General features: G+C 46.2%; 2 protein-coding genes and 1 long non-coding RNA gene across 3 annotated transcripts; 2 read left to right on the forward strand and 1 right to left on the reverse strand.

Moving 5' to 3' along the window:
* Positions 1-6413: 6413 nt before the first annotated feature.
* LOC141055810 (uncharacterized) lies at positions 6414-68443 on the forward strand. The gene is made up of 7 exons (XM_073552523.1): positions 6414-6538; positions 22162-22307; positions 22437-22616; positions 22692-22815; positions 22899-22996; positions 23347-23437; positions 67038-68443. Exons 2-7 carry the CDS (start codon positions 22230-22232, stop codon positions 68135-68137), a joined length of 1671 nt encoding a protein of 556 aa, XP_073408624.1. The 5' UTR covers positions 6414-6538; positions 22162-22229; the 3' UTR covers positions 68138-68443.
* Positions 68444-98489: 30046 nt separating this feature from the next.
* On the forward strand, positions 98490-136585 carry LOC141055953 (uncharacterized). Its single transcript, XM_073552650.1, has 5 exons — positions 98490-98514; positions 120770-120919; positions 121049-121228; positions 121302-121425; positions 135870-136585. Exons 2-5 carry the CDS (start codon positions 120842-120844, stop codon positions 136583-136585), a joined length of 1098 nt encoding a protein of 365 aa, XP_073408751.1. The 5' UTR covers positions 98490-98514; positions 120770-120841.
* LOC141055891 (uncharacterized) lies at positions 123876-128426 on the reverse strand. Its single transcript, XR_012221549.1, has 5 exons — positions 127136-128426; positions 126813-127062; positions 126607-126690; positions 126091-126533; positions 123876-125980 (listed from the first exon to the last, which is right to left on the reverse strand). It is a non-coding gene; the product is annotated as an uncharacterized lncRNA (long non-coding RNA).
* Positions 136586-144179: the final 7594 nt, after the last annotated feature.

Below are 144179 nucleotides of genomic sequence, written 5' to 3' on the forward strand. Positions count from 1 at the left end.
GTGATACACTGAAACACACAAGCACACAGAGGCACAATAATATCAGAACAATAACCAGGGTCAGCAACTCACGCCGGGTAAGCAGAAGTATCACTGACATAGAACCAGGCCAGAAGCAGACCTAAATAGCCCTCCCTGAACCAAAGAGAGGCTAAACAATGTTAACCCCCACCTGACAACGACGGGAGAAAAAAACCTGTCTTGTGTCATGATAGTACCCCCCTCTCAACGGTCAGTCACCGGACCCCCAGGTTTCCCAATATACCTGGCATGAAACGACTGGACTAAACAATCAGCATGGACGGAATGAGCCGGGACCCATGAGCGATCCTCCGGACCATACCCCTTCCAATGTACGAAATACTGCAAGGTACGGCGAACCCAACGGGAATCCACAATGCGCCCCACCTCGTACTCCGCCTGACCATGCACCAAGACTGGTTCAGCAGAAGTCGAAGGCTCCTCCACTGCCCCCAACGGCTTCAAAAGAGCCTTCTGGGCTTTCCCGATATTCCTCTGGATCACCTGCCACAATTCTTTCAAATGCCATACCACCCCATCGACCCCAGGACACCCGAAGTCCAAACGTGAGAACTCCCCAAAATGCGGACTAAAACCATAATTTGACAGGAAAGGGGACATACCAGTGGACTGACTCGCACGGTTGTTAAACGCAAACTCAGCCAATGACAATGCATCACTACTAATCATCCTGTCTAGAAGTAGACAAACAATGCAGAACTTGCTCCAAGGATTGATGCTCAGTCTGACCATTAGTCTCTGGATAGTATGCAGAAGAGAAGGACAAAGTAATACCCAACCTTTTGCACAACGCCCTCCAAAACTTGGAAACAAACTGCACACCACAGTCAGACACCACATTAAATGACACTCCATGCAAACGGACCACAAGCTGCACAAATAATCTGGACAAAGTTTCCGCAGAGGGCAAGGCAGTCAAAGGTACAAAATGACCTTGCTTAGAAAATCTGTCCACCACCACCCACATCACAGTATTGCCCCTGAATGGAGGGAGATTGGTGATAAAGTCCATGGACAGGTGGGTCCACGGTATATCCAGAATTGGCAAAGGCACCAATTCTCCGGCCAGCCTGTTATGAGAGCTCTTAGCAGGTGCACAAACCCCACAAGCAGATACAAATTTACCAACATCAACAGCAAGCGAGGACCACTAAAAAACCCTCATAATGGCCCCCCGAGTAGTCAAGATCCCAGGATGTCCACTCAAAGCTGACTCATGGAACTCACGGCAAAGCCTGAGATGGAATTGCGCCAGAACAAACAACTTACCATCACACTTAGAGCTGGGTGCTTGAGATTGAACCTCTATAATCTCCCATTCCAACTCAGATGAAATGTCAGCTACCACCACCCCTGGTTGAAGAATGAAGGATGGAGGTTCAGAAGGGGACTCCGGATCCAAACTCCGAGACAGAGCATCAGCCTTAATATTCTTAGATCCCGGACGAAACATAATTGAGAACTGGAAGCGAGAAAAAAAAAAACAACCACCTGGCCTGCCTGGGAGTCAACCTTTTGGCCTATTCAATGTAAGCCAGGTTCTTATGGTCAGTCACCACAGTAATAGGATGAGTAGCACTCTTCAAAAAATGCCTCCATTCCTTAAAAGCCAACTTTACAGCAAGAAGCTCCCGATTGCCCACATCATAGTTTTTCTCGGTTGGAGAGGACTTCTTGGAAAAGAAGGCACAGGGTCTTAAATTGGTCAAAGTGGTGGGCCCCTGTGACAACACTGCCCCCACCCCTACCTCTGAAGCATCTACCTCCACAATAAAAGGTTTGGACGTATCTGGTTGGACTAGAACCGGAGCAGACATGAAACTCTTTTTCAATGATAGAAATGCTATGGCTGCATTAGACCAATTTTTAACATCTACCCCTTTACATGTCAGATCAGTGAGGGGTTTGACCACCTGTGAGAACCCTTTGATGAACCTTCGATAATAATTAGCGAATCCAAAGAAGCGCTGCAAACCCTTCAAATCGCGGGGTTGAACCCAATCAATGAAGGCCTGAACCTTCTTGGGATCCATGCGAAACCCCTCCTCTGAAACCATGAACCTCAACAGTTCTTGAACAAAAACTGAGCAGTTTTCCAACTTAGCAAAGAGTTGATTCTCCTTGAGCCTTTGGAGAACCAACGCAGATGATAAAGATGAGTTTGCTTATCAGATGAATAACTGAGGATATCATCCAGATATATTACTACAAAATGTCCAATAAAGTCAGAGAGCACAAAATTGATAAAATTCTGAAAGACTGCTGGGGCGTTGGTTAAACCAAATGGCATAATGAGATTTTCGAACAATTCCTGAGATGTGAGGAACGCTGTCTTCCACTCATCCCCCCTCTCGTACCCGTATCAAATTATAGGCCCCCCCCCCCGTAAATCCAGTTTAGAAAACCATTTGGCCCCAGACAGTTTGTTACACAAATAAGGAATCAGAGGAAGCGGGTATATGTTTTGAACATTTATCTTATTGAGTTCCCGAACGTCGAGGCAAGGGCAAAGACCACCACCTTTTTTTTTACCAAAAAGAACCCGGCTGCCACAGTAGAAACAGAAGGGCGAATGTGCCCTTTACGGAGACTCACAGAAATATACTCCTTCAAGGCAACCCGCTCAGGACCCGAGAGATTGAACTAATGGGCCTTGGGCAATTTGGCACCCAGAATCAGATCAATAGTGCAATCAAAGGAGCGGTGGGGTGGCAGAGCCTCAGCCTCGTTTTCGGAGAACACCTCTTCAAAATCCATCAGGTACTCCGGAATACCCTCCAGACCAACAGACGACACAGATACAGGTTTCATACATTTGTTAACACCGTTCGGACCCCATTGAGCAATCTCCCGAGTTACCCAATTTATGACAGGATTGTGATATTGCAACCAGAGAAACCCCAGAACCAACCCCGCAGGTAAATTGTCCAGAACAAAACAGGCTATGTGCTCTAGGTGTGCAGAACCCACCTTGAGGAGGAATACCTCAGAAACAGAAGTGATTCCATCCTTGGTGAGCATAGTAGAGTTGATGGCTACCACTTTCATGGGAGCATTTAACCTAAGTGTCCCTATCTTGCAATGAGTCCCCAATTTCGAGTCAAAGTTCACAGATGACCCACAGTCCACAAAAGCCGTAGCAGGAAATAGTTATTCACACCCAGTTCCACCTGAAGCAACAATTTACAAACTGAGGAAAAATGTACTGTACCTGAGGGTCTGGGTAACCTCCTTGACATTTACCCAGACCTAGGTGTTTCCTGACACCTTAGAAGACGGGGGGCAGGATGGGCAATGCTTCCTCCAGTGTCCCGGGTTGCCACAGTAGAAGCAGAGCTTTTTCTCCTTACGACGTCTCTTCTCCTTAACTGAAACTGCTCCAACTTTCATGGGTTCAACAGACGAAGAAACTTCAGTTTTAACAAGAAACAGAGAGACTTTCCGTTGCACCACTCCCCACTCTCGAAGTCTGCGGTCCATATGGACGGTCTGTGTCATGGCCTCCTCCAGAGAGTCAGGTAGCGGGTGCAGGGCCAGAACGTCATTCAGATGTTCGGACAATCCTCTGCGGAACAACCCCGAGAGCAGAGTCATCCCAGGATACCTCTGCAGCCCAACAACTAAACTCAGAACAATACTTTTCGGCCAAGCGCTTTCCCTAGGACAGACTCATAATCGTGTCCTCAGCCAATCTCACGCGATTCCACCCGCAGCTATTGCGGACACATATCAGCTGCTCAAAACAGCTGACATGTCCCGGGAAAGATGTGGGCTCACCGCTGGAGCTCACATCAAAGGGAGGGCTACCAACATCGGCGTACTATTACACCCGATGTTGGTAAGGAGATAATATCAATTCTAAATGAACCCCAAAATGTATTGGCCAATTCACCTGTTGTGAATTTTGCTATTAAGAACCTTGTTAGAGAACAGCAAGTTGTGCAAAAAGTACCAAAACATTGAACAGTTGGACGCAGGCAACTGTTTAGAGAAGGTCACATTACGTTCACCTCAGGGGCGGACACTGACAGCTTGGGGCCCCTGTGCAAGAAATTTGTCTGGGCCCCCCTCCTTTCATGGTGTCAAAGCAATATGTATATATATATATATATATATGTGTAGATATATAGCCACACACATACATGAATATATATTACATAGTCTCCTTTATTATGTATATTGATGTCCCTTACACAGTGCCCTCTCTTGTTATGTACAGTACCGTCCCTTACATATTGGATTATATAGAGCCCTGTTTTTTATTACATACCGTCCTGTCTTGTTAGCTGTATAATGCAATAATGACTGATGGAGCATGCAAAAGCGTCCGTTCTAATGGAGGAACTGATGGACTGGTAGTTTGGTCACCGGCTCCTCGATCAGCAGTCATTTTATATCTAAAAAGAGAGGGGACTATGTAATAAAAGAGGGCGCTGTGAATAACAAAGAATACACTATGTAAGAGACAGCACTATACATAACCGCAGAGGAAGCTATATAATAAGGGACGGCATCATATATAACTAGAGGATGGTATGTAATAAGGGACGGTGTTATACATAATAAAAGAGGAAACTATGTAACTAAGGATGGTGTTATACAGAATTAGTGAGTACACTATATACTAAGGGACTGTGTTATACATAATATGCGATAATAATGTCTTCCTCCACCTCCCTCTGTTCCTAAGGCTATTATAAGTCCCCCTTCCTCCCATCCCCCACACCTCTCATTGTCCTCCTCCCCTCGCATCCCATTATTGTCCTCTCCCCATACCATCATTGCCCTCTTCACCACCTCCATTTTCTTCTCCCCCACCATCCCCATCATTGCCCATTCCACCACCTCCATTATTGCCCTTTCCACCACCACCATCATTGCATTCTCCCCCACCACATATCGTACATACACCTCGTACAGACATGGCTCCGCTCTGCTCTGTACACCTCATACACACACGGCTCCGCTCTGTACACCTCGTACACACACACTGCTCCGCACTGTACACCTCGTACACACTCTGCTCCGCTCCGTACACCTCGTACACAGGCGGCTCCGCTCTGTACACCTCGTACACACGCGGCTCTGCTCCGTACACCTCGTACACATGCGGCTCTGCTCCGTACACCTTGTACACACACGCTCCGCTCCGTACACCTTGTACACACACGGCTCCGCTCCGTACACCTCGTACACACGGCTCCGCTCCGTACACCTCGTACACACACGGCTCTGCTCCGTACACCTCGTACATACACGGCTCTGCTCCGTACACCTCGTACACACACGGCTCCGCTCCGTACACACACGGCTCTGCTCCGTACACCTTGTACACACGGCTCCGCTCCGTACACCTCGTACACACACGGCTCTGCTCCGTACACCTCGTACATACACGGCTCTGCTCCGTACACCTTGTACACACACGGCTCTGCTCCGTACACCTTGTACATACACGGCTCCGCTCCGTACACCTCGTACACACACGGCTCCGCTCCTTACACCTTGTACACACGCGGCTCCGCTCCGTACACCTCGTACACACGTGGCTCCGCTCCGTACACCTCGTACACACGTGGCTCCGCTCCGTACACCTCGTACACACACGGCTCCGCTCCTTACACACACTGCTCTGCTCCATACACCTCGTACACACACGGCTCCGCTCCGTACCCCTCGTACACACATGGCTCCGCTCCGTACACCTCGTACACACGCGGCTCCGCTCCGCACACCTCGTACACACGCGGCTCCGCTCCGCACACCTCGTACACACGCGGCTCTGCGCCGTACACCTCGTACACACGCGGCTCTGCTCCGTACACCTCGTACACACACGGCTCCTCTCCGTACACCTCGTACACACACGGCTCCGCTCCGTACACCTCGTACACACACGGCTCCGCTCCGTACACCTCGTACACACACGGCTCCGCTCCGTACACCTCGTACACACACGGCTCCGCTCCGTACACCTCGTACACACGCGGCTCCGCTCCGTACACCTCGTACACACACGGCTCCGCTCCGTACACCTCGTACACACACGGCTCCTCTCCGCACACCTCGTACACACGCGGCTCTGCTCCGTACACCTCGTACACACGCGGCTCTGCTCCGTACACCTCGTACACACACGGCTCCGCTCCGTACACCTCGTACACACACGGCTCCGCTCCGTACACCTCGTACACACACGGCACCGCTCCGTACACCTCGTACACACGCGGCTCTGCTCCGTACACCTCGTACACACACGGCTCCGCTCCGTACACCTCGTACACACGCGGCTCTGCTACATCCCCCCTGTAACCCCCTCCTGACCCCACACAGAAACTTCCCCTCATCCAGCACCATGACAACCAGCACAGCAGAGTCCTGCATACACTGAGGCCCCTGATCATGTGACCCCTGACTCCTCCCCTCCTGTGACCTCATCCCAGGTCCTGTGCGCACAGAGCAGCCATATATGTGGAGTGCGGCTCTGCGGGTGGAGGTAGGTGCTGGAGATTCCTCATTACTGGGCGGGTAGGGCTTCAGCAGTGAGACTATTTTGGAGCCCTTCTCCTCGGCTATAGATCATAGATTGTAAGGCTGTGTGCACACGCTGCGGATTGCTCTGTGGTTTTGCCCTGCGGTTCTTCATCTCCATAATGGAGGAGAAGGTAAACTGCTGCGGAATCCGCAGAAAGAATTGACATGTCATTGCTTTCTGCGGTTTAGAAACTGCAGCAAATCCGCGTGGAAAATTCCGCAGCATCTGCACTGCGGTTATTGATTTCCATAGGTTAGAAAGGTACTGTACACCGCAGCAAAAACTGCTGCAGATCCGCAGCGTGTGCACACACCCTTAGAGTTGGAAGGGACCTCCTGGGACGTGTCCAACCCCCTGCTCAGTGCAGGATTCACTAAACCATCTGAGACCGGTGTCTGTCCAGCCTCACACCTGGTGGGGTAGCAGTGTGTAGAAGGGTCGGCATTAGATACCAGGGTGACTATAGTGGAGCACAGGGATTGGTTGTTACTGCGCCCCCTGCTGTACAGAGAGAACAAGTGCAGGGCTCAGTACCTGATACCGGCGGCCGGGAACATTTCCTCACACACAACGTCCCATTCACACTGTGGGGAATGTTAACTCCAGGAATAACTGCGGAGGAAACGGTCTGACACCGGCCGCACTGGACAGTAGTCTGAGGTCAGCGGTCTGCGAGGGCAGCGTGTGTAGCATAGAATGGAGGCGGCTCTGTCTCTCGTGGAACCTCAGATACAATAATGGAGGCTCTATACCTCAGATAAGGGGAAAGATTCTTTCTTTCTCACTTTGCTTCACATGAAATGGAGGATCTCGCCTTTCTTTTTACCTCAGATAAATGGACGATACTCTCTTCCATTCGGCTTAAGAAGATGGAGGCCTCTGAAGTCAGACAACTATAGTAGATTCTCATTCTCTCCCTGTGCCTTCCTGACAGGACTGACATGTAATCAGCTTATCGTCTTTCAGGGTGGCTCAGTGGTTAGCGCCGCAGCCTTGCAGCGCTGGGGTCCTGGGCTCAAATCCCACCAAGGACAACATCTGCAAGGAGTTTGTATGTTCTCCCCGTGTTTGCGTGGGTTTCCTCCGGGTTCTCCGGTTTCCTCCCACATTCCAAAGACATACTGATAGGGAATTTAGATTGTGAGCCCCATCGGGGACAGTGATGATAATGTGTGCAAACTGTAAAGCGCTGCGGAATATGTTAGCGCTATATGAAAATAATGATTCTTATTACTTTCCTCACTTCCTGTCTGACTCCGAGAAGTTGATGTGATGAGAGACGTCGTTCTTTCCTCATACAGTCCTATAGAACCACTTAAGCCGGGGTCACACTGCGTTTAGGCAGTCCGTTAACGCTGCCATTCAGCCCCATTTTCGGGCGCGTCGCATGCCGCAAAGCGGCACACGTTCTCGATGTGCCGGACGCGGGCTGCAGCGTCTGAGGCTCCGTCACCGCTAGCGGGTATAGCATAGCGTGATCGCGTTATGCTATACCATTAACGCAGCCCGTCAACGCTAGCCTTAGGGACACAGCCGCTTTTCATTTTTTGCATTTTTAATTTTTCCTCTTCTCGTAACAGTCATTTTTTTCATTTTTCTGGCTGACAAAGCCATGTGAAGAAGACTTGTCTTTTTGCTGGAAGAGTTGTAGCTTTGAGTGGCACAATTTATTATATCATAGAATATACTGGAAAATGGGGAAAAAAAAAGACTCGTTTTTTTCGGTTTTGTTTTTACAGAGTCGATTTGAGCTGTAAAAATGATCTAATTATTTATTATCACAATTATTTTTTAATTAGTTTAGCGTCCTCCTAAAAATTATGAAAAATAGAAACTGCACTTTGATTTCTGAAACTTTTATATTTCCTCTTTACCCTGTCAATGGAGCTATGTGAGCGCTTGTTTTTACCATTTCAGGATACATTTGACTTTTTTTTTTCTTTGTCTTGCATTATTTCCGGATGGTATAGCGAATGAAGAATGGCAATTCTGGATTTTCTCCTTTGCAGTGTTTACTTTAATATTTTGATGAATTTATACTTCTAAATGACGAACCATCCAGTGTGTAGTATAAAACCTACAAAAAAAAAAAAAAAAAAAAGGGGAAACAATAAATATAAAAGTTGTGTTGCGTGTTTTCACCGGGCGTGAAGAAAATGGAAACATGACATGAATTTATAGTAAAAAAAAAATGGATCGTTCAATTCACCATATCCAGGAAAGCTAAATAAATGCATAAAGCCAATAATAATGGGGGCATGGCCTGGCTATGGAGGAGTGAAGTCGCACAGTTAGCTGCTCCCGTCCCTGGACCGGCTTTAGGGCATGCCTAACATTTCTAGTCTGGCCAAAACACATCAATGCCAGCCAAAAGAAGGAAGGACATTGCGCAGACCAGTGTGAATATGCCAAAAAAAAAACCCCGGATGGGTATTACCCGGTATTTAAGAAGCACAGTGTCTGCTCCTGCTGCAAGGATGGGTGTTGTGAGTTCATTTTCCCCTTCATTACTGAGGCCCGAGGAACTCCCTCTTCTGGTAAAGAAAGGTAGTGAGCCTGATTGTCAAACACCTGAGGCTGATGATTGTGACTGGCTGAGTGGAGTTACGGACTGGATATAATGCTGCCGACGCCCTTCTGCCCTGCGGGTGATTTCTCTGTGGGATCCTTGGAGACCAGTCTGAATTCCTGCTCCTCCAAAGCTAAGTTTGCTGCTCGGCCTTTTGCTTTTGTTCTTTGACTTTGTTTTTGCTTTGTTTTTCTGGATTTCTGCCATTCCCTGCTGGGGTGTGCTGAATTCATTTAGCTCTGTCTTCTGAAAATACCTGAGTGCTGATTCAGTTTTTGAAGCCTAGCTGCTTCAGGGCCTTTTTCATATCAGCTGGTTGGCTTATGTCTTTGATAGGGTTTTTGCAGATTGCAGACAGCAGCCTTCCTTTCCTATCTAGGTAGTTTTGGGGCCCCGTCTTTGCTCAGTCTATCTTTCTGTCTGTGTTAGTATTTTCATCTTGCTTCACCGTCATTATATGTTGGGGGCTGCCTATTGCTTTGGGGTCTGCTCTGGGGCAGTTTAGATTTCCCCTTTCTTTCTTTAGGCCTATGTATTTCTCCGGCTGTGATCGAGGGGTCTAGGGCATCGTAGGAACCCCCCACGGCTACTTCTAGTTGTGTTGATAGGTTCAGGGGTCTGCATTCTGATAGTTGCCAACTTCTCTGGTTTTCTGGACTTAGCTTGTATAAGTGCTTTTTGCCTCCTACGGTGACTCATTCATAACAGATGGGATTCAGGATGGCGGCGGCTGTTTCTGCTGGGAATTCCTCGGCTCCTGCTCAGGAGGCCAGGGACTCCCGAGTTACCAACTCCTGGGCTGCGGACGGAGGAGCGGGCCTTGCCAAGTGATGGGGATCAGATTCATCGGTCCCAGGGAGCGGCGGGGAGCCCGGATGAGACGGCTGGGGATGTCGGGTGGCCCAAAATGGCGGACCCCGGACTTGCGCCTCTGGAGCCCAAGTGTGTGGTGGGGTACCCACGGATGCATTGGACCGGCCGGTGCTCGGCGCTGCGGGGGGCCCTGATTTGGAGGGGCTACAGTCAAGGCAGAATACCCAGAGCAACCCTGAAAGATTTGTCCAAAAAGAGGAATGATCTTAGAGCCTTATTAGACCAGAAGTATTTAAGGCACAGGGAACACGTTAAAAGTTTTTTTTATGAATCGTCCGACAAATGTGGACGGACACTCTCGAGGCTACTTCACCCTCACTCTGCGGCGGCCTATGTCCCTTATATCAAAAATCAAATGGGGAAGACGTTCATAATCCTAAAGGAATAGTTGCAATATTAAAGGACAATATGCAGATCTCTCCCCGTCCGATCTGTCTAATCGAATTGGGGAGTACATGCAAGATACTGCCTTGCCATCTTTGGACAGTCAGGTGTTCTGGTGCACTGGAAGAGGATATCACAGAGGAGGTCAGTCTCGCAATTGTCTACACCATCAGGTAAAAGTCCTCGCCCAGATGGCTTTACCCCAACATTCTATAAGTCTCTTAAAGCACAGTTGTCCCCATTAAGAATAAAACCTTTAACTCATTGACCAACACAACAGGCTTTGTCCCTCAGTCATTGGAAGCTCATATTAGTGTCCTCCCTAAACCAGGGAAGGACCTCACCATCACATCTAACTACCGGCCCATATCATTAATAAATGTTGATATTAAGATATTCTCAAAAATACTTGCAGAAAGACTATCCCCTCTATTGCCATTTATCATAAATACAGATCAAGTTGGATTTGTACAGGGCAGAGAGGCAAGACTTTACTATTGATCGCTAAAGCTAAGAGTAATTCCTTGCCTATGGGTCTTTTATCTGCCGATGCGGAGAAGGCCTTCGACAGGGTCCATTGGGAGTTCATGAGGGAGCCCTTACATCAAGTGGGCATAGGCCCACGATTTTTGCAATTAATATTCTTAGTACTTGTGCCCTACTGCTAGAGTTAGAGCCAATGGGGCCTTGTTGTCGTCTTTCGCGATACGGAATGGGACTAGGCAGGGATGTCCGTTGTCTCCCCTTCTTTATGTAATAGTAATGGAGCACTTAGCTAATGCAATAAGGAAAAACAGCAGTATCCATGGGGTCACAATAGGGTCCAGAACATATAAAACAGCACTGTATGCGGATGACCTTCTCCTCTTTGTCTCCCAACCTCAAGTATCTTTTCCTTCCATAATGAAAGAATTCGACAGATTTGGATTTCCTGAGTAATTTATTCAAAATCAGAGGCACTAAATATTTCACTGCTGCAGGGAGAGGTTGGACTTGCAATGAATAGTTTCCCCTTTAAGTGGAAATCAGAGGCTATAAAATATCTGGGGGTAGTCATCACCCCTGATTTGTTGAAATTGTTTGCCCTTAATTATCAATCGCTCTTGGATCGTACGTATAAGGATTTATTGAATTACAGTAAATTGAGAATGTCATGGTTCGGGAAAATGAACGCGGTGAAAATGGATATACTGCCCCGCTTTCTGTGTATTTTCCTGTGTATTTGAATCTCGTCCCCCGAGATCTCGGGACGAGATCTGAACCTGCGCATGCGCCGTCCCCGGACCGGCGGCCATCTTCCCGGCGTCCATGTTCCCGGAGGCCACCGCAACATGGCGGCGGCCAGCAAGGGATGTGCGGGGGCCTCTGGACTGCGAGGAAATGCCGGCGGAGCAGCCGCCCCTGCACCGGAGCCCCGCCCGCCGCCACCCCCGCCCCGCAGAGCCCCGCCCGCTGCCACCACCGCACCGCAGAGCCCCGGAGGTTAGTATATTGCGACCATAAGATGCACCCCCCCACTCTCCCCCAAATTTTTTTGGGAAAAAAGTGCGTCTTATGGTCGGAAAAATACGGTATACTCTCCACAGATTGGGAAAAGGGTTTCTTATTCACATACAAAGTGGCGACTGCATATTATGCACAGGAGAAAAATGTTAAAATATTGACAAGATGGTATCAATATCCAGTGAAATTGCATAGCATGTTCCCAGCAGTCTATGACATTTGTTGGCGCTGTGGTGAGGAACGGGGTACAATGCTTCACATATGTGGGAATGTAACAAGATTAACCCCTTTCTGCCATCCGACGTACTATCCCGTCCATGGGACCTGGGCCCCTATGCCCATGGACGGGATGGTACGTCGGCGCGATCAGCGGCGCCCACGTGGTGAGCGCCGCTGATCGCGACCGGGTGTCAGCTGATTATCACAGCTGACACCCGGCACAATGTGTCAGGGGCGGGCACGGACCGCCCCCAACACGTTAACCCCTTGCACACCGCGATCAAACATGATCGCGGTGTACCGGGGGTTAAAGGGAAGCATCGGCAGGGAGGGGGCTCCCTCCGTACTTCCCTGAGCCCCCCACGGCAGCGCAATGTGCAGCGCTGCTGCGGGGGACTCCTTTCCTCCAGGCCCCTGAATCCAAGATGGCGACGGGGGCCTTCGGGGGCCTGAGGAAGCTGGCTTCCTCAGTGCCTGCAAAGCGCAGGCATGAGGAAGCCTTCTGCAGTGCCTGTGTCAGATCGCTGATCTGTCACAGTGATCTGTGATGTGACAGATCAGCGATCTGTCACAGGACAGTGATGTCCCACCTGGGACTATTTAATAAAGTAAAACAAAAAATAAAAAAAAGTCTTAAAATAATAAAAAAAAAAATCGCCAAATAAATTTAGAAAAAAAAAAAAAAATATTCCCCCAATAAATCCATTTTTTGGAAATAATAAAAAAAAACAAAACAATAAAAGTACACATATTAGGTATCGCCGCGTCCGTAACGACCCGCCCTATAAAACTGTCCCATTAGTTAACCCCTTTAGCGAACCCCTTAAAAAATAAAAATAAAAAACCAAGCAAAAAATAATGATTTATTATCATACCGCCAAACAAAAAGTGTAATAACGCGCGATCAAAAAGACGCATATAAATATCCATGGTACCGCTGAAAACGTCATCTTGTCCCGCAAAAAACGAGCCGCCACACAGCATCATCAGCGAAAAAATAAAAAAGTTATAGCTCGCAGAATAAAGCGATGCAAAAATAGTTATTTTTTATATAAAATAGTTTTCATTGCATAAAACTGACAAAAACATAAAAAAACGACCTAAATGAGGTATCGCTGTAACCGTACTGACCCGAAGAATAAAACCGCTTTATCAATTTTACCGCACGCGGAACGGTGTAAACGCACCCCCCCAAAAGAAATTCATGAAACGCTGGTTTTTGTTCATTCTGCGTCCCAAAAATAGGAATAAAAAGCGATCAAAAAATGTCACGTGCCCGAAAATGGTACCAATAAAAACATCAACTCGTCCCGCACAAAGTAAGACCTCACATGACTCGGTGGGTCAAAATACGGAAAAATTATAGCTCTCAATATGTGGTGATGCAAAAACTATTTTTACAATAAAAAGCCTCTTTTAGCGTGCGACAGCTGCCAAATATAAAAACCGCCATAAATAGTAAATCAAACCCCCCGTTATCACCCCCTTAGTTAGGGAAAAATAATAAATTTAAAAAAAAAAGTATTTATCTCCATTTTCCCATTTAGGGTTAGGGCTAGGGTTAGGGCTAGGGTTAGGGTTAGGGCTCAGATTAGGGTTAGGGGTGTGTTGGGGTTAGGGTTGGAGTTATAATTGGGGGGTTTCCACTGTTTGGGCACATCAGGGGCTCTCCAAATGCAACATGGCGTCTGATCTCAATTCCAGCCAATTCTGAGTTGAAAAAGTCAAATGGTGCTCCTTCCCTTCCAAGCTCTGCCATGCGCCCAAACAGTGTTTTACCCCCACATGTAGGGTATCAGCCTACTCAGGACAAATTGCAAAACAATTTTTGGGGTCCAATTTCTCCTGTTACCCTTAGGAAAATAAAAAATTGGGGGCAAAAATATCATTTTTGTGGAAAAAAATGATTTTTTTATTTTCACGTCCGAGTGTTATAAACTTCTGTGAAGCACTTGGGGGTTCAAAGTGCTCACCACACATCTAGATAAGTTCCGTGGGGGGGTCTAGTGTCCAAAATGGGGTCACTTGTGGGGAGTTTCAATAGTTTAGGTACATCAGGGGCTCTCCAAACGCACATGACACCCGCAGACCATTCCATCAAACGTCACTGCTTCCCTTCCGAGCCCCGACGTGTGTCCATACAGTAGTTTTCTCCCACATATGGGGTGTCAGCGTACTCAGGCCAAATTGGACAACAACTTTTGGGGGTCCAGTTTCTCCTGTTACCCTTGGGAAAATGAAAAAATTGGGGACTAATTGATCATGTTTCTGGAAAAAATACGATTTTTTTATTTTCATGCCCTGGCATTATAAACTTCTGTGAAGCCCTTGGGGGTTCAAAGTGCTCACCTCACATCTAGATAAGTTCCTTAGTGGGTCTAGTTTTCAAAATGGGGTCATTTGTGGGGGGTTTCCACTGTTTAGGTACATTAGGGGCTCTCCAAAGGCAACATGACACCCGCAGACAATTCCATCAAAGTCTGCATTCCAAAACGTCACTACTTCCCTTCCGAGCCCCGACGTGTGCCCATACAGTAGTTTTCTCCCACATATGGGGTATCAGCATACTCAGGACAAATTGGACAACAACTTTTGGGGTCCAATTTCTCCTGGTACCCTTGGGAAAATAAAAAAATGGTGACTAAAAGATCATGTTTGTGGAAAAAATACGAATTTTTTATTTTCACGCCCGGGCGTTATAAACTTCTGTGAAGCACTGGGGGGTTCAAAGTGCTCACCACACATCTAGATAAGTTCCTTGGGGGGTCTAGTTTCCAAAATGGTGTCATTTGTGGGGGGTTTCCACTGTTTTGGTACATCAGGGGTTTTCCAAACGCGACATGGTGTCCGATCTCAATTCCAGCCAAAAACGTCAAATGGCGCTGCTTCCCTTCCGAGCTCTGCCATGCGCCCAAATAGTGGTTTACCCCCACATGTGGGGTATCAGCGTACTCAGGACAAATTGCACAATAACTTTTAGGGTCCTGTCACCCTAGGGAAAATAAAAATTGGGGTGAAAAGATCATTTTTGTGGAAAAAATATGATTTTTTAATTGTACCGCTGTACGTTATAAACTTCTGTAAAGCCCTTGTGGGTTCAAAGTTCTCACCACATATCTAGATAAGTTCCTTGGGGGGTCTAGTTTCCAAAATGGGGTCACTTGTAGGGGGTTTCCACTGTTTAGGTACATCAGGGACTCTCCAAACGTGACATGGCGTCCAATCTGAATTCCAGCAAATTTTGCATTGAAAAAGTCAAACGGCGCTCCTTCCATTCTGAGCTCTGCCATGCACCGAAACAGTGGTCCCCCCCCACATATCAGGTATCTGCGTACTCAGGACAAATTGCACAATAACTTTTGCAGTCCAATTTCTCCTGTTACCCTTGGTAAAATAAAAAAAATTGAACCTGAAGTATTTTTTTTATGAAAAAAAGTTAGATGTTCATTTTTTTTTTTAAATATTCAAAAAAATTCCTGTGACGCACCTAAAGGGTTAATAAACTTCTTGAATGTGGTTTTGAGCACTTTAAGGGGTGAAGTTTTTAGAATGGTGTCACTTTTGGGTATTTTCTATCATATAGACCCCTCAAAGTGGCTTCAAATGTGATGTGGTCCTAAAAATAAAATGGTGTTGTAAAAATGAGAAATCGCTGGTCAACTTTTAACCCTTATAACTTCCTAACAAAAAAAAATTTTGGTTCCAAAATTGTGCTGATGTAAAGTAAACATGTGGGAAATGTTAGTTATCAAGTTTTTTGTGTGCCGTATCTCTGTGATTTAAGGGCATAAAAATTCAAAGTTGGAAAATTGCAAAATTTTCAAAATTTTCGCCAAATGTCTATTTTTCTCACAAATAAGCGCAAGTTATTTGAATGAAATTTTACCACTAACATGAAGTACAATATGTCACGAGAAAACAATGTCAGAATCACCGTGATCCATGGAAGCGTTCCAGAGTTATGACCTCATAAAGGTACAGTGGTCAGAATTGTAAAAATTGGCCCGGTCATGAACGTGCAAACCACCCTTGGGGGTGAAGGGGTTAAACCTCTATGGGAGAAATTGCTTTCAAACTTTATCCTGATAACTGGACCCAGGGTGGAAAATTGTCCAGAAATAGCCTTGCTCTCCATTCTGCCTTTTTCAATTAAATTTTAGAAAAAAGACATCCTGCGTTTGCACCTGAGTGCGGCTCGCACGATAATCCCACGCTACCGGAAATCAACCCAAATTCCCCAAATCTCAGAATGGTGTCATAAAATGATGAATATATGTAGAATGGAGGCGCTCTCTGCTGATTATAATAATCGTTCTGACAAGTTCAGAGGAATATGGAGTGTGTGGATCCTGTTTCATGACTCGCCAGAGTTTCATAGGCTCTTTGAGTAGTGGGCCACAGCCTGATGGGGTGGATCCGGATTGTTGCTGGGGAATGCTTGGAGAGCCGTTTTGAACATATGTTCCCTTCCCCCATACCTTCCTTTTCCCTGTCCTTCTTTCTCCCCCCTTTCCACTCTTCTTTATCTTTCTTATGTATATGTTTGTTTTCTCTTTTCTTTTCAATTTCTTGTTCACATTTTCCTTCTCTTGTTTTGTGTAACATGGATTCTTTAGGGGTCTGTAATTAGTGCTTATAATGTGCGTTCCAACATCAGGTAAATAGTTGTTGGAGCCTTAATCAATCCGTTTGAAATTTTTGGAAATTGTCGACTGGTCTGTCCAACATGTTCAAACACCATTCACTGATTCTTCTTCATTTATGTTTGTGTGTTGATATGTTATTGTCTTTTTGAAAACCATTAAAACGAGATTAACCCCTTAGTGACAGAGCCATTTTACAGCTAAATGACCGGGCCAATTTTTACAATTCTGACCACTGTCGCTTTATGAGGTTATAACTCTGGAAAGCTTTAACAGATCCCGCTGATTCTGAGATTGTTTTTTCATGACCTATTGAACTTCATGTTAGTGGTGAAGTTTCTTCGATTATGTCTTGTGTTTATCTATGAAAAAAATGGAAATATGGCAAATTTTGAAAATTTTGCAATTTTAAAACTTTAAATTTTTATGCCCTTAAATCAGAGAGATGTGTCACATAAATTTCTTAATAAATAACATTTCCTACATGTCTACTTTACATCAGCACAATTTTGGAAACAAAATTTTTTTTTGTTAGGAAGCTATAAGGGTTAAAAGTTGACAAACGATTTCTCATTTTTACAGCAAAATTTACAGAACCATTTTTTTAGGGACCACATTATATTTAAAGTCATTTTGAGGGGGTGTGCGTGACAGAAAATACCCAAAAGTGACACCATTCTAAAAACTAGACCCCTCAAGGTGCTCAAAACCACATTCAAGAAGTTTATTAACCCTTTACGTGCTTCACAGTAACTAAAGCAATGTGGAAGGAAAAAATTAACATATAACTTTTTTGTGCAAAAAAATTACTTCAGAACCAATTTTTTTTATTTTTACAAGTGGTAAAAGAGAAAATAAACCACAACATTTGTTGTGCAATTTCTCCTGAATACGCCAATACCCCATATGTGGGGGTAAACCACTTTTTCAGCGCATGGCAGAGCTCACAACAACGGAAGGAGCGCCGTTTGACTTTTTCAACACAGAATTGGCTGCAATCGAGATCGGATGCCATGTTGCGTTCGGAGAGCCCTTAATGTTCCTAAACAGTGGAAACGCCCAACAAGTGACTCAATTTTGGAAACTAGACCCCTTAAGGAACTTATCTAGATGTGTGGTGAGCACTTTGAACCTTCAAGTGCTTCACAGAAGTTTATAACGTAGAGCCGTGAAAATAAAAAATCATTTTTTTTTCCACAAAAATGATCTTTTCACCCCAAATTTTTATTTTTACAAGGGTAACAGGAGAAATCAAACCCCCACAGTTGTTGTGCGATTTGTTCTGAGTACGCCGATACCCCATATGTGGGGGAACCACTGTTTGGGTGCACGGCAGAGCTCAGAAGGGAAGGAGTACAGTTTTACTTTTTCAATGCAGAATTGGCTGGAATTGAGATTGGACGCCATGTCGCTTTTGGAGAGCACCTGATGTGCCTAAACAGTGAAAAAACCCACAAGTGACACCATTTTGGAAACTAGACCCCCCCCCAAGGAACTTATCTAGATGTGTGGTGAGCACTTTGAACCCCCAAGTGCTTCACAGAAGTTTATAACGCAGAGCAGTGAAAATAAAAAAATCACTTTTTTTTCCTCAAAAATGATTTTTTAGCCCACTATTTTTTATTTTCCTAAGGGTAACAGGAGAAATTTGACCACAAGTGTTGTTGTGCAATTTGTCTTGAGTACGCTGATACCCCATATGTGGGGGGGAATCACTGTTTGGGCGCATGGGAGAGGAAGGGAAGGAGCACCATTTTGGAATGCAGACTTTGATGGAATTTTCTGTGGGCATCATGTTGCGTTTGGAGAGCCCCTGATGTACCTAAACAGTATAAACCCCCCACAAGTGACATTTTGGAAACTAGACCCCCCAAAGGAGCTGATCTAGATATGTGGTGAGCACTTGGAACCCCCAAGTGTTCACAGAAGTTTATAACGCAGAGACGTGAAAATAAAAAGTCTTTTTTTCCCACAAAAGTGATTTTTTTTTTTAGCCCCCAATTTTTTTTATTTTCCCAAGGGTAACAGGAGAAATTAGACCCCTAAAGTTGGTAAATAGTGGAAACCCCTCAATTCTTGCTCCAACCCTAACCCCAACACACCCCTAATCCTAATTCGCCCTAAGGCCGGGGTCACACTGTCGAGGAATACGGCCGAGTGAGAGGCGCTAAAAGCACGCATTAGACAAGGACCAATGATTTTCTATGGGGTCCCTCGCACCAGCCGTATATTTCTTATCCGTATTCTACGGTCCGTGCCAATCGCAGCATGCTGCGATTGTCAGCATACTACGGCGGTAGTACGCCAATGCAAGTCTATGGGTGCGCAAAAAATACGGATTACACACGGACCATACATGTGACTTGCGAGAAATACGCACCAGGTGTCTTTTAGCAAAGCCGCCAATTCAGTGCGCTATACAGTAAACTCACACTGACAGTTTTAATAAAGAAACGAAAGAATAAATATAGACACATAGAATATATATATATATATATATATATATATATATGTGCATTCTATGCGTCTATATCTATTCTTTGGTTTCTGTTAGAAACCCTGTCATAGGACTCCATTATATGTTCATTTTGCAAGCCTGCGAGAAAATATCGCCATACGGATGCTGACATGCGCAAAATACGCGACCACACCTTGATTACGGATGACATACGGAGCACTGTTTAGGGGCCATTCATCCGTATTGCGCATGTAAAATACTGACCATATTTTGCGTCGGTTAGTGTGACCCGGCCTAACCCTAATCCTAGCCCTAACCCTAATTCCAACTCTAGCCCTAATTCTAGCCCTAACCCTAATTCCAACCCTAACCCTAATTCTAGCCCTAACCCTAGCCCTAATGGAAAAATGAAAAAAAAATATTTTCTTTATTTCATTATGTTTGCCTATCTAAGGGGGTTTACTATTTTTTATTTTGACCACTATGATAGTTTATCATAGTGATCAAAATGAATGAATGGAATCTGCCAGCCGGAGCCTGCAGATTCCCAGCGAGCGCACTGCGCATGCGCCTGCCATTTTCTCCAGATCCAAGATGGCGGCGCCCACCGGAGGAAGCCGCAGGGACCCAGGACCATCGGGAGGGGACAGAGGACCACCGGGAGGTACAGGGGGGGATCGGGACCTTATTTCTCTCTCCTCTGATGTGCGATCACATCAGAGGAAAGAGAAATTAAATGCAAAATCATTGCTTTTTTTTTTGCGGTTGCCGTTATAGGGTTAATAACGGCGATTGCAAAAGCGGGGTCGGTAAAAACTTACCCGATTCATGTTCTCTGGGGTCTCGGCTACCCCCTGGAGCCGAGACCCCGGAGAAAATCCGACACTGGGGGGCGCTATTTACTTACTCCACAGCGCCGTGAATTAGCGGCGCTGTGGTTTAAGTACCCTTAATTACCGCCGTTAAAAGGCGTATTGGCGGTCGTTAAGGGGTTAAACTAAAGCCAATAATAATGAAGTTCTAATTGGATATGTTGTAGCATTGACCGAAGAACACAATAAAATTACTGTCAGGTTACTGAGGCAATGTATTAAGGGGTTAAAAGGAAACCCAATCAATAGGGAGTCCTGGTTATGCAGAGAAGAAAAGAATAGGGAGCAACCAGTAAATGCATTGGTCTGCATTGATAAAACCGGTTAGGTCACCTGAACGGAACAGCTGAGCAGGCTGAAAAAATCCGGAGATAATAAAAGAGATGAAGGAGGCAGCAAGACAATGAGTCTGTGTAGCGTGGCAACGGCAGAGAAGACCCTGGTGGACCTTACTACGCTCGCACAAGATCGATCTTCCTACAGTTTGTTCATTCATCAAGTTGCCACAGTTTGAGATTGAGCCGAAGGCCGCTAAAATAAATAAGTGTGGATAGCTGGGTCAATATTGTCAGAGGCACTGAACTCAGTGATTGGCTGCAGCAGCAGCGATGTGCTCCATAGTTGTAATGTCACAGCTGCAGCCAATACACTACTCACCAGGGTTAATTCCAACTCTCCACCTCTGCTCTGGTCTCTTTGTAGAGGTGGAGAATCGGCACTCGCCCTGGTGAGTACCATCTAAGTTTGTTATTTTATGTGTATAAAAGCGTTTGGGGACCACTTTTGTTAAGGTGGGATATCAGGAACTTGCAAAGATGAAAAGAGCTAAATAAAAGCACCAGGAATGTTTAAGTGAGGTTCTGTTTTTCACGAGTCAGAAATTCTAGACTTGAACTGCTGCCCAAATGAGGACATGGCTGTGAATATTTTTGCAATTCCACTGACTGCAGAGAGAGATATTTCTGACTAATGAAGATGCTGGGCTTAATGGACTGAGCCTTATCTGTTTACATTGGGATGATATACTGCATATACAGGGTGGGCCATCTATATGGATACACCTAAATAAAATGGGAAAGGTTGATGATTAGTATATGGGAGGAGGGAAACTTTTCAAGATGGGTGGTGACCATGGCGGCCATTTTAAAGTTGGCCATTTTGGATCCAAATGTATTTTTTTTCAATGGGAGGAGGGTCATGTGACACATCAAACTTATTGAGAATTTCACAAGAAAAACAATGGTGTGCTTGGTTTTAACGTACCTTTATTCTTTCATGAGTTATTTACAAGTTTATGACCACTTATAAAATGTGTTCAAAGTGCTGCCCATTGTGTTGAATTGTCAATGCAACCCTCTTCTCCCACTCCTGACACACTGATAGCAACACCACAAAAGAAATGCTAGTCTAAGGGGGTCAGTTTCCTTGTAGGAATGCTTGACCTGACACCCATATGTGGTGGTGCACCATGTTGCTGGAAAAACTCAGGGAACGTGCCATCTTCAGTGCATAAAGAGGGCAACACATCACCATGTAGCAAGTTGGATCTAAAATGGCCGACTTCAAAATGGCTGCCATCGTCACCACCCATCTTCAAAAGTTTCCCCTCTCCCATATACTAATGTGCTAAAAACTGGAAGTTGATATCACCAACCATTCTCATTTTATAGGTGTACCCATATAAATGGCCCACCCTGTACGACATCTGTAGACTGATCCTGCAGTGATTGTGTTGAGCAGACAGCATATTGTGTTGTGTTCTGGTCTGTATTGTATGATCTCACTGATCAGTTCTCTCTTGCATCTTTCATGTTGTGACGATGTAGTAATTGGCTGCTGTATTTCCCAAGTAAAAACATTTCATTCTTCCTAAACATTGCTAATGATTCTGCTGAAAGCTATAATCTGCAACATGTAATGCTACATGACGGTCTACCGTAGTCAAGTTCCCGACATGTTAGCATCATTTCTGTGGTCAGTGATTAGATCTAAAGTCTCCATTAATTGTATTTGTTTATTTGGGATTATTTATTTTTACATTGGCTCATCTTACTCACATTCAGGTCCTTGCGATATTGGATCCGCTCTGTGGAGATCTTGTATCTAAGAGAATTTCCCTGATTGGTCAAGGATGGATAAGAACAAGGACAAGATGGTGGACAGGATATTACACCTCACCCTAGAGATCCTCTTCCGGCTTACTGGAGAGGTGAGAGATTCTGATGACGTCACATTACATCATTCTTATCTATGGGAATAACAGATGGACAGAACTGGAGAGGTGAGGACTCTGGAAATGTCTGTAGTGAGATTTATTAATGTGTCTCTCCATAACCAGGATTACACAGTAGTGAAGAAGACCTCTAGTGAGCGCTGTCAGGCCCCTGTGTCTGAGGGATGGGGAAGACCCTTGAGCCCAATCACGGGGCCTCTACTTCAACACCTGATATATGAAGATATCAATGATCAGGAGATCCTAGAACTCACCTACAAGATGATTGAGCTGCTGACTGGAGAGGTGACACTGCTGGGACATTATACAATATCGCTATGAAGGGATCGGGGGAATTGACGGTATCATTGTATGTGTCAGGTTCCTATAAGGTGTCAGGATGTCGCCGTCTATTTCTCCATGGAGGAGTGGGAGTATTTAGAAGGACACAAAGATCTGTACAAGGACGTCATGATGGAGGTTCCCCAGCCCCTCACATCACCAGGTAATAGACAGGACTAAATACACACGGCCTATAATTATCTGTATGTAAAGGATGAATTCAGTCCCTGTATGTGTTTCCTCCAGATCTATCCAGTAAGAGGACAACACCAGAGAGATGTCCCCATCCTCTTCTTCCACAGGACTGTAAACAAGAAGATCCCAATGTTCCTCAGGATCATCAGGTAGATGGAGAGAAGGTGTCATGAGATCTCCCCTATGATGTGTAGACGGCTGTGAAGGTCTTGTGCTCAGTCTTGTTTTATCAACCAGTATTCTACATTTTAAGCAAATAGTGGAGATGACAGTAATAAAGATGACCATAGAAATTAGGGCCCCAATTCATCAAGGTGTTATTGACAGTTTTGTGATGTAAAACACTTTGAAATTTTCACATTTGTAATAAGGAATTAACAGGATCGATTTATAGAGGAGACCTGCAGCTACAGTATCTGTCTCCAATAACTACTGCTGTCGTATTGTTTTTGGTCAAACTAATACCATTTTTCTTCCACTTTTACAATATTTGTTTCAGGGTGAAGATCTGACCCATATTAATACTATAGAGACATATGTGAGGGGTGATGAGCGGTGTAAAGAGGAGATTCCTACATATGACTACCCAGGTGAGAATTGGCTTCTTAACTCCACTCATTCACTAGCTGGTACAGGTATGTATTTTATTTTATTTGACTCTGATTTAACTTGCCCAAAAATCAGATTTGTGAACCATGTAAAAAAAACACAAGCTTTTTTAATTTTTTTTTTCTTGACACATTTTTTAATGTCAAAATTGACACGTTTTTATCAACACAAGGAAATAAAATACATGTACTTTTCATGTATTGTGTTAAGGCCGTATAACGTGATCATGGGAGACAATCACTGACCACAGAAAAATCATACTGACCACCTCTGCTGTCAGTAATTGACTATAGTGGTCCCTTGTTCATCTGGCAAGAAGAATAAGTACAGGAATAATGCAGTATTAGGGCATTATTTGAAAAAGTGTGGTGAAGGATCAGTAAGGAAAGTATGATTTTATTATTTTATAAATTATGCTGGATGGTTTTTGAAAACCAATTGGGGTATCAACCTCTTTAATGATTTCCACAGGTTTCCAAAGATATTTCCTCTGAACCAGAGTGTTTTCAATCCACAGGAACAAATTGGTTTTCTGGGGAATCTCTTAAAGGGAGGCTGTGGAGACTGAGTGCTCTCGCCTGCTGGCCTGGCTGTCTTTAGAAAGACTGAATGGACCAGGGTTCATACCGCTGAACGCCCGCTCTCTTTTCCCATGGGCAGAACACTACTCCGACAACACAGGATGAGGGTAAAACAGTGTGGCAATAATTTACTGAACCACCAATAAACAATAGCATATAGAACAGTCCCAACAAAATACTCAAGATGGTATAAATTATAAAGTCTCACCCTTCCGCTGACTCGCCGGGATTAGAGCTGCTTCCAGGGCCTACTACCCCCACCAGTGGCACTTCGCCTTTGGCTGGTGTTATGAATGAGTCACCGAGGAGGAAAAAACAAAAAGCAAGCTAAGCCCAGAAAACCGGAGAGGTTGGTAACTAGCGGATTGCAGACCCCTGATCCTATCCACAACAACTAGCAGTAGCCGTGGAGTGTGCCTACGGTGGTCCTAGACGCCTTGTCACGGCCGGAGAACTAAATAAGCCTAAAGAAAGAAAGGGAAAATCTAAACTGCCCCAGAGCAAACCCCAAAGCAATCGACAGCCCCCAACATGTATTGTCAGTGAAACAAGATGAAAACACAGACACAGGTAGAAAGATAGGCTGAGCAAACGATGGGGCCCTCGCTAACTAGAAAGGACAGGAAAGAAAAGCTGCTGTCTGCAATCACGCAAAAAACCCTGCCAAAAAGAATGCCAACACGTCTGATAGAAAAAGGCCCTGAAGTCGCTAGACTTCAAATCACTATATCAGCACTCAGGTATATTCTGAAGACAGAGCAAAGAGATCAACTGATCAGAGACAAAATGGGGATTCAGCCCAGTCCCAGCCAGGGCTGGCTGAACAAAAAAAACTAAGTAGACCAGACAAAAACTCATAAGAACAATAGCAGAGAAAACTTAGCTTTAGGAAGGCAGGAACCAAACTGGAAACCAGGAGCCACAGTCAGGAAAAATCACCAGCAAGAAACTAGGGAGTCGGCTGCCTTAAATCCAATCAGAAACTCCTGATGTCCAATCGCAGTCCTCTTCCTCAGGTGGCCGGTCTCTGCCATTTAGATCAGCTTCATTACCTCCCTTCACCAACAGAGGGAGTCCAGATAGAGAACTCACTACTCCTCTGTCAGCACAGCCAGCTCCATAACCCTCACCAGAAGCCAGAGGCAAACCCGAAAATGAGCTCACAACAGTACACCCCCTTGAGGAGGGGTCACCGAACCCTCATCCACGCCACCAGGCCGATCAGGATGGGCCCGATGAAAAGCACGAACCAATCTATCGGCATGAATATCAGAGGCAGAGATCCAAGAATTGTCCTCCTGGCCATAACCCTTCCACTTGACCAAATACTGGAGTCTCCGTCTAGCCAGACGAGAATCCAGTATTTTCTCTACCTCATATTCCACATTACCTTCAACCAATACAGGGTCAGGAGGTGCAGCCATAGGAACTACTGGCTCAACATATCTCTTCAACAGCGACTTATGAAACACGTTATGGATCTTAAACGTAACAGGAAGAGCCAATCGAAAAGAAACCGGATTAAGAATCTCCAAAATCTTGTAAGGTCCAATAAATCTTGGCTTGAACTTTGGAAAAGCCACCTTCATAGAGATATTCTTTGATGACAACCAAACCATATCACCCACTTTAAACCGGGGACCAATGGTCCTATGCCGGTTAGAAAACCGCTGGGCCTTTTCCTGGGAGAGAGACAACTTATCCACTACTTGGTCCCAAATCTGCTGCATTCTCTCTACCACAGTGTCAACACATGGGCAGGCTGAAGATTCCACTTGCCCTGAAGAAAATCGAGGATGAAACCCAAAGTTACAGAAAAAGGGCGACATCAAGGTGGCAGAACTAGCTATATTATTTAAAGCGAATTCGGCCAAGGGCAAAAATGAAACCCAATCATCCTGATCAGCAGATATAAAACATCTCAAATAGGACTCCAAAGTCTGGTTTGTTCTCTCCGTCTGCCCATTGGTCTGAGGGTGAAACGCAGAGGAGAAGGACAACTGAATTCCCAGCTTGGAACAAAAGGCTTTCCAGAATGTGGAAACAAACTGAACTCCTCTGTCCGATACAATGTTCTCAGGAATCCCATGCAACCGAACCACCTGTTGTAAAAACAAGGGTACCAACTCTGAGGAAGATGGCAACTTTGGGAGTGGTACAAGATGGACCATCTTAGAGAATCTATCACAGATAACAGTCATTCTCTGAGAGACAGGAAGATCCGAAATAAAATCCATTGAAATATGGGTCCATGGCCTCTTAGGCACCGGCAAGGGCATCAACAACCCACTAGAGTGAGAACAGGGTTTAGACCGGGAACAAGTCCCACAGGACTACACAAAATTCCTGACATCACGAGATAAGGAGGGCCACCAAAAAGACCGACTCACCAAATCTCTGGTACCAAAAATACCTGGATGACCAGCCAATGCGGAGCAATGAACTTCAGACATCACTCTCTTCCTCCATAGGTCAGGAACATACAATTTTCCCATAGGACAACGCTCAGGTTTGTCCTCCTGGAATTCTTCCAGAGCACGTCTCAAATCGGGCGAGATGGCAGAAAGAACTACCCCCTCACCTAGGATGGTAGTAGGCTTGGTCACAATAGGAGAATCAGCAAAGAAACTCCTAGAAAGGGCGTCTGCCTTAACATTCTTAGTGCCTGGAAGAAAGGAGACCACAAAATCAAAACGTGTAAAAAATAAGGCCCACCTAGCCTGTCTAGGATTCAAGCGTTTGGCCGACTCAAGGTAAATCAAATTCTTGTCGTCAGTGAGGACCACAACTTGCTGTCTAGCTCCCTCCAACCAATGTCTCCACTCCTCAAATGCCCATTTCATGGCTAACAATTCCCGATTCTCCACATCATAGTTGCGTTCAGATGGGGAGAACTTTCAGGAAAAGAAGGCACATGGATTCATTTTAGACGTCACCGGATCTTTTTGGGACAAAACAGCTCCTGCACCAATCTCTGAAGTGTCTACCTCCACCTGAAAAGGAAGTGAGACATCAGGTTGCCGCAAAACCGGAGCAGAAGTGAACCTCCGCTTCAGCTCCTGAAAGGCCGAAACAGCCTCTGAAGACCAATTCAGCACATCAGCACCCTTCTTAGTTAAATCAGTCAGTGGTTTAGCAACACCAGAAAAATTAGCTATAAATTTACGATAAAAATGAGCAAAACCCAAAAACTTCTGGAGAGCCTTCAAAGAAGTGGGTTGAACCCAATCATAAATGGCCTGTACCTTGGCCGGGTCCATTTCAATAGTTGACGGAGACAAAATAAATCCCAAAAATGAAATCCTCTGTACACCAAAAATGCACTTCGATCCCTTAACATACAAGGAATTCTCCCTCAAAATCCGGAACACAGTCCGAACATGTTCCACATGAGAATCCCAATCCCTGGAAAAGATCAAAATATCATCCAGATAGATGATCAAAAACTTATCCACAAAGTCCCGGAAAATATCATTCATGAAGGATTGGAAGACAAAAGGGGCATTAGTGAGCCCAAAAGGCATCACCAGGTACTCAAAATGTCCCTCCGGAGTATTAAACGTTGTCTTCCATTCATCCCCATGCTTGATGCGAATAAGATTATACGCCCCCCTGAGGTCAAGCTTAGTAAACCAGCAAGCACCTTTAACTCTGGAGAATAAATCAGAAATCAGGGGTAACGGATACTGAAATTTAACCGTAATTTTGTTGAGGGAACGATAGTCAATACAAGGCCTTAATGAACCATCCTTCTTGGCCACGAAAAAAAACCCAGCACCTAAGGGTGAAGAGGATGGTCTAATATGACCCTTCTCCAACGACTCCTTAATTTAAGATCGCATAGCCTCGTGTTCGGGTACAGATAAATTGAAAAGTCGACCCTTGGGAAATTTACACCCAGGTCTCAACTCAATTGCACAGTCATAACTCCTATGAGGAGGCAAAGACGCAGACTTACTCTCACTAAATACATCATAAAAATCAGCCAAATAGTCAGGAACATCATGCGACTGGGGAGAGGTGGAGAAAACAGGAGTGTCACCAAGAGCATACCGACAACCCCAACTCACCACAGACACAGATTTCCAATCCAAAACCGGATTATGGATTTGCAACCAGGGAAAACCCAGAACAATGGTATCATGCAAATTATGCAACACCAAAAATCTGCAATTTTCTTGGTGGTCTGGGGCGACCCGCATTATCACCTGGGTCCAAAACTGAGGTTTATTCTTTGCCAAAGGAGTAGCATGACTACCCCTCAAAGGAATAGGCGTCCGCAGAGGTGTCATAGGAAAACCACAATGTTTAGCAAAATCCAAGTCCATTAGATTCAAGGCCGCTCCTGAATCCACAAAAGCCTTTGCGGAAAATGTGGATAAGTAGCAGATCAGAGTAATTGCCAAAAGAAACTTAGGTTGTACACCACCCACAGCAAATGTGTGTGCAAAACGTTTCTCTCGTTTAGGGCAGACAGAAATAACATGGGAGGCATCTCCTCAGAAAAAACACAGCTTATTACGCCTTCTAAACTCCTGACGTTGCGCCCTAGACAAAGCTCCATCACATTGCATAGGTTCAGACATTTGTTCAAAATGTGGCAGCGCCTCCCGTGTAGTCTTGCGTTCACGTAAACGCCAATCGACTTGAATGGCTAATGAAATAGAATCGTCAAGACCAGAGGGAACAGGAAATCCCACCATAGTATCTTTTAAAGTCTCAGACAAACCCTTCCGAAAGAGTGCTGCCAATGCACTATCATTCCATGTAGTAAGGACCGCCCACTTTCAGAATTTCTGACAGTATAACTCTGCAGGATCCTGACCCTGCTTCAATGCTAATAGGGCTCTCTCAGCTTGATCAATAGCATTAGGTTCATCATATGACAACCCCAAGGCTTGAAAAAATGCATCCACATTAGTCAAAACAGGATCTTCAGGTGTCAAAGAAAACGCCCAATCCTGGGAATCGCCGCGCAGCAAGGAGATGACAATTTTAACCTGCTGCGCAGAGCTCCCCGATGAGTTAGGCTTCAAGGCAAGAAATAATTTACAATTATTCTTAAAATTCAAAAATTTAGACCGATCCCCAGAAAACACATCAGGAGCAGGGATCCTTGGTTCAACAGCATGTGAATGAGTGAGATAGGCGGAAATTCCCCGCACTTCAGCAGCGAGCTGCTCCACACGATCAGACAATTGCTTAATCTCCATCAAGGAGAAAAAGAAAAAAAAAAAAGAATCCTCCTACGGCCCCAGAGAAAAAGAGGAGAAAATATACATATAAAAAAAAAAATTCTGACACTTTTTTTTTTTACAATTCTCTCCTGCTTTTGAGTACCCTAGAATCTGCGGTATGGCTGGTGATTCTGTTATGAATGAGTCACCGAGGAGGAAAAAACAAAAAGCAAGCTAAACCCAGAAAACCGGAGAGGTTGGTAACTAGCGGATTGCAGACCCCTGATCCTATCCACAACAACTAGCAGCCATGGAGCGAAAATCTAAACTGCCCCAGAGCAAACCCTAATGCAATAGACAGCCCCCAACATGTATTGTCGGTGAAACAAGATGAAAACACAGACACAGGTAGAAAGATAGGCTGAGCAAACGATGGGGCCCTTGCTAACTAGAAAGGAAAGAAAAGCTGCTGTCTGCAATCACGCAAAAAACCCTGCCAAAAAGAATGTCCAACACGTCTGATAGAAAAAGGCCCTGAAGTCGCTAGACTTCAAATCACTATACCAGCACTCAGGTATATTCTGAAGACAGAGCAAAGAGATCAACTGATCAGAGACAAAATGGGGATTCAGCCCAGTCCCAGCCAGGGCTGGATGAACAAAAAAAACTAAGTAAACCAGGCAAAAACTCATAAGAACAATAGCAGAGAAAACTTAGCTTTAGGAAGGCAGGAACCAAACTGGAAACCAGGAGCCACAGTCAGGAAAAATCACCAGCAAGAAACTAGGGAGTCGGCTGCCTTTAATCCAATCAGAAACTCCTGATGTCCAATCGCAGTCCTCTTCCTCAGGTGGCCGGTCTCTGCCATTTAGATCAGCTTCATTACCTCCCTTCACCAACAGAGGGAGTCCAGATAGAGTACTCACTACTCCTCTGTCAGCACAGCCAGCTCCATAACCCTCACCAGAAGCCAGAGGCAAACCTGAAAATGAGCTCACAACAGGCTGGCCCCCACAGACACGAGGTAATGACAAGCTTAGGAAGCTAACCAAGAGCAGTGAGGTATGTGGTCAGGTGACCTGGATGTCCCAACCTGAATTCTTCAAGACGTCTCTGAGGGTTCAGTGATGGTCAATGAAGCAGATCTGTGTTCTTCAAGCTGGGGCTGTGGCCCCCTAAGCTGACATCCTGTAGACTCTCTTGGAACAGAGGCAAGTCTCATTTATATAGTTCATAACTGTCCTTCAAACTATCATGCACAGGTCAAGGGGCAGGTGTGATGAGATTAACTCACATTGTTTGAGTATTTAAAGTTTATCTTTCAGTGTTTGCAAGTCAACAATCTGAATGGCCCAGTACGATGTATAATAAACATATTAGCAAACATTCTTCGGTAACCCTGCATCCTTGTTTTGCAAAGATAACAGTACAATAAACTGTAGGAGCTGATATAAGAGGTAATTGTCATCCATTCATCTTTTTACAAATAACAGTTCAACCTACATGAAGAGTCATTACTTCAGAAAAAAAGTCTATGATTCTGGGCCTACGATATTTACGTCTAGCATAATTAAGAAGAAAGGCTGTGTTGTCACAGAGGCTATCATTAAAAAAATTACCTATCGTTTAAATCAGATTTTTCTGTTAAATGTTTGTTTAAAACAAAAATCTTGACTTTTTTACATTTCATAATCTGTATTTAAAAAAAAAAATAGAAATCTTGCAGCTCTCCCTATTGGCCATTGGAGCTTTATGAGAATCTAACATTCATATGACTTAGGATAAAAGCCAAACCAGAATCTCAATTAGCAGACATGGTGTTTCGGAGTATACCGCCAAATCAGGTCTCATACTTTTGCACTGACAAGGGGCAATGCCCTGAAACTCCCCAATACAACTTTACGATAAATATAATTAACATTTTTATTTATGGTAGAGTGTGGCAGGGCTAAGGGTCGTGTAATTGATGGGAGATATGTGTCTCATAAATGGCTTATCTCCATAATGTAAGGCAGAAGTAAAGCATACCAGATATTGTTATTGTTTTTGTTTGAAGGAGCTGTGGTGAGGTCACAGTCATGTGACCAGTCAGCTGCTGGGAACGTGGGTGTGGCTACAGCTTTATAATGTGACCTGCTCCTGAACCAGGGAGCTGTATGTGGGGAGGACTACACCTCCCAGCATGTGCTGAGACTCGCGGTCTGAGTCTGCAACCACGGACATTTATGTTTTGTTTGCCTAAGCTAGAGGCTATTTTTGGTGACACGCTGTTTTTATGGTTTATGACAGAAATAAACCACGTGAACTTTGGAAAAGCCTGTCTCCTGATTGTCTCCCGCTGCACCTGAGTGAGTCACATCCCTACAAGAGTTAAATTCTTCAATTACTTTTGAGCCCCTAAATAATGAGGTTTTGTAAAAAATGGTTGCAATTCCTAATTCAACCTCTTTAGTTAAACCTGAAAGTCTACAATTCAATTGCATCTCAGTTCTTTCATCTATATATATAAAATTGAGTGTGTGTATCACCAACCAATCACTAAGCATCTTTCATTTCACCAGAGCTGTTTAAAAGAAGCTGAGCTGTGATTGGTTGCTATGAGGAACAGTTTTCTCACTCAATGACAACACCTCTGCAGACAATGACCGGGTGGGAGAAATCTAGGATCCCCGAAAACATAAGCTCCCAGCCATTGTCTGCCCCCCAGAAGGCAGCAGAGAGCACATAACAGAAATGAATTCCCTGCCCATATACCCATCACACATCCTCCATCCCATAGGCACATCTTCCCTCTTAAAGGGATCTCCGGTATGGAAGTTAGGGCAAATCCCTCAGCACTCTGATTCTGACCCCAGGCTTCTATTAAAGGGATCATTGGTATGGTAGTTAGGGCAATTCCACTAAGCGCTCTGGTTCTGACCCCAGGCCTCTCTTAAAGGGATCCCCGGTATGGAAGTTAGGGCAATTCCACTCAGCGTTCTGGTTCTGACCCCAGTCTCTCTTAAAGGGATCATTGGTATGGAAGTTAGGGCAATTCTACTAAGCACTCTGTTTCAGACCCCAGGCCCCTCTTAAAGGAATCCCCAGTATGGAAGTGAGGGCAAATCCACTCTGCGCTTTGGTACTGACCCCACGCCTCTCTTAAAGGGATCTCCGGTAAGAAAGTTAGGGTAAATCCCTTAGCGCTCTGATTCTCACCCCAGGCTTCTATTAAAGGGATCATTGGTATGGAAGTCAGGGCAAATCCACTCAACGCTCTGGTTCTGACGCCAGGCCTCTCTTAAAGGGATCCCCATTATGAAAGTTAGGACCGTTCCACTCAGCGCTCTGGTTCTGACCCCAGGCTGATGGGATGATGTGGGATATTAGTGGTAGTAGTCCGGTGGCTCTGGCTGACGGTATGATGTGGGATATTAGTGGTAGTAGTCCGGTGGCTCTGACGGGATGATGTGGGATATTAGGGGTAGTAGTCCGGTGGCTCTGGCTGACGGTATGATGTGGGATATTAGGGGTAGTAGTCCGGTGGCTCTGGCTGACAGGATGATGTGGGATATTAGGGGGAGTAGTCCGGTGGCTCTGACGGGATGATGTGGGATATTAGGGGTAGTAGTCCGGTGGCTCTGGCTGACGGTATGATGTGGGATATTAGGGGTAGTAGTCCGGTGGCTCTGGCTGACAGGATGATGTGGGATATTAGGGGGAGTAGTCCGGTGGCTCTGGCTGACAGGATGATGTTGGCTATTAGGGGGAGTAGTCCGGTGGCTCTGGCTGACAGGATGATGTGGGATATTAGCGGTAGTTGTCCGGTGACTATGGCTGACGGGATGATGTGGGATATTAGGGATAGTAGTCCGGTGGCTCTGACGGGATGATGTGGGATATTAGTGGCAGTTGTCCGGTGGCTATGGCTGACTGGATGTTGTGAGATATTAGGGGTAGTAGCCCAGTGGCTTTGACGGGATGATGTGGGATATTAGTAGTCCGGTGGCTCTGGCTGATGGGACGATGTGGGATGTCAGGGGTAGTAGTCCAGTGGCTTTGACGGGATGATGTAGGATATTAGGGGTAGTAGTCCAGTGGCTATGGCTAACGGGATGATGTGGGATATTAGGGGTAGTAGTCCAGTGGCTATGGCTAACGGGATGATGTGGGATATTAGGGGTAGTAGTCCAGTGGCTCTAGCTGACAGGATGATGTGGGATATTAGGGGGAGTAGTCCAGACGCTCTGGCTGACTGGATGATGTGGGATATTATAGTGAATGTGGCTATGCGGAGTGAGCTGGGCTATACACTCAGCTATATATATATATATATATATATATATATATATATATATATATATATATATATATATATAATTTCTCGACCTAACTGTACCCTCAGTACCACTCTCCTGGCTTAGAGTGATTGACTTGTTCACATTTGCTTTTAGAATGAGGCTGATAGGCTGGAAAGAAATCTAACTTCATGTTGTAGATTGTGAGCCCTCGCGGGCAGGGTCCTCTCTCATCCTGTACCAGTCGTGACTTGTATTGTTTAAGATTACTGTACTTGTATGTATTATGTATACCCCTCCTCACATGTAAAGTGCCATGGAATAAATGGCGCTATAATGATAATAAGAATTTACAATAATTCACATAGCGCTAATAAATAATAATAAGAAGAATTTACAATAATTCACATAGCGCTCGCCAAAACACTGATGCTAACTATACACCTCTGTAACATCCAGTTGTAATCCATGCAATTAAAGGGGTTTTCCCACAAACAAAAGTTCACTTTAATCAGTAGATCTTGGAATAATAATAAATTCCACAATTGGATGTGATTAAATAAAATGTTCCTGTGCTGAGATAATCTTATAAATGTGTCCCTGCTGTGTAATGAATGTGTCTGACCATGCGGGAACATGGTCTGATCATACCACGTCTCCTGGGCAGAGGGGGGAAGCAAAAGAGCGTACAGATATTACAGCAGGGGATCGCAAATGATTGTATTTGTGAGATAAAACATTTCACTGCCTGTTTTTATACAATGTTTTACTTCAAAGAAATCAGTCATTTGTGATTCTGTGCTGTAATGTCTGTAGACTCTTCCCTTTTTCCCCTGCCCAGGAGCTGTGGTATGATCAGACCATGTCCCTGCACGGTCAGACACAGCCATTACACAGCAGGAGCACATTTATAAGATTATCTCAGCACAGGAACATTTTATTTAAACACATCCAATTGTGCAACTTATTATTCGAAGATCTAGTGAATAAAATATACTCTTGTTCATGGAACAACCCCTTTAAGACTTTGGCTATATGGTGACATGGCTCGCTTGACAGCAATTCTCAACAGCTCAAGCACAAAACAAAAATAAATTAGAAATTGTAAACCAGCTGTTGTGTGACATTTTGCAATTTTAAAAATTTTAATTTTCATGCCCTTAAATCACAGAGATGTATCACTCAAAATACTTAATAAATAACATTTCCCACATGTCTACATTTCCCACATGTCATCAGCACAATTTTGGAACCAAATTTTTTTTTCTTTGTTAGGAAGTTATAAGGGTTAATAATTAACCAGTGATTTCTCATTTTTACAACACCATTTTTGGGGGGGACCACATCACATTTGAAGTCACTTTGAGGGTCTATATGACAGAAAATACCCAAAAGTGACACCATTCTAAAAACTACACCCCTCAAGGTGCTCAAAACCACATTCAAGAAGTTTATTAATCCTTCAGGTGCTTCACAGGAATTTTTGGAATGTTTTAAAAAAAAATGAACATTTAACTTTTTTCACCAAAAAATGTACTTCAGATCCATTTTTTTTATTTTACCAAGGGTAACATGAGAAATTGGACCCAAAAAGTTGTTGCACAATTTGTCCTGAGTACGCCGATACCCCATATATGCAGGTAAACCTCTGCTTTGGCGCATGGCAGAGCTTGGAAGGGAAGGAGCGCCGTTTGACTTTTACATGCAAAATTGGCTGGAATTGAGATTGGACGCCATGTTGCGTTTGGAGAGCACCTGATGCGCCTAAACAGTGGAAACCTCCAACAATTGATGATACCATTTTGGAAACTAGACCCCCTAAGGAACTTATTTAGATGTGTGGTGAGCACTTTGAACCCCCAAGTGCTTCACAGAAGTTTATAACGTACAGCCGTAAAAATAAAAAATCATATTTTTTCTTTTTACAAAAATGATATTTTTGCCCCCAATATTTTACTTTCACAAGGGTAACAGGAGAAATTGGACCCCAAACGTTATTCTACAATTTGTCCTGAGTACGCAGATACCCTGTATGTGGGGTAAATCACTGGGAACACAGCAGAGTTCGGAAGGGAAGGAGCACCATTTGACTTTTTCAACGCAGAATTGGCTGAAATTGAGATCTGACGCCATGTCACGATTGGAGAGCACCTGATGTGCCCAAACAGTGGAAACCCCCCAATTCTAACTCCAACCGTAACCCCAACACACCCCTAACCCTATTCCCAACCCTATCCATAACCCTAACTTTAGCCCCAACGCTAACCCTAATGGGAAAATGGAAATGAATACTTTTTTTATTTTATTATTTTTCCCTAACTAAGGGGGTGATAACGGGGGGTTTGATTTACTATTTATGGCGGGTTTTTATGTTTAGCAGCTGTCACACACTAAAAGACGCTTTCTATTGCAAAAAATAGTTTTTGTATCACTGCATTTTGAGAGCTCTAAGTGTTCCTTATTTTGGCCCACATGTGAGGTTTTGTTTTTTGCGGGACGAGTTGACGTTTTTATTGGTACCATTTTCGGGCACATGACATTTTTTGATTGCTTTTTATTACGATTTTTGCGAGGCAGAATGAACAAAAACCAGCAATTCATGAATATCTTTTTTTGGGGAGCGTTTACACCGTTCCGCATGTGGTAAAATTGATAAGGCGGTTTTATTCTTCGGGTCAGTACGATTACAGCGATACCTCATTTATATCATTTTTTTTATGTTTTAGCGCTTTTATACAATAAAACTATTTTATATAAAAAATTATTTTTGCATCGCATTATTCTGAGGACTGTAACATTTATTTTTTCGCTGTATGGCGGCTCGTTTTTTGCTGGAAAAGATGACGTTTTCAGTGGTACCATGTCTATTTATATCCGTCTTTTTGATCGCGTGTTATTCCACTTTTTGTTCGGCGGTATGATGATAAAACTTTGTGGGTTTTTTTTTTCTGGGGTTCACTAAAGGGGTTAAAGGGAACCTGTCATCCCCTCCAGGCAATTTTATGTAAAAGAGCCACCTTGTGCAGCACTAATGCTGCATTCTGTCAAGGTGGCTCTTTTATTTAAGGTACCTTCCATCGCAGAAATAATCTTTTTTTAAATTGGTCAGACATACCTGATATTTGATGGAGGGCAAGTCTTTCCCCATCTGACCGAGACGCCTCACATCCGTCACTCATGTCTTCCTGCGTTGTTTGCTCTGCCTCTTCATTTTTCTTTTCAAATCCTGGCGCCTGCGCTGTAGTATGTATTCTGGGGCATGCGCAGTGACTGCTGCCCTTCCTCTCTCATGACTTCCTGGCCTTCCTATTGCGCCTGCGTGGACGCGTGGCCAGAGATCCTGCCCCGCAGTCGCTTATGATTTATTCACACTGCGGGATTGGGACTCTTGGGCATGAGAGCGGCAGATAACTACTGCGGATGCCCAAGATTCCCAGCCCCGTAGTGTGAATAAATCATAAGCGACTGTGGGGCGGGATCTCTGGCCGCGCGATAAGAAGGCCAGGAAGTCATGAGAGAGAGGACGGGCAGCGGTCACTGCGCATGCCCCAGAATACATGCTACAGCGCAGGCGCCAGGATTTGAAAAGGCAGGGCAAACAACGCAGGAAGACATGAGTGACGGATGTGAGGCGTCTCGGTCAGATGGGGAAAAACCTGCCCCCCTGTCTAATATCAGGTATGTCTGACCAATTTTAAAAAAGATTATTTCTGCAGTGGAAGGTACCCTAAATAAAAGAGCCACCTTGACAGAATGCAGCATTAGTGCTGCACAAGGTGGCTCTTTTACTTAAAGTCGCCTGGAGGGGTGACAGGTTCCCTTTAACTAGTGGGATAGTTTTATAGGTCGAGTCATTACTGACGCGGCGATACCAAATATGTGTACTTTTATTGTTTGTTTTTTTATTTACATAAAGAAATGTATTTATTGGGGAAATTTTTTTTTTCTTTAAGAATTTTTAAAAAATATTTTTTCACTTTTTTTTTTTATTTTATTACATTGTCCCAGGATGGGACATCATTATTTTATGTCAGATGGCTGATCTGATACTTTGCACAGCGCTGTGTCAGATCAACGATCTCACAGGCAGTGAAGGAGGCTTGCCGGTGCCAGCTCTCAGCAGGTACTGACAAGCCACCTCACTGCAGGACCCGGAAGCGCCCCACGGCCATCATGGAGCCGTAGGTCTCCATGGAGACATTCAGAACAATGCGATCACATCACGTTCTGAGGGAAGCACGCAAGGAGCCCTCTCCCTGTGCGATGCTTCCCTATGCCACCACAACACTGCAATCTTGTTTGATTGCAGTGTGCCAGGGGTTAATGTGCCGGGAGCAGTGTCAGCTGTGAGAATCAGCTGACACCCGGCCGCGATCAGCCGCGCTGCCCCGTGAGCGTGTCAGATCGCTTCTGATGTACTATTCTGTCCATGCGAGTTAAGTCCAAGGGCACATGGATGGAATAGTACGTCCACGGTCAGAAAGGGGTTGGGGTCAGTCAGGAAGTTGTGAAAAGGCCAGGTAGATGAAGAAACTGCACTATTGGCAAGGAATCTTAAGGGCCTGTCACACTAAGAGATATCGCTAGCAATATCGCTATAACTTGTGACATTATAGCGATATTGCTAGCAATATCGCTGTGTCTGATACTTACCTACAACCCGCTCCCCCGCTGGTTATCGCTGATCGCGCGAGAACGTTCAGGACTGTTTCTCGTCGTCAGCTTCCTGCGGCGCTTCCTGCTGTGAGGACGAGCGACGCGTGGAGCCGGGCGGGAGGATGCAGGATCGCCTGGTGTGACAGGTAAGTAGCGTCCCCCGTCCCCAGCGATGTCGCTGGTGAGATCTGCCTGTGTGGCAGCTCACTAGCGACCACTTAGCGATGTACCAGCGATCCTGACTGCGTCATATCGCTGGTCGGGATCGCTGGTACATCGCTAAGTGTGACAGTACCTTTACACGCAAAATACTTGCATTCAAGAGATAAGTAGTTACAAAGGCCTAGCTTCCTGTGTCTTGCCTGATAGCCATGGATGGAGTAAATAAGCTCAATATGCATGAGTTCATTAGATGGTGTTACTGGGGGTTTGCCCTGTTTAACAAAAGATGTTCTCTTAAGGCAAGGTCCAGAAATCTGCTGCAGGTTGACAGACATGACTTAGATGATTCCAGAGAGTCAGGCGTTGGATAATGCACCATAATGCCAGAAAAATTCTGCTGGGATTCTGTAGCTGTCACACTGGGTGAAGGATAAGTTCCGTATATACTCGAGTATAAGCCGACCCGAGTATAAGCCAAGGCACCTAATTTTGCCATGAAAAACTGTGTCAACTTATTGACTCAAGTATAAGCCTGGTATGCACTGACCCCTCATCCCTATCCTGGTATGTGCGGCTGTCCCGTCCCTCTCCTTGTATGCATAGCTCCCTCTTGTCGCTGTCCTGGTATGCATGGCTCCCCTATCCCGTCCTGGTATGCATGGCTCCCCTATCCCGTCCTGGTATGCATGGCTCCCCCTCTCCCGTCCTGGTATGCATTACTCCCCCAGTCGCTGTCCTGGTATGCATGGCCCCCTCCTCCTGTCTTGGTATGCATTGCTCCCCCTGTCGCTGTCCTGATATGCATGCCCTCCCCCTCCTGTCATTTTACGCATGCTTCCTATTACAAAAAAATAACATCCTACGCCCCCTCACAGCATCTCGTTCCGGCTTCCAACAGCTCTTCCTGCCAAGCGCTCACGTGGCCCCGCTCATTAAGGTAATCAATATTCCCTCCACGCCTATGGGAGTGGAGACGCATGCATATTCATTACCTTAATGAGCAGGGCCACGTGATCGCTCGGCAGGAAGAGCTGCTGGAAGCCGGCACCAACGAGATGCTGTAAGGGTACCAGGTCCAACGAGATGCAGCGAGGGTGCGGAGGAGGGTGAGTAGGATGTCTTCTGGAAGTCAGCGGCTGCGGCATGTAACTGTGCGCGCTATAATAGAAATGAATATTCATTTATCTTTGGCAGCAGCACAGGCTTTAGCCACAGTCGCCGTCTCCTGCCTACTGTGACCTGCTGCTCCACCGCTTCCCCTCCCCCGCCAGCTTTCTAGAACAATTGACTTGTGTATAAGCCGATGGGGACGTTTTCAGTACAAAAAAGTGCTGAAAAACTCTGCGTATATACGGTAAGTGCACAACAATGGAAACAGGGAGAGGGAGCCCAAACTCTAGGGAAGAGGGGAGTGGAGACCCCTAAGCAGATCTATAATCACCCTGTCTGCCCTAAGGCTATGTTCCCACGTATGCAGAAAATTTCTGCTTTAATATCGGACTCCTTCCCAGAAAACACGCGTTTTATTTCCGCACGTTTTTGCGCGTTTTTTTGCGCTTTTTTTGCGGAAAAAAATGCGCGTTTTTGATGCGATTTTTTTTTTTTTTTTTTTCCGTGCGTCTTTTGACTCATAGAAAATAGCTAAAAACGCGGACTTTTCCACAAAATTAATGAGTATGCTGCGTTTTTTACCGCTAAGCGTTTTTTTGCCCGGAAAAAATGCATCGATGTGCACAAAAAGTGCAGAATTCATTTAAAATGAATGGGATGCTTCTATGCGTTTTTGAATCGTTTTGACCGGGACCAGCGCTTCAAAAATGCTTACGTGGGCACACAGCCTAAATGTCCCTATATAGGTTCTACACCTATTGCCGGGCAGGAACCTAATCCCTACTTGACCCTAGCAATTGACTCTAGATAGGGAGGGTGTCAGAGACACCGCACTACACTTGCTCATAGAGCCAGTGCGCATGTCCTGAGTACAGAAGCAGTGCTAAGAGTTACCTGGGGAGCAGGGCAGCAAAGGTGACAATGCGTGCTCCAACTATTAGTGTCAGGGTCCAGTCAGTGCTGGAAAGTAAAGAGGCACGGGACCTGCGGACACTGAAAATGAGCACGCTTGCACGGGACCTATGGTCATGTGACTGCAAGGGGGAGTGGCTTAGCGTCCTGCTTTCAGATATGACAGGACACCATACAACAACTCAGAGTCAGGCAAAACGGAAGTCACAACAGTACGGGCAAACGAGGCACAGGAGGGATAAACAGACGGGTAGTCAGACAAAGCCAAAGGTCATACACAAGATCACAGTACAGCACCAGGGATGAGACAGAGCGGATAATCAGGGCCAAGCAGAGATCAAAACCAAACAGACATATAAGGTACCAGGCAGAATCCAAAGCGATATCCAGAGAACAGACCGAGTCATACACAGAGAATCAAGTAACCAGAACACAGCACAAACACACTCAGGGGTCACCACACAATGCCAAGGGCAAGAGTATAACTGACAGGGATGGGAGCGTTCTGAGGCTATAAGAAGCCTCCCCCAGAACCAGGGAGAGGCCACAATCATAGCCCCAGGTGTGCAGGTAAGCCTGCATCGGGATCACAACCTTTAACCCCAGAAATGCCAGTCATCAGCACTGGTTCCAGACATTAACCCCACGTGTGCGAGTCAAACCCGCACTGAGATCATGACAGTACCCCCCTCTCAACGGGGGGCCTCTGGACCCCCAGGCTTGCCCGGGTACTTAGCATGGAAAGCCCGTACCAGGCGATCAGCATGCATCAACCGGGCCGGTACCCAGGACCTGTCCTCCGGTCCATACCCCTTCCAATGAACCAGGTACTGTACCGACCGCCGTACCAACCTGGAATCTACGATATGACCAACCTCGTACTCCACCTGCCCCTCGACCAAAACAGGAGAAGCAGCAGACTCGGAGTCTCCCCGGACTGCTTCAAAAGGTTTCAGTAGAGATCTATGGAAGACGTTGGGGATCTTGAAAGAGGGTGGAAGGCACAGCCTATACGCTACTGGATTGATTTTTTCCACAATCTTGTACGGGCCAATGAAATTGGGTCCTAACTTGGCTGACGGAATCTTTAACTTAATGTTTCGCGTGGAGAGCCAAACTTTCTCTCCAACCTGAAACGTGGGACCAGGTGTTCGTTTCCTGTCCGAGAAAAACTTATACCCGACCTGGATATACGCCGCTGGACTTCTGCCCATGTATCTTTTAACCGCTGAACAGAGTCCTCAGCCCCGGGGCACCCCGAATCCAGACGAGAAAACTCACCAAAATGAGGATTGAACCCATAGTTAATCAAGAAAGGGGACCTACCAGTGGATTGACTCACCCGACTATTGAAGGCAAATTCAGCCAACGGCAGTGCATCGCACCAGTCATTCTGTCTAGCAGAGGTTAGACACCTGAGGATCTGTTCCAGGGACTGGTTAGTGCACCTCCGTCTGCCCATTGCTCTCAGGATGGTATGCAGACGAAAAGGACAGAGACATACCTAATTTTTTGCAGAAAGCACGCCAAAACTTAGCCACAAACTGCACACCACGATCAGACACCACATTCAGGGGTACCCCATGCAACCGGATCACATGCTGCACAAACAACCTGGACAACGTCTCAGCTGACGGTAGTGCGGACAGGGGTACGAAACGAGCCTGCTTAAAAAAACCTGTCCACCACTACCCATACCACTGTATTACCCTTAGATTGAGGGAGATTGGTAACAAAATCCATGGATAAGTGAGTCCATGGCCTTTCGGGCACTGCCAAGGGTATCAGCTCCCCTGCCGGCCGGCTATGAGAGCTTTTAGAACGAGCGCAGACCCCACAACCAGCAATGAATTTTTTTATGTCCGAACCAAGGGTAGGCCACCAAAAGATCCTAGCCACCGCCAGACGTGTGGCTGAAATACCAGGGTGAGCACTCAGCTTGGATTCATGGAACTCCTGCAAGAGTTTCAGGCGAAGTTGCTCTGGGACAAACAACTTCCCCTCCGGCTTGGCCGCCGAGGCCTGCGACTGGGCCCCCTGAATCTCCCGTTCCAATTCAGATGAGACCTCTGCTATCACAACCCCAGGGTGAAGAATGGAGGACGGTGGCTCAGGGGGCGACACGGGCTGAAAACTGCGTGATAAGGCGTCAGCCTTGACATTCTTAGACCCTGGACGCAATGTAATCGTAAACTGAAAACAGGAAAAAAAAAGTGACCAACGGGCTTGTCTGGGCGTTAGTCTTTTAGCAGACTCAATGTACGACAAATTTTTGTGATCCGTGATCACCGTAACCGGGTGACTGGCCCCCTCCAAAAAGTGCCTCCATTCTTCAAACGCCAATTTGACCGCAAGAAGCTCTCTATTACCTACATCGTAATTTCTTTCCGCAGCAGAGAACTTCTTGGAAAAGAAAGCACATGGCCTGAGGTTGGATAGAGTGGCAGGCCCTTGGGACAACACCGCCCCCACCCCCACCTCAGAGGCGTCCACTTCCACGACGAATGGTTTGGACGGATCTGGCTGCACTAACACAGGAGCAGACATAAAACATTTTTTCAGCGTCGCAAAGGCCTCTTTTGCGAGCGAGGACCAATTTCTCACATCCGCACCTTTGCATGTTAGATCCATCAGAGGTTTGACCACTTGCGAAAACCCCCGGATAAATTTGCGGTAATAATTGGCGAACCCCAAGAAGCGCTGAAGACCCTTAAGATCACGGGGTTGCACCCAATCCGCAATGGCCTGCACCTTCTTGGGGTCCATGCGAAAACCCTCACCGGATACAATTAACCCCAAAAAGGACAACTCTTGTACACATAATACACATTTCTCCAATTTGGCATACAAATGATTTTCTCTCAGCCTTTGGAGCACAGTTCGTACATGTTCCAAATGAGAATACTTGTCGGGGGAATATATCAAAATATCATCTAAGTAGATAACGACAAAACGACCAATGAGATCCGAGAATATCACGTTGATGAAATTCTGAAATATGGCAGGGGCGTTGGTAAGACCAAACGGCATGACTAAATTTTCAAATAGTCCCCCGGTCGTGAGGAACGCGGTTTTCATTCATCCCCCCTCTCGGACCCTTATCAAATTATATGCCCCCCGAAGGTCCAGTTTAGAAAACCACTTTGCCCCTGATAGTTGGTTACATAAATCGGGAATCAACGGAAGGGGGTACGTATTCCGTACAGTAATTTGATTAAGCTCCCGGAAGTCGAGACAGGGACGTAACCCGTCATCTTTTTTCTTTACAAAAAAGAAACCTGCCGCCACAGGTGAGACTGAAGGACGTATGTGTCCTTTGCGCAGACTTTCAGTAATGTACTCCTTCATAGCCAAGCGCTCAGGACCGGACAAATTAAACAGACGGGCTTTGGGTAATTTAGCCCCCGGGACCAGCTCAATAGCGCAGTCAAAAGGGTCTATGTGGCGGTAACGTCTCGGCCTCGCTTTCAGAGAATACATCTTCGAAGTCCTTCAGGCATTCCGGAATACCTTCCAGCTCGACAGATGATACAGACACAGATTTAACAGGTTCAACCAGCAGTGCGGATTTATCACATAGCTCAAAATCATTAAACCCCCATTGTACAATCTCCCCCGTTTTCCAGTTAATAACTGGGTTATGGTGTTGTAACCAGGGCATGCCCAACACCAACCCTGCAGGTAGATTGTCCAGCACAAAACAACTTATGTTTTCCACATGAGTAGCGCCCACTCTGAGCGAAAACACATCAGACATAAAGTGAATTCCCTCCTTAGTGAGGGGAGATGAGTCAATGGCCATCACCTTGATCGGAACCTTGAGCCTAACTGTCCCTATCTTGCAGTGTGTGACCAATTGAGAGTCAATAAGATTAATAGATGATCCGCAGTCCACGAATGCTGTAGAGGAAAAAGAACTACCATCCACAAACAGTTCCACAGGCAGTACTACTTTAGAAAACGAGGAAAATGGTACCTGAGGGTCTGAGCAGCCTCCTCGTTGACTACCCAGACCTAGTCGTTTCCCGCCGACCGGGTTTGAAGACGGGCAATTCGGGCACTCCCTTTTCCAATGTCCCGTTTTACCGCAGTAAAAGCATAACTGCTTGTCCTTCCGGCGTTTCCTCTCTGTATCCTTCAGGGAGAGGGCGCCTACATCCATGGGCTCAGGGGCAGTCTCTTTTCCACTGGGGAATAATGGAGTATCCACCTGCATCACCCCTCTGGCCCGCAGCCTGCGGTCCATCCGGACGGCCTGGGTCATGGCGTCCTCGAGAGAGTTAGGTGGGGGATGTAACGCCAAGGCATCCTGCAGTCGCTCGGACAAGCCTCTGCGAAAGAGTCCTCGGAGTGCGGCGTCGCTCCAAGAGACCTCTGCCGCCCAGCGGCGGAACTCAGAACAAAACCACTCAGCTGAGTGTTTCCCCTGACAGACACTCATCAACATGTCCTCTGCAAATCGCACTCGGTCAGGTTCATCATAAATGTGCCCGAGGGCCTCAAAAAATGCATTCACTGACATACGTTCAGGAGCAGAGGAAGACAGAGCGAAAGCCCATGCTTGCGGAGCCCCCCCGAAGTAGGGAAATAATGACCCCCACCCTCTGGAACTCATCCCCAGAGGAGCGGAGCCTTAGAGAAAAAAAAAAGCTTGCATCCTTCTCTGAAAGACCTGAACTCCTTTTTATCCCCTGAGAAAAGGTCTGGTAATTTGACCGGAGATTCGGGGGACGCTAATGACACGTCCCTACCCCCAGAACCAGAAGCCCCTGCATCGACAGCCCCCTGCACAGTAACCACCAACTGTTGCTGGGTCTGGGCCATCGTGCGTAGTTCCACATTGAGCTTATGGAACATTTGGGTCAGGTGCTTGACCTGATCAGACAAGGCTTGTATGGGATCCATGAGGATAACACACACTTTTTTTTTTTTTTTTTTCCTTCAGAGAAAAAAAACAAAACTGAAACGGTCAGTTATAATGTCAGAGACACCGCACTACACTTGCTCATAGAGCCAGTGCGCGTGTCCTGAGTACAGAAGCAGTGCTAAGAGTTACCTGGGGAGCAGGGCAGCAGAGGTGACAATGCGTGCTCCAACTATTAGTGTCAGGGTCCAGTCAGTGCTGGAAAGTAAAGCGGCACGGGACCTGCGGACACTGAAAATGAGCACGCTTGCACGGGACCTATGGTCATGTGACTGCAAGGGGGCGTGGCTTAGCATCCTGCTTTCAGATATGACAGGACACCATACAACAACTCAGAGTCAGGCAAAACGGAGGTCACAACAGTACGGGCAAACGAGGCACAGGAGGGATAAACAGACGGGTAGTCAGACAAAGCCAAAGGTTATACACAAGATCACAGTACAGCACCAGGGATGAGACAGAGCGGATAATCAGGGCCAAGCAGAGATCAAAACCAAACAGACATATAAGGTACCAGGCAGAATCCAAAGCGATATCCAGAGAACAGACCGAGTCATACACAGAGAATCAAGTAACCAGAACACAGCACAAACACACTCAGGGGTCACCACACAATGCCAAGGGCAAGAGTATAACTGACAGGGATGGGAGCGTTCTGAGGCTATAAGAAGCCTCCCCCAGAACCAGGGAGAGGCCACAATCATAGCCCCAGGTGTGCAGGTAAGCCTGCATCGGGATCACAACCTTTAACCCCAGAAATACCAGTCATCAGCACTGGTTCCAGACATTAACCCCACGTGTGCGAGTCAAACCCGCACTGAGATCATGACAGAGGGGACAGGGTAGGCCCGAGTCGGTCCTCACTGAAACTAAAAACAGGTATGACAAAAAAGACGTCATTCCGAGAATTCAGATGTGGGGTGCGCAGAAAAGGATACTAGTCCCAATTCAATACAGAATAAGAAATCCGGCACTCCCAAATGCAGAAAAAAATAATAATCCACACGGTGTACATTCTATTTGTTACGTTTCGGTCACTATCATGGACCTTCTTCAGACAATGGCAAAACCTGTTAATATTCCAAAAAAATGACACTGTGGGTTCAGAATAGCGTATAGCATCGTAGGCAAGCTGCTCATGTGGAGCTGTGAGGAGAGCAGGAGGAGGAACAAAGTGCTAACTGAGATGTGCTGTATCATTATGGTGCAGTGAGCTCTGCACCATAGCGATACAGCATATCTCTGTCAGCGCTTTGTTCCTCCTCCTGCTCTCCTAAAAACAGATGGTAGACGAATGAAGGCAAACACTTAGCTTGAGAAGACCACCGAGATGTCATGCCAGCAAACCAAAAAGGGTGCTCAGGGAAGACACTAACTGACTGTTAGAACTTCCAATAAAACAGAGACAAGTAAGAGCTAATACCAACATCATGCTGCAACAATTGAATGTATTTAAATCTACAGCACAGGTGTGTAATTAGCAGCAGAAGGTGGATGTAACTGTTGGGTCCTAGCGGGAGAAGGATATCGCTCAATAACAGAGATTCAAAAATCAAGAAGGCCCTTGAGATAATCGCAAAGACCTTCTACAGCTGGATCCAAGATGAATGTCTGTCACAGCTGACACACCCGTAACAGTAGGCTACCATCTGAATTCAGAGCAAGTATCCTGCTGAGCTTCCACCACATGTAACAATAGAATTGTTGTTGTCCACACTCCTCTTGGTATTGGTCAGTTAAACGATTATGCTTAACTGCAAGTTGACATAGTCCAGTCATCTTAGTTCCAACTAATTGATGCAATTTGTTAAAGGAATCCTATTGAGATTCACCCTTTAACATCAATTTAGGGACTAAATTTTGCTGCAGAAAGTCCCGAAGTCACAAGTTGTAGTCAAAGAGTGAAGCCAGTCCGGTAGACATCTAAGCAGGAAGATGCAAGACCAGGTCAATGTCTAGCAGCCGTACAAGTACCAGAAAGGCAGGCAAAAGAGAAACAAATCAGTTTTGTTGATCAGTACGAAGTATATAGATAGAGATCATAAATGAAGCTAAAAGCCAGGTCAGGAAACAAGCCAAGAACGGTGTATCAACACTTTTGATCAAAATCAGAGCCAAGTAGTCTAAATTCAAAACTGGAAAAGGCAGATTGGTTAATCGACCATACTCAGACAGATTGGTCTGATCGTTCCTACCAATCCCGTCCATGGACTCTATTGTTATGGCAGGTGTGAAGTGACAGCGAAGGAGTGTGACAATATAAGTACATTACAGAGTAGTCATGATTTGACTTAAAGGCATTTAAAGTTATTGTATGATCAACGGTAGAAAGTTTTTCTACAAATGATCAGCTCTATTGTATCTTTGTTATACATCATTTATAATTAAAATCTTGATTCATATGATATATTATATAAGCTATTTTTGGCAATAAAATAAACTTATCTGGATTCAGAAATTGTTAAACTTTTCTGTATTGAATTTCTTTTTTAATAAATAATTTTTATTAAGATTTTCAATACAAAAAGGAAAAAAGAAAACAAAAACCTACAATAGAGGTACATAAACCTCTAACCCCGATCTCCCTCCCCCCCAGTTTACAATCCCCAAACAAACAATGTTTATATGATACAGCTGATTACATATAGTGCTGCTCCCACAATTGCTACAATAGTACAATGGAAGATTACAAAAGCAGGTTGATGTAAAGGGCAATTCACACTAAGATATATTGCTAGCAATATCGCTATAACTTGTGACGTTATAGCGATATTGCTAGCGATATCGCTGTGTCTGATACTTACCTACGACCCGCTCCCCCGCTGGTTATCGCTGATCGCGCGAGAACGTCCAGGACTGTTTCTCGTCGTCAGCTTCCTGTGGCGCTTCCTGCTGTGACAACGAGCGACGCGTGGAGCCGGGCGGGAGGACGTCAAGATCGCCTGGTGTGATAGGTAGGTAGCGACCCCCGTCCCCAGCGATGTCGCTAGTGAGATCTGCCTGTGTGGCAGCTCACTAGCGACCACTTAGCGATGCACCAGCGATCCTGACCTCGTCATATCGCTGGTGCATCGCTAAGTGTGACAGTACCTTAAGTCTCAGTTAAAGAACTAAATATCTGAAGTCCCCCCCCCCCCCCGTTGTATGCCAGATCAAATCGCAATATAATAATCTCTGTCGGAGTCATAACTCGTACCACCCCCATGCCATTGTATTGAGATAAGCCCAAACGAAACCTGCAAGACCAGAATGATCAATCCAACATTCCCATATTTTTTCAAATTTGAGAATAGAATTTCTCTTGCGATATATACCTCTTTCCAAATTGACTAGTCAGTTAATTTTGGTTATGTATTCTGCAAAAGTGGGGGTTTGTTGGGAGATCCAATACTGGGCTATCAATTTTCTAGCCATAAAAAGCATTCTAGATACAGCTAACTTCCCAACCTCTTATGTTGGCAAGTCTTCTATATATCCTAATGTTAGGCGTCGGGTTCCTGCAGCTGCACAGCGGGAATCCAGAGCCTTGCATCCGGTGGTCTCCCATTCTCCACCGGCTGCTCAGGAGCCTGCACAGCAATATCGGCGTCCCAGACGCTCTGCTCAGACCAGTTCTGTAGGACTGGTTGTTGCTGTCACCTCTGGGTCAACAATAGCAGCGCAGGCTGTCCTGCAGCAAGCCACTCCAGAGGCTAAGTCCTCTCGTCCCGCTACTGGGCATGCTCACGAGACAATCTCTCATTGAAGATCGGGAGTCACGTGCACAGGTCCTTCTCCTGATCTGATTGGTCCATCTCAGAGATCTGGAAGGTCCCGGCAGCGCATGGCTATAAAAGGCCTGCATGGCCGCTCGGCCATGCACTAGTATAGACTCTTCTTGCTAGATGTGTGAATGGTGATGGATGTATGATTCTGGTGACTGACTTATTAAGATTCCCCTCCCTCTGATATATTACGCATGTGGATAGGGAACTATAGAAAGAGTCAGCGCCAGTCAGTGGCAAACCTTAGGCCACTGTGCACACCGTACCTCTACACTAGCGACTTGTGGTGTCACGTCTCTCACGGCACTATCGCATAGCGGCTGTGTCTGCCGCCGCGCTGCATTCAGCAGCACTTGCCGGGGTCCGCAGTAGAGACGCCGCACGCACGGTAGGTCTAGACGGACACCGTCCCCTGTCTTGGGCCCGTTTCCTGTGACCAGATGTGGGGAGGAGGACTCCCAGACAGTGAAAGAACAGATACCCAGGAGATCGCCATCAGGGTTCCTGAGGGAACGATACTGGGAAGACAGTAAAAGGAAAGACTTGACTGAAGTTGTCAGGGAAACAGGGGGCGGGGCAAGCTTGAAAGGAGCAGGGGGCGCGCTGAAGTGGCAGTTGACAGAGAGCAGGACAACAGACAGGAAGCCGTGTGAGACAGAGAGGACCGAGGGAGCAGACGGTGTGTTGTGGAGAGACCGACAGGGGCCTGTGAAAGGAAAGCTGCGGACTCACCGACTAGTGACACGTGAGAGACTTGAATCGGCGGCCGCTCCCCACATATGGTCCTATACAGCGACTCCCGCTGCTTCCCACCCTGTTGTGACAAGGCGGCTACCTCAGGCGACCGCAGCGACAGACCATTCCTTTACAGCGGTCAGGACACTGCCCCCCTGCCTTCTCCAACAGCTGCGGCCCTGTCATCACCAGCCCCAGAGGGCGCCACCTCGCTACAGGCGGTAGTAGAGGCCCCCGTCCGGTTTGCTCAGGGACCCTGAGCAGAGGTCGGTGAACGGTTATATTTTGAGACTGCGTCATAACCCCTCGGTGAGACGAGAGCCGCAAGGAGACGCCTGTTGCGCCCATCGGCACAGTTTCTTCCGGGCCTGTTGCGCCCCACCGTCATCATTTCTACAGGGCCTGTTGCGCCCAGCTCCATCCCAGAATATCGAGGCATCAAGGCAGCTGCATCAGCGACCTCTACGCGGCCACGCCTGTGATCCTGACAGACCACTGGAAGGAGAAGTTTATTATAAGAGATAAGGACCCCCCAGTTTGGTCATACGTGACCTATAGCACCCGGGCCAACCGGGTTAGTCGCATTACCCATAAGAAAGTGTTGTTAGGTTTGTTGAGTCCCTGCGTGGACTGGTTGCTGTTAATACTTTTTTTTTTGGTTGCTCAATATAGCAACAGCGGCTACAGTTTATAAAAGTTATTTCCACAAACCACACTCAGTCTCGTGTCTCGTCACTGCATCCTGCGAACTTGCTAGAACCCTACACTTGGCGTAGTCGGCAAGATGCAGTCTCCGAGCACAGACAGTGGTGCCCCAGATCAGGGTAGAGCTGTAAACTCTACAATTGATGAGGGTCCTCGTACCAGCATATCATTGGGGGCCATGCTGAACAACCTGCCTAGATTTTCCGGCTCCAATACTATGTTATGGAGCTGGACAGAGCGGATGCGGGGGCTCTTTCGGATGCACCCAATGACCCCTGATCTGGAGGCTGAGGTGGTACTCATGGCACTGGACGGGGAGGTGCGGAGGTCAGTGATGTTGAAACCTCCGGGTCACCGCAGCACTTTTGAAAAAGTGTTACAGATAGTAGAACAGACCCATGGGGGCCCTACTGATGTGGGAGAGTTAAGAACCCGTTTGTTTAGTCGGATGCAAGTAGAGGGGGAGATGATCACAGAGTATATGAATGTCCTCCAAGAATTGCATACGGCTATAGAAAGAAAGGACGGGGTAGGGGCAGGACCTGTTGACATTACCCGACGTGACGTACTGGTGTTTTCTCTGGTTAATGGTCATGTGTTAATATGCACTTACATTGTGCATACACATTAACTTACTTTTCTCAGTTCAGATTTGTTTTTTATTCATTTCATTGTGCACTCAGTGCATATATGGGTGTGACCGCCCTCTTTCTGAGCTGGGAAAGCCATCCAGTCTGGCCTAAGCTTTTACTAGTGGTTCAGCCGCTCGATCCTTATTCACATTCACGTCACTTGGCAAGTGAAAAGGTTTTAAATACTAGAGTAGGGACTGTCCCACAAGGGTTGACGTGACGTGGCGGGATGGCTTGTACATTATTTTGATCAAAATTATGTTTACTAAATACCATTATTATTATTATTATTATTATTATTATTATTACCTTTATGCATTATTTGCAGTATATTTTTTTACTTTTTAGTTCAGGATATTTGTTTTTTTGCTTTTTGTTTTCTCTGGTTAATGGTCATGTGTTAATATGCACTTACATTGTGCATACACATTAACTTACTTTTCTCAGTTCAGATTTGTTTTTTATTCATTTCATTGTGACCTACTGGTGACTGGTTTGCGAGATCCATTAGTCAAACAGGCACTGCGGGAAGAGATCAGGATGATTCCCGAATAGATTTTTCAGAGTTGGGAAGTCAGGCACGTGCTCGAGAGCAGGAGCAGGGTTGTCCCCGTGGGGAAAGTCCGAGGTGTGGAGGCCTCCGCGAATGTAGTCAAGGAGCCTCAGTGGGTGGAAGAGATGAAGCAAGTGCTGAAAAGTATTAAGGGCGAGTTGTCCGAAGTAAAGAGATGAACCGAGACTGGGACTGGACGACCTGGCTTTAACCCTGGCTTCTGGGGATCACGCTCCCAGCGGGGTGGTCAACCTACACAGGCCCGGTGTTTTGAATGTGGAGAGCCAGGCCACTTTGCCAGAGAGTGTCCGCGGTGTGGGAGATACCCACCCCGACCGCCATTAAACTAAAGGGCTCCGGGCTGGGGGGATGCCGCTCGGAGCCGAAAACCACAACTAGGGGTGGTGGAAGTCCCGAAGATTTGGTAGCAAAATGCTCGGTGGTTTGGGCTGAAGTGGAGGGTCGGGCCGTCCGGTGCCTGGTGGACACGGGGTCACAAGTAACCACTATAGCCGCAACGTATATTCAACAGAACTTCCTGGAAGCAGCAAGGCCTCTGGGGGCCCGTGATCAGACTAGTAGCTGCCAACCAACTGCTGGTCCCAGTTGCCGGGGTGGTGTGGGTGCAAGTGATGCTGTGCGGTAAATCACTTGGTCGCAGAGGGGTGGTACTGACTCAAGGAGAAGCTGATAAGCAACACCCCGTCACCCTAGGCATGAATGTTCTACGAGAGTTCGGCAACCTACTGCTCAGTGACCCTACACAGAGGATTCTGAAGCAGTGGGGTTCTCGCACAGCCCAGGGACAGGTATTCCAGCAGCTGGTATTCCAGCGAGGCTCTGGGTAAGGTCATCACGCCAGCGACTCCTCTGCTTGTGTTACCTCCTGGACAGACTGCGGTGGCCCTGCCCATTCGAGCCCCGATACCCTTGGAGGGCGTGGAGGTGCAGGTGGAGCCGTGTCACTCGGAGCGCTTACCTCCTGGCATACTGGTGGCCCGTTCCCTGGCTACCGTGCAAAAAGGAGCCGTCCTGGTGCGCTGCATTAACCTTGAAGACCAAGACACCGTTCTGAAAGCACAGACTGTGCTGGCCAAACTAGTAAGGCCTTTAGAAGAAGTGCTGCCAGCTCCTGCGGTTCAATTACAAGTACACCCCGAGGATCCTTGGGAAGTAACAATACGAACCTTACAGGCCCACGAAGTCTCGGCACAAGAGAAGGGCCGAAAGATTTTGGAGCTGATGCGGGCCGTGCTTTCTGGATTAACTGCAGCCCAACTCTCACAGATAAAAACATTGCTGGGACAGTACCATGAAGTATTTGCTAGTCATGAGGACGATTTTGGGTGTACCACCATCATCACTCATGAAATCCCCACAGCAGGAGCGGCCCCTATCCGGGAACGATATCGACAGATTCCGCCACAACTCTATCAAGAGGTGAAAACTTTGCTGGCCCAAATGCTGTGAACAGGGGTGATACAGGAAAGTCAAAGCCCCTGGGCGGCCCCAATCGTGTTGGTCCGGAAGAAAGATGGTACACTACTATTTTGTGTGGATTATCGTAAACTGAATGCTTGCACTATTAAAGACTCATATCCACTGCCCCGCATAGAAGAATCCCTGTCCGCCTTGGGAAAAACTACATACTTTTCAACCCTGGACTTGGCCAGTAGGTACTAGCAGGTGCCCATGTCAGAAGAAGATAGAGCCAAGATGACGTTCATATTGCCCATGGGACTGTTTGAGTTTAATCGGATGCCGTTTGGGCTGGCCAACGCCCCCGGGACCTTTCAGCGATTGATGGAGCGGTGTCTGGGAGATCTCAATTTTAAGGCTACGTTGATCTATCTGGACGACATCATCGTCTATGCTGCCACCTTTGAGGACCACCTGAAGCGGTTGGGACAGGTACTCAGCCAGTTGCAAAAGTACGGGTTGACGGTAAAGCCTCAGAAATGCCACCTATTTCGCTCTCAGATTGAGTATCTGGGTCATGTCGTTTCGGCAGAGGGTGTGAGGCCATCCCGGGAGAAGGTTGCTGCTATCCAGGAATGGCCTACCCCCGAGACGGTGAAAGATGTGCGGGCTTTTCTGGGTTAACCAGATATTACCGTCGCTTCGTAAAGAATTTTGCATGTCGAGCTCGAGCCCTGCACGACCTGCTGAAGGGGGCTCCCGCTGGGGCCAATGGGCGAAAAATCCAGTGGCAACACCCTCAGGAAGAGGCCTTCCGAGACCTCAAGGCTGCGCTCTCGGATGCCCCAGTGTTGGCTTATGCGGATTTCTCCCAACCGTTCATCCTGCACACTGACGGGAGTCTTCACAGGCTGGGGGCTGTGTTGTCACAGGTTCAGGATGACCGGGAGAGAGTGATCGCATATGGAAGTCGCTCACTCCATGACTCCGAGCGTAACCCTGACAATTACAGTTCTTTTAAGCTCGAGCTCCTCGCAGTGGTGTGGGCTATGATGGAGAGATTTGCAGAGTACCTAGCGGGCTCCGAGGTGGTAGTGCGAACTGACAACAACCCGCTGGCTCATTTGGAAAACACCAAATTGGGGGCTCTGGAACAGCGATGGGTGGCCCGGATGGCGAAGTACAATTATAAGATTATCTACAAAAGAGGGGCCGAGAATGTCCATGCAGACGCCCTGTCCAGGATTCGACATACAACTCCAGGACGGAATCGAGACGAAGAATTAGAAGGAGAGGAAATACCGTTCGCTCTCACTTCTGCCGTAATTACAACTGACAATAAAAAAAATCTTCCTCTGAGACCCCAAGGGGCATATTAGAGCAATCCCGGGATAAGTCGATACAACAGCAACAAGAAGACGAAGAGGTTCGCCTTCTCTGGACATGGGTCGCCGCTGGGCAATTACCCCCTGACTCTCAATGGCAAAATTTAAATCAAGACCTGTTGCTTATGCTGCGACAATGGGAGAGGTTGGTTATCCGAAAGGGATTAATGTATCGTAAAATAATATCACAAACAACCTCAATGACGGTTTGGCAGGTGGTTACGCCAGGAGCCCAACTTCACGTACTGGCTCGGGAGGGTCACGAAAAAGGGGCCCATTTCGGAACAAAAAAACTTTGCAATGGCTGCAACAGAAAGCTTACCACCTGTGCTTGCCAGCTGTTGTGGACGAAATTTGCAGAACCTGCCATTTGTGTGAACTAGCCAAACCACCCGCTCAGCGAGCCGCAACACAACTATTGTGACCTCAGCGCCCCTTGAGCTCCTGACGGTAGATTATCTGACCATTGGGCCCGCATTTCAGGGATATGAACACTGTCTCGTTATGGTAGATCATTTCACCAAGTTCGCTGTGGTCACCCCCACTCGGGATCAGACCGCAGAGTCAGCTGCCTCCGCCATTTGTAGAAACTTTATACAAGTATACGGCTGTCCTCAACGAATACATTCTGATCAGGGAGCATGTTTTTTGGGGAAAGTCATGGAAGAACTACATCACCTCTATGGAATTGACAAATCCCGGACCACACCGTATCACCCGCAAGGGAATGGGGCTTGTGAACGATTTAATCGGACATTGATTCAGATGTTGCGCACTCTGGAGAGTGACAAGAAGGCCCGTTGGCCCGAATATGTTTCCGAATTCATTTGGGTCTATAACAATAGGGTACATCGAGTAACTGGCTATACCCCCTATTCCCTGTTGTTTGGGCGAGAAGGTAAAGGGATCACGGAGGTGGAGTTAGACCCCGAAGAACCTCAGCCCTGGACTGGAGTGTCGTCTTGGGTCCGAAATCATCGCCATCGGCTGCAAACTCTTCACCGAATTGTACACACCAAGCTCTGAGACTGGGAGCACCCAGGGAAGAATGCAACCCCACCTCCTCACCTCCAAAGCGGGGACCGGGTGCTTGTACTAGATCAATGCCCCCAGAACAAACTGGAGCCGCGTTGGGAAGTCCTTATCGGGTCTTACGCTGTATCCATCCGGACCGACCGATCTACGAAATACGACCCGAGGAGGATGAAACACTGCCCACTCGTGTTGTGCATCGTAATATGTTACGCCCATGTACTTCCTCCGACCCAAAGCAAACGGAGCCTATCCCGTCGACATCTGAATCGTCTTCCGTATGTTGGGACCTGGACGACAACGAAGATTGTCTCCCAGGACCCGGAGGCCCTCCACTCAGTAATGAATCATCTGACACAATTAGCCCGCCCGCACCAACCAGCCCACCGATGTCCACCACCCCAGACGACTCTACCTCAGTCGAACTTAGACGCTTCGAGCGGTCAACAGACGGCAAACCCCCTGAACAATATGAACAAGATCAATTCATATGGCAACGAACATTGAAACCTCTACAGACCGATCTCAATAGACCAAGGCCCTCGCCCGAGGACTGGCAAGCTTACAGGGTGGGGGAGTGTGGGGAGGAGGACTCCCAGACAGTGAAAGCACAGGTACCCAGGGGATCGCCATCAGGGTTCCTGAGGGAACGATACTGGGAAGACAGTAAAAGGAAAGACTTGACTGAAGTTGTCAGGGAAACAGGGGGCGGGGCAAGATTAAAAGGAGCAGGGGGTGCGCTGAAGTGGCAGATGACAGAGAGCAGGACAACAGACAGGAAGCCGTGTGAGACAGAGAGGACCGAGGGAGCAGACAGTGTGTTGTGGAGAGACTGACAGGGGCCTGTGAAAGGAAAGCTGCGGACTCACCGACTAGTGACACGTGAGAGACTTGCACCGGTGACCGCTCCTCACATACGGTCCCATACAGCGACTCCCGCTGCTTCCCACCCTGTTGTGACAAGGCGGCTACCTCAGGCGACCGCAGCGACGACAGACCATTCCTTTACAGCGGTCAGGACACTGCCCCCCTGCCTTCTCCCACAGCTGCGGCCCTGTCATCACCGGCCCCAGGGGACGCCACCTCGCTACAGGCGGTAGTAGAGGCCCCCGTCCGGTTTGCTCATGGACCCTGAGCAGAGGTCGGTGAACGGTTATATTTTGAGACTGCGTCATAACCCCGCGGTGAGACGAGAGCCGCAAGGAGACGCCTGTTTCGCCCATCTGCACAGTTTCTTCAGGGCCTGTTGCGCCCCACCGTCATCGTTTCTTCAGGGCCTGTTGCGCCCCACCGTCATCGTTTCTTCAGGGCCTGTTGCGCCCCACCGTCATCGTTTCTTCAGGGCCTGTTGCGCCCCACCATCATCGTTTCTTCCGGGCCTGTTGTGACCCACCGTCATCGTTTCTACAGGGCCTGTTGCACCCAGCTCCATCCCGGAATATCGAGGCGTCAAGGCAGCCGCATCAGTGACCTCTACGCAGCCACGCCTGTGATCCTGACAGACCACTGGAAGGAGAAGTTTATTATAAGAGATAAGGACCCCCCAGTTTGGTCATACGTGGCCTATAGCACCCGGGCCAACCGGGTTAGTCGCATTACCCATAAGAAAGTGTTGTTAGGTTTGTTGAGTCCCTGCGTGGACTGGTTGCTGTTAATACTTTTTTTTGGTTGCTCAATATAGCAACAGCGGCTACAGTTTATAAAAGTTATTTCCACAAACCACACTCAGTCTCGTGTCTCATCACTGCATCCTGTTGCATCCTCGTTGAACCCGTGCGCATTATACCGCCATATAGCGCGTCTGCCATTGTCTAGCAGCGGTTTTAGCAACTACTGTACGGTGGGCCCCGGACGGCAAACGCACTTTCTATTATTTAATATTTAGTGCGTTCCGCCCTAACATCCTAGGATACATACAAAGGGGATTCTGCTCAGTTCGACCGAATATACTCTATTAATTATCCCTATTACTCCTCTCCAGAACACTTCAAGATTTGGACAAGACCATAACATGTGCAGTAGGATGGCTGTGTTTATTCGACACCTTGGACAAAGAGGATCGAGCCTAACTCCAATATCGAATAAAAACTTGGGAGTGCGATAGACTTGATGAATTACATATAAATGTGACAGACGATTGGTTTCTCCCAGTGAGAGACCGGGAACGCTTTCTAATATTTCTGACCATAAATTGTCCTCAATAGGACCAATATCTCGCTCCCACCTCTCCTTCGCATGTACAGGATGATTCAGAAGCACCAAATGCAGTATGTCCCAATATAAATGAGAAATCATCCCAGCTGTTCCTGTGGATTTTTCAATACGCTGTATAATCTTATTCTGTTGCATGGGTTTTCCTGCAATGAGGCTTTCTGCTTGGTACACGTGTCTAAGTTGTAAATACTTGTAAAATTCTGAATCCCAAATTCCATACGCACATAAGTACAATCTCTAATTCTGTCTCCCCCAATATATGTTCAAATCTACGTATCCCTCTTCGGGCCCAGCTTTCAAAACCTCCAAGTGGCTAAGATTAGATAGGGAAGGGGTATTCCATATAGAAGTATATTGAGACACCCCATGGATATCCTGCATTTTTTTTAACTTTCTCCCATAATTTACCGTATTTTTCGGACTATAAGACGCACCGGACCATAAGACGCACCCCAATTTTCAGAAGGAAAATAGGGGAAAAAATGTGTCAAATGGGGGTCCGTCTTACAGTCCGAATTCAGCTTACCTGGGAAGGGATCCGGCACAGGTGGAGAAGTAATCACAGGGGTAATTCAGTGGTCCAGGCTCGTGCGGTGGCAGCTCTGTGCTGGGGCAGGTTGGTTGTGCTGGGGCAGCTGCGCTGGGGCTGGGGCAGGTGGGCTGTGCTGGGGCAGCTGTGCTCGGGTAGGTGCAGCTGTGCTGGGGCAGGGGCAGCTGTGCTGGGGCAGGTGGGCTCTGCGGTGGTGGCAGCAGGCGGCGCTCTGCGGTGCGGTGGTGGCAGCGGGCTGTGCTCCGGTGCATGGACGCCGGGAAGATGGCCGCCCGTCCGGGGATGGCTCATGCGCAGCTTCAGATCTCGTCCCGAGATCTCGGGGGGACGAGATTCAAATCTCTGCAACGAGATCTCGTCCCCCGAGATCTTGGGACGAGATCTGAAGCTGCGCATGCGCCGTCCACGGACCGGCGGCCTCTTCCCGGCGTCCATGCTCCCGGAGGCCACCGCAACATGGCGGCGGCCAGCAAGGGATGTGCGGGGGCCCCCGGGCTGCGAAGAAATGCCGGCGGAGCCGCCGCCCCTGCAGCGGAGCATAGCCCGCTGCCACCACCGCACCGCTGAGCCCCGCCCGCTGCCACCAGCGCACCAGCCAGAAGGTTAGTACCGTGTATTGCGACCATAAGACGCACCCCCCACTTTCCCCAAAAATTTTTGGGGAAAAAAGTGCGTCGTATGGTCGGAAAAATACGGTATGTATTAACAGCAGAGTAGGGAATCCATGTGTTTTTGTACCAAAACCCCCAATTCTAATACTTCGTACAGACTGTCTGAATCGAAGTATTGCTGCAAGAGTTGTCGCTGGGCTCCCCTTCCCCCTAGATCATCCCAACCGCGTATATGTTGTAACTGTGCTGCCATGTAGTATACCCATGGGTTAGGGACAGCCAAACCCCCATTGCACTTTTTTCTTTGCAAAATTTCCAATCTGATCCGTGGACGTCCTTTACCCCATATTAACTCTCTAAATAATGAGTTTATCTTATGGAAAAATCTCTGCGGAATCCATTGTGGTGAATTGTGTAGCACATATAGTAATTGAGGCATCCAAATCATTTTGATTAGATTAGTTCGTCCCACCACCGATAAAAGTAAACGTAGCCAGATATCTTTCTTAAGCTTAAGCCTTGAAAGAATGGGGAGGAGATTGAGGCTCTTATAATCACTGACCCGTGGGGTAATCTGTACCCCCAAATATTTAAATTGTGAGACCACCCGCAGGCCTGAAGAATCATAATTGGATGTATTAGCCGCATTATCCACCGGTAGGACTGCTGATTTGCCCCAATTGATCCTGAACCCTGAATATTACTCAAATTCCTGAATTACCCTCATGGTAGCGCAGTAGATGCATTAGCCAGAAAAAGCAATGTGTCGTCGGCATATAAGGAAATCTTTTCCTCTATCTAGTCCCCCTCGTTGAAACCCCGTTATTTTTGGATTGGATCTAATCATTGCTGCCATGGGTTCAATGGCCATGGCGAATAACAGTGGTGACAAGGGGCATCCCTGTCGAGTACCTCTGCCTAAGTGAAACGGTGCAGTGAGACGGCCATTAACTTTAATTCTTGCTTTAGGAGAGCAATATAGGAGCTTTACCCAAGAAATAAATGCTTCCCCCAGCCCAAATTTATGTAGCACAGCCCAAAGAAACTCCCACTCAATAGATTCAAAGGCCTTCGTGGAAACAAGAGAGCAAACTATTCTATCTCCTGAGTTGTCGGTCGGTAATTGTATATTAAGATATAACCGTCGAATATTTACTGCTGTTGATCTAGAGGGCATAAATCCAGATTGATCTGTATGGATTAGGGAAAGTATTACTCTGTTCAGTCTGGTGGCTAATACCTTGGCAATAATTTTAATATCTGTAGGCAATAGAGAGATAGTTCTATAAGAATCTGGCAATAAAGGATCTTTGTCTGGTTTAAGGATAACTACAACTAGAGCCTCCTGCATTGATGGGGGTAGAGAGCCAGTCCCAACCGCCCCCTGAAAGGTCTTAAGGAGTTGGGGAAGTAAAACATCTCCAAACTTTTTATACATTTCCGCAGGTATGCCATCTGAACCCGGTGATTTATTGTTGGGCATAGAGGCAACCTCGTCTTGTAATTCTTCCAACTGTAATGGACTATTTAAATAAATCCTGTCAATGTCTGAAAGTGTGGGCAGTGAAATATCATCTATGTATGACATTATTTGTTCTTTATTATACTGTAACTTAGAGCTGTAAAGCTCCTTATAAAATTCTGAGAAAATTGTTAAAATTTTGTCTGGACAATTAACTAGTTCCCCATTTTGATCCCTGAGTGCTCCAATAAATGTATTCCCCCTCTGTGCCCTAGAAATTACTGCCAACAGGTGACTTGCCTTCTCCCCTTCTTCAAAAAATCTGTGCTGTGAGAATAATCTCTTATTATTAGCCCTTTCTTTAATGTGAGAGTCATATGCTCTGTCGCCTGGACACGTTCCCTAAGAAATACTCCAAACTGATTAGATTTAGTCTTGGATCTGCTGACCCCCAGAATTAAAGTTCCTCTCAAACAGGCTTTCATGGCATAAAAAATCATATTAAGCGATACTTCACCAGCTCCTGTCAAACCAATCTAATCCGTTTTTATGAAGAGGTAAGCTATAGACTGGACCAAGGTGAGTCATTGGATGTGGTGTATCTTGATTTTTCCAAAGTGTTTGATACCGTGCCACAAAAGAGGTTGGTACACAAAATGAGAATGCTGGGTCTGGGGGAAAATGTGTGTAAATGGGTAAGTAACTGGCTTAGTGATAGAAAGCAGAGGGTGGTTATAAATGGTATATTCTCTAACTGGGTCGCTGTGACCAGTGGGGTACCGCAGAGGTGGGTGTTGGGACCTATTCTCAACATATTAACGATCTGGTAGAAGGTTTGCACTGTAAAATATCGATATTTGCAGATGATACAAAACTATGTAAAGCAGTCAATACAGGAGAAGATAGTATTGTGCTACAGATGGATCTGGATAAGTTGGGAACTTGGGCCGAAAGGTGGCAGATGCAGTTTAACAATGATAAATGTAAAGTTATACACATGGGAAGAAGGAATCAATATCACCATTATACAGTGAGCGAGAAACCATTGGGTAAATCTGACATGGAGAAGGACTTGGGGATCCTAGTTAATGATAAACTTACCTGGAGCAGCCAGTGCCAGGCAGCGGCTGCCAAGGCAAACAGGATCATGGGGTGCATTAAAAGAGGTCTGGATACACATGATGAGAGCATTATACTGCCTCTGTACAAATCTCTGGTTAGACCGCACATGGAGTACTGTGTACAGTTTTGGACACCGTGCTCAGGAACAGCTTTGGACACAGTGCTCAGGAAGGATATAATGGAACTAGAGCAGGTACAAAGGAGGGCAACAAAATTAATAAAGGGCATGGGGGAACTACAATACCCAGAGAGATTAGCAAAATTAGGATTATTTAGTCTAGAAAAAAGACGACTGAGGGGCGACCTAATAACCATGTATAAGTATATAAGGGGACAATACAAATATCTCTCCGAGGATCTGTTTATACCAAGGAAGGTGACCGTCACAAGGGGGCATTCTCAGCGTCTGGAGGAGCAAAGGTTTTTCCACCAACATAGAAGAGGATTCTTTACAGTTAGGGCAGTGAGAATCTGGAGGAGGTGGTGATGACGAACTCAGTCGAAGGGTTCAAGAGAGGCCTGGATGTCTTCCTGGAGCGTAACAATATTGTATCTTATTGTTATGTTGTTTAGAAGGGCTTAGATCTGGGGATTTATTCTGACAGAATTTTATAGGCTGAACTGGATGGACTAATGTCTTTTTTTGGCCTTACTATGTTACTATTCTCTTGAAAATAGTGTTTGAGGGCAAGCGAGATCGGCTCTATGTCTACAATCTGTAACCAGAATGGGTTGAACGACCGTAAATTACGAGCGGGACCTAAACCCGATAGGAGGTTAAGACTAGTTAGTATGGTAGAGTGATCAGATAGTACTATGAGTAAGTATACAATTTTGTCCATCGTGTGCAATATTTCTTCCGAACCCAGGTCCAGGTCTCTTCTAGATAAAGTATTATGCGTTTTGGAATAGCACGAGAACTGCTTAGATTTAGGATATTTAACTCTCCACAGGTCTAACAATGAGAGTTCCGCCACCATCCCCCCAAATTTAGAAATAGGGTGATGTTCTAAGCTTGCATCCGCATTGTGCTTATCCAGGTATGGGTGAATGATATTATTGAAATCCCCCATGCACATCACTGGGACCCCAGGAGTTTTACCAATAATACCGGCTATTATATTCATGAAAGTATTGTTGAAAGGGGGAGGAATATATACTATTATCAATAACAATTCCTTATTGAAAACTTTACAATGAATACATACATATCTACCCTCTTGGTCTACTGTAGATTCAATCAATTCAAAAGGAATAGACCTGTGGACCAAAATACTGACTCCTCTATAATACCCCGTATATGTTTAATGATACCCATAGCTCATCCATGCACGGTTCATGAATGATATTTTATCTTTTTCTAGATGAGTCTCCTGTAGGCATACAGTTGCCGGAAAATGGGGTCTAATATAATCCATAATTGTCCCCCTTTTAGTAGCATCCCCCAGACCACGAACGTTCCATGAAAGAAAGAAGTTGATTTTGCCCGTCATTACAGCGAGACAGATAAATGGTGTAAGCAATAATAACTGTCAGGTGGGTCCAACCTGTTCTTATCATCTGAGAGCAGCACTATCAGCAGCACATGAAAGTAATAAACGAAAAACCTAGTTAGAACAACCACCATATCCCTTCCCACCCCTACCCACCCTACAAACTGCAACCACAACATGACAGAAAAGTCAAAGTGAGCGCACCAATCCATCCTGAAGCCACAGAATGCAGCCGAGCCTATAGCTCTGAAAACAGGAAATGAAGCAATATGAATTTAAAGAGATCCACCGGGACCGAATAATGGATAACAAAGTGGACAGTCCACTGGGCCATAGTGGTTATGTTATAATGCCAATGGCCAAACTGATGATCCTAGATGATCCTTAAATTGGGCTCTCCTTTTTGATATTTCAACTGAGTAATCCGGAAAATGATATTCTGTGGTCATCCACCATTATAGTTTCTTTATTTCTGGCCGCCCTCAGGATGGCATCTCCGTCTTTGTAGTGGAGTAATTTCATTAAAACTTGCCGTGGGGGAGCCCTTGGCGGGAGGGGTCTGGTAGGAACCCTATGGGCTTGTTCCACAGTACAAAGTGGGGATAGGACCTCAGGACCAAAAATTTGGTATATCCATTTCTCAAAGAATTCAGTCGGATTAGTTCCTTCTGTTTTCTCTGGCATCCCGATGACTCTTACATTATTTCTTCTTAGCCTGTTTTCCAGGTCATCTGTCTTGTTAAACAGAGCTGACAGTTGCTGCTCATGTCTGCGGGAAACTTGCGATATCTGTGGCAATTTATCTTCAAGGTCACTAATCCTCCCTTCTGAGGCTGACATGTGATGATTAACTTTCTGGAGGCCCTGCCTCATGCCAGAGATTTCCTCTTTAATTTGACCCATTTGAGTACTAAGGGATGACATGACTGTGCCATAATGATTTACAGCAGTTAGGATGTCCTTCAGTGTAGGCTCTGTACTCTGTTGGGTTGTGGCTGGGATTACAGTACTATCCTGTGTACAAGAATGCGGTGGATGGGAGCTAGCTCTACTCCCCCTTCTTCCTTATGGCATCTTGGGAGTTAATCTGTGTGGAGTCGGATATCTCCTGCAGCTGTTTATATGAGGCTTGGAAGCTCCTCTCTGATCCCCTGGCATACTCTGCCAGCTTCTCCGCTGCATGAATGGCCGCCGCCCTTCCTGTCTGGGTACCTGGAGTGGACGCCGCAATGCCATCTTGGAGCTCTCCTTGTTTTCCCGCCGCTGGCACTTTTGGCTTTTGGTTTGCTCCCCCCGCCATGAGAACGCTTTCTGTGAGTACTGATGCGAGAAGGATAAACTCCGGAGGAAATGTGACTGTAAATTAACTCCGTTACGGCCCAGCGGAGCTCAGGATAATAGCTCAGGATAATTTACAGGTCCCGGAGCGCGCTCTCCCTGCATCTGCTCACATCCTCGGCCAGGCCACGCCCCCCGTATGGAATTTTGATACATAAATGAAGCTAGGTGATTGACCCAAGAACTAGAGACTGAACCAGAGATTCTTGGTAAATCTCTCAGTGCTCCCACCTTTGTTATAAAAAAGCCAATGTGTTAGATTTATTAATGCAATAACTTCAGTTTTCTGGTGTACAGAAATCACAAGTTTTGGCACAACTTTTTAAACTTTCTCCAACGCTCTCAACATTTTTATAAAACCTGAGCTTAGAGGAAGTGGACTTGGCCACACGTGGCACAACAAATGTACGATAATTTAAGCTATATAGTAAAAATCTACACCAATCTAAAACACAATCCATATCGCATGTGCCACTCAAAGCTTCAAAACCATGGCTTTTTGTTACATGACCATACTGCTTCTCCCTTGTACATTTTTTTGCCAGAATGCATGAAACTTTGAAAGAAGAATATGAATGTAACTTATTCAACTAACATCATAAGCTTTTAGTCTGCAGATTGATGTCTCCTGGTGCCTACACTGCCTTGGTCATTTGATTAACCCCTTCCTGACAGCCGACGTACTATCCCGTCCACGGTACCCGGGCCCGTATGACCGTGGACGGGATAGTACGTCGGGCCCTTTAATGCGATACCGCGACTAAAGTCGCGGTGATCGCATTAAAATTCCGACGCCATCTCACCTTACAAAAGATGGCGTCGGCATCCCGGGCTGCGATCCCGCCCCCCCGGCATCCAGAGCGCTGTGATTGGCTGTTCAATTCTGAACAGCCAATCACAGCGTTTCTCATTGTTTGGCTGAAACAATGATGTCCTAGGCTGGGATCGAGTACTGATGTACTCGATCTTAGAGCTGGTGCCTGGCAACGCCAGGCACCGGCAAAAAGCACCCGGATTGGTGCGATCGCCGATCTGATCGATCGCGCCAATCGCAGTGCACAGCGGCGCTATATCGCTGCTGTGCCCTGCCAGTACCGGTCAGGATCGGTGCTATATTAGCACCGATCCTAGGCTGGAGCCTGATGCAGGCCCAGCAGGGCCTGCAGGAGTTGGCTGGAGCGATCGATTAGTAGTTTTCTCCCACATGTGGGGTATCAGGGTACTCAGGACAAATTGGACAACAACTTTTGGGGTCCAATTTCTCCTGTTACTCTTGGGAAAATTAAAAATTGGGGACTAAATGATCATTTATGTGGGAATAAAACAGGATTTTATATTTTCACGTCTGGGCATTATAATCTTTAGTGAAGCCCTTGGGGGTTCAAAGTGGTCACCACACATCTAGATAAGTTCCTTAGGGGGTCTAGTTTCCAAAATGGGGTCACTTGTGGGGGGTTTCCACTGTTTAGGCACATCAGACACTCGTCAAATGCAACATGGCGTCCGATCTCAATTCCAGCCAATTTTAGGTTGAAAAAGTCAAACGGGGCTCCTTCCCTTCTGAGCCCTGCCATGTGCCCAAACAGTGGTTCCCCCCCACATATTGGGTATCAGCGTACTCAGGACAAATTTGACAACAACCTTTGGAGTCCAATTTCTCCTGTTACCCTTGGGAAAACAAAATATTGGGGACTAAATGATCATGTTTGTGGAAAAAATATGATTTTTTATATTCACGCCCGGGCGTTATAAACTTCTGTGAAGCCCTTGGGGGTTCAAAGTGGTCACCACACATCTAGATAAGTTCCTTAGGGGGTCTAGTTTCCAAAATGGGGTCACTTGTGGGGGGTTTCCACTGTTTAGGCACATCAGACGCTCGTCAAACGCGACATGGCGTCCGATCTCAATTCCAGCCAATTTTAGGTTGAAAAAACGGGGCTCCTTCCCTTCTGAGCCCTGCCATGTGCCCAAACAGTGGTTCCCCCCCACATATTGGGTATCAGCGTACTCAGGACAAATTTGACAACTTTTGGGGTCCAATTTCTCCTGTTACCCTTGGGAAAATAAAAAAATTGTTGCTAAAATATTATTTTTGTGACTAAAAAGTTAAATGTTCATTTTTACCTTCCACGTTGCTTCTGCTCCTGTGAAGCACCTGAAGGGTTAATAATCTTCTTGAATGTGGTTTTGAGTAGCTTCAGGGGTGCAGTTTTTAGAATGGTGTCACTTTTGGGTATTTTCTGCCATATAGACCCCTCAAAGTGACTTCAAATGTGAGGTGGTCCCTAAAAAAAAATGGTTTTGTAAGTTTTGCTGTAAAAATTAGAAATCGCTGGTCAAATTTTAACCCTTATAACTTCCTAACAAAAAAAAGTTGTTTCCCAAATTGTGCTGATGTAAAGTAGACATGTGGGAAATGTTATTTAGTAACTACTTTGTGTCACATATTTCTCTGTTTTAAGGGCATACAAATTCAAAGTTTGAAAATTGCAAAATTTTCAAAATTTTCGCCATATTTCTGTTTTTTTCATAAATAAACGCAAGTTATAGCGAAAAATTTTTACCACTAAAGTGAAGTACAATATGTCACGAGAAAACAATCTCAGAATCGCCTAGATCCGTTGAAGCGTTCCAGAGTTATAACCTCATAAAGGGACAGTGGTCAGAATTGAAAAAATTGGCTCGGTCATGAACGTGCATACCACCCTTGGGGGTGAAGGGGTTAATGAATTTTACTACAATAATTTTGTTTTTGTTTTCTCGACAGATGATGACAGGAGTTCAGAGGGACTTCGGATATTTTCAGATTTTAAGGCAGATAATCCTGATATCACAGCAGATTCATATGAAGATCATGTCATTTTCCCATATATACCTACAGACCCTCACAGCCAATATCCATCATCTGATACGTTTGAGCATGTCTTATCCTCTCACACATTACAAACTGTTAATCAAAATGAAAACATCAGGAGGAACAAAGAACATCAAGTTTCTCATACTGGGGAGAAGCCATTTTCATGTTTAGAATGTAGGAAAGGTTTTAAGCACAAATCAACTCTTGTTGCACATCAGAGAATTCACACAGGTGTGAAGGCATTTTCGTGTTCTGAATGTGGAAAGTGTTTCACCTACAGAAAAGATCTTGTTAGACATGAGAAATCTCATACAGGGGAGAAGCCATTTTCATGTTCAGAATGTGGGAAATGTTTTACTTTCAAAGCAACTCTTGTTAAACATAAGATAATTCACACAGAGGAGAGGCCATTTTCATGTTCAGAATGTGGGAAATGTTTTAGAAACAAGCAAAATCTTGATGCACATCAGAGAATTCACACAGGGGAGAGGCCATTTCCATGCCCAGTTTGTGGGAAATGTTTTACTTACAAAGGAGATCTTTTTAAACATAAGAAAACTCACACAGGGGAAAAGCCATTTTCATGTTCAGAATGTGGGAAATGTTTTACCTACAAAGGAGAACTTATTATACATGAGAGAATTCACACAGGGGAGAAGCCATTTTCATGTAAAGAATGTGGAAAATGTTATGGCGTTAAATCAAGACTTATTAAACATCAGAATATCCACATAAAGGAGAAGCAATTTTCATGTCCAGAATGTGAGAAATGTTGTAGCAATAAATCAAAACTTGTTATACATCTTAGAACTCACACAGGGGAAAAGCCATTTTCATGTTCAGAATGTGGGAAATGTTACAGCATTAAATCAAGACTTGTTAGACATGAGAGAAGTCACACAGGTGAAAAGCCATTTTCATGTCCAGAATGTGGAAAATGTTATGCCTATAAATCAACTCTAGTTGTGCATCTGAGAACTCACACAGGAGAGAAGTCATTTTCATGTTAAGAATGTGGAAAATGTTTTGCAGAGAATTGTGAAGGAAATGTGGTGGCAAAGCGCACTCTACGCTTTTCTAGTCCCCTGGACATACGCCCTCCTCTTGGAGATCATACTTTGGATTCCATACCTTTCTTCATAATCGCACCAGGCAACATCTCTACTTTCTCTATACTACCGAATCTAGAGCTGTTTGAAAAAGACCCAGGCTGGGTCAAAGCGTAAACTTTATATATATCTCTAAAGATTATCTACTATTTTGAACTCTGTAGTGTACGACTACCTTTTGTACAATAAAAGACAAAAATCTCTTGAGTGCAGCTGACTACCCTCAATTTGTTTACTTGGATTTGTCCATCTCTGCCAGCACACCCACTAGTAGCTGAGTGCGTATCCTTTTTATTTTCTTTTTTCAACTATCTGCATTTTCTTCCTGGATCAGACCTGCAGTTATCAGTTTGTCTTTTGTAAGGATAACAATGACAGAAACTTCTCTGCTGTTCACACTACAGTACTGCTGCATAGTGTGTAAACTTTCTGCAAGTGTTCAGTTTGCCTGATCATCAATTCTGCCTGTGATTAACTTTTTGTTTGCTGATTGCCTATGTCTGTTGATACATAAAACTCTACAGTTAACCATTTGTTTGCTGCAAGTTCTATATTGACTATACATCTACAATTCCTTTGTATATCCACACTTCTGACTCTCTGTCTTCTGGTGTTTCCTGCTCTGCTTCTCTGCCTGCCGTCCTGCATACCCTGCTGTTCAGGTTTTTCTGATCCACGTCTTGTCCGACAGGTGTTGCTCACTCTGCTCCCATATTGGTCAATGTTGCAGTTTATGCCGGGATCACATATGCGAGAAACTCGGATGAGTCTCGCATGTTAATACCTGGCACTGTCGCCAGCACTCAGGAGTGGAGCGTGCGGCTGCATGCATTGCTATGTGGCCGCACGCTCCGATCCAAGTGCCGGCGGCAGTGCCGGGTATTAACATGAGAGACTCGTCCGAGTTTCTCCCATGTGTGATCCCAGCCTATTGCAGTTAATTTTACAATTACACTGACATATGTTCTTTCTGGGTCAATCCATGGGTTTCCACTGAAGAGAGAAATATGTTAGAAGAGAATCTTCTCTAGTGTAGCATTTTGAGGCCACTGTATACAAGATTTGCGTACAACCGTAGTAGTGAAGAAGATGAGCACAGATTTGTGAACATATCATTACTCTCATTTCAGGTCAACCCAAAATAGTACCTTGTCTGACCAGCCAGTGATGTTTTTGCCACCTTTTAGTTTTAAAATTTGCACCTTATTGATACTGCACCAGGAAGAGCCAAATTTCGTTAGAAGTGGACTATCAAATATGATTGTCCTCTTGCAGCACCTCATGTTGGTGAAACTTTGGCTTTTCCCGATACGCCTAAAGTGCTAATGCTATCTACCAGGATATAAGTATCAGCCTATAGTTCTGTGCAACTAGTCAAACTGCTCCAGGCAACAGCAGGCATGTCGAAGCAGAGACGCTGTCTGAAAATCTGAGGTCTGCTCCTGCGTAAATGTTTCGGGGGGTCACCCTCTTCCTCAAACAAAGTCTGTGTCCTTTACTCATTATGATGTGTTGATTCCCTAAATTAGAATACTGACTGAATATGTTCTGAGGATAATGTAAAAGGTTTAAATATAATCATAAAGGAAGTTATTACAACAGACTGGTTGTGGTTTATGCTATTGTGGTAAATCGGTTCACTCGGTAGACACAGGAACACTGTCTCTTTAAATCTTCCACTGGTTTGTTAAAGGTACTGCATGAACCAGTTCAGCATTAGCAAAACAAACATGGCATTTCTGGCCTAACAGGAAAACAAAAATAATGTATGGCACAGTCAGTGTTGCTGCAGGGGTCCATCTGCCCAGGAACAAACAAAAGGTTCAGCTTTTCTTATCATGAAAACACAGCTCTGGAGCTTGTACTTCCAGGCACACCCAACACTGAATGAGCCAGAAGACTGTGTATTTATCCTCTGGACTCCACCGTGGGGTCGAGATATGGTGAACAGCTTCCCACCAACTCTACAGCTGTTCACTCAACCTAGCTCTAAACGTGGCTAATTAACCCCGCTCAGCAATTAGTGTGCTGGAGCGTTTTCCTAGATTCATAACACTGAAGTTAACAACCTCCAAGATACATCTCGCCTCCAGGACTTTGTCACACCATTTATTATATAGTTTGGATATTTAGCAGTGGAGTGGAATGACTGCATTTTAGCATTAGTCTGTATATGATAAAGTAGAATTTGGTCAGTTTGCTGCACTGTTTATAGGTGAGGAAGAACATAATGGGTTTACACTAAGCTCTGAATTTTCAGAAATAGTAATGAAAATGGGTGAGGTTTGAATAGGACACTTGTAAACCATCAGGAGAACAGAAGAGCCTTGTGATGTGTAAATGTCTAGAATACAAGACAGCCCATTGTATCTAACATAGTAACATAGTTATTGAGGTTGAAGGGAGACTTTAAGTCCATCCAGTTCAACCCATATCCTATCCTAACTTGCCCTAACATGTTGATCCAGAGGAAAGCAAAAAAAAAACCCATGTGGCAAACAGTAAGCTTCACATTGGGGAAAAAAATTCCTTCCCGACTCCACATACGGCAATCAGACTAGCTCCCTGGATCAACGTAATATTAAGGAAACTAGTGTATATACCCTGTAATATTATACCTTTCAAGAAAGGCATCCAGTCCCTTCTTAAATTTTAGTAGGGAATCACTCATTACAACATCATATGGCAGAGAGTTCCATAGTCTCACTGCTCTTACAGTAAAGAATCCGCGTCTGTGAGTATGCTTAAACCTTCTTTCCTCCAGACGTTGTGGATGCCCCCTTGTCCCCGTCACAGGTCTAAGAGTAAAAAGATCATTAGAAAGGTCTGGCCACATTTAGACATTATGTGTCAATATAGATACTCTGACACTAAGTCACTAATCTGGGACAAGCCACGAGGCTGGGAAGTCAAGAGGTCCAGCGTCAGAAACCTGAAGAGTTCATCATTATCAGATGGATGAGACAAAGGTACAGTCAGGTCACAATCTGGGCTCAAACTTCCAAGAAGGCAGTGGATCTAGACAAAGGGGCTAGGCAAATGGATGGTCAAAGGCAAGGCCCAAGGTTGGGCTAGAGATCATAATACAGGAACTTATAGCACAGAGCAAACACACACCACTTAAACTAAGATACAAGTGGCAGAAATCTGAGGCCGAGAGCCAGCTAAATAGCCAAACATCTAAAATAGGTGACACCTGAATGACCGACAGCCCAGCATGCCCCTGCCTCAGATTGGGCTGTTACATTACTGACAGCTTCGCATGGCCCTATCCTATAAAGTGGCTGAGCTGTCACAGCGAGGTGGAAACGTGACATACACCCTCTTTCAATTTTATGGTTTTACATATTGGAACATAATTAACAAAAACATAAAAATCTAGTCTTTAGATGATACATAATTTAAAAAAATAATTTTATCTTTAGAAGATCTTAATGGGAATCTCGCAGTAGGATCCACTCCCTAAGCTGTTTATATGGGCATGCAGGTCATAGGAAACACAATAAAATGATAGCTTGATATCTGCGACCCAATGTCTTACCCAGAGAAAGCCACGTGTTTCTTAATATGTAAATGAGCTGCTAAGATTTATGGGCCGGACATAGATCTCATCAAAAATCTGCCTCCAGAGCTTATTTTTAAATGAACGAGAATTCCTATAAAATAATGAACGAGTTTGGATTTTTTTGAGATATAAGTTGCATTCCAGATGGGGACTTTGAAACAACCAAGTAGTTGTCCAGGTAAGGTAGCAGTAGAATGTCTTTTGTTTGGATGACATCTCTGTAACAAGATTGGTAAAAAAAAAACTCTTGGAATCTCTGAAATCACAACGGACAGAATTAAACCATTAATGAAAATGGCAACTCGTTTGAAGGGAACAAAGTATTGAAACTTGCTAATATGCGTCCTTTAGAGTGACTGAGGCCAGAAACACAATATTTAGACAGAAGATTAATTGTGGATGACAGAGTCTCAAACCTGTAGGTTGAAGGCTAGAAAATGCTTCAATCTTTTTAACTTGATTATGAGGGTTTTTTTTATGAATAGGAGGAGATTAAAATCCTTAATTTGTCTCAAGGAATGTGGACTAAAATACCTTTTTCTCAGAAGAGAAAATATTTTAAGCCCATGGCCCTTTGATGGAATTCATTAACATCTGGTGAGAAGTAATCTGTACTCAGGGAAGAAACCTAATTCTGGAAAGTATTCTAGAATGGACCTTTGGTGCCACTGCTGAAATTCTTAAATGTTTATGTCATTCTAGTGGTCAAGGGTTTTCTTGAATTGTCTTATACAATACTTTTACCATATTAGACAGAAGATTTTATAGTTACAGTTGACACCTGATAAATCTCCCTGTCTCCTCATTACTCCTCCCCTATACAAATCCCTTCATTGGCTCCCAAATCATCAATAACTACGGTTTACACTAACACTGATCTTCAAAGCTGTCCATAATCAGAACCCTCCATACAGTATATCGCCAAACTAATCTCCAGATATCTTCCCACTGGTAATCTTTGGTACTCCCAAGACCTCCTTGCTTCCTCCTCGCTCATACGTTCCTCACCTAATCGCCTCCAAGACTTCTCCCGAGTATCCTTCATCCACTGGAAACCCATCTCTTCAGGAAAGATTACAACCTCCACCTGACCCCGCTGCCACCTCAACTCCAATGAAACTATGGAAGCCCCCAACCTATTGTCTCCTTTCCTAATCCTGTAGACTGTAACCCCGTGAGAGCAGGATCCTCCCCTCTCTGTATCAATCTGCCATTGTTAGTTTGTTCATTTTAATTTATTTTTTGTATGTATTTCACTCCATTCAATGTTAGCAAGCAGTGTGAATGGTAATCATGTCATTAAACTTCTTTGCTATAATTCATCTGTTACATTGTTCTCAGTACTTACTGTTGTATATCCATGGGGGGAATCACTGGAGATGTTATCATGGGAGAGGTGCTATAGCTTAGAGATGGAATCAGGACTGCATCTTTGATCATCTTTTCCACACCAGAATGTGTGGTGCAGTTGCTGCTAATTTATAACTAATGCAGCTCCCACAATTCCTCTCTTCTAGCCTTGTAGTGGGGTGTATAAATTTAGAATCATTCTAATGGGAACACGCATGTGAGGGGTCGCACACATCTAGCAAAGCATTACATTAGCTAAGCATCCAGCATAAGACAGTTACTCCATGACAGTTAGTCAGGGCAGTAGTCAGGTAAATCACACTTTGCTCTCCCTTTTAAGCATGTAATTTATTTCTATCCTCCTGTGTTCCCTTGCCATCCACATTCACCGCCCCATCCCCCATCCATCATCACTCACACATATCAGCCCCTCCATACTTCCCTTCCCTCTTCCATGTACAGCTCCCATGCACTTCTCACCTTCCTGAAACACCTCAGCCCATCTTGCCCAAACACAATGCACACAAAAATTCTTACATTTCAAAGAACTACTTTATGTTCCTATGCCTACTGATTTCAGGGGACATCTCCCCCAACCCTGGTCCACCATCCCCCAACCTCAACCCCTACCCCATATCAAAACCATGATAATCTTATTAGCATTACTTGCACTCCCTCATCTCCCTCTTTCAATTGTGCCCTCTGGAATCCACGTTCTGTATGTAACAAGCATCCTTTCCTGCACAATTACTTTCTGAAAAACTCTCTGAATCTGTTGGCCCTCACTGAAACCTGGATTCAGGATTCTCACACCGTCTCCGCTGCTGCCATTTCCCATGGTGGCTAGCAATTCACCCATTCCACGAGACCTACAAACAGACCTGGTGCTGGAGTTGGCATACTCCTGTCCCCACAATGCACTCTCCAGGTCATTCCCCCAGTTCCATCACTCTCATTCCCTTCTTTTGAGGTCCACACCATCAGGCTCTCCCGTCCCCTCCCCCTCAGAGTAGTGGCCATATACCGGCCCCCTGGCTCACCCACCCACTTCCTTGACCAGTTCTCAGCCTGGCTGCCGCACTTCATGTTCTCAGAACTACCAACCCTTATCCTGGCAGACTTCAACATCCCCATTATCAGCCCCACTTCCACATCTGCATCCCAGCTACTATCACTAGCCACTTCTCTTGGCCTCCTCACAGCTCTCAACCTCTGAGACACACATAGACGGTAACACCATTGACCTGGTCTTTGTCCAGCTCTGCTCAATCTCATACCTAAATAACTCACCGCTTCCCCTCTCTGACCACAACATTCTCTCCTTCATGCTCACAAATACTCCCCCACCCCAGCACACTCCTACATATCACACATTCAGAAATCTACAAGCCATTAACACTCAGACACTTTCAGACACCCTACAATCCTCCCTGTCCCAAATCTCCTCTTTTTCCTGTCCTGACCTGGCTGTTCATCACTACAACGACACTCTTAGAAGCACCCTGGAGGAAGTAGCGCCCCTCACCCTCCGAACATCCAAACAAAGCGTAAAACAGCCCTGGCTCACATCGCAAGCTCGACTTCTCCAGCGATGCTCTAGGAGTGCTGAACGCCGATGGAGAAAAACCCGCACACCAGAAGATTTCATCCACTGCAAATTTATGTTAAGAACCTAAAACTCTGCCCTTTAACTCGCCAAACAGACCTACTTCACCACCCTGGTCTCGCTAGCCAACAACCCCAAGAAACTTTTTGACACCTTTCACTCCCTCTTCAGGCTAAAAGCACAAGCCCCTATCACAGACATTTGTGCGGATGACCTGGCCTCCCACTTTATAGATAAAATAGTTAATATCCGTCAGGAAATCGGCTCCCAACCACCAAGTGCTGTCACTCCCATCCCTCCTTGCATTTCCCCTGGCTCACTTTCCACATTTGATCCCATCACAGATGAAGAAGCCTCCAGACTCCTCTCTTCTTCTCGTCCGACTACATGCACTACTGACCCCATTCCCTCACAGTCTCTCCAGTCGTCACAACTCACCTAGCTATAATCTTTAATCTCTCCCTCTCCTTGGGCATTTTCCCCATCCTCCGTCAAACATGCCATCGTTACTCCATTACTAAAGAAATCCGTTCTCGACCCATCCTGCACAAACAACTACATACCAGTCTCCAATCTCCCCTTCATTTCTAAACTTTTGGAGCGCTTAGTCTACTCCCGCCTTACCTGTTACCTCTCCACTCACTCCCTCCTACACCCTTCACAGTCCGGCCTCCGCCCCCTACATTCGACTGAAACTGCACTCATCAAAGTGACCAACGACCTTCTGACAGCAAAATGTAACGGTGACCACTCTCTGCTCATTCTTCTCAACCTTTCTGCAGCTTTCGACACTGTTGACCACTGTCTCCTACTCTCTAGGCTGCAGTCACTAGGCATTAAGGACACTGCTCTCTCCTGGTTCTCTTCCTATCTTTCTGACCGCTCCTTCAGTGTTTTGTTCGCTGGCTCCACGTCATCTCCTCTTCCTCTCGCAGTCGGGGTACCTCAGGGCTCAGTCCTTGGCCCCATTTTCTTCTCTCTCTACACAGCCCCAATTGGACAGCAGATTTGGCTTTCAGTACCATTTTTATGCTGATGACACACAACTACGTACGTCATTCCCCGACCTTACCCCCGCTGTACTACAGAACGCCAGTGACTGACTGTCCGCTGTCTCCAACATCACGTCCGCTTTCTATCTGAAACTTAACCTCTCCAAAACTGAACTTCTTCTGCTCCCGCCGTCTACTAACCTCCCTAAATCTGACATTTCCCTCTCTGTGGGTGGCACCATAATAACACCCCGGCAGCAGGTGCGCTGTCTGGGTGTTATGTTTGACACCAATTTCTCCTTCACATCCCCATATACAATCTCTTGTCTGCTCTTGCCGCTTACACCTAAAGAACATTTCCAGAATTTGCCCTTTTCTCACCATGGAAACAACAAAAACCTTCACTGTCGCCTTGATCCACTCTTGCCTGGACTACTGCAACACTCTATTAATTGGCCTCCCCGTTACTCGACTTTCCCCTCTCCTCCATTCCATACTTAATGCAGCTCCCAGGGTCATCCATCTGGCTAATCGGTACACGGACGCGTCCACTCTTCGCCAATCGTTACACTGACTGCCCATTCATTATAGGATCCAATTCAAAGTACTTGTTCTCACCCACAAAGCTCTCCACAGTGCAGCACCCCCCTACATCTCCTCCCTCATTTCTGTCTATCGGCCTAGCCGACCGCTGCGCTCTGCAAACGACTTTCGACTAACCTCTGCACTAATCCACACCTCCCACTCCCGACTCCAAGATTTCTTCTGCACTGCGCCAATCCTCTGGCATGCTCTACACCCAGAAATTAGGACTACCCACAATTTGCACAGTTTTAGGCGCTCCCTCAAAACGCATTTGTTCAGAGCAGCCTATCACATTCACTAATCAAAGTCCTTTTATGTGGAAGTGTGCGTGTGTAGCCCATTCACTATCTCCATCCATCCCTCACGTCCTCAAGATGGCTGGACCATCATTGTAAATACATCACTGTAAATACACACCTGCACTTTGTATCTCCCCCACCTCATTGTAGATTGTAAGCTTTCACGAGCAGGGTCGTCTTATTTTGCTTTAATTATTGTATTGTTAACATTGTTACTTATGACTTGTGTTTTGAAACTGTTAAACTGTAAAGCGCTGCGGAATATGTTGGCGCTATATAAATAAAGATTATTATTATTAATATTATTATTATTACATGCACCATGGAATCAATGGTACTCTAAAAATAAATAAGAATGGGTGTAAAAATGTTGCCCTTTTGTATAAGATGGCTGTTGAGGCATCTCTATTAAAAGGAAGTTCTCACCAGATTTTTTGCCACCTAATCTGAGAACAGCATAATGTAGAGACAGAAACCTGGATTCCAGCGATGTGTCACTTAGTGGGCTGGTTGCTGTATTCGTGAAAAATCTACTGCTAAGAAAACAGTGAATTTATCCCTAGAGGACTAGTAAACCTGCAGCGGTGTAGTCCTCCATATTCATCAGCTATTCCCAGTCTACCATTACCCGTGCCCTCAGCTATACAGTCATGGCCAAAAGTTTTGAGAATGACACAAATATTATATTTTCACATGATCTGCTGGCCTCTGGTTTTTATGTGTGTTTGTCAGATGTTTTTATCGCATACAGAAATATAATTGCAATCATATTATGAGTAGCAAAAGGTTATATTGACAGTTAGAATGAGTTAATGCAGCAAGTCAATATTTGCAGTGTTGACCCTTCTTCTTCAGGACCTCAGCAATTCTCCCTGGCATGCTCTCAATCAACTTCTGGATCAAATCCTGACTGACAGCAGTCCATTCTTGCAAAATCAATGCTTTTATTTTGTCTGAATTTGAAGGTTTTTGTTTGTCCACGCATCTCTTGATGATTGACCACAAGTTCTCAATGGGATTAAGATCTGGGGAGTTTCCAGGCCATGGTCCCAAAATCTCTATGTTTTGTTCCCTGAGCCATTTAGTTATCACCTTTGCTTTATGGCAAGGTGCTCCATCATGTTGAAAAAGGCATTGTTGATCGCCAAACTGCTCTTGGACGGTTGGGAGAAGTTGCTCTTGGAGGACATTCTGGTACCATTCTTCATTCATGGCTGTGTTTTTAGGCAAGACTGAGAGAGAGCCCATTCCCTTGGCTGAGAAGCAACCCCACACATGAATGGTTTCAGGATGCTTGACAGTTGGCATGAGGCAAGACTGGTGGTAGCGCTCACCTGGTCTTCTCCGAATAAGCCGTTTTCCAGATGTCCCAAACAATCGAAAAGGGGATTCATCAGAGAAAATGACTTTACCCCAGTCCTCAGCAGTCCACTCCCTGTACCTCTTGCAGAATATCAGTCTGTCCATGATGTTTTTCCTGGAGAGAAGTGGCTTCTTTGCTGCCCTCCTTGAGACCAGGCCTTGCTCCAAGAGTCTCCGCCTCACAGTGCGTGCAGATGCACTCACACCTGCCTGCTGCCATTCCTGAGCAAGCTCTGCACTGCTGGTAGCCCGATCCCGCAGCTGAAACACTTTTAAGAGACGGTCCTGGCGCTTGCTGGTCTTTCTTGGGTGCCCTGGAGCCTTTTTGGCAACAAGGGAACCTCTCTCCTTGAAGTTCTTGATGATGCGATAGATTGTTGACTGAGGTGCAATCTTTCTAGCTGCGATACTCTTCCCTGTTAGGCCATTTTTGTGCAGTGCAATGATGACTGCACGTGTTTCTTTAGAGATAACGATGGTTAACAGAAGAGAAACAATGATGCCAAGCACCAGCCTCCTTTTAAAGTGTCCAGTGGTGTCATTCTTACTTAATCATGACAGATTGATCTCCAGCCCTGTCCTCATCAACACTCACACCTGTGTTAATGGAGCAATCACTGAAACGATGTTAGCTGGTCCTTTTAAGGCAGGGCTGCAATGATGTTGAAATGTGTTTTGGGGGATAAAGTTCATTTTCTAGGCAAATATTGACTTTGCAAGTAATTGCTGTTAAGCCGATCAATCTTTATAACATTCTGGAGTATTTGCAAATTGCCATTAGAAAAAATGAAGCAGTAGACTTTGTAAAAATTAATATTTGTGTCATTCTCAAAACTTTTGGCCATGACTGTACAATAATTGTTATAATAAGAGCTGTGTGTCTTTGTGACAGGCAACCATTTCTCCTCTTGACTCTCAGGCACACATTTTGGAAGTTCGGGAAGCTAACTGACCATTTTCCACCATCACCTTTCATTTTCAGGTATAAAACTAAAACCTAAAACTCTTCTCCTGTTGCTGTAGATGTATAAGGGAATGTTCACATGAGACAGATTCATCAAGAAGAGTGAAAATCTATTTGATCCTTTTGTATAGAGTGTTAAGGGGAGAATATATGGCATATGAATATATTAAAGAATCAAAAATTATACCACTATTATACTATATGGACACTTTGCTGAATATTGGAATCATGTAGCTTTAAGATATTCTTGATTTTCTAAGACTTATTTCTGTATTGTATAACTCACCTTACCTTCATTGAAACTGGGTGGATTAGGGTGGACTAGGCTAGAAACAATAATTATATGCATAATGATTATATAGTATATATAGGACACATGAGATCATATGAGATCAATACTAACTTGCTATTTGGGGTAAACAGTAATTTGGAAAAGAACTCATGATGTAACACAATGAGACAGCTCGATTTCTGTTATAAAAACTGTACATCTCTGATTAAAGGTAGGGAAGAATCATTTGACATGATATACCTTGTTTTGTGTATTCTTTTCTCCGTGCATGTATAATCTCTGCCAGAGATCCAATTCGGCCACAGACAATTAAGATGGCGACACACGCATTCTGTGTGTCATATCATTTGGCGCCCAACGTGGGGCTAGGACGAAAGTTCGAACCTGACCAGCCGCAAAGAAGACCTCCAATCTTGGACCGGACCACTCGAGGGTGCAGAAGTACACCTCCTACTAGGTAAGAAAATCATTCATCTTACCTATAACCCTCCAGTGTTTCCGTGCTGAGATAAAGGTCAGTCGGCTGTCAGACTTGGACATAGTAACCAATCTGACAAGTCCTAGCACCAAAAACCCACCCTGGGACGATTTCCTTAATTGTCGGCCTTATCTGCTTTGGCTCTCTGCTTTGCTGTTTTGGTTATTTGCATACGTGATTGTTACCTCAGCCAGCCTGAAAAGAAAAAAGATAGGGAGACGACTATTGAGCAAATTCACTGTCACTCTGGTTCCGGTCCTGCTTTCGGCTTGACCGATGATCGCAGAAGTCTGAACTGTGACTCTCCCAGTGGGCAAGTGGGAGTAGGGGCTTGATTACTCTGAGTGATTTTCCAACCTCTAAGTGGTTGGTGACTTCTTGCGGGTTTCCCACCGGACATAATCTGGCTAAGATAATGGTGTTTTAGCTGCAGCATAGGTTTGTAGGTTTTATTCTAAACGGGTGGAGGGGTAATTTCAATTACCGTGTTGATGTGACTGAGTGATTGCTCTCTCCCTGAAAAGTATGGTTTGCCCAGGTGTGGATTTTTCATCTCTATAAGTCAGGCTGGCATATGGATAGGTAAATTGTGAAGTGTTTTGGTGTCAAGGATTCGCAGTATTTGATGTCAGTGCCAGTTTTAAATTCATTCTGTCTTTTGTAGTGTGTATGATTTGCCGGCAGGAGTCGTACTAGCATGTGGTTAAAATTTTTGAATGCATTCTATGTGTATATATATGTATATATATGTGTATATTGTAAGGATTCGGACTCGCTTAGGTGCGGCGGGAGTCAAACATGAGGCACGTTCCTTTAAAATTTCACAGGGTTTATTACTCCATAAACCAGAGACAGCACATAAACAGTCCTTAGCTGGGCTGTGTTCCCTCAGGTCCTGTGCACACAGGTCAGGGCAATGTCCAGAGCAGCGCTCTATCTGCTGCCGCAGACACAGGAAGGCTTCTCCTTCCTTGGAACACAGACCACTCTCTGTAGTGTCGCACCTGGACACATGGAAGTCTGTCCACACTCTGCCAGACTTCCTCACAGTCTCTCTCACATGTGCCAAACACCTTAATTACATAGCCCTGTAACCACACCCATAGGTGAGGTATGGATCACATGAGCTGGTCACATGGTCAGGACTTCACCACAGGTCCTGAACATACACATATCTTCAGGCAAAACGGAGTACATTCCGCACCCAGTGCACTAAATGACATCTTTAGTGCTCATGTACACTATAGGCAAAATACTCCGGGTTGCATCGCAGGGAGCATCCCTCCATGTGACATATCTCCCATTAACCACGCGATCACCTGTCACACCACAATATATATATATATATATATATATATATATAGTGAAATTAGAGAATTGACTAAACTGGTTTTCTTTTGTATTTTATACTCTATAATTATAAGGTTAGTTGTTAAAACTTGTACAGGTAGAGAAAGAATTCCTTGAATGGTAATTGCTTTGATTTTTACAGATATCTCTGTGAGATCCGAGGTCCATTGTTACTTTTTAGTTAATGTTGAACTAATTTCACTACATTTCTCTGTAAAATGGTTTTTTGAAATGTTTTAAAGCAAAAGCGTTGAGGAAACAGAAATTTTAACAATTTATTAGGTATTTTTAGACTACGCAGTTTCTGGATACACAAGATTTGTGAAATACTCTGGTGTTAGTTGTTGGTTAATTCCCTATATTACTGTGTTCAAGATAGCTAGACATCACTATGTTCACTGAAGATCCCTTTACTCTGACATAAGGAGTACATACAGCCTTTACAGTCACATATCCAACTGTTTATAATCCCGTGAGAATTTGTCTCAAGACGCACACACATGTCCCTCAGACGCATTCAGAATTCAGATGATAGAATGGGTGGGAGTAGTCAGTCGATATATATAAGACAGATATGACCCATAGTGGAGTGAGGAAAGAAAATGTATGTTAAGATACCCTCCGATCCCAAGGGGAAGAGGATTGGATAAGAAGGAATGGAAGAAAGTGCTAATGAGTAGAAAGCAGCGCCCGAGCCTCAGGTATTATGAGGTGTTACAGGACCCTGAAGCATTTTATAAGATGGCAGAGGAAGTTAGGAAAAAAAGGCATGAGGAGAGGAATATAACAAGATTACTGAATTTTATGCCAAACAAATATTTACACAGGAAGATGTGTCAGTTGCAACATCATTTATACTTCTATATACATTCACGATGACTGGACGAGTGCCAGCTGTCAAACACAGAATATCAGGAGACTTGTTCTGACTGTCAGATGACCAATCCAAGTAGTCTTACCCTCTGTCCAACTATTTATATAGACGGCACGCCTTATGCTACATCCTGTCCAGCATCCATTATAGTTTTATTAATTAATGTAGTTTATGAAAAGAATAATGAAGAAAAAGATGAATATGACATGGAGGTATATAATTAAACAGAACAGGAGAAGACAGGAAAAAAATAGCTCAGACTGATAATGTACAGTATTTATCGTTATATGGTGGGGGGACATAATTATCATCTTCATCTTTTAAGCCTCAAAGCTCATACTTTTGTAACACAATCTACTCCACGCAAGGACTCCTGGAAAAACCAGGAGACAGATACCCTAGTAAGCAGCTTGCCAGACCCCCATTCTCCAGGATGTCATGCAGGGGAAAGGAGAACCTGTGGATAATTTCTTCCACCAATGTAACGAAAAGTTTCTGGATCTCAGATTTGAAATGCAAATTAGTCCCCAGTTGGAAGAAGCTTGACACCCACCAACATCGAGCTCCAGATTTTAATAGGGTATTGGCATACTGAATCCACAACCCATGAAAGTACGTATACTCTCTTACAGCCCCCCCACAAAAATACAATAGAGAAACAACATCTCTCACCCAGACAGAGGTTGAGGATACTCCGCTCAAATTCCTGGTGGGTCCCGATGCAATCAGAAGTGTAATCAGGGATATTGATCTATTTGCTGCAGAAGTATGCAGTCTTTCCTTTTTTTTCAGGGCACACTTATAGATCATGTGGGCATTGAACTAATGGCACTGATCCCAGACTCAATATTGGCAGGCTGAAAATCCAGTTTGTGAAGGTGGGGCCGAAGCTAGGAGTTCTGCTATTAAGGAAATTGCAATATTCACCCTCCATTTCACAATCTGCAATTATTTCTATCAAGTTATGGATGATACATGACTTGTGTGCTGTCAATGAAGTTATAGTACTGGACACATCTATGGTGCCAAACTCACACACTCTGTTTTTATCAATTCTATTTATTTTTCTATGGTTCACGGTGATTGACCTGGCCAATGCTTTCTTCAGTTTATTTCTACATGCTGCAAGCTAGTACCTGTTTGTTTTCACACATGAGGGCCAGGATTATACTTGGACTATGATGCCTCAAGGGGCACAGTATAGCCTCTCTATGTTCACCTGAGCCATGACCACGGTCCCGGAGCCCTGGAAGAGGACACATCCCACTACCATTCGTTTACAATATATATGGATGACCTCTTCCCCTGACTGAAGACAGCCAAGCCAATACTGCTTTCCTATATGTGCAATTTTTTTATAACTATTTTAAGGTTAACCAAAGAAGGCATCAATGGGTTTTATATGCTAAAATTGCAATCACATTTTCACAGCTCTAGGACTGCCAGGCTATACTGAACTGTTTTGTCTGTTTGTCATGAAGAAGCCTAACCATGCAACTGGAATCCTGACACAGCTTCACGGAGGAAGACATCGCCCTACTGGCTACTACTCTCCAAGACTTGACCCAGTGGCTCGTGGAGTCCCAACCTGCATGAGAGCCGTGTTTGCAACCCACCTGTGCTGGACAAAGCTCTGGACATTTTTATGGGTCGCCAATTGAAGATCCTGGCCCAAAGCACCTATCTGCAATGCCCTACTCTGCTCCCGGACAACGTCACCATCTCCAGATGTGCTGTCCATAATCCAGCTACTCTTCTACCTCTGCCAAAGGGGGGGAGGAAGATGGAGGATGAAAACCACATCTCTGACACATTAGTGGAAGAGGTAGTCGACTCTGAAATGGCTCAACGCGATTGTCTCGCTGTCATGAGGCAAGAGAACACCTGGAAGATCCTGACCTGACGCTTTTTTTGGAAAGACCAAGGTATGCAGACCAAGAAGGCCGTTCGCACACTGGTATAGCAGTAGCCACAGAAGATACATGCTGCCAGCAAAACCACTGCCTACACCCAAAGGCAGGACTGCAGGCCTTGACAGAAGCATACGAGAGGTCCACTCAACATGAAGCTGTCAAGATCAATCTGGAGGGAAAGAGACTTCATCACAGCTAACGGAACGCCAGTCAGAAACCACAAAGCCATACAAGAACTAATGGAGTCCTTGTTGATGCCAGGAAGAGTTGCGGTGGTAAAAGTAAAAGCACACACACTGGAGACACTTCAAGGGAAGCAGTGGGCAACAGACTAGCTGAAGTAACACCAAAAGAAGCAGCAGTAATACCACTTGATACAGAAACAGAGGAAAAGGGATAACCCTGGAAAAAGATGTTCTGACACTCCAAAAACAAGTATCCAAAGAAGAAAAGAAGAAATGGACCTAACATGAAGTCACACAGGATGAAATACGCCTAATGATGAACAAGGAAAATTTAAGGCCTCGAACAAAACTCTACATACTTGATGCTATACAGGAAACAGGGGAGTCATAGCATAAGAGTTTAGTCTTTCCCTTGGGTCAAACACACGCATTCTGTGTGCCATATCATTTGGCGCCCAAGAAGAGTGAAAATCTATTTGATCCTTTTGTATGGCGATGTTTCAGCATTGATTTCTGGAAACTCCATTTAGATAAATGGATGAAGTAAAAATACATCTATACAAGCAATCTTCAGTGTGTATATGCTCCCTTCTAGTCCAGAGCTGTATTCACAATTCTGCTCCAGTAACAAAACCGGATGGAGCTCTGAGAATAATTAACACTGGAAGAGTTCGAATTTCAGATCATGTTGGTTCCACACTCAGAAGATAAAGCTTAGAAATCAATGAAGTGAAGATCTCCAGAACCACAGAGGTAGAATCTAGGAGGACAAACCTGAATATAAGCAGGTCAAAAAAATAAAAAGGGACATAAAAGGTTCTGATACCCGATGGCTATTTTATGAAATTGTCTAAAAAAAAGTCCTTGTCATTCATAGAAACCAATCACAGTGCAGCTTTTATTTTTTAAGTACAGAATACAAAGTGAAAGCTGCGCTATGATTGGACAACAGAGACATTTTTTTTCTTTTAAACTGGTCCAAAATTCTCTCCCATCATATCTTCTGGAGATCAGATGTGCCATATTTTTCACAGTATCAGACACACCCCAGGTTTAGAGTAGACAATAGAAAATAGGAACAAAACTAGTTTCTACTAACTAAAATGGCCCTGTTTGTGTATTGCAGTCAAGGAAATATAACTATAAAGGGTTGCTCATTACTTGGGTCATCATGAATTATTTAGGTAGTGGTTGTCCAGTGATGGAGAACCCCATTAGTTCCCTCCAGACATGTGACTGATCACATGACTGTGACATGATGAGTAGACCCTCAGCCCATCTTTACCCACCATCTCCTGTCCAGCTGCTCCAGGACCTGCAGCTTCTGCACTTCTCTCCATTGTAGTAAGCTGAAGAGCGATGAGCAGATCAGAGATGTGAGGGGCCGCACAGAGATTGAGGGGTGAGGTGTGATTGTATTTCTTGTGAGAAGTTTCATGGTGAACACACCGGAGGGACAGCAATTATAGCAATGGTAATGGGAGTCAAAGATACACACAGCTCTTCTACATACACTCCATATACATGGCTCCGATACATATGCTGCGTACATACGCGGCTCAGCTACATTCACTCCGCACACACACGGCTCAGCTACTGTCATGATCCAGGACGGGGTTTCGCTTTGGCCCGTCCTAGTCTGACTGGGGGTTAATTGTTCCGCCTCTCACTGGCAGAGGGCGGCTATTTAATGCTCACTGGACCTAGGTCCGGTGTCAGTTATACTCCTGCCCTCGGCTGAGTTAGTTGACCTTGTGCGTACGTGTGCCTTGTGCCTTATATCTTGCTTGCTTGTTTGGTTTTGATCCGGTTCTGTCCCTGTTACGAGTTCTGCCTGCCCCTCTTGTACTGCGCTACCTCTCGTGTATGACTCTCTGCTTGTGACCCGACTTCTCTCTGCTCGTCCCTTTGGTACCACGTCGCCCTCTTGTGTATGACCTTTGGCTTTGTCTGACCTCCCGTCTGTTTATCCCTCCTGTACCTCGCTGTCCACACCGTGTATGAATTCCGTTTTGCCTGACTCTGAGTTTTCTGTCTTCTCTCAAAGCAGGGACTGTAGGTCCCGTGCCGGCTTGCTAAACTTCATCACTCAGGTCCTGTGCACCTATACTTTCTGGCTGTCCTGATCCCCAGGGGTCCCTACAGTGCGGGTGAGTCCCTGCTCAGCGGAGGCTGTACGCCGGCGCTGTCAGAATCCTGATAGCTACATTTGCTCTGCACACACAGCTCAGCTACATAAGCGGACATTGTACACACACAACTTTGTTCCATACACGCAAGTCTTTGCTCCGTATACGTCATTCACACATGGCTACACTCGATACACATCCTACACACACGGTTTTGTTCCTTAGAAGTTGTACATGTAAGCAGGTGAACTATATGCAACAGCGGAGACACAGGTGGTCTACTTTTATTTGCTTAACAGAATTATAGGAATAGAGGATTGTTATTAGAGGCAAATTATCAATGGCAAAACAAATATATAAACAGGAATATATTGGATAATGTACAATGAAGAATATCAGGATAAACTTGGGGTCTACAGTCCAACCTAATCCTTGTTGGGAAGAGGGCAAACACTGTACTAAATGGGAACAGAACTTCCGAGGCTTTCTGGACCCTGGCGAGGGCAGCTGCTTCGTCTCACTAGCTGCACGTTTTCCTGACAAAGTCTATCAGCTCTATGACCCCCCCTTTGTCCACGCCCGGTACCGTAAGTCTCTGCTGAAAGTGACGGCCCATCTCACATATTTCTTCCGATCACCTGCCCAGGCTCGGATCTCTGGCTGGATATCAGGGTCACTTCGGTATTTGACCGCCGACAAGTGTCTCCTTGGTCTGTATCGCTGGGAGCTGGTCATCGGCTGTTGACCGGCGGCATTGGGGACCTTGACCAGTGTCATTCGGGTCTTCGTTGCTTGAAGCTGCAGCAGGACAAACTGTCACTTCTCTGTTTTTGGTGCACTGGTATTTAGTATCCAAGGCTGGCTTCGTCTCCGTTACCTGACTCTGAGCACTGGATAATTCCGTGCCTCCTGCAACTTCTCTCCTTCGGATCAGTTCCGCAGAATTTTGTTCAGTCCTGAAAGCTGCACAACATTGCAGCGTTTTATCCCCTGTGCTCAGTTCTCCTACACTTCATAATCATTTTGTTTCGCCAGTCCTCGGGCTAGGAGAGTCTCTAGATGACCGATGCTTCTACAAAAGTAATCCAACTTCTGTTAAAAGCTGTATACATTTCCTGGACTTTTGTTGAATTTGTGCCCAGACGACCTCATCTTACATATGCTGTTTACGAGGAATGCCTGCAATGGCTCGTTCTGTCATTTGCAGTTCGTCTGATAAAGGTTCTTTCTGGAGATCCAGGGTTTCAGCTACCCCATTGAGTATGTTATCCCATGACCCACTCTCTAACTTGGTTAGGGGTGAGGATGTTGACCCTTGTGGTTCCATCAGTACATCAATCCACCCTTCTTCATGATCAGCCGCTGTCCCGGTATTGATTTCAAATGAAATTTCTAGTGGAGCCACCTTCTCACCCTTCTCCATCTCAGAAAAGTATGGCCGGAGCATATATACAGCACCCGTGTCAGCGCTCGTTCTTCATCTTCAGGCTGGACCTCATAAATTGGGCCATCTGTATGAACCCTCTTCACAGTTTGGCGGGATACCGCCTCCAATCGATGGTCCCGCTTACTTCTGGGCCGCTTGGCCCATTTCAACACTTGATCCCCTGTCTGAAGGGGCTCTTCTTGTGTCTGGGTGCTCCACCTCCCTGAGTTTTTACTCTACCAATCGCCTCATCAACTGGAGACTGTGTCGATGTCCTCGGACCCAGGTGTTTGGGCTGCTTTTCGGGTATGTGTCTGTGGCGCCCCTGAGGCTCAGTCGCCACAGAGGTACTGCACCTTCTCATAAGGTGTAGTGCCCCACCGCCTAGGTAAGTTGGGAACTCCTTTCCACACTCCAACACCTGCATCCCACACACAGGATAGTTCAGTAGGTCCACCTAGCAGCTTCAGGCTGGGGGTAGCAGAGCACCCTTCGTGGAACCCTGCTTCGTAACACGAGATGTGCTGGGAGGTGGGTGGAGTTAGTATAAAAGAGAGGGAAAGTTGAGAATTGTAGGTCAGTCTGGGGTGAGTCCCGGAGAAAGAGGAGTTCAGTTCTGAAGTTAGTTTTGAGTTCAGTTTGAGTTCAGTTTAGAAAGAGTGCTGCAGCTGCCTCAGTTATCTGAGCCAGCTGGCACGGGAAAGAGAAGAGAAGGAACAGCGCGGAACGAAGGAGTAGGAGAACAGAGAGGAGTTGTGGGTTGGAAGAGGAACCCTGCCTATAGGTTCTCAGCGCAAGACCGGGGCCCGGTCCCCGAGGTTGTATGGACACTTATGGTTCTGCAGCAGACACCGGTGGAGTAGTTGGCTGTAAATGCACTACTCCCATCAAAGACTTGGGACATAACAGCAACTGGATAGAGAGCCAGGACTTCTGAGAAGGGAGTCCCCAATAGAGGCTACAGCTGTCTGTCATACAAGTGAGGTTCTAGGAACATCTGACAGGAGGGACTTCAGAGTAACCACGGTACTGGAGTTCTTCACACTAAGGCTAAGTGCACACGTACCGGAACCTCGCGGAAATTACCGTGAGAATTCCGGAATTCCAGTCCGCGGGAAAATCGCATTTTAAATTCCCGCGATTTTCCCGTGGAAAAACTAGCATTTTGCAAGCGTATTTAGCTTGCAAAATGCTAGCGTTTTCCAAGCGATCTGTAGCATCGCTTGGAGAACTGATTGACAGGTTGGTCACACTCGTCAAACATAGTGTTTGACAAGTGTGACCAACTTTTTACTACTGAGGCCGCCTATGCGGCATCAGTAGTAAAAGATAGAATGTAAAAAGAAAATAAAAAATACTGTTATTCTTACCTTCCGACGTCCCGCGCATCCGTTCCCAGTAATCCTTTGCGAAAATGCCCGCGATGACGTCTGTTCTCGCGGGATCGCGACGTCTCGCGGTCATTCGCGATGACGTCGCGCGAATGACCGCGAGACTTCGCGATCCCGCGAGATCGGACGCCATCGCGGGCATTTTCGCAAAGGATTACTGGGAACGGAGCGTGGAGAGAAGCGAGAAGGCTGCGCGGGACATCGGAGGGTGAGAATAACAATATTTTTTATTTTTAATTCTATTTTTTACAGGGATATGGTACCCAAAACCCGGAGGACAATCTCCTCTCCTCCGGACCGTGGGTACCATCCGCAAATGTTCTGCTTACTTTCCGCATGTTGTGCACAGCCACATGCGGGAAGTAAGCGGAACAATGCATTCCTATGGGTGCGGGATCGCCGCGATTCCGCAAAATAATGAGCATGCTGCGTTTTTTACCGCGAAGCGATTCCGCCGCGGTAAAAACCGCAGCATTAGCACAGCATTGCGGAATCCCATAGGAATGCATGGGATGCTTATTTTTCGCGTTTTCGCGGCAAAATCACGCGGTTAAAACCGCTGCGGAAATGCGAAAAAAACGCCACGTGTGAACTCAGCCTTAAGGCGCAATAGAGGAGTCGTTCAAGGAAGGTACATGTTGGCGGAGTGTTGGAGAGGAGAACCCTGACTTGCCTGGGAGGCTGATTGAGTCTCTACCCTGGAGGACACGGCACGGAGGCAGGCACCAGTGGGTACAACGAACTGTGAGTAAAGCTTTGAAACTGCAAGCCCTGGTGTCCTCCATTCATTCGCCGCTAACACCTTCAGCACCGCTACATCTGGGAACCATCATCTATACCATTCTGCACCTCTCCTCATCATTTGCACCTACACTGCCCTGGGACTACAGCTCCACCTGTGGGGAGCTACACCATCTTTGCTGCAGTACACCATCAGTCCCAGTGGATCTGCATGCAGCGTTGGCTCAACATCTTGCTTGCCAAACACCACGGGTGGCGTCACGAACTATTCCATAAACTATTACACTATTAACATCACCGCCATTGATATTGGGCGCCCAGGGCCACGGACCGGGTCACTGCTGCTGTGACACATCCCCCCTGACTGACACTGGCCCGGTACCGGGTACCCCGCTGCCCTGGGTGTGAGGTCGACCCAATTTTGGCGTCACGAACAGGATGACGAGACCCGATGCCATCGGGTTCTGTGCGCCTGAAATTTGTGAGCCTTTGTGCTTTTGAAAATGTGCAGAAGACCTGATTTAATAGACTGTGAAATGGACATTAGAAATGGCCGCTGGTGCGGAGAAGAAGGGCGTGAAGAGATGGGAGGTCCTAGGAAAAGACCGTGAAGAGTATTGGGCCTTCCCTGCCTGAACTACTATGTGACAGCGACATGGCCCACCCCCCCGAGGGGTTCGTATACTGGCTTGGTATGGAGGCGCTGGAAGAAGACGCCGCCCCTGGAAGGAGGGGCAGAAGAAGCCAATGGCGGGAAAGAGGCCGAGGCAGGAAGAAGAACGCCAGAACGCCATTTTAGAGATAGAGGGAAGGAGGCCTGCGGAGCGCGGGGAAACGGATCTCCCTGGCGCCATGGCTGACGGCTCCAACCCGAACTCCGGAATGAACCGCCAGCAACTAGAATTTGAAATAGCTGAATTGACAGCCAGTCTGCAGCTGAGGAAGGATGCCCTAGAGAAGCTGAGACGGCAGCGCTCCCCGGCGGGGCCTACACCAGTGGTACCCTCTCCATCGGTACCTGCCGCTACCACACCGGACTGTCCCCAGGCAGCGCTGATCTATACTTCTACCCTGACTGTACGGCTAGGTGCCGCCTGCCCGAAGGAGTTACCGGAGGACCCGGGAGTGGAAGCAGAGCTCCCGCCCCCGGACCTGACGCGGCTGCGCAGGTCCCCGCAGAGACCCCTGTGGATCCGGATCCACCGTCTGCTCCATCACTGCCTGCACCGGAGCAGAGGCTGAACCGCCCGGAGGCCCCAGGTATGTCAATGTTCCTCCACCTGGGGAGGCCCTGGGGTGTACCACAGTTGCAGCGGCTGGCCAGGTCGTCCTGGATCTGGTCTGGGACCGGGATGCTAGTGCTGTGGGTGAGAGCAGGTCCCGGGAAGAGCGGGAGGAAGAAGAGAGTTGGGCAGGATGTCGGGACACCATTCGACAGCTGGCAGCAGAATACCAGGAGAGAGAGCAGAGGAAGAAGGCTGTGTTGGGCCCAGATCTGGCCCGGAAGGAGAGGGCCTGTGCTGGGCATCATGGTCCCCGGGATGCAGCTGGTTGGGGGCAGGTGCTGAATGTAAACCGAGAGAAGGGGTTCGGATTTATTGCAGACCCTAAAAAGAATCAGCGACCTGTTCTTTAACCGGCGGGATGTGGAGCCCCATCTGAGGAGGGGGCATCCTGATAGAGACCTGCAGCCTGTGGAGTATGTGACTTTCACCCGGCATGAGGGACACCGAGGGTGGTACACCCTGAATATCCGCCGTATTCCGGAGGAGTTTATTGAAAGGTACTGCCCCTCCACCCACCGTTGCCACTCAGACTGCTCAAGTACCTGCTTCCAAGAACCAGGCTGCTCTTGCATCACCTCCAGTTCGGCAGCCCAAACCAAAGATCCCTGGCTTGACACTGTGGGAAGAGGAGTACTTAAGAATTGCCAACGACTACTTTGAATCTTCCAGAACCCCAGGAGGGGACCACCACAATTAGTTAACACTTCAAAAATCTCGTTACCCAGGAGGGTTTGTTTGCACCAGTTGTGCCTTGTTTTGCTATCATGTTTTTCCGGTAGCACTTTTGTTGCCGTGTTTTTGATTGGCAGCATTTCTACATTTGGAACTGAGGAGATCATGAACGCTGTATGATCCAAAACTTTTATTGTAAATAGTTTGCACCTCTTTAGGTGCCCTTCCTTGGTTTTACATATAGAGACACTTTGCGAAGATAATGTTTTTGCATGGACACTTTTCGAAGATGATGTCTACCTCAAAGGACACTGCAAGAGATCCCGGCTGGGAGCGGCGTCCAGCACCTTGCAAGAATAACTGTTGAATGTTTTACTGTGAAGTATTTGATAATATGTTTTATGAGTATTAGTAACTGAGAAATGGCTTTTTATAGAAGAATTAGGAATGTCTGATCTAGAGATGAGTGATGTGAATAAAGAATTGAAAGTAGACAGGTGATGGACCAGGTACTTGTGGTCAGCGTCTTGCGTCTAGAAGAGACAGTGAAAGTAGAAAAATAAATGTGTACTAGAGAAGAAACTGAGAAAAAATTTGTTACAGAGAATAGCACTTTGAATTGAGAATTGCACTTAGAATTAAAAATTTTAGATAGGATTTAAGATAGAATTGTTTGTATCGTTCTAGATGAGTACCTCCTATACTAGGAAGATTAGTTTAAGAAATGTTTATGCATTACAAAATTTTTGTATGTTTCTTTGCTGTCTGCTTTGTTATCTTGCAGCCCGCGGACGTGCTGTGTTTAACGGGGGTATGTGGCACCCCTGAGGTTCAGTTGCCACAGAGGTACTGCACCTTCTCCTAAGGTGTAGCGCCCCACTGCCTAGGTAAGTTGGGAACTCCTTTCCACACTCCAACACCTGCATCCCACACACAGGATAGTTCAGTAGGTCCACCTAGCAGCCTCAGGCTGGGGGTAGCAGAGCACCCTTCGTGGAACCCTGCTTCGTAACACGAGATGTGCTAGGAGGTGGGTGGAGTTAGTATAAAAGAGAGGGAAAGTTGAGAATTGTAGGTCAGTCTGGGATGAGTCCCAGAGAAAGAGGAGTTCAGTTCTGAAGTTAGTTTTGAGTTCAGTTTGAGTTCAGTTTAGAAAGAGTGCTGCAGCTGCCTCAGTGATCTGAGCCAGCTAGCACGGGAAAGAGAAGAGAAGGAGAAAGACGTAGACCTGCAACCTAAGCTTCCATAAGAGAGAGAAGGAACAGCGTGGAATGAAGGAGTAGGAGAACAGAAAGGAGTTGTGGGTTGTAAGAGGAACCTTGCCAATAGGTTCTCAGCGCAAGGCTGGGGCCCGGTCCCCGAGGTTGTATGGACACTTATGGTTCTGCAGCAGACACCGGTGGAGTAGTTGGCTGTAAATGCACTACTCCCATCAAAGACTTGGGACACAACAGCAACTGGATAGAGAGCCAGGACTTCTGAGAAGGGAGTCCCCGATAGAGGCTACAGCTATCTGTCATACAAGTGAGGTTCTAGGAACATCTGACAGGAGGGACTTCAGAGTAACCACGGTATTGGAGTTCTTCACACTAAAGGCGCAATAGAGGAGTCGTTCAAGGAAAGTACATGTTGGCGGAGTGTTGGAGAGGAGAACCCTGACTTACCTGGGAGGTTGATTGAGTCTCTACCCCAGAGGACACGGCACGGAGGCAGGCACCAGTGGGTACCACAAACTGTGAGTAAAGCTTTGAAACTGCAAGCCCTGGTGTCCTCCATTCATTCGCCGCTAACACCTTCAGGACCGCTACATCTGGGTACCAGTATCTATACCATTCTGCGCCTCTCCTCATCCATTGCACCTACGCTGCCCTGGGACTACAGCTCCACCTGTGGGGAGCTACACCATCTTTGCTGCAGTACACCATCAGTCCCAGTGGATCTGCATGCAGCGTTGGCTCAACATCTTGCTTGCCAAACACCACGGGTGGCATCACAAACTATTCCATAAACTATTACACTATTAACATCACCGCCATTGATATTGGGCGCCCAGGGCCACGGACCGGGTCACTGCTGCTGTGACACATCCCCCCTGACACCGGCCCGGTCCCGGATCCCCGCTGCCCTGGGTGTGAGGGCGACCCATGTCCTTCTTGCCAGGGTCCCCACTGAATAGTCTGATGGTTGTGCCCTCCTGCCATCCCTCTTAGGAGTTAATGGAGCGGAGTTGCAACCTTCGAGAAGTCTTTGACGAACCTTCGGTAATACCATGCCAGGCCAATGAATGCTCTCAATCCTCTCAGGTTAGTTGGAGTGGGCCACTTCTGTATGGCCACTACTTTTTCAGGGGTAGAGTAAACCCCGGTTCTATAGATGGTGTGTCTCAGGTAGTCAATCTCCCTCTGGAACAAGTGGCATTTTTGAGGTTTGATCTTCAGCCCATGCTTTCGGAGTCACTCCAACACTTGGTCTATCCGACTGAGATGCTCTTCAAAGGTGGAGGAGTATACAATGATGTCATCTAGGTAAATTAAAGTTGCTTCAAAATTTAGGTTCCCAAGGCATCTCTCCATTAGCTGTTGAAACGTCTCAGGTGCATTAGTTAAGCCAAAGGGCATCCGGTTAAATAAGCAGATGGAGAGAATGAATGTAGTTTTTGGTCAACCCGTAGCAGCCATGGGAGCCTGCCAGTAGCCGTTTCCCATAGCAGACAGGCACTCTTCAATCCTCAGCAAGGGCTAGGAGTCCGCACAATATAGGCATTCAACCATCGGTAGTCTATGCAAAACCTCAACGTCCCTTTCTTCTTCCAGACCAGTACATTGGGTGCATCCCAGGGGCTCTGACATTCTCAAATTACTTTGTTTCACACCATATGCAACAATCACTCTTTCACGTCTTGATATATCTGAGGAGGAATCTGATGGTTTCTTTCTCTAATGGGGGCAGTGGTCCCAGTGTGAATCTCATGCTAGATGGCCTCACTGCACTCAAAGTCTTCCTCATGGCGGGCAAACACCCCTTGATAGCACTGCAGCAAGTTTTCTATTTGCCCCACTTGCCCAGGGGAAAATTCTGTAGGGTCAGCCTCCATTTGCTCCAGGAAGCGGCAGCCTGCCTGCTCTTCCCTTTCATTTGCTTTCATAGTGAGGGACCATAACAGAGTCAATGGGTCTCCCTCCATTGATGTCACCTCAAAGGCGTTGTGCTTGGTGAGATCCACTGGCCAATTTCTTTTTGAGGGGTTAGCTGTAAGTTCGTTTCACTCAGGTTAACACAGCATACAAACACACATACCTGCCGCACTGTGGCCAGAGTGTGAGCAGTTTTTAAAGTCAAGGGATTGTCACGTCTCCATCCATGGGCTCAATCTGTACCTCTACCCCTTCTATTGGTACGCATGCCCTCACCGGTCTGACTGGTGGGCAAGGTCACCATAGCTTCGGAGGGTATAACCACTTTGCTGAGGAGCTAGGGAGGAGTCAGGTAGTTTTCTGGACATGAGCAGATGAGCTGTTAGAACACTTTTTGACTGGCATGATACCAAGACACACGATTCCAGTCACCTCCTTGTTATCTGTCAGCCAGGATCTCTCCTACTTCTTTTAGGATGTTCATCCCCAGTTTCACGATTTTACCAACACGATACCTATTCTTCCCAACTCTATTCTGCACATTCGAACAGTCATCCATATCCCTCATTCCAATGGGATGGGCAATTTATTGGCAGCTACTAGTTTAATATTTGGTCCCTTCTTAGACATTCCCGAATCAGGATAATGGGTTTGAAAGTACTTGTCATGACTCTGTTGTCAGGTGTCCCAGGACCAGGGGCTGCTTCCCTGTCCCTAATGCTAGGGACGTCCTAGCTCACCCTACTCCCTGGATTACGTCTGATGGTGAAGACACTATTGAGACATGTACTTTGCCTTAGCTCCTGAATCTGCCTTTAGTCTGTACCCTTCCCCCACCCAGGTAAGAGGGGAGTATTAGTGTACAGTAGTGCACCAACCAGACTAACATTTGTAACAAAAAAAATACCAAACATACAAATATACTCACACATAACAAAGGAATGAACTGGGGAGTGAAGTATGGGGTTAAACCAAAGTAGGAGAAGAAAGGGAATTATCACACATTCAAAACCTAACAAAAGACACAGATAAATCCACCAAACGCCTTCTCCAATAATAGCCAACAACAACCTCCAGACATGCAGCAAAAGCTAGATCTTACAATGAGTGCTAGCCAGGGCCCAGTTTACATAGGAGATGGGAGTGACTAACAGTGCACAGCTGAGAGCCTTAATGCTTTCAATTGAGCAGATTAACCCCTGCACTGCTAAGAGAAACTTACACCATTTAATATGAAGGTGAAGTGCTTCTAATCAGTGCAAGAGTAGGAGAAATCAGACACTGCGGTCTTCTGGCTCCTCTCTGTCGCGGTAAACCTGTGACAGTACTCTTCTGGCATCATGGTCACCTGGGACCCCGTGTCCATCAAGCAGCAGATGCGCTCCCCATCAAATTCAGCCAAGGTAATAGGTCTCTCAGAAACAATGTCTTCGAAGTCTTCCCCCCCTTCTTCTAGGATAGGCCCCACAGTGTGCTCCATGACCGGGGAGTGCATTAGTGCTTCGTACACTGCCCCGGCTCAGGCAGTTTCAGGAAATGTGTCCCCGGCTGCCACAGGTCCAACACTCCACTCTACATTCTTCTGACCGTCGATGGGCTGGAAAAAACAGGCCATGTGGAGGATACTCTCCTTGATCTCTTCCGCCATACTGAATCGGGGGGTCGTTCCTCTGAACATTGCCAGGGGCTCCATTTATACTGTATAATTTCTCTCTGATATCTCTGATTTCCTGACTCAATTCTCCGACCCAGTCAGGTTCCCTCCTTCTCTTTCTCGGATTCGAGCCTAAGAGCCCCATCACACATAGCGACTCATCAGCGATCCCGACAATGACATCAACTTGTCAGGATCGCTGGTGAGTCGTTACATGAACATGTCAAACAGGCAGCTTCACCAGCGATCAGCACCAGCAACGCTGAGCACACGGCGTCGCTGTGTACTTTAGTTACCAGCATGCTGATGCAGGGAGCTGGTAACTAAATTACACATCGGGTTTCTAAGGGGCGTGCATCACTTAGAAACCCGATGTGTACCTTGGTTACCAGCTCGCTGCATCAGCGTGCTGGTAACTAAGGTACACATCGGGTTTCTAAGCACCGCCCGTCATGCAGTGTCTTGCGCCCAGAGGCGGAGCTACCGGCGGAGGCGCGGCAGGGGGTGGGGCTTAGCGGCAGCCGTGTGCAGGCCGTCGCTGCGCTCTGAAGCGCAAATGTGAAACCAGCCTTACTTGACTCTGAGCACTGGCTAATTCCATCCCTCCTGCAACTTCTCTCCTTAGAATCTGTTCTGCAGGGTTTTGTTCAGGCCTGGAAGCCGCACGACATTGCAGCGTTTTATCCCAATCAGTTCTCCTACATTAACACAGTTCAGGTCCATACACATTGCACACACACAGCACTGCTCAGTACATCTCATACAAACACGGCTCTGCTCCTTACATGTTGTTCACGCACAGCTCTGCTTCATACACACATGGCTCCGAACCGTACACGTCGTAGGCTAGTTTCACGCTAGCGTATGGCCGAGGTGCGAAGGGCTGCGTGCTTCCTCTGTGAAGCTCCGCCCCTGCCGCACCTCCTCCATTCAGCCCCGCCTCTGTCGTTTGCCGCAGGTCGCCGCACCATCAAAAAGACGCATGCGGAGGCATCCGCATACATCGGCATGGCCTGCGTACGTAATGCTAAAGATAGGGTACGCAGACCGCATGCACACACAGCTTTGCTCTCTACACCTAGTACATACACGGCTCCACTCTGTACACCTCGTACACACAAGGCTATGTGTGTTAATTATTAATGGAAATCATATGCTTTAAAAATACATAGAACCTGGGAGGGTCTTATTGATCAGGAGATCCTATAGCTGGATATCTAATACTTTTCGGGCAGTCTCCTCACTATGCAAAATCTACAGATGCGTAGGAAGAGGGTCCAGTATAAATCTACAGGGATTAGTATGTAACTGGCTCTCGGGGTCACTATCTCATAGCAACTTACCTAGTGCAGACTATTAATATCTATCTAAAGTGCTTGTGCTCCATTATCCACAACAGCCTCATTCCCCTGATGACCCCTCGTGACGAAACATGTTGGTTACTGATTTTAACAGCATGTGCTAGGCAGAGTAATAGTGGATTAACAGGCAGGGAACCACTACATATGATCTAAGAGACAGCTAGTTGTGCAAGATGGTGGAGTCTGGACTTCAGTTCAGGTGGATTGATCTTAAAGAAAGTGAAACCAGATAGTTGGGAACTACTATGCCATTTATAAATATGGCTAGGAACCGGTTTTGTTACAACTACTAGTGACTGATCACTGACTGTAGGGGTTGTGTGCAATAACTGATAATAAGGCACAAGCACTTTATATAGATATTAGCGATAATGTCTGTAAAGCGCTGTGGAATTAATGGCGCTATATAAATGAGTAAAATAAATAAAAAATAAATTAACGGCATACACTGAGGCCCCTGATCATGTGACTCCTGACTCCTCCCCTCCTGTGACCTCATTATACTTCCTGTGCCCACACAGCAGCCATTTACGTGGAGTGCAGCTTGGCGGGTGGAGGTAGGTGCTGGAGATTCCCCATTACTGATGCTATTCCAGTGATCTTGTGTGGTGACGCTCCAAGTGATGTAGATGTGTGAGGGGCTGGTATCTGCTCCATTACCTGGACCTGGTAACAGAAGGGACATATAATTCCAGAATATAGACCTTCTTTTTGTTGCTTTGAGTCATATTTTTCCTAGAGCCAGACTATCACTGCTTTATTAGACCCTCAACTTTGTGGTTGTTCCTGGATGGGGCGATGGGGGCAGCTCCTCCTTTGGTGTCGCCTCCTCAGAGGTTGATCAGCTGAGATCGGAGTTACGGTATCTCTGATCGCGGCTGTAAGGCCATGTGCACACATTGAGTATTTGGTGAGTTTTTTACCCCAGTATTTGTAAGCCAAAACCAGGAGTGGGTGACAAATGCAGAAGTGGTGCAAGTCTTTCTATTATGTTTTTCCTCTGACCGTTTCACTCCTGGTTTTGGTTTACAAATACTGAAGAAAAAAAACTCACCGAATACTCAATGTGTGCACATGGCCTTACTTTGGGCTCACGGTGGTCAAGAGTAATTTAAGGCGTCCGGTTTGATATCTTAATCATGGTGATCACAGAGGCTTAGAAGCTGTTCTTGGGCGATCACTCACATTGTGAAGTGTGATCGGTCTCAGCACTGTCGTGTACAATTACATCAAGGTACAGGAAGCGTGATCTACGTTCATTAGAAAAACTAAGTACACCCTCTTGGAATTTTATAATATTTAAAGGGAAGGTGACTTAAAAAAAAAAAAATAATTTTTCAACAATTAAAAGTATTAATGTTAATTTTTTTTTTTTTTTTTTAAAGAAATTTTTGTTTTCAATGAAGTAAAATATGGAAAAACAACTTTAAACCCGTAATGACCGGAGCTCTTTTCGTTTTTGTTTTTCGCTCCCCTTCTTTCCAGAGCCATAACTTTTTTTTATTTTTTTCTGTCAATATGGCCATGTGAGGGCTTGTTTTTTGCGGGATGAGTTGTACTTTTGAACAACACCATTTATTTTACCATGTCGTGTACTACAAAACGGGAAAAAAATTCCAAGTGCGGTGAAATTGCAAAAAAAATCAGAGATCACACTGGATTTTTGTTTGGCTTTTTTGCTAGGTTCACTAAACTAACTAACCTGCCATTATGATTCTCCAGGTCATTACGAGTTCATAGACACCAAACATGTCTAGGTTCTTTTATCTAAGTGGTGAAAAAAAATTCCAAAGTTTGCTTTAAAAAAAAAAAAAAGCTCAATTTTCCGATACCCCTAGCGTCTCCATTTTTTGTGATCTGGGGTTGGGTGAGGGCTTATTTGTTGCGGGCCGGGCTGAAGTTTTTATTGATATCACTTTTGTGCAGATACGACCTTTTGATCGCCCATTATTGCTTTTTAATGCAATGTTGCGGTGACCAAAAAAAGTAATTCTGGCGCATTGATTTTTTTTTTTTTTTCCGGCTACGTCGTTTAGTGATCAGGTTAATCCTTCTTTTTTTTTTTTTGTTATTTTTTATTGATTAGGTGATTCTGAATGCGGAGTTACCAAATATGTGTAAGTCTGTTTTTTTTTTTGGGATTGTTTTATTTTGAATGGGGTGAAAGGGGGGTGATTTAAACTTTTTTTTTTTTTTTTTTTTTTTTTTAAACTTTAATCTTGGCATGCTTCAATAGCCCCCATAGGAGGCTAGATGCATGCCATGCTTGATCGGCTCTGCTACATATAGGCGATGCTCAGATTGCCTATATGTAGCAAAAATACAGCATTGCTATGAGCGCTGACTACAGACCTCTGGTTGTCATGGCAACGCATCGCTGACTCCCGATCACGTGACGGGGTCGGCGATGCGCTCATTTCCGGCCAGACAACAGAAGTACTAGTTAAATGCCTGCTGTCAGCGTTTGACAGTGGGATTTAACTAGTTAGTAGGCGCAAGCGGAATGCAATTCCGCCCGTGCCTATTGTGGGCACGTCAGCTGTTTATAACAGCTGACATGTCCCGGCAGTGAGCTCACCTCAAAGCCGCAGCCCACCTCAAAGCAGGAGATACAGACTGCTGACGTACTATCCCGTCAGCAAGGGGTTAAAAAGGTTTGATAATTTCCACATTTAAACACTAGGGGGAGCAGCTACTGAAGGTTGCCATGAAAACCTATTGTATGACTAGCTCACATGTGGACTGCAGTAAATGTGGGCTGGGCCTGCTCACTTGTGATATCACTGCTACCCACCCCTTCTGGGTGTCTGTAAAAGGATCAGAGAGTAAGAAGTTTAGGATCATGTTGAGGAGCCATTTTGTTGTTGACTGCAAAGTAATATATTGAGGTTGGGTGATGGCCGGCAGCACCAATTCTGTTAGTTGGTGCTACGCACAGCATTATAAGCTAGGGTTAGATATGTGGAGTGTATCACGTGTAGTTACATGCACTCAGAGTAACACATGATGGGATTGGATATGCAGTATATAATGTGGAACCCCGCTCTGTCTACGTCTATGGGAGCAGTGGTGTCATGTGGGAGCCTACTCCGTCCACTATAATACTATTCCCGTAGATGTGGACGGAGCGGGGTCGCGCATGCCACCACTGCTCCCGTAGATGTGGACGGAGCGGGGTCGCGCATGCCACCACTGCTCCCGTAGATGTGGACGGATCGGAGTCACGCATGATGCCACTGCTCTCATACAAACTAAATACGCTGAACACACTTACCCTGAGGAAGCTGCTTCACAGCGATACACGTGTGTCTGTCCCCGGGCCACTGCCCACCTTCTCTCATGATTTCCTTCCATCTTGCGAGCATGCTCCTGTGGCGCCCCTGAGGGTTCAGTCGCCACAGAGGTACTGCACCTCCTCCTGAGATGTGGTACCCCACCATCCAGGTAAGGTGGAGACACCTGACCACGCTCCAACACCTGCACCCCACACCACAAAGTAGTGTAGCAAAGCACCTTCGGCGGCTCCCTGCTTGGAGTGTAGCATAGCACCCCTTGGTGGCTCCCTGCTTGGAACACGAAACGTGCTGGGAGGTGGGTGGAGTTTAGTTCACATAAAAGAGCGGGAAGAGTTGAGGATTCAGTCAGTCAGTCATTCATTTGGTCAGTGAGTGAAGATGTAGAAGGACAGAGTGTGAGACAGAGAAGATCCCCGGGAGAGGGATGGAGGAAGGAAGTGCTGCAGCAGGCCACAGTGATCTGGGTCTGCTGGCACAGCAAAGAGAAAGAGAAAGGAAGCTTGATTCTCCATTGGGAAGAAGGATTAGCACGAACATGAGGAGAACAAGGACTAGGGTTAGAGGAGAACCCTTCTCAAGTTCTAAGCGCAAGGCCGGGGTCCAGTCCCCGAGGTTGTACGGATACTAATGGTCCTGCAGCAGACACCGGAGGAATAGAAGTAGTGACCACTTTATTCCCACACAAGACTTGGGGGCACAACAGCAACATAAGAGTGAGCCGGGACTTAGTAGCAAGGAGTCCCCGAAGCAGGCTACAGCTGTCTGCCGTACAAGTAAAGTTCATAGGAACATCTGACAGGAGGAACTCCAGTGGAGAGGAGATGTTCAGAAAAGGCACATATGCTGGCAGAGTGTTGGAAAGGAGTACTTCATCTTGCCTGGAAGTTGGCTGAGCTCCTGACCCGGAGGACATGGCACGGATGCGGGCACCTTTACCTGCAACAGACTGTGAGTAAAGCTTTGGAACTACCTGCCCTGGTGTCCTCCACTTATTCCTGCGCCAACCCGCCAGCACTGCTACATCCCTTGCGCCTGACACTACACCATCTAAGTGTTACTTCACCTACACTGCCCTGTGACTACAGCCCTGCCTGTGGAGGGCTATAACATCATTGCTGCACCACACCATCTGTCCCAGAGGATCTATCTGCAGCGTCGGTTTACATCTCCATTGCCGAACACCACAGGTGGCGTCACGAAACACTTATAAACTTTCACCACCATAAGCACACTGCAACAACTCCTTTTACAATGGGCGCCCAGGGCCACGGGTCGGGTCCCAGCTGCCGTGACATCTCCCATTGAAGCTCATCAGGCCCGGTACAGAGTACCCCACAGCCCTGGGAGGGCGACCCGTTACTTGGCGTCACGAACAGGATGACGAAGCCCGGTGCCACCGGGTTCTGTGTGCCTATGATTTATTGGACTTAAAAGTTTGTGGAAATGTGCAAAAGACCCAATTAGATAGACTGTAAAATGAATGCTAAAAATGACTGCCAGTGCGGAGAAGAAGGGCGTGATAATATGGGTGGTCCTAAGAAAAGACCACAAACTGTCCTGGGCCTCCCATGTCTGAAATTCTATGCGACAGAAACATAGCCCACCCCCCGAGGGGTTCGTATACTGGCCTGGCATGGAGGAGTAGGAAAAAGGCGCCGCCCCAGAAGGAGGAGCGGGAGCCGGTGGCGGGAAAAGTGGCCAGACAGGAAGAGAAAGGAGAGAACGCCATGATGGAAGGAGAGAGGAGGCCTGAAGAGCGAAGGGAGGTTAAGTTGAATCTCCCAGGCGCAATGGCTGAAGGCTCCGATCTGGCTTCCCATCTAGACTGTCAACAGCTGGAGGAGGAAATTGCCTGGCTGACTCGTGAACTGCGGCTGAAGCAGGAGGCGCTCTGGAGGAAGAAGTGGCAGCCCGCCCTGGAGGGGCCTACACCCGCGGTACCGCAGTCACCGGTACCTGTCATTGCTGCACCAGATCTCCCCCAGGCAAACCCTGTGGAGCCTGCGACCGCTGCAATACCACCGGCAGTATCCATCACCGCCCCGCTGTCACCGCCGCTGTGTGAGGCCCGTCCAGAGGAGTTATGAGGGCCTGTGGCCTGAAGTGGAGTTAGCGGAGCCCCAACCTGGACCTAGCGCGGCTGCGCGGGTCCCACCGGAGATCCCCGCGGACCCGGAGCCACCATCTGCTCCATCACCGCCGGCATCCGGATTGGCTACTGTTGTGAGTTCATTCTCCCCTCCGTCACTGAGGCCTGGTGAACTCCCTATTCTAGTGAAGGAAGGTAGTGAGCCTGATTATCAGGCACCTGGGACTAATTAAGACGATTGGCTGAGTGGAGTCACTGACTGGATTTAAGGCAGCCTACGCCCTTTCTGCCCTGCGGGTGATTTTCTCTGTGGACTCTTGGACTCCAGTCTGATTCCTGCTCTCCTAAAGCTAAGTTTCTGTTTTGCCTTTTTGCATTTAAGATTTGTTTTTGTTTTTCTGGCTTTTTGGATTCTGCCACTCCCTGCTGGAGTGTGCAGTGTTTCGTTAGCTCTGTCTTCTGAAAGTACCTGAGTACTGATTTAGTTTTTGAAGCTTAGTTGCTTCAGGGCCATTTTTATATCAGCTTGTTGGCTTTTGTCTCTGATAGGGTTTTGGCAGATTGCAGACAGCAGCCTTCCTATCCGTTCCTATCTAGGTAGTTTTTGGGCCCCATCTTTGCTCAGCCTGTCTTTCTGTCTGTGTAAGTGTTTTCATCTTGCTTCACCGTCATTATATGTGGGGGGCTGCCTATTGCTTTAGGGTCTGCTCTGGGGCAGTTAGATTTTCCCCTTTCCTTCTTTAGGCCTATGTATCTCTCCGGCTGTGATCGAGGGGTCTAGGTCATCGTAGGAACCCCCCACGGCTACTGCTAGTTGTGTTGATAGGTTCAGGGGTCTGCAATCTGATAGTTGCCAACTTCTCTGGTTTTCTGGACTTAGCTAGCATTCCTGTTTTTGCCTCCTACGGTGACTCAATCATAACAGAATCACCCGCCAAACCGCAGATCCTGGGGTACTCAATAGCAGGAAAGAATTGTTTAAAAAAAAAAAAAGTGTATATTCTTTCCTCTATATCTCTGAGGCCGTAGGGGGAATTTTTTTTTTTTTTTTCTCTCAATGGAGATAAAGCAAGTGTCTGATCATGTGGAGCAGCTCGCTGCTGAAGTGCGAGGAATTTCCGCCTATCTTGCTCGTTCACATGCTGTTGAACCAAAGATCCCTACACCTGATGTATTTTTTGGGGATCGATCTAAATTTTTGAGTTTCAAAAATAATTGTAAATTATTTTTTGCTTTGAAGCCTAACTCGTCAGGGAGCCCCGCGCAGCAGGTTAAAATTGTCATCTCTTCTGCTGCATGGCGATCCCCAGGATTGGGCGTTTTCTTTGAAACCAGATGACCCTATTCTGACTAATGTGAACGCATTTTTTCAAGCCTTGGGGTTGCTGTACGACGAACCTAATGCTATTGATCAGGCTGAAAAGACCCTGTTAGCGTTGAACCAGGGTCGAGAATCTGCAGAGTTGTACTGTCAAAAGTTCCGAAAGTGGGCGGTCCTTACTACCTGGAATGATAGTGCCTTGGCTGCTCTCTTTCGGAAGGGTTTGTCAGAAGCCGTAAAAGATACTATGGTGGGATTTCCTGTTCCCTCTGGTCTGGACGATTCTATGTCTTTAGCCATTCAGGTTGATCGGCGTTTACGTGAACGCAGGATTACACGAGAGGTGTTGCCACCGGTTGAACAGACGTCTGAACCTATGCAATGTGATAGAGTTTTGTCTAAGGCGCAGCGTTAGGAATTCAGAAGGCGCAATAAGCTGTGTTTTTTCTGTGGAGATGCCTCACATATTATTTCTGTTTGTCCTAAACGTGAGAAACGCTTTGCACACACGTTTTCTGTTGGTGGGGTTCAGCCTAAGTTTCTTTTGGCGATTACTCTGATCTGTTCCCTGTCCACATTTTCCGCCAAGGCTTTTGTGGATTCGGGAGCAGCGCTAAACCTAATGGACTTGGATTTTGCTAAACGTTGTGGATTTCCGTTGACACCTCTGCAGACGCCTATCCCTTTGAGGGGGATTGATACTACCCCTCTGGCTAAAAATAAACCTCAGTTTTGGACCCAGTTGGTCATGCGGGTCGCCCCAGACCATCAAGAAAATTGCAGATTTTTGGTGTTGCATGGTCTGCATGATGCCGTTGTTCTGGGGTTTCCCTGGTTGCAGATTCATAATCCAGTTTTGGATTGGAAGTCTGTGTCTGTGGTGAGTTGGGGTGGCCAGTGTACCTTTAGTGAGGCTCCGGTTTTTTCCACCTCTCCTCAGTCGCATGAGGTTCCTGACTATTTGGTGGACTTCTATGATGTTTTTAGTGAGAATGAGTCTGCGTCCTTGCCTCCTCATAGGAGTTATGACTGTGCTATTGAACTAAGCCCGGGGTGTAAATTTCCTAAGGGTCAGCTCTTCAATTTATCTGTACCCGAGCACGAGGCTATGTGGTCCTATATTAAGGAGGCGTTGGAGAAGGGTCATATTAGACCATCCTCTTCACCCTTAGGTGCCGGTTTTTTTTTTGTGGCCAAGAAGGATGGATCATTAAGACCTTGTATTGATTATCGTGCCCTCAATAAAATTACTATTAAATATCCGTATCCGTTACCCCTGATTTCGGATCTATTCTCTAGAGTCAGAGGTGCTTGCTGGTTTACCAAGCTTGACCTTGGGGGCGTATAATCTTATCCGCATTAAGCAGGGGGATGAATGGAAGACGGCGTTCAATACTCCGGAGGGACATTTTGAGTACCTGGTGATGCCTTTTGGGCTCACTAATGCCCCTTCTGTCTTCCAGTGCTTCATGAACGATATTTTCCGAGACTTTGTCGATAAATTTTTGATTATCTATCTGGACGATATTTTGATCTTCTCCAAGGATTGGGATGCTCATGTGGAACATATTCGGACTGTGTTCCGGATCTTGAGAGAGAATTCTCTGTATGTCAAAGGATCAAAATGCCTTTTTGGAATACAGAGGATTTCTTTTTTGGGATTTATTTTGTCTCCGTCAACTATTGAAATGGACCCGGCCAAGGTACAGGCCATTTATGATTGGGTTCAGCCCACTTCTTTGAAGGCCCTCCAGAAGTTTTTGGGTTTTGCTAATTTTTATCGGAAATTTATAGCAAAATTTTCTAGTATTGCCAAACCATTGACTGACCTGACCAGGAAGGGTGCGGATGTGTTGAATTGGTCTCCGGAGGCGGTTGCTTCCTTTCAGGAGCTGAAGCGTAGATTTACCTCCGCCCCGGTTCTGCGGCAACCTGATGTCTCACTCCCGTTTCAGGTAGAGGTGGATGCTTCTGAGATTGGTGCAGGAGCAGTGTTGTCCCAAAAGGATCCGTTAACATCTAAAATGAATCCCTGTGCTTTCTTTTCCCGAAAGTTCTCTCCATCTGAACGTAACTATGATGTGGGGAATCGGGAACTGTTGGCCATGAAATGGGCATTTGAGGAGTGGAGACATTGGTTGGAGGGAGCCAAACATCAAGTTGTGGTCCTCACTGACCACAAAAATTTGATTTACCTAGAGTCGGCTAAACACTTGAACCCTAGACAGGTTAGGTGGGCCTTGTTTTTTACACGTTTTGATTTTGTGGTCTCTTTCCTTCCTGGAACTAAGAATGTCAAGGCAGACGCCCTCTCTAGGAGTTTCTTTGCTGATTCTCCTGTGGTGACCAAGCCTGCTACCATCTTAGGCGAAGGGGTAGTTCTTTCTGCCATCTCGCCCGATTTGAGACTTGCTCTGCAAGAGTTCCAGGAGGACAAACCTGAGCGTTGCCCGAGTGGAAAGTTGTATGTTCCTGACCAGTGGAAGAAGAGAGTGATGTCTGAAGTTCATTGCTCTGCATTGGCTGGTCATCCGGGTATTTTTGGTACTAGAGATCTTGTGAGTCGCTCTTTTTGGTGGCCCACCTTGTCAGGAATTTTGTGCAGTCCTGTGGGACTTGCTCCCGGTCTAAATCTTGTTCTCGCTCTAGTGGGTTGTTGATGCCTTTGCCGGTCCCCAGGAGGCCATGGACCCATATTTCAATGGATTTCATCTCTGATATGCCGGTCTCTCAAAGAATGACTGTTATTTGGATGATTTGTGATAGGTTCTCTAAGATGGTTCATCTTGTACCACTCCCTAAGTTGCCATCTTCCTCTGAGTTGGTGCCCCTGTTTTTGCAACAGGTGGTTTGCTTGCACGGGATTCCTGAGAACATTGTATCTGACAGAGGAGTTCAATTTGTGTCTAAATTTTGGAGAATGTTCTGTTCCAAGTTGGGAATTCAGATGTCCTTCTCCTCTGCTTTTCACCCTCAGACCAATGGCCAGACAGAGAGAACAAACCAGACCTTGGAGTCGTATTGGAGATGTTTTATTTCCGCTGATCAGGATGATTGGGTTTCATTTTTGCCCTTGGCCGAATTTGCTTTAAATAATAGAGCTAGTTCTGCCACTTTGATGTCACCTTTTTTTTGTAACTTTGGGTTTCATCCTCGATTTTCTTCAGGGCAGGTGGAGCCCTCTGCCTGCCCAGGTGTTGACACTGTGGTGGAGAGAATGCACCAGATCTGGGACCAAGTGGTGGATAAGTTATCTCTCTCCCAGGAAAAGGCCCAGCGGTTTTCCAATCGACATAGGACCATTGGTCCCCAGTTTAAGATTGGTGATATGGTGTGGTTATCATCAAAAAATATTGCTATGAAGGTGGCTTCTCCTAAGTTTAAGCCTAGATTTATTGGACCTTACAAGATTTTGGAGATTATTAATCCGGTCTCTTTTCGTTTGGCTCTTCCTGTCACATTTAAGATCCATAATGTGTTCCATAAGTCCTTGAAGAGGTTTGTTGAGCCAGTTGTGCCTGAGGTGGCATCTCCGGACCCTGTATTGGTTGAAGGTAACTTGGAATATGAGGTAGAGAAAATTCTGGATTCCCGTCTGGCTGGACGGAGACTCCAGTATTTGGTTAAGTGGAAGGGTTATGGTCAGGAGGATAATTCCTGGGTCTCTGCCTCTGATATTCATGCCAAAAGATTGGTGCGTGCCTTTCATCGGGCTCACCCTGATCGCCCTGGTAGCGTTGTTGAGGGTTCGGTGACCCCTCCTCAAGGGGGGAGTACTGTTGTGAGTTCATTCTCCCCTCCGTCACTGTGGCCTGGTGAACTCCCTATTCTAGTGAAGGAAGGTAGTGAGCCTGATTATCAGGCACCTGGGACTAATTAAGACGATTGGCTGAGTGGAGTCACTGACTGGATTTAAGGCAGCCTACGCCCTTTCTGCCCTGCGGGTGATTTTCTCTGTGGACTCTTGGACTCCAGTCTGATTCCTGCTCTCCTAAAGCTAAGTTTCTGTTTTGCCTTTTTGCATTTAAGATTTGTTTTTGTTTTTCTGGCTTTTTGGATTCTGCCACTCCCTGCTGGAGTGTGCAGTGTTTCGTTAGCTCTGTCTTCTGAAAGTACCTGAGTACTGATTTAGTTTTTGAAGCTTAGTTGCTTCAGGGCCATTTTTATATCAGCTTGTTGGCTTTTGTCTCTGATAGGGTTTTGGCAGATTGCAGACAGCAGCCTTCCTATCCGTTCCTATCTAGGTAGTTTTTGGGCCCCGTCTTTGCTCAGCCTGTCTTTCTGTCTAAGTGTTTTCATCTTGCTTCACCGTCATTATATGTGGGGGGCTGCCTATTGCTTTAGGGTCTGCTCTGGGGCAGTTAGATTTTCCCCTTTCCTTCTTTAGGCCTATGTATCTCTCCGGCTGTGATCGAGGGGTCTAGGTCATCGTAGGAACCCCCCACGGCTACTGCTAGTTGTGTTGATAGGTTCAGGGGTCTGCAATCTGATAGTTGCCAACTTCTCTGGTTTTCTGGACTTAGCTAGCATTCCTGTTTTTGCCTTCTACGGTGATTCAATCTTAACAGGCTACCCCTGTGTATTCCCCTGCAGCTGCCCACTGTCTCAGGCCTGCACCGGAGCCACAACACCGCCAGGAGGCACCAGGTATGCCAGTCGGCCCTGAAGCTAGGGAAGCCACAGAGTGCCCGCCGGCTACAGCGGCCAGACAGGTAGTGCTGGACTTGGTCTGGGACTGGGATACTAGTTCACGGGGGGAGAAATCTGAACCCCTGACAGTGGTGCTGCGGTCCACGGTGGGAAGGGGCCGGTCCCGGGAAGAGGAGGAGGAGACGAGAGCCCGATGCCCGGAGACCATCTGCCAGCTGGCAGAGGAGCAAAGGGAGAGAAAACAGAGGAGGCTGGCTGTGCTAGGCCCAGATCTGGACTGGAAAGAGAAGGTCCGGGCCGGTCACTTTGGTCCCCGGGATTCAGCTGGTTGGGGACAGGTCCTGAACGTAAACAATCAGCGGGGGTTTGGGTTCATAGCAGACCCAAGCAGGATCTCTGATCTATTTTTCAGCCGGAGGGATGTTGCGTCTCACCTCGGGGGGGGGGGGGGAGACACCCAGTGCGTGACCTACAGCCAGGGGAATATGTCACCTTTACCCGGCATGAGGGGCTACGCGGCTGGTACGCCCTAAACATACGCCGCATACCGGAGGACTTATTGGGAACCTATTGGAGGGAGAAAGCCTGTGTTTCCCCGGTAGAAAAACCTCCCACAGTAGTTACCAAGATTGTGTTTGTGCCCACACCAGTGGCTCAGGCTACGTCTGTACCAATCCTGCATCCCTTGGTACAAGTCACCACCCCTGCTGTACCTCAGGCAGCATCCATGTTAGCTGAATACCAGCAATGCATCAATCCACCAGGAGGAAGACACCCAGAGAATCTCCCCTGGAAGCAGCAACCAGTTTCCAGTACCCCAGGAGGGACCCACCAACATTAAGGAGAATATTAACCACTAACTTTGTTACCCAGGAGGGTATTTGCACCGTTGTGCCCTATTGTTTACAATTATGTTCCAGTTTTCTTCAGTTTGCCTAGTTGCATTGGCAGCATTTATTATGGAAGTCTGAACTGGGGAGATCATGGACACTGAATGATCCAGAACTTTAATGTATATAGTTGCACCTCTTTAGGTGCCCTCTCTTGGTTTTACATGGCTCTTTTATAAATAAGGACTACCTCATCGTGGAGCATGGCTCCTACCAAAAGGACACTGCAAGAGATCCCGACTGGGAGCGGTGTCCAGCACTTATAAGAATTATTGAAGTTTTGATGTGAAGTATTTTATAATGTGCCTTATGACAGTATTAATAGAGAATAGCTTTTATATAGATTCTAGTTAGTATCAATGACAGATAGGAGTGTTTTAATAAAGAGATTTGAATAAAGATGAAAATTTGGAAAAATGCAGGTGACGAAACAGGCATCCACGGTTGTCACATAAGGTTAACAAAAGAAAGTAGAGGATGTGTAAGAAGAAGTGATAATGCTTGAAGTAGCACTTTAAATTAGGTAGTATAACGTTAAAGATGGATAGTATAAATTGTTTGCAACGTTCAAGAGACAGTGCCTCTCATATTGAGAAGATTAGGTTTTGTTTTGCATTACAAAAATGTTGTATGTTCCTGTATTTGTACAACTTCTGTTTTCTTGCAGCCCGCGGACGTGCTGTGTTTAATGGGGGGGTATGTGGTGCCCCTGAGGGTTCAGTCGCCACAGAGGTACTGCACCTCCTCCTGAGGTGTGGTACCCCACCATCCAGGTAAGGTGGAGACACCTGACCACACTCCAACACCTGCACCCCACACCACAAAGTAGTGTAGCAAAGCACCTTCGGCGGCTCCCTGCTTGGAGTGTAGCATAGCACCCCTTGGTGGCTCCCTGCTTGGAACACGAAACCTGCTGGGAGGTGGGTGGAGTTTATTTTACATAAAAGAGTGGGAAGAGTTGAGGAGTCAGTCAGTCATTCATTTGGTCAGTGAGTGAATATGTAGAAGGACAGAGTGTGAGACAGAGAAGATCCCCGGGAGAGGGATGGAGGAATGAAGTGCTGCAGCAGGCCACAGTGATTTGGGTCTGCTGGCACAGGATAGAGACAGAGAAAGGAAGCTTGATTCTCCATTGGGAAGAAGGATTAGCACGAACATGAGGAGAACAAGGACTAGGGTTAGAGGAGAACCCTTCTCAAGTTCTAAGCGCAAGGCCGGGGTCCAGTCCCCGAGGTTGTACGGATACTAATGGTCCTGCAGCAGACACCGGAGGAATAGAAGTAGTGACCACTTTATTCCCACACAAGACTTGGGGGCACAACAGCAACATAAGAGTGAGCCGGGACATAGTAGCAAGGAGTCCCCGAAGCAGGCTACAGCTGTCTGCCGTACAAGTAGAGTTCATAGGAACATCTGACAGGAGGAACCCCAGTGTAACTCAGTACTGTGAGTACTTCATTCAAAGGCGCTATAAGAGGAGACGTTCAGAAAAGGCACATATGTTGGCGGAGTGTTGGAAAGGAGTATTTCATCTTGCCTGGAAGTTGGCTGAGCTCCTGACCCGGAGGACACGGCACGGATGCGGGCACCTTTACCTGCAACAGACTGTGAGTAAAGCTTTGGAACTACATGCCCTGGTGTCCTCCACTTATTCCTGCGCCAACCCGCCCAGCACTGCTACATCCCTTGCGCCTGACACTACACCATCTAAGTGTCACTTCACCTACACTGCCCTGGGACTACAGCCCTGCCTGTGGAGGGCTATAACATCATTGCTGCACCACACCATCTGTCCCAGAGGATCTGTCTGCAGCGTTGGCTTACATCTCCATTGCCGAACACCACAGGTGGCGTCACGAATCACTTATAAACTTTCACCACCATAAGCACACTGCAACAACTCCTTTTACAATGGGCGCCCAGGGCCACGGGCCGGGTCCCAGCTGCCGTGACATCTCCCACTGAAGCTCATCGGGCCCGGTACCGAGTACCCCACAGCCCTGGGAGGGCGACCCACTCCCATCAGCTTGATCTTGAATTGTCATACCTTTTGGCTCTCAGGAGTATGTTGTTCCACCGTGCATTGAGGCTTGATTTATAATTATGGGCCTTTCCTGTATTGTTCAGCATATTTTGTACATGTGTTGATTTTATGGGTTATATCCTGAGAGCCTACAAGGGTCTGTATTCCTGTAAGACCACCTGCTTTCTTCTGGGAATGCCAGGCTTGCAGTATGCTCTTAGTTCCAGCATATAGTTGTTCATTATTGAGCTTCCTAGCCCCAATAAACTAGATGACATATGAGTCTGCTTCTGTTCACATTAAGCCTCATCACATATTGTTGTTATCTCTTATAAAACACGCTATGCCGTGTTTCCAGAAGGCTCTGCACATATGTATGGGACATATTACACTCATTGTTGTCTCATAGTGTGTATTGCATCCCATTAGGGTGTGTGCACATGCTGCGGATTGCCCTGCGGAATTTTCCACGCGGATTTGACAAAATCCGCAGGTCAAAAGACCTGTGGTTTATCTGCGTTTTGGTGTCCGGTTTTCCCCTGCGGTTTGACACCTGTCATGGAGCAGGTGACAAAACGCTGCGGATTCCACACAAAGAAGTGACATGCTGCAGTTTAGAAACCGCAGCAAATCCGCGTGGAAAATTCCGCAGCGTCTGCACTGCGGTTTTTGATTTGCGTCGATTTTAATGGTATTGTACACAGCAGGGCCAATTCCGCTGCGGATCCGCCGCAGCATGTGCACATAGCCATATTCATGTGGATTTTCTATACTCTGTATAAACAGGGGTGAGGCTTGGCACCTTTTTTGTGTTTTTTAAATGATTTTATGCACTTTTTTTGTGGGTGTTCATATGTATCAATAAAAACATATACTCCTTTATATATTAGGTGTGCATATTTAATCTGTATTGGCGCTTTCCTCTTTTGTTCCTGTTTAGTAAAATTGCTATGCAGGATGTAGCCCCATTTCTGCACTACTACAATTTTTACGTGTTGTAGTCTGCTGTTTAGTGCACCCTATTCCTTATATATACCGCATTACACCACTACTCCCTTAGAACAATGGGAGCAATGGTGTAATGTGTGACCCCGCTCTGTCCACTACATTACTACTCCCTTACAAGGGGACAGAGCAGTATCACACATATCACCACTGCTCCCTTAGATGTTACTTCGCTCTGTCTACTTTTATGGGAGCAGTGATGTAATGTAATTGGCATTAGATACATGGCTCCGGGGGGGGGGGGGGTGTTAGCATTAAATACACTGCTGTGGGGTCAGATCGCCTAAATTTGCAGCCTTTACAATGCAGTTTTTGTCCTATTGAACCCATTAGATTCCCCATAATATAGTCCTCCATATAGTATAATGTTCCAAAACTGTGTTCCATATAGCATAATGTCCTCACATAATCAACATGGGCATTATACACACGGTTTACAGTGATATGGCAGAGCTGTGCCGGTATGTTCAGAGCCCTTTGGTGTGATGATTTCTCTGTTCTTCTCTGAACATAGAGATGAGCGGTGATGTGATCTGCAGGCTTGTACTATTGACGTCTAGCCGTTCTCGACTCACCCAGGACCTACGCTCCCTGCATCTGCTGTCATCACTCACTGGCTGACAGCTCCTGTCACTGCTCGGCTTGCGCTGAGCACTGAATGGTGACAGTAGGAAAGTATAGCCCGCAGCATACACTGTGGGCTTCGCAAAAATGGTGTCAACCTCCTACCACAGCTGTGACATGGACAACCCAGGGGGATCCCAGTAGGAGGCAGCCACAGTATAGGAGATGTGGGCGGAGAGAGACTGCAGACTCCTATGTACAGGGGCTGCTGTTTTGTGGTATGTAAGTGTCGTTACACACCAGCAAATGGCAGCCCCCTGTGGTTGACTAGAAAAAAAGTTAAAATAGTAAATTTAATTTTGTATTGAACATAATTGATTGAATAATTATTAAGACACCATCCCTTTTTAAGTACCTGAACTTGATTGGAGCAAATCGTTTCACAGAACCCAGGCCATCGGGCATGTCTGAAATCTGCGGCCATCGGAAGGGAGCTCTGCGAACCACCATCTCATTCCTGACTCCTCTTCTGATCACGGTCTAGGGCGTGATGTCTTCATTACGGCATGCCGTTCTAGGTCAGCTGCTCAAGAGAAGAGCCGCAGTTGTAATTGCTTAGCTTTAAGAGCTTCGAAGTGTCAGATGTTCATTATGTTCTGACATGTAAGACCATAGAGTTCAAAAAGGGTGTACTTAGTGTTTTTTCTCATTACTTTATGTAATCCAAGCCTCAACGTCACACCCCATCAGTCGTTATTTTCTCATCTTCTTCATAGTTAAGAACTTCCTCATCCAATGCCTTTCTAGAATATAAGGCAACACGGACTGTACGCTCTTCACTTTCTTAAGGGTATGGGTGGCGCCCCTGAGGCTCAGTCGCCACAGAGGTACTGCACCTCCTCCTAAGGTGTAGTGCCCCACCATTCAGGTAAGGTGGGAACTCCTTGCCACACTTCAACACCTGCACCCCATACACAGGATAGTTCAGCAGGACCACATTACAGCTCCATGCTTAAAGCGTAGCAGAGCACCTTTCGTGGGTCCTTGCTTCGTAACACGAGATGTGCTGGGAGGTGGGTGGAGTTGAGATCCATATAAAAGGATGGGAAGGTTTAGAATTACAGGTTCAGTCTGGCAGAAGGTTAGGTGGGTAAGAAGTCACTCAGATAGGAGTGAGGATCCCTGGAAGAAGGGATGGAGGAAGGAGTGCTGCAGCTGCCTCAGTGATCTGAGCCAGCTGGCACTGGAAAGGAACAGAAGGAGAAAGACGTAGAACTGCAACCTAAGCTTCCATAAGAGAGAGAGAGAGAGAGAACAGCGCGGAAAACAATGAAAACTTGTTAATGGCTAATAAATTGCTCAGTAGCACAGATGAACCATCAGAGCACGCTAGGGTTGTAAATCCAAAAGTTAGGAAAGAAAAATTAAAAGAGGTAGGAAATAACCGACTTTAACGACCTTCTGACAAAAGATGAAGAACAAAAGCAATATGTCCTGCAAGTTGTAAGCAAATGCCGAGCATTATATTCTGACGTTTCAAAAACTACTTTAACAAAAGCTCTAGAATAGATTAGATAACTATGTAAAATTATCAACTCATGTAGGTTAGCGTGCTCTGATGGTTCATCTGTGCTACTGAGCAATTTATTAGCCTTTAACAACTTTTCATTGTCTGTAATGGTGGGATCAAAAAACGATAATCCCACCAACTCTGCATTCAAATACCACAAATGGTTCGAAAATTTGGTCAGGGCTATTTCTGCAATGTTGTTGTCACATTCTTTATAGTCTAACAGACTATGCAAAATACCTAAATCTTAAAATACCTCAATTTGGATTTTTTCAAACTTTGAGCGACGAGCGGCACGGGTTAACGTCGTTTGATCGAGCTCAAATTTTGGCTATCTCAATATCTGGAAAGGGGAATCGTTTTGTGGGGTCCAGACGAACAAGATTCTGACATTTTTTTCCCCCCCCATATGAGATCCGGTCACCCTAATGAATCATAGAATCGTAGAGTTGGAAGGGACCTCCTAGGCCATCTGGTCCAACCCCCTGCTCAAAGCAGGATTCGCTAAATCATCCCAGTCAGATGTCTGTCCAGCCTCTGTTTGAAGACTTCCATTGAAGGAGAACTCACCACTTCTCGTGGCAGCCTGTTCCACTCATTGATCACTCTAACTGTCAAAAAGTTTTTTCTAATATCTAATCTGTGTCTCCTCCCATTCAGTTTCATCCCATTGCTTCTAGTCTTTCCTTGTGCAAATGAGAATAAAGTTGATCCTTCTACAATGTGACAGCCCTTTAGATATTTGTAGACAGCTATTAAGTCTCCTCTCAGTCTTCTCTTTTGCAAACTAAACATTCCCAAATCCTGCAACCTTTCCTCATAAGACAGGGTTTGCAGACCGGTCACCATTCTGGTCGCTCTTTTCTGAACTTGCTCCAGTTTGTTGATGTCTTTTTTAAAATGTGGTGCCCAAAACTGGACACAATATTCCAGATGAGGTCTGACCACAGAGGAGTAGAGGGAAATAATGACTTCACGTGATCTAGACTGTATGCTTCTGTTAATACATCCTAGAATTGCATTTGCCTTTTTTGCTGCTGCATCACACTGTTGACTCATATTCAGTCTGTGATCTATTAGTATACCCAAGTCTTTTTCACATGTGCTGTCACTTAGCCCTATTCCTCCCATTCTATATATGCTTTTTTCATTTTTATTGCCCAGATGTAGTACTTTGCATTTCTCCCTGTTAAAAACCATTCTGTTAGTTGCTGCCCACTTCTCCAGTTTATTTAAATCTTTTTGAATCCTCTCTCTCTCTTCTCTAGTATTAGCTATCCCTCCTAGCTTTGTGTCATCAGCAAATTTAATCAGTTTACCCTCAATTCCTTCATCTAAATCGTTGATAAAGATGTTGAACAATACAGGGCCCAGGACAGAGCCCTGTGGTACCCCACTTGAGACATTCTTCCAACTGGATGTGCAGCCATTTACGACCACTCTTTGGGTCCGATCACTAAGCCAGTTATGAATTCACCTAACAGTTGCCTTGTCCATTCCATACTTAGTCATTTTTTCAATAAGGATTGTATGAGAGACTTTGTCAAATGCTTTGCTGAAGTCAAGATATACTATATCTACAGCATTTCCTTGATCCACCCAATCAGTGATACCGTCATAGAAGGAAATTAAGTTAGTCTGACATGACTTATTAGTTAGAAACCCATGCTGACTCTGTTTAATCACTTCATTCTTATCCAGGTATTGACATACATGTTGTTTAATAATTTGTTCAAAGATCTTTCCTGGTATAGAAGTCAGACTCACCGGCCTATAGTTGCCTGGGTCCACCTTCTTCCCCTTTTTGAAGATAGGAACAACATTTGCTCTTCTCCAGTCTTCTGGGACTTCTGTTCTCCAAGAATTTTCAAAGATTATGGAGAGGGGTTCAAAAATTTCTTCTGCTATCTCCTTCAGTACTCTGGGGTGTAATTCATCTGGACCTGGAGACTTGAATTCATTTAGGTTAGCTAAGTGTTTCCTCACTATCTTTCTGTTTATAGATATCCTGGATTCTTCTATTCCCTTAATAGGACAGTGAATAACAGTTGATGTTGCATTTCCTTTCTGAGAGAAAACAGATGCAAAATAGGAATTTAAAAGTTCAGCCTTCTCAACATCCTGTCTTACCATTTGATCATTTTCATCCTGTAAAAATCCTATAGCATCTTTGACTTTTCTTTTACTTTTGACATATCCCCAAAATCCTTTATTATTGCTTTTGACATCTCTTGCAAGCCTCAGTTCATTTTCAGCTTTAGATAATCTGATTTGTGCCCTGCAGGTTCTGCAGACAGCATTATATTCTTCTTTAGATATGCCTCCCTCTTTCCATTTTATAAACATTTTTTTTCTTCCTTTTTAGCATGTGCTTAAGTTCTGTGTTCATCCATCCTGGTTTCCTTAAATGCTTCCTATTCTTCCCTCTTTTCGGAATTGTTAACAACTGTGCTTTGAGAATTTCATTTTTCAAGATTTCCCATCCTTCCTGGACATTTTTGTCTTTAAGGATATCCAGCCATTGGATCCCTCCAATTCTCTTTCTGAATCCCTTAAAATCTGCCTTTCTGAAATCTAACCTTGACGTCTGAGTCTTCACAGGTCTTCCACCTCTAGTAATCCAAAATTCTAAAATAGCATGGTCGCTACCTCCTAGGGTCCCAGCCACTTTTACCTCCTCAACCATTTCCTCCCTGTTTATAAGGATTAGATCCAAGGTAGCAGTTCCCCTTGTTTTCTCCCTTACCTTTTGGAAGATAAAGTTGTCAGCAAGAGAGGATAAGAATTTCCTTGACCTGTTAGTTTTGCCTGAGAGAGATTCCCAACAAATGTCTGGATAGTTGAAATCTCCCATGACAACTATGTCATATTTTTTGGAGAACTTGGCCATCTGATGCATAAAGAGTTCATCTATATCTTCGGCTTGCACAGGCGGCCTGTAGTAAATGCCTACAATGGTGTCCTTTCCATTGTTCTGTCCTTGTATTCTTACCCAAACAGTTTCCACAGAACTCCCAGTCTCTGAAGCTTCAATCTCTGTGCAGATATACGCGTTTCGAACATACAATGCGACACCCCCTCCTCGTTTATCAAGTCTGTTTCTTGCAAATAAGTTGTATTCTTCTAGTCTTGTATTCCAATCATGTGTATTGTCCCACCAAGTTTCAGTGATTCCAATTACATCATATTTCTGTTCCTGTGTTAGTAGTTCCAATTCTCCTTGTTTGTTGCCCATGCTTTGTGCATTAGTATAGAAACATTTTAGTTTGTGATTGGTTTCTCTTTCTCCAATATTTTTATTAATTAGATTCTTTCGTCTTTGTTCTTCCTTTCCACTTCTAATAGCAGAGTTCTCAATAGCATTTGTCAGGTGTATGGCTTTTTCTGGTCTTTTGCTTCCCTTCCCATGTTGTTCTAGTTTAAAGCTCTCCTTACAAGTGTAGCAAGGCGACTTCCAAATACATGCTTTCCAGTCTTCGTAAGGTGCACCCCATCTCTAGCAAGTAGTCCATCGTATAAGTAGTTCACTCCGTGATCCAGAAATCCAAATCGTTGCTGACGGCACCATCGACGTAGCCAGTTGTTCACCTGCAGAATCTTATTCCACCTCCTTGTTCCATGGCCATCCACTGGGAGGATGGAAGAGAAGACCACCTGCGCTCCCAGTTCTTTCACTTTCTTGCCTAAGTCTTCAAAGTCTCTGCAGATGGTTTCCAGGTCGTTTCTTGCGGTGTCATTTGTCCCCACATGTAGTAGCAGGAATGGGTAGTCATCTGTAGGTCTGAAGAGTCCTGATATCCTGTCAGACACATCTTTAATTTTTGCACCTGGAAGACAGCACATTTCTCTTGAAGTTATATCCGGTCTGCAGATAGCGGCCTCAGTTCCTCTCAGCAGGGAATCCCCCATGACCACCACTCTCCGTTTCTTCTTCACAACATTTTTCTTTCTCCATCCAGGAGGACTCTGAAGGCGTACAAGGTTGCTGTTTGTTGGCAAAGTCTTATCCTGATGTATTTCTTCATCGTTTTCCTGCGTGAGAGCCTGGTACTGGTTCCTGAGCAGTATGGGTGCTGACTGCCTCCCGATCCTCCTGCTTCTCTGGGTCACATGTCTCCATTCCTCTGTTTCTTCAGGTGCACTTCGAATTTCTTCTCTTTCTGTAACATGAAGAGATAATTCTGCTCTGTCCAAGAACTCTTCACCTTCCTTAATGATCTTCAACGTAGCTAACCTCTCTTCGAGATTTTGCAACTTTTCCTCCAACAGGGACACAAGCTTGCATTTGTGGCATGTGAAGTTTGGCTTTTCCACTGGTAAATCTGTGAACATGTAGCAAGAAATGCAGCTCACCAAATGGCTCCTGGCCTCTTCCATCTTGAGATTTCTTAAAGACGATGAAAGATGAGCCAAATTTCGCGCGCCGATAGGCGCGCGGTTTTTCCGATAACTTGTGACGTTATAGCGATATTGCTAGCGATATCGCTCTGTGTGATACTTGCCTACGACCTGCTCCCCCGCTGGTTATCGCTGATCACGCGAGAACGTTCTGGACTGTTTCTCGTCGTCAGCTTCCTGCGGCGCTTCCTGTGGAGAGACGAGCGATGAGCATGGAGCCGGACGGGAGGACGTCAGGATCGCCTAGTGTGACAGGTAAGTAGAGACCCCCGACTCCAGTGATGTCGCTGGTGAGATCTGCCTGTGTGGCAGCTCACTAGCGACCCCTTAGCGATGCACCAGCGATCCTGACCGCGTCATATCGCTGGTCGGGATCGCTGGTACATCGCTAAGTGTGACAGTACCTTTAGATTTACCCAGTGTCCTTCAGTCCACCCTCACAGATAAGGATAAGGAAAAAGGATAATAAAAATATATATATATATATATATATATATTCGCTTGTCTGATTTTAGTTCTCTCTATGTTTAGGACTTTTAATTCTGTTTAGGAAATCTGATGTAGATTTAGGTCAACCTCCAGACTCTTAAGGAACAGCTGCCATGGAGGGAAAAAACTGATTTCCAATGTGTGGCATAATCTAAATAGGATTTAGTAGTAGATACAGAAATCCAACATGTATCAGGGTCATATTATACCCTCTGGTGTGTTATACAAAGGTCAAGTTGGTGCCAAGTCAAGGTGTAAACATGTGGAAAAGTGCAGTTTATAGTGTGACCTACGGTTAGGATGGTGAATTCCTTAAAGGGTTAGTCCTTCTCTACTCACTTTCGCATCAGGAGGTGAACAGGGAAGTGATGTCTCATCTATTGATCCCTGCTAGGACATTTGGACAATTTGGCAAGCTTTGTAAACCTGTTCCATTTTAAGGAGCACTTGTGTCCAACACGAATACGTCCATGATCCCATTCAGTATACACGTGCATCACCGCTGCTACAACGTTGATTACAGCATTGAAGCTGGTACATGACTATTTTCATATGAGAGATGTAACATCCTTTGTATTTTTTTTACAATGCATTCTTTGATTTTATAGTCTCAACTTCTTTCTATTCAGGTTCCTACAATATTTCATCCTTTTATTGGAGATCTTCTATATAAGAGAATTTTCCTACTTCATCAATCAAGGATGAATAGCAACAGGGACAGTAAGATAGGGAAGATAGTACGCCTCACCATAGAGATGCTCTTCCTGCTTACTGGAGAGGTGAGAGATTCTGATGATGTCACATTACATCATTCTTATCTATGGGAATAACAGATGGACAGAACTGGAGAGGTGAGGACTCTGGAAATGTCTGTAGTGAAATTTATTAATGTGTCTCTCCATAACCAGGATTACATGTCGGTGAAGAAGACCTCTAGTGAGCCCCGTCGGGCACCTGTGTATGATATATGGGAAAGGCCCCTGAGCCCAATCAGGGATCCTTCACCTAACCCCCCAATACCTGAGGACATCAATGAACAGAAGATCCTAGAGCTCATCCACAAGATGATTGAGCTGCTGACTGGAGAGGTGACACTGCTGGGATACTATATATTAACTCTATGAAGGGATCGGGGGATGACTGTATCATTGTATGTGTCAGGTTCCTATAAGGTGTCAGGATGTCGCCGTCTATTTCTCCATGGAGGAGTGGGAGTATTTGGAAGGACACAAAGATCTGTACAAGGACGTCATGATGGAGGTTCCCCAGCCCCTCAGATCACCAGGTAATAGACAGGACTAAATACTCACAGCCTAGAATAATCTGTATGTAAAGTGAATGAGCTTGATTAAATGTGCATGGCCTACTCCGGTGAGAACAAGATATTAGAAACCATTAGTTGGTGAGAGTTCAACCTTTTGGCACCAGCATAGATCAGCAGTACGGGGAACTTTTCTCTCCTTTACAATGTAGCGGCAGTGTATATGCTTGTCCATCCTCCAATCATTCACTATGAGGCTTCTGAGTTATGTGCTTGACTTTTCCTGTAAGTCCATAGAGACTGAATTGAGTGTGTAGTTAGCCAATCCATTTTAACAAGGATAAAAGTTCCCTGTTCTGCCAATCGATAGGAATCCCAGCTGTGCCCGGTCCTCACAACCAATATCTTGGGAAAGGGTTGTAATTTTGTTTTCAGTAGAAAATCCCTGTAAGTGCCCCAGTAAAAATGGACAGAATTTAGCCATACTGGTAGAAGACATGTTGTTTGATCCCAGTCTCGAAGGAGAACTAGTATTCGTAAAACATATGACAATTATGTCGCTTTACAATTCCAAGGAGACAAATATACTGATCGTGATGGATAATGCCAAAACAGATACTGATTTCTATCATACATTAAAGGAAATCTGTCAAAGATTTTACTATGTAACTTGAGAGTACCAAAGAGGAGTAGGAATAGTGGCCCTAATTACAGGATGTCACGCACGGTGCTGAGCTTTGCTGTTTCAATACAATCGGTGTTTTACCAACAGATGATTATCACTTTAGGACAATTGGCCTTGTGCATCCTAGTCCAACCACACCTCCAGTGCTGATTAGCAGCTGTTACTACACATTGTACTCAGAACTGTTGAGTGAGCGGAGTTATATACAGTTCAACATCTGAGCTTTGCTAGAACTTCACAGATAAAACTTTGACTTTATCATGACATCTTCACCCAGTTAACTGAGGGACACCTCACTCGAATTAGGCTAGTTTCACACTAGCGTTCGGCAGGTGTGGAGGGCTGCGTAGTTCCTCCATGAAGCTCCACCCACTACCGCATCTCCTCTGGTCAGCTCCACCTACAGTACGTCCACATACTTATCTTTAACATTGGGTATGCAGGCCGTGCGGATGCATCCGCTTGCATCATTTTGACGCTTCGGCAACCCGCGTCGAACGCAATGTGTTGCAATTTGTTGCGGTCGCCGCATTGTCAAAAAGATGCATGCAGACGCATCCGCATACATCAGCAAGGCCTGCATACCCAATGTTAAAAATAAGTACGGAGACCGCATGCAGACGTAGGCGGAGCTGACTGGAGGAGGTGCGGCAGTGGGAGGAGCTTCACAGAGGAACTACGCAGCCCTCTGCAGCTCTGCCGAACGCTAGTGTGAAACTAGCTTTATAGTCTTTGTCCCTATCTCATGCTGCTGTCGGGTTACATGGCAAAAACCTGCTGACATATTCTCTTTGAAGGAACAAGTGAGACTCTGCCCATATGGTTATTGTGTCATATGTGCAAACGTGTAGATGGTTGGGTCACAGACATCCAGAACTTGTAAAGAAACTTACAAAGGAGATGCTGAAAACATTCAAAAAGTTAATGCAATAAAAACAGATAAGAAATCACCTGTATGTTCCTCATAGAAGGCAAGCACAGTCAATGTTTTTGAATATATAACTAGGCATAACTTCTGTCAGGGCTTAGAAATCTAAATCAAGGTGCAGAAAAAGATATCCATGAGTGACGCCAACAGAGCTACAAGCAAAGCAATTGTGCATGGTATTTTATCAAGAGCAGGGAATTGGGAGGAAAAAAACCATAAAGTCCCATATACATGGATTCAGTGAAACATGATTATATTTTATTGAATCATGTGACAACAAATGAACACAAATCAATGTTTAGAATAAAATTCAAAATGTAAATATTAAAAACAGGGCCGCACACCCAGAGATAGAAAAGACCATTATCAAGAGGGAACAAATAGAAGTACAGTATATGAATGGTAGTAAATGATAAATCAATGTACTGTACATAAAACTACATCACTGATAGTATCACTCAATCTGTCTCAAATATATAGTGTATATGTAATATGCTGTATGCGTATCTATAAAGTGCTAGTGCAGAAAAAGTTGTATGTATTGGTATAGTAATAAAAAAATGCTAGTGCATAATACTAGAAAGTGAAATAGATATATAGTACTAATCAATGGTAATGCTAGCACATAGTAAGCATCTCCTTAGCAGGTGGACGCCATCCAGGAGAAGGAGCTTTATTTCCAATTGTAAGTCTGCTTTTCCTTACTAGTTGTAAATGAACTTGGTAACAATTGATTAATATGATGGGCTATCTTTGCTGGACAGCTGCTAATGAGGTGCTTACTATGTGCTAGCATTATCATTTATTAAGTACTATATATCTGTCACTTTCTAGTATTATGCACTCCATAATATACCAATACATACTACAACTATTTCTGCACTAGCACTTTGTAGATACTCATACTGTTTGATACACACATTCAATATATATAATAATGTTATATCACCAACCAATCACGAAGCATCTTTCATTTCACCAGAGCTGTTTAAAAGAAGCTGAGCTGTGATTGGTTGCTATGAGCTGTTTTCTCACTCGACAAGACCTCAGCAGACACTGACCTGGTGGGAGAAATCTAGCATCCCCAGGACCATAAGCTCCCAGTCATTGTCTGCCCCCCCAGAAAGGAGCAGAGAGCACATGACAGAAATGAATCACCCCCTCCCATGCCCATATCTCCATCACACATCCTCCAACTCATAGGTTCATATTCCCTCTTAAAAGGATCCCCAGTATGGAAGTCAGGGCAAATCCATCTAGTGCTTTGGTCCTGACCCCAGGCTCTCTTAAAGGGATCCCCGGTATGGAAGTCAGGGCAATTGCCTTCAATTGCTCTGGTACTGACCCCAGGCTCTCTTAACTTCCATACTGCGGATCCCTTTAAGGCAAATCCCTCAGCGCTCTGGTTCTGACCCCAGGATTCTATTAAAGGGATCATTGGTATGCAAATCAGGTAAAATCCACTCAGCGCTCTGGTTCTGATCCCAGGCCTCTCATAAATGGATACCCAGTATGGAAGTTAGAACCGTTCCACTCAGCGCTCTAGTTCTCTCCCCAGGCTGACGGGATGATGTGGGATATTAGGGGTAGTAGTCCAGTAGCTCTGGCTGACGAGACGATGTGGGATATTATAGCGAATATGGCTATGCGGCATGGGTGGGGAGATATATATATATATTTATATTCATATTATAACTTGTTATAACTAACCGTCGTTAGTTACTATGCCCGGGCAGCGCCAGGCTCTTCAGCGAGTATACTGTATATTTGAGGCAGATTGAGCAATACTATTAGTGCTTTAGTTAATTTACCATTTACTACCATTAACCCCTTAATCCCATATGACGTACTATCCCGTCCATGTGCCCTGGGACTTAATTCCCAGGGACGGGATAGTACGTCATAGCGATCAGCGACGCCCATGTGGTGAGCGCCGCTGATCGCGGCCGGGTGTCAGCTGATTGTGCCAGGTGTCAGCTGTGATAATGTGTCAGGGGTGGTCACGGACCACCCCCGACACGTTAACCCCTTGCACACTGCGATCAAACACTATCGCGGTGTACCGGCGGTTAAAGGGAAGCATCGGCAGGGAGGGAGTTCCCTCCGTGCTTCCCTGAGCCCCCCACGGCAGCGCAATGTGCAGCGCTGCTGTGGGGGCTCCTTCCCTGTAGGCCCCCCGGAGTTGGCGAGGATCAGAAGTGGAAGGGGGGTTTAAAACATAAGGTTGGGATGGGAGTTGATGGACAGAGGAGGTTTGTGGGAACATTGAAGGTGTGGCTGGGGGTGGGTACGGTGAGGTCATTGGGGAAGGAAGGTACTGGGAAGAATGGAATGGGGAATTCGAGAAAGAAGTGGTGGTAGGATGGAGGGAGGATGGACGATGGAATGAGAAGGTGATGGAATAGGTGCATGGGTAGGTTGGGAAGCCTGGGAGATTGCAGTCACTAGAGCATTGTGACAGCTTTGCATCTGCAGGTGAGGATTTAAATCTTCCATTTGCCGGACAACTGATTGAAAAAAAATATGTCTCGGCGCCTGGTTTGACTCTGAATTCATCCTCTCCATATAACTTCTGAGTTCCATGATATTTTGATTTATCATGTTCAACCCAGAAGTTATCTGTTGTCCTAAAAGTCGGAATGCATTCTGGACGGATTAAATCAGATTCAAACAGTCAGATGAAGTCATCCTTTCCTGACCTCTCAGACGCTGCCGTCCAGAACCAAAAGTTGGTAGAGATGTTGCAGCAGTGTCAGAGGGGTGGGGTAAAGGGTACTGTAAATCATCACCTGCAGCTTCATGTGATGAAGACTGCTCTGCTGCTCCAGTGCTGGTGGATGGGGAAAGAGGGACGAGACGAGGGAAGGTACAGAGGGTTCGGATACCTCGATGTGGTGGCGGTCTCCGAAGGGATCCCTCCAGAGGGAGGCAACTCAGAAGCAGGCTCCCGAGTGCTGCAGACGGTGCTATAAAAGAGAAAAAATATATATTAATATATTGATATTTCATTAGGCCTTGCTGAAAAAAAAAATAGGTTAAACATTTGTACTACAGAAATGGTATATGAAATATTTACCTTCTGCTCACCATCGTCGACCGGAGGAACGACAGGGCTCTGTAATGTTTATACGGGGTGCTCCTGCATCCTCTCGATCCACTCGGGGCCTGCATATCCTTGTTAAAGTCCCTCTTGAAGCGATCCCTGAGTGACCACCACCGTATGATAACCCTGTCACCTGTGAAGCAAAAAAACAAAGTGGTTAGTATTCAACACTTCACATGCTGTAATATAACTTACTGAAATTGGAATACTTATGCACTAAATCCTTGTCCCTCGCATCGAGCTCCTCCCAGTTTTCTATGACCTCCGAACACACTTCATCCCAATGCTGTCGGGTGGTTGGTTGGTCAGCATGGCGGCGGTTCCACAGCGGCTCCCGCTCTCGCACCGCCTCGATGAGGGTGTCCACATCAATGATCGCCTCTTTCAAATGGTCTGTCGGGAGCACGCTGTGAAACCTGTGAAAAAAAAAATATTAAATTCAGATACATGAGGTTCATTAATCAATCGCCCAAATAAAGTGTTACATACTGTTCGCTGACTACCGGAAGTATCACCTCGACGACACTAGGATGTCCTGGGAGTCGCTCTAGTGTGGGCACCGGATTGAGAAGACTATAAAAAATAAAAACATGATTATGTGCTTGGATTGATGTGTAGTTATTGTGTGTGCTGTGATGAATGTTTGTGTTGGGTGTAGCATTATGTATATCAGTATTTGTATCTTCTAAACGTACACTCTGCGCGCGCCCCCTCCTTGCATTTCTCCACCCTGCATGTCTCCTCCTGGAAGCTCTTCAGATTCAGCTTCCTGTGAAAACAGAATACATGCATATAGGGTTAAAAAAAATTTTTTTTTGTAAAATGACAGTAAAAAAAAAAATATGTATATTACCCCAGTTCGCTGATGCCGTGAGGGGGGGCTCCCAGGAGAAGACATTATTAAGAAACTGCTGCGGCCTTGCTGGCTGTGCTTCCTGAACGGATCTGCAAGTATAAAAAGACACTTGTAAAGCTACCATACAAAGGATAAAAAAAGCTTTCAGAGCTTTATACTTACTGGGAAAATTGAAGTGTTTTCCTAGCGGTCTCTGCTGCGGCCTGGCTGGCGGGTCAGCTGTGGCCTTGTTGGCTGTGCTTCCTGAACGGATCTGTATGTATAAAAAGACACTTGTAAGGCTACTATACAAAGGATAAAAAAAGCTTTCAGACCTTTATACTTACTGGGAAAATTAAAGTGCTTTCCTAGCGGTATCTGCTGCAGACTTGCTGGCGGTGCTTCCTGAACAGACCTGCAAGTATAAACACACTTGTAATGATAGTATACAAAAGATAACAAAAAAAGTATGTTCAGATATATTTTGATTGAAAAACCACCCCAAATAAATTTATACCAAAAACACAGAAAAATATTAATTGAATGTTTCCCCCTTCTGTTTAATTTAACAATTAACATTGAGTGTTGATATGCGCAATGCGCAACCTTCCCGACCCTACACCTCGTGTTCCCCTTTAAAAAAAACAAAAAAAACAAACAAACTTGGTATTGTATGTATACCCACACTTTCACAGTGACCTGGTTTTGGTATTGCAGGTATACCCACACTTAAAGTGACCTGGTTTTACAATGATACCCACACTTAAAGTGACCTGGTTTTGGTATCGCATGTGTGTCATTCCCTGCTGCAGAGTTAACTGAGAATCTATCAGTGAGCATATTCCACACTTAAAGTGACCTGGTTTAGGTATTGCACGTATACCCACACTTAAAGTGACCTGGTTTTACAATGATACTACGGACAGTTTTTGAACTTTTTTTTTTTTTTTACAAGTAGGAGCTACTATGCTCTTTATTTTAAATACCACAGTACATGAAAAAAAAAATTGCTAAACACATGCTACAGTCACACCACATACAATACACACACAGCACACAATCACAGCGCACTTGGAAATATTCAAATAAAATTACATTAGTATGAAAATAAAATTCAGTACACATGCAACAGAAAAAAAAAGTAAAGTATGAAAGAAAAAATGCATAATAAAAATACACACACATACATGTAACACAGGCAAGCCACACACAGGCAGGCAGACACACACACACACACACACAGGCAGGTAAACCACAGACACACACAGACATGCCCCGCACAAATAGATTATACTCACACTTGCAGGCCTCTTTGCTGGCAGGCTGTTGGTGCTGACTGGCACTGGCAGGAATTTAGCCCCTTTCTGCCAGATGACGTACTATCCCGTCCATGTGCTCTGGGACTTAATTCCCAAAGACGGGATAGTACGTCGTCACCAATCAGCTGCGCTCATGGGGGGATCGTGGCTGATCACGGCCGGGCATCAGCTGATGATTATCACAGCTGACACCCAGCACTAACATGATTGCAGTGATCCGTTGGCACAGGGAAGCATTGGGCATGCTCCCTGAGTGCTTCCCTGAGACCCTCAGAACAACGCGATTCAATTGCATTGTTCTGTGGGCCTCCTCCCTGCAGGCCCCCGAATCCAAGATGGCCGTGGCGTCCATCCTGGGCCTACATGGTGGTGGCTTGTCAGTGCCTGCTGAGAGCTATCTCTTACAATAAACAGCGTCTTTTAGCATGTGACAGCTGCCAAAACAAAAAACCCGCTATAAATAGTAAATCAAACCCCCCTTTATCACCCCCTTATTTTAGTGAAAAATAATGAAATAAAACAAATGTATTTCCATTTTCCCATTAGGGTTGGGGCTGGGGTTAGGTTTGGGGCTGGGGGTTGGGGCTAAAGTTAGGGGTGTGTTGGGGTTAGAGTTGGAGTTAGAATTGGGGTTTCCACTGTTTAGGAACATTAGGGGCTCTCCAAATGCGACATGACGCCCACAGACCATTCCATCAAAGTCTGCATTCCAAAACGTCATTACTTCCCTTCCGAGCCCTGACGTGTGCCCATACAGTAGCTTTCTCCCACATACGGGGTACCAGTGTACTCGGGACAAATTGGACAACTTTTGGGGTCCAATTTCTCCTGTTACCCTTGGAAAAATAAAAATTGGGGACTAAAACATCATGTTTGTGGGGGAAAAAAATGTTATAAACTTCTGTAAAGCCCTTGGGGGCTCAAAGTTCTCACCACACATCTAGATAAGTTCCTTGAGGGGTCTAGTTTCCAAAATGGTGTCATTTGTGGGGGTTTCCACTGTTTAGGCACATCAGGGACTCTCCAAACGCGACATGGCGTCCAGCCAATTATGCGTTGAAGTCAAACGGCACTCCTTCACTTGCGTGCTCTACCTTGCACCGAAACAGTGGTTCCCCCCACATATGGGGTATCAGCGTACTCAGGACAAATTACACAATAACTTTTGGTGTCAAATTTCTCCTGTTATCCTTGGGGAAAATAAAAAAAAAAATTGGACCTGAAGTATTTTTTTTTTTTGTGGGAAAGAAGTTAAATGACTCTTTTGTGTAAAAAAAAAAAAAAAAAAAAAAAAAAAAAAAAAAAATTTCCTGTGAAGCACCTGAAGGGTTAAACTTCTTGAAAGTGGTTTTGAGCACCTTGAGGGGTGCAGTTTTTAGAATGGTGTCACTTTGAAGTGTCTATATGGTAGAAAATACCCAAAAGTGACTTCAAATGTGATGTGGTCCCTAAAAATGGGTATTAGACCTACCGGTAATGATGTTTCCAGGAGTTCATCCTGACAGCACCATGGAGGACGTCCTCCTCCTCCTCCTCCTTACAGGGACAGAAAAGCACACGAGAGGTTAAAAGGCCCCGCCCCACCCCTTTTCCCTCAGTGATTTAACAAGTACCTCAGCATGGATAATGCAATAATTCTTTTAATGATACCATCATATTACATCATATGACATGACATAACATAACATAAACAGGGAGGGAACTACCCGTGCTGTCAGGATGGACTCCTGGAAACCTCATTACCGGTAGGTTCAATACCTATTTTCCAGGACGTCCCCCTGACAGCACCATGGAGAGTACCAAAGCACCTCCTCAGGGTGGGATTACCGCTTGGAGAACCTTTCTCCCAAATGCGGTATGTTGACCTGATGGCACATCAAGCTTGTAGTGCTTGCAAAATGTATTAAGACTGGCCCAGGTTGCTGCTCTACAGATCTGCTCAATCAAGGCGCCCGCTCGCTCGGCCCAAGGGGCCGATACTGCCCTTATATTGTGGGCCTTTAACGTATCTGGCGGTTTGACGCCTTCGGATTGGTAGGCGTCTGAAATTACTGAGGTAATCCATCTTGCGATGGATGCCTTAGAGGCTTTTTTCCCCTTGTTCTTACCCCGAAAAGGATGAACAGATTTGAGTCAATACGCCAACTGTTGGTGGCCTCAAGGTAGTTTATAATTGCCCGTCTCACGTCTAATGAGTGGAGACGCTGTTCCTTTCCATTACGGGGATTGTCGCAGAAGGATGGCAACACTACCTCCTGGTTTATATTCTGGTAAGAGGCTACCTTTGGGATAAATGCTGGATCTAACCTCAGGATTATATGGTCTTCTCTAATCTGGAGATATGGATCTTTGGTGGACAGGGCCTGGAGGTCCCCTATTCTCTTGGCTGTGGTAATGGCTACAAGGAAGGCCGTTTTCCGAGTGAGAGTTTAGATGGTCATCCTTTCACTGGGGACATAGGGGTCCCTACATAGGGATCTGAGGACCAGGTTAAGGTCCCAAGGCGGGGTGAGCTGCCTAATCCTGGAGCGAACACGTTGCGTGGCCCTTATGAATCTTATTACCCAAGGATGAGAGGCTAGCGGATGATCAAAGAAGGAGCTCAAGGCCGAAATCTGGACCTTTAAGGTGCTTGGAAATCTAGGACACTAGGGAGGTCAGGGGTACCTGCCACGAGGTCGGACCTGCCACCGTCCAGACACTCTCTTCCATATTTTCCGTTAGATTGCGGATGTAACCGGTTTCCTACTGGCCAGTAGGGTAGATATGACCTGACCTGATAAGCCTTTTGCTTTCTTGATGTCCCTTTCAGGATCCAAGCCGAGAGGTGGAGTCTTGCTGGATCTGGGTGATGGATCGGGCCCTTGTGGATGACATCTTCCCTCAGGGGTAGCTCGACTGGGCTTTCCACTGCCATGGCCCCTAGTAGGGGAAACCAGCTTCTCCTCAGCCAGTATGGGACTATCATTATCACTTTCGCGCGGTCCTCCGGGATCTTCCTGAGTACCGCCGGTATGAGCGCCACTGGTGGGAATTCGTATGAGAGGGGTTCTTCCCAAGCATGACTCAGGGCGTCTACACCGTCCGGGTGGTCCGCAGGGTTCAGCGAGTAGAATCTGGAGACCTTTTGAGTTTTTTCGATTTGCGAATAGGTCTATTCTGGGGGTCCCCCAATGCTAACACAGTTGATGGAAGATCTCTTCATTCAGCTCCCACTCTGTTGGGCAGACCTGCTGTCTGCTTAGGTAGTCCACTACCACATTTTGGGAACTCTCCAGGTGGATTGCCATTATTGAAAGGGCAGTTTCCTCTGCCCATGCGAATATTCGTTCCACTAGTGCCTGGAGTGGTCGATGCCTGGGGCCCCCATGGTGCTTCTGGAATGATACTGCTGTTATGTTGTCGGATAATATTCAAACGTGTCGGTTCTTCACAACCGACCGGTTCCGTCGCAGGGCTTCCCAGACCACATAGAGTTCAGAGACAGATCCTCCAACTTCAGGGAACTCTCTGCGGCAGATTTTCCAGGGAGAATGTTCATTCTCCCTGGAAAATCTTCCCTCCTACGTGGGCTCCCCATCCCCACGTATGGAGTGGTTGTCCATAGCACGCCCACCTGCAGGTTCCTGGGCTGTGTCCACCACCATAGCGACCTTTTCACTGGTCCTGGCAGCATTATGGGCTTGTCGAGTGAAGCCTGATGCCTGTCCCATCTTGCAAGGATTTCCTTCTGTAAGGGTCTCGAATGGAACTGGGCCCATCTGATGCACGGCATGCAAGCCGTCATTAGGCCCAAAACCTCCATTGCCCCTCTTATGAAGGAGCGATGCTCGAGGAGGTCCTTGGCTCTGTTCTGAATAGTCCTCTGCTTCTTTTGTGGTAGTAGGGATATCCTGTTTCCTGAATCTAGAACTCCCAGTAAGATCTTCCTGCTTTCTAGTCTCAGGTCTGACTTCTGCTCGTTGATCACCCAGCCGAGGAACTCCAATATTGTAACTGTTCGACTTCTGTCGCGAATGAGCTTTTCTTTGGATCCTGTCACCAAAAGGAAGTCGTCTAAATATGGTACGATGACGATACCCTGACTTCTCAGATAGGCCACTACCTCCGCTACCACCTTTGTGAATATTCGGAGGGCTGAAGCCAGCCCGAATGGAAGACATTGGAACTGGAAGCGGCAGGTCTGGGTCGGTAGACTGACTGCGACTCTTAGCAGTCTCTGGGATGAGGGATGGATCGGGACCTGATAGTATGCACTCCTCAGGTCGAGGGTACACATGACGGCATCCCTGTCTATTAGATGTATTGCCGACCGTATTGATTCCATCCGAAACCTCTTGTATGTGACCCAGGCATTCAGAGGTTTTAGATTTATAATAGTTCGGGCCTCGCCGGATGGTTTTGAAATGGAGAACAGGGAGGAGTAGTGACCCTTTCCCCTCTCTGACTGAGGAACTGGCACTATAACCTCTTACTTGAGCATGTCGTGTAGATCCGTCCACATGGCGGAGTCCACCGGGACTACAGTGGGGGAAATATATGTCGGGGGGAGGGGAGCAGCATTCTATGCTGTAACCTTCTGCAATGGTTCTGAGGACCCACTGATTGTGGGTAACCCGGACCCACCTTACTGCGAAGTGGCGAAGTCTTCCCCCGATACTCATTGCGTCATTGCCTCCTAGATCTGGAGGTTGACGCAAAAAGGGAGCCCTTGCTACTCCCACCCTGGCTGTGGGAGCTTCTATAGGAGCCCCTGTTGGACCTACCCTGGCTCCTAAAGTCGGTCTGTCGCATAAAGAAGGGCACTCTCCGAAAGGGCTGCGGACGCTTAGGTTTTTCCTCTGGGAAACCCTTATTTTTGTCGGACACAAGCTCTAGAATGCTGTCTAGGGCTGGTCCAAACACCCTTGTGCCTGCAAAGGGGATGGAGCATAGCTTCTCCTTTGAAGCGTTGTCCCCCGACCAGGATTTAAGCCAGACCGCCCTCCGAGCCGCATTAGACAGGAAGCTGTTCTTGGCTGCAAACCTTACTGATTCGGCTGACGTATCTGACAGGAACGCCGTGGCTGATTTCATCAGAGGAAGGGATGCTAGGATCTCGGATCTAGGGGTTTTGTTGGTTAGGTGCTCTTCCAACTGCCCTATCCATAAGAACATGGACCTGGCCACCAAGGTGGCTGCTATGTTGGCTCTAATGAGGGCTACCGCCGTCTCCCATGTTCTCTTTAATAGAACATCCGCCTTCCTGTCCATCGGGTCCCGGAGACTTGATGAGTCCTCGAACGGAATGGCGGGTTTTTTTTTTTGGCGACCTTAGCTACGGGAACGTCAATCTTAGGAACTTCCTCCCACAATCGTGTTTCCTCAGGGTCAAAAGGTAGTTGGCTCTTAAAGTCACGGGACAACACGAGTCGACGTTCTGCCTCCTTCCACTCATCTAGGACCATCGTTTTAATGTGCTCACTTACAGGGAACACAGTCTGTCTCCGAGCCACCAGTCCCCCAAACATCAGGTCCTGTCTGGATTGTGGCTTAGGAACTTCTTCGATCTGCATAGTGTTCCTCACCGCCTGGACCAAATCGTCAGTGTCCTCTAGTCTGAACAGGTATTTCCTGTCCTGGTCCCGCCTGTCGGCCGGGATCCCTCCCTCTTCCTCAGGATCCGAGTCACAGAAGTCTGACCCTTCGATAGAGCTTGCTTCAGAGACTCTCTTCCTCCCACGTCGGCCGTTTGCGGCTTGTCCCCGGGCTGGGGGACTGCTGCCGTGCGAGGCTGGATCTGGAGGCCTGGACTTCCTCCCGAATCAGGGATCGCTTCTCCGCTAGGAGGGATGACTGCTCGTCTCTTACTACCCTTGATGTGCAGGGTCCACAGAGGGTTTTGATATGGGTGTCTGGCAGCTTTACCCTGCATACAGGGCATCTGACTGACTTAGATGTGGCCTTGGCCGGGTCCTTATTTGCATAATGATATAAGATGGGGACAGTCGGGTCAGTCGTCCTGGGCTGCTGGAATGGCTGTGGGGAGGGCGGACTGCACCAGGCGCACTTACCCCTCCATCTGACGGAGCCTCTGGGTCCATTACCGCTAACGCTGCCAGATAGCTGAGCTGCTGGAGCACGCGCTGTTTCAAATTCGGCGCGTGATGTCACCGGCAGTGACGCGCGTCTTCTCGCGATAGCCCGGGAATCACACCGGCCACTTCCGTTTCCTGCCTGGACGCTAGGCCCCGCCTGCGCCTCCTGGGGGCGCTCTGTCTGAGGCGCCAGCGCCCTCACCGCCAGCTGCCTGCGGGGGACCAGCTTCCGACTGCCACGGCGGCCGCTGACTGGAGCTGAGAGCCTCCCACCGGGAGGAGCGGCTCCCTCCAGGAGCGTCGTTCTGCTCCTGGCCTTTGGGGCAGAGGGACTCCCCACCGGAGAGTTTCGGCCCTGGGCTTCTTTGACAGGGGGAAGGATTGGACTGGCCGCCCGATCCCCCTGAGCCCTCCGGTAAGTTCCTGAGCAATCCTCTCGCGTGTCCCTCCATGCAGGGACAGGAAAGACACGGAGGGAAAGGGGGTGGGACGGGACCTTTTAACCTCTCGTGTGCTTTCCTGTCCCTGTAAGGAGGAGGAGGACGTCCTCCATGTGCTGTCAGGGGGACGTCCTGGGGGTAAAAAATGGTGTTGTAAAAATGAGAAATCGCTGGTCCGCTTTTAACCCTTAACTTCCTAACAAAAAATTTTTGGTTCCAAAATTGTTCTGATGTAAAGTACACATGTGGGAAATGTTACTTATTAAGTTTTTTGTGTGACATATCTCTGTGATTTTTAAGGGCATTAAAATTCAAAGTTGGAAAATTGCTAAATTTTCAAAATTTTTGCCAAATTTCCATTTTTTCACAAATAAACGCAAGTCGTACCAAATTTTTTTTTAGCACTATCATGAAGTACAAATATGTCATGAGAAAACATTCTCAGAATCACCTGGATCCATGGAAGTGTTCCAGAGTTATTACCTCATAAAGGGACAGCGGTCAGAATTGTAAAAATTGGCCCGGTCATTAACGTGCAAACAACCCTTGGGGGTTAAGGGGTTAATCGACTGTGTATTGGTAACTGCTTACAGATCAGTGGTTGTACACTTAATTTTTAACTTCAAAACACGTTCTGCCCCTCTCAACACTTATCTATTAGATGATCAGAGCTTAACGAAAATGCACTTGGTCATAAACAGCGCATCAAGTTATGCCAAAATGGTGCAAATCGTTACCAGATGGTCTGAGTTAACCTTCCTCATTGTATACATTGGTTTTAATAAGGGAGTATAAAAGACAAGTCTTATTTGGATCTACTTCTTACTTTTAGTTAAAGAGAGAAAAAAACACTAGGCAAACCCACATCTGCTCTTCCAGCCCTACACTTGCTTCAAAAAGTTTTCATGTAACGTGACTATACGGCTTCTCCCTTGTGAATTGTGCTGTGCCGTAATTAGTGAATGAATGTGAGTATAACTGTTGGCCTAAGCTCAAGCTTGAGTGTGAATTGAGGTCTCCTGTTGCCTCGCAGAGTTGGTAATTGAATATTACTGCAATTATTTATTTTTTTTCTTGGCAGATGATTCCACCAGGAGCTCAGAAGGACTCTGGATAGATTCGGATGTTGAAACCGATGACCATGCTACCTCACCTGATGCATGTGAAGAACATACCATTAAGCCAGATGTCCCTTCAGTCCTTCAGAGTAGAAAAGTCTTATCTGATTCTGATGAAGTCCCATCTCAGAACTCATTACAGACTGTCCAAAATGAAAACTTGAAGAGAAATGATGAACATCCAGTAGCTCCGACAGTGGAGAAGCCATTCTCCTGTTTACAATGTAAGAAAATGTTTAAGCTTAAATCTGCTCTCGTTATACATCAGAGAATTCACAATAGGGAGAAGTTTCTTTCATGTCGAGAATGTGGGAAATGTTTTGGCCAGAAAGCAGATCTTGTTAAACATATGAAATCTCACCCAGTGGAGCAACAATTCTCATGTTCAGAATGTGGGAGACGTTGTGACAATGAAGTCTCTCTTTCATTACATCAGAGAGTTCACTTGTTGGGGAAGCAATTTTTCTGTTTGGTATGTGGGAAAAGATTTAGGCGGGATTCCTATTGTGTTGCACATGAGCGAACTCACTTGAAGCAGATGCCATTTTCGTGTTCGGAATGTTGGCGAAGTTTCTCTTGTAAAGCGGCTCTTTTTATGCATCTGAAAACTCACAAAGGGGAGAAACAATCTTCCAACTTAGCATGTGGAAAACGTTTTACAAAAGAAATGACATCTTAAACATCAAAGAAATTTTATATATATATATATATATATATATATATATATATATATATATATATATATATATATATATTTATTTTCTCTCTCATAAATGTTATTTTATTTTTTTTTTTAATCATTCTGTTGACAAATTGTACAAGAAATTTTCTGGTTGAAGCCAAGTCGCACATCTAAGAGGAACAGATAGCATTTTAGAACATGCATCATTTGTATTCAAAGACTAATAAAGATCTGCTTTTAGTACTAATATCCATTTGTTTGAATTTATATTTCTTTTGTGTACAGTTTTGTTGATGTTGGCTTTGAATTGGGAGTTGATAGCTTGTAGGCCTTTTGTATAGAAACGATGAAGTGAGAATTAGGCCGGCGTAACACTAGCGAGAAATCTGGAAGAGTGAGAGGCGCTCATTGCACACAGACCAATGTTTCTCTATGGGGCAGCTCCCATTAGCCGTATATTTCTCAGCTGTATTTTACGGGCCAAGAAACTCACAGCATGCTGTGATTGTCAGTGTACTATGGCCAAAATATGCCAATGCAAGTCTATGGGGCGAGAAAAATATGTATTACACATGGACCAGACGTTTGACTTGCGAGAAATACGCAAGACTTTTCCAGGTGACTGGAAATGGGCCAAGCCATTATCAGGAAGCTTAGACATGCTAATTAGCTCAAAAAGCGCTCCAGACATCCTGGAATAACGGAGTCCTGCAGCATGTCTACCCACATAAACGTAGAGATGCTAATCGTTCTAGTCCAAGAAAGGCCAGAACTTTGGGACCAGGGGATGCACATTACTCTGACCGGGCCAGAAAAGAGGCGGCATGGAGGCACATCTGTGGACAAATGTCTCAACCTCTGAAACACACAAAGACGGTAACACCCTGGACCTGGTTTTCGCCCAGCTCTGCTCAATCTCCTACATAGATAACTCACCGCTTCCCCTCTCTGACCACAACATTCTCTCCTTTACACTCACAAATCCTCGCTCACCCCAGCACCCTCCTACCTACCATTCAGTCAGAAATTTACAAGCCATTAACCCTCATACACTTTCAGACTCCCTACACTCATCACTGTCCCCAATCTCTTCTTTGTCCTGTCCTGATCTGGCTGTACATCACTTCAATGACACTCTTAGAAGCACCCTTGACCAAGTAGCTCCCCTCACCCTCAGAACCTCCAAACACAGAGTGAAACAGCCCTGGCTCACATCGCAAACCCGATTTCTCCAGCGATGCTCTAGGTGTGCTGAACGCTTATGGAGGAAAACACGCACACCAGAAGACTTCATACACTTCAAATTTATGTTAAGGACATATAACTCTGCCCTTCACCTCGCCAAACAGACCTACTTCACCACCCTGATCTCCTCACTATCCAACAACCCCAAGAAACTTTTTGACACCTTTCACTCCCTCCTCAGGCCAAAAGCACAAGCCCCTATCACAGACATTTGCGCTGATGACCTTGCCTCCCACTTTATAGAGAAAATAGACAATATCCATCAGGAAATCCGCTCCCAATCACCAAATTCAGTGACTCCCATCCCTCCCCGCATTCCCCCTGGCTCACTCTCCACATTCGATCCCATCACAGAAGAAGAAGTCTCCAGGCTCCTCTCCTCTTCTCGTCCGACTACATGCACAACCGACCCCATTCCCTCACATCTCCTCCAGTCTCTCTCCCCAGTCGTCACAACTCGCCTAACTACAATCTTTAATCTCTCCCTCTCCTCTGGCATTTTCCCCTCCTCCTTCAAACACTCTATCGAATCCTGCTTTGAGCAGGGGGTTGGACCAGATGGCCCAGGAGGTCCCTTCCAACTCTACGATTCTATGATTCTATGATTCATTACTCCATTACTAAAGAAACCCACCCTCGACCCATCCTGCACAAACAACTACAGACCAGTCTCCAATCTCCCCTTCATCTCTAAACTCTTGGCGCGCCTGATATACTCACGCCTTACCCGTTACCTCTCCACTCACTCCCTCCTAGACCCTTCACAGTCCGGTTTCCTCCCCCTACATTCGACAGAAACTACACTCATCAAAGTGACCAATGACCTTCTGACAGCAAAACGTAATGGTGACCACTCTCTGCTCATTCTTCTCGACCTTTCTGCAGCTTTCGACACTGTTGACCATCCTCTCCTACTCTCTAGGCTCCAGTCACTAGGCATTAAGGACACTGCTCTTTCCTGGTTCTCCTCCTATCTTTCCGACCGCTCCTTCAGTGTTCTGTTTTCTGGCTCCACTTCATCTCCTCTTCCTCTCACTGTTGGGGTACCTCAGGGCTCAGTCGGCCCCCTTCTCTTCTCTCTATACGGCCCCAATTGGACAGACCATCAGCAGATTTGGCTTTCAGTACCATCTTTATGCTGATGACACACAACTGTACACATCATCCCCTGACCTTACCTCCGCTGTACTACAGAACGCCACTGACTGTCTGTCTGCAGTCTCCAACATCATGTCTGCTCTCTATCTGAAACTCAACCTCTCCAAAACTGAACTTCTTCTGCTCCCACCATCTACTAACCTCCCTAAATCTGACATTTCCCTCTTTGTGGGTGGCACCATAATAACACCCCGACAGCAGGCACGCTGTCTGGGTGTTATGTTCGACTACGATCTCTCCTTCACCTCCCATATACAATCTCTTGCCCGCTCATGCCGCTTACACCTAAAGAACATCTCTAGAATCCGCCCTTTTCTCACCATGGAAACAACAAAAACTCTCACTGTCGCCCTGATCCACTCCCGCCTGGACTACTGTAATGCTCTATTAATTGGCCTCCCTCTCACTCGACTCTCTCCTCTCCAGTCTATCCTTAATGCAGCAGCCAGGGTTGTCCATCTGGCTAATCGTTACTCAGACGCGTCCGCTCTTCGCCAGTCGTTACACTGGCTGCCAATTCATTACAGGGTACAATTCAAAGTACTTGTTCTCACCCACAAAGCTCTCCACAGTGCGGCACCCCCTTACATCTCCTCCCTCATTTCTGTCTATCGGCCTAACCGACCGCTGCGCTCTGCAAATGACTTTCGACTAACCTCTGCCCTAATCCGTACCTCCCACTCCCGACTCCAAGACTTCTCCCGTGCTGCGCCAATCCTCTGGAATGCTCTACCCCAAGATATTAGGATCATCCACAATTTGCATAGTTTTAGGCGCTCACTCAAAACGCATTTGTTCAGAGCGGCCTATCACATTCAGTAATCAAAGTCATGTTATGTTTGTGTGTGTGTGTAGCCCATTCACTATCTCCATCTAACCCCCACCCCCTGAAGATGGCTGGACCGTCATTGTAAATACATCATTGTAAATACAAACCTATGCTTTGTATCTCCCCCACCTCATTGTAGATTGTAAGCTCCACAAGCAGGGTCGTCTTATTTCGCTTTAATTATTGTATTGTTAACGTTGTTACTTATGACTGTTGTGTTTGAAACTGTTCAACTGTAAAGCGCTGCGGAATATGTTGGCGCTATATAAATAAAGATTATTATTATTATATGTTTCTGGATTTTGAGGAACATCCACGTGAGGAACAGCAACAAATTAGTAAGTTATCTCATTTATTAAGAATGATCTTAAATGTACTAAATAACATGTTTTCCTAGTATCCCCCTAAAATCCTAGTATGTGTAGTTTTTGATCATTCTGTGTAATCGAGATTGTTTCTAAACTGACACCTTACTAGGCCGCATGAATATACTAATTATTGTGTCACATTGCAGTGGAAAACGTGATGAGACACTGGGGCAGCATCCACGACCAATACAGGCGGGCAGATGCGTATCCAGGGGGGCTGCCGGGGCATGTGCCCTAGGCGCAGCCGACAGGGGGGCGCCATCGGGCCGCCTGATGCGGCGGTCCAAGGAGGAGGCTCCCCCTCGGCGGCATTCTGCCACCCCCCACACAGATTCTCCTGTTCTCTGAGCCGGCTGTCAAACTGACAGCAGGCTCAGAGAAAGTGCTGCGTGTCGGTTGGTGACTCGTGTACTAGCGTCTTCAGGTGTCAGACGCTAGTACACGTGACTTACTTGTTGATGTAAGCCCTGACCAGCGCCAGCAGCGTGATCAGGTCACATGATCACGCTGCTGACATCACACACCGGCTCTTCAGAGGTGAAGACACAGGCAGTGAGGCAGCGTTGCGGTTGGTGGAAACATTTCAATCGAAGATTAATGGTGGAAATTTAACTACATGCTCTGGGGCTAGGAAGGGATGGTTGGGGTAGGGGACCTTATATGGAGTGGATGGGTGCAGATAGATACATGTGGTGGAGAAATGAGGAACATATGGGGGGAGGGGGCAGAAATCTGAGGACATTATAGGGGGGGATTTGGAGTAGGGATGGGGGTGCTTAATATGTGTGGGGGACTTGGCATGGGGATGGGGGTGCTTAATGTGTGTGGGGGATTTGGAGTGGGGATGGGGGGATTTAATGTGTGGGGAGATTTGAGGACACAATGAAGAGCATGTATGAGGGCATGTACTGTATGAGGAAACAGTATGTGGGATGGGTGCAGACAGTATGGGGAGCGAACGGGTAAATGTATGTGGACACAGTGAGTAGCGATTGTAAAAATGTTTGTGGCTACAGTATGGGGATTGAGGGTGATGGGATGTGTGCAGATACAGTATTGGGAGTCAGGGGTATGTGTGAGCAGACGGTAGAGAGTGAGGGGATAAATACAGTGCTGTGCAAATTAATTGGGACAAAGCATTTCTTTAAGTGAAATCGTAAGTTGGTTACCAGTCAGTGATTCAAACCAGTTTTAACGGCTTTGAACAGGTGAGTGCCTGTGGTTTGAATCACTGACTGGTAACCAACTTATGATTTTACTTAAATGCTTTGTCCCAACTAATCTGCACAGCACTGCACAGTTGTGGCCAAAAGTATTGACACCCCTGCAATTCTGTCAGATAATACTCAGTTTCTTCCTGAAAATGATTGCAATCACAAATTCTTTGGTATTATTATCTTCATTTAATTTGTCTTAAATGAAAAAACACAAAAGAGAATGAAGCAAAAAGCAAAACATTGATCATTTCACACAAAACTCCAAAAATGGGCCAGACAAAAGTATTGGCACCCTCAGCCTAATACTTGGTTGCACAACCTTTAGCCAAAATAACTGCGACCAACCACTTCCGGTAACCATCAATGAGTTTCTTACAATGCTCTGCTGGAATTTTAGACCTTTCTTCTTTGGCAAACTGCTCCAGGTCCCTGATATTTGAAGGGTGCCTTCTCCAAACTGCCATTTTTAGATCTCTCCACAGGTGTTCTATGGGATTCAGGTCTGGACTCATTGCTGGCAACCTTAGAAGTCTCCAGTGCTTTCTCTCACACCATTTTCTAGTGCTTTTTGAAGTGTGTTTTGGGTCATTGTCCTGCTGGAAGACTCATGACCTCTGAGGGAGACCCTGCTTTCTCACACTGGGCCCTACATTATGCTGCAAAATTTGTTGGTAGTCTTCAGACTTCATAATGCCATGCACATGGTCAAGCACTCCAGTGCCAGAGGCAGCAAAGCAACCCCAAAACATCAGGGAACCTCCGCCATGTTTGACTGTAGGGACCGTGTTTTTTTTCTTTGAATGCCTCTTTTTTTTCTCCTGTAAACTCTATGTTGATGCCTTTGCCCAAAAAGCTCTACTTTTGTCTCATCTGACCAGAGAACATTCTTCCAAAACGTTTTAGGCTTTTTCAGGTAAGTTTGGCAAACTCCAGCCTGGCTTTTTTATGTCTCAGGGTAAGAAGTGGGGTCTTCCTGGGTCTCCTACCATACAGTCCCTTTTTTCCTCTTCGCCACGACAGCACCCACTGAGAGAGGGGGGATCCGCCCCAGGAACAGGAAACCTACAGAGAGATAAATGGGGCGGTCCCCCTCGCTCCCTCAGTTTGGTTTCCTGTTCCTAGGAAGGAACCCGCAGAAGAGGATACCTGGTCTGGTAGCCGCCTGCCTGCATAATATGAGCAGCAGGGGCCCCAGGACCGGAGGCAGCGTCGGGCGGAGAGGTGCATTCCCCCCCCCCAGAGCTGGCGTAATGCAGGTGAGGCTGGAGGCGAAAGTGGTGCCAAAGCTCACTGGGGTGATGGCTATACCCCCCTCCCCCCCCCCCCCCCCCCGGGGTTGGACGCATTACAAACGCCATCGGGCGTACTGAGGCCGGGACCCCCCCCCCCCAGAGTGGCAGAAGGTGCGCTGTGTGCTGAGCGGCGCTGCTGGGAGTCATACCTGCGGCAGGAGAAGGTCCCAGTGCGTGGAGGGGGGCGCAGACGCGCGTTGTCGCCGGCCGCATCATTTGCGGTGACCCAGCGCTCCAGGAGAGGCAACCCGGAAGTGGAGGAGAACTTCCGGGATTAGGCTGAAGGCAGAGACCGCGGGACAACGCCCGCGCATGCGCAGTAGGGAGAGAGAGAGAGAGAGAGAGAGAAAAAAAAAAATGGTGGACAAAAAAAAAAAAAAAGAGGAGCAAAAGGCTTTAAAAGGAAGCCACAGACACAGCGCTAGTGCGCAGTCATGTCGTCGTTAGATGACTCAGCTTCGCTCCCATTAGGTCAGCTAGTGGTATCCCCACTTGGCAGTAGAGAGAGCAGTGCTACGAGGAAAACCAATAGCACCAGAAGAAGCGGCAGCTCTAGGAAGGAATCCATTGGGCCTTCCAGGCAAGACGAGCCGTTAGAGAAGAAACGTAAGGAAAAGAAGTCGTCCCATGCCTCGCCTCAGCCTGGGTCCCGGACACCGCAGCCGGTAGTTGCTGACGAAATTCACGGGTGAGTGTTTTTTGGTCAGGTTAGATAATTGATAGCCTTCTCTTTCTGGTCCATACCCCTTTTTAGGCTAAAAGAACGGAGAAGGCGAAACATAGAGAGTGTGCCTTATGTTCACAGCCCCTCCCGGATGGCCACCCAAAGAGATTATGCCAATCATGTGTTGAGGAGGCCTTGCAGGAGGAATCCTCACGAAAGAAGGAGGATATCCGGGCAATGATAAGAGAGGAACTACGGGCCTTAGGCGGTTCCAGTAGTCTAGGGGGTCACTCCTCCATGAGAGAAATACGTTCACCTAAAGGAGGAGTCTCGCTGGCGTCCAGGTCGCCGTCAGATACCGGAGAACTAGATTCCGATAAGTCCCAGGAATACCTTTCCTCAGAGGACGGGGATCAGACGTGTTTCCCCACGGACAGTGTCAGTAATCTTGTGAAGTCTGTCCGAAATACCATGGGGTTGCCGGAGAGTAAGGACCCCAAGACCCCTCAGGACATTATGTTTGCGGGTATTTCTCGTAAAAAGATCCGAGCATTCCCAGTGGTCCCAGCTGTAAAAGACCTAGTTAAGAGGGAATGGGAGAAACAAGGTCAAAGGACCTTCCTCCCCTTAACGTCAAAGCGTAAGTATCCCTTTGACGATGAGGAGTTAACGGCCTGGTCGAGAGCCCCCAAGGTGGATGCGGCAGTGGCCTCTACCTCCCGTAGATCCTCCTTGCCGGTGGAGGATTCGGGAACTTTGGCTGATTCTTCGGATCGTAAGACCGATACATTCCTCAAAAGATCTTGGGAAGCTTGTAC

This window comes from Dendrobates tinctorius, unplaced genomic scaffold (genome assembly GCF_039654945.1).
Source record: "Dendrobates tinctorius isolate UK_male_01 unplaced genomic scaffold, ASM3965494v1 ptg000192l, whole genome shotgun sequence".
Classification (NCBI taxonomy): domain Eukaryota; kingdom Metazoa; phylum Chordata; class Amphibia; order Anura; family Dendrobatidae; genus Dendrobates; species Dendrobates tinctorius.

Excerpts from the sequence above, each read along its gene's own strand:
- LOC141055810 (XM_073552523.1), top strand. The coding sequence starts at position 22,230 with ATGGATAAGAACAAGGACAAGATGGTGGACAGGATATTACACCTCACC. Across the intron at positions 22,308-22,436 it reads TCTTCCGGCTTACTGGAGAG|GATTACACAGTAGTGAAGAA; the intron begins GTGAGAGATTCT and ends CTCCATAACCAG. Across the intron at positions 22,997-23,346 it reads ATGTTCCTCAGGATCATCAG|GGTGAAGATCTGACCCATAT; the intron begins GTAGATGGAGAG and ends TATTTGTTTCAG.
- LOC141055953 (XM_073552650.1), top strand. The coding sequence starts at position 120,842 with ATGAATAGCAACAGGGACAGTAAGATAGGGAAGATAGTACGCCTCACC. Across the intron at positions 120,920-121,048 it reads TCTTCCTGCTTACTGGAGAG|GATTACATGTCGGTGAAGAA; the intron begins GTGAGAGATTCT and ends CTCCATAACCAG. Across the intron at positions 121,426-135,869 it reads CCAGCCCCTCAGATCACCAG|ATGATTCCACCAGGAGCTCA; the intron begins GTAATAGACAGG and ends TTTTCTTGGCAG.